General features: G+C 39.3%; 2 protein-coding genes across 3 annotated transcripts; both read left to right on the top strand.

Annotated features, from left to right (window-relative positions):
• The first annotated feature begins 12,523 nt into the window (after nt 1-12,523).
• On the top strand, nt 12,524-101,690 carry LOC135259682 (gamma-aminobutyric acid receptor subunit beta-1-like). Its single transcript, XM_064344299.1, has 9 exons — nt 12,524-13,398; nt 13,501-13,592; nt 13,768-13,835; nt 44,994-45,214; nt 69,680-69,762; nt 78,738-78,872; nt 79,519-79,671; nt 84,628-84,878; nt 90,969-101,690. The coding sequence occupies exons 1-9, from the start codon at nt 13,319-13,321 to the stop codon at nt 91,317-91,319; spliced, it is 1,434 nt and encodes a 477-aa protein (XP_064200369.1). The 5' UTR covers nt 12,524-13,318; the 3' UTR covers nt 91,320-101,690.
• An 18,128-nt stretch (nt 101,691-119,818) lies between these two features.
• Nucleotides 119,819-126,705, top strand: LOC135259683 (toll-like receptor 5). 2 transcript variants are annotated; one of them, XM_064344300.1, is made up of 3 exons: nt 119,819-119,939; nt 120,260-120,358; nt 123,016-126,705. In XM_064344300.1, the coding sequence occupies exon 3, from the start codon at nt 123,024-123,026 to the stop codon at nt 125,631-125,633; it is 2,610 nt and encodes an 869-aa protein (XP_064200370.1). In that variant the 5' UTR covers nt 119,819-119,939; nt 120,260-120,358; nt 123,016-123,023; the 3' UTR covers nt 125,634-126,705. The 2 variants fall into 2 exon arrangements, with proteins under 2 accessions (XP_064200370.1, XP_064200371.1); XM_064344301.1 differs by having other exon boundaries at nt 120,265-120,358.
• Nucleotides 126,706-135,072: the final 8,367 nt, after the last annotated feature.

Raw genomic sequence — 135,072 nt, forward strand, 5'->3', positions numbered from 1 at the left:
AGGAGTGAGGGTGACAATATTAGATTCGAATTCAAAGCTGCGCCTCTTGTCACCAGCGCCCATGACGCAGGCGGAACTTTTGGAGCGGACTGGGTACGTCTAGTGATGGTTCATCAGTCACCGAGCGCTTCTCCTCTCTCACAGGGCAGGATCCACTGCCAGCCTTCAGTAGGCAGGTGCCATGTCACCCAGGCTCCGGCATGTTCCATTTCATTACCTTCAATCATTTCAAAGACCCAGTCCGGTGATCAACACCTACAATGTAACGGTTTTCAGCGAGCCCTTACCAATCATGTGACCTCCTGTCTCCCTTGTCATGCAGTATGAGTGATTGCCGAATGGGACATGATATTGATTTTCCAAATGTCCAAAAAATTGCAAATAGCCTGTGAGTCAAAAATGTTTTTTTTTTTTTTTTTGGCGGGAGCTGGGGGCGGGGGGGTGATGTGACAGCAGAACTTCCTCTTTTCGTTCGAGTTTCTGATTTGTTCTGTTTTTTCTTCTTTTTTTTTGGAAGTAGAAGAATAACACTCAGATCACCAACCTGCCAGCCAAGCCCACACAGGGAGCACTGCGGAAGGGTTTGTAGTTCCCCCAATGCAATCATAAGTGATGGATTGCCTGTATGAGACACACAGTGCTACAGGAGAGCAGAGGACTGTTTAACAAGAGGAAAGGTGTGTCTGCAGTGGTCGAGTTCATTACATCTTGCCCCTTGTGAGTTGTGCTCCATGGCTGGGGACTCTCAGTCCTAGTCATGCAATGATGCTTCCCTAGTCTAAAATGTTCAAAGCCAATGGCTCCCATACTGCCATTGCCAAATTAATTTATAAATAAAAATTCACTTCATGCAGTACATTCTCCATTGACATTCCACGGAATCACACCGGTCAAATTAAAGAATGCACCTGTTCTTACTTGTGCTCCATTCATTAAAATTGTACATTAAGTTTGACATAGGTTAGAAAAGTTTTTAATCCAATATTAGGATTATGATGTATACAAGGTTGCATTTTCTGGAGAGGTTGGTTATAATAAATTGCATTCACTCATTGCAATCACTGGGTTGCATGCTTAAAACAACTGCAAGTCAATGGTAAATAGAGCCTTGTCCACATTCATGGCCAATTGCCTAAACTGACCGTGATAATGGGGTACTGGTGTGGTCTCATCAGTACAGCCCTCCTGTTGACCTCCTGCTATGTTCAGACTCCACAATCACAAATCTGAACAAAGACTGCATTTTTATTTCCAGACACAGGCTCAGGAGAGCCTATTGTTTCCAATAAAATGTGTTATTTGTTGGCTTCTGGCACAGCTCACATTTTTTGCACCACATGACGTTTACTGACTGTTGAACCTGTGTCCTAGCATAAGGTCATCAGCGACACCTCGTTTTTTTGCGACTCAGCGAAACGAGCCCGAAAGTGTAGTGGCTACATCTGCTGTGGGTGGCATGCCGTGATCTCTGCTGTGGGAACAACTAAGGATAGGAAGTGGCTTAATCTCCCACTGTGGTCATGTCCCTGTGATGCCTTCCAGAGTGCAGGATGTGTGGGGGAAAAGCACACAGACAGAAAAAAAAAAAATAATCAAACCATTATAAACCTATTTGAACACAGACTTTGCTGTCTGCATTGGAAAGTAAACCTCAACAAAGTTCTCAAAATGAAAAGCCAAGATTCTGCGGATCTAATTATATGTTCTTGTTCTCAGTGGTTTTCTATTTCTTTTTTTTATTTTTTTTTAGAAAAAATGTTAGACTCTGCTACAAATAAAATATATTAATTGTCTCTGTGGATTATATCCATTCCGAACTTTCAGTTCCATGTGAACTGCTCAGATAAGATTTCCATCTCCACTGGCAGCCTTGGAGAATTGCTGTACGCGTACATATTGCATGTAAGGTCTTGTTCCATGCGTTACGGGAGAGCTCATACCGCTACTCAGTCCAGCAAAGTTTATGAATTTTTTAAGTGCTGCCATCCTAAAGTGATTCGGTGAGGTGTTCCGTTAAAACTATCCCTGGCTTCTGTTGTTCCCGCGGGAGGCAGTATAAGTGAAACCACTCATTGTCAAAATAATTTTGAAGAAAAATGACGGGAGGTTTTTCCTATCCTCCCGTCGCTGACTTGAAGTTATTTAGAAATTTGCATGATGTCATGCCACGGTTCGTTTTTCGCTGTAAAGATTTTGATGAGTCGGAGTAATTTGTTTCAGCCCACTCACTGAGCTAGAAATGCCTTTTTTTTTTAAAAATACAACACGCAATCTGGCTCGGCTCTGCCATCGAATCGGAGAGCCAAGATGTCAACGTCAGCTTCATCAGAGCAAGATTTTTTTTTTGGGCAGCCTGCATTAAAATGAGACAGGCTCCCGGTATCAACTTAAATTGTCTTGTGGTTTATATTACTAGCTTAATCACAAATTTACTATGGTTAATATTTGTACAGTGTGAAATAAGAGGCACATCTTATTTTTAAAAGGAGCTTCAACAAAAATTAACTGTGAATTGGCACACTACTAAAGGCAGTCATTACAAAAAATATTGTCATGTATAATCTATATATCATATATATATATCATATATATATATATATATATATATATATATATGATAAGGGAATCATGCCATGACGCACATGGCAAAAATAGAGACATCTGCTTTTGTTCCATTTATTTTCTGTCATGCAGTGCCTGTAGTTGTGTTGTTGCTCTTAAAAGCATGCTGTGCCACAGTCATAGCTGATATATGCCCTGCATATGGTGCAAAATCTACCCAATGCCACTGGGAGGGAACTCATTAATAATTCTCACAATAGTACCACAATACATGATTATAATCGACTGGGACATTTCGATCACACTTACGATTAAACTATAGTAACTTTGCCCAAAATCAAATATGCACATTATTGACACTTTGCGTATTAGTTACACATACTGTAGCGCAAATAATTGGTTTCACAGTAAAGCAATCCCTGTGAAGAAGCTGGGGCATTCCTCCCGCCTGTTAGCATGCTGCTACCAATATGCTAAATAGATATACATTGAAATTCCACACAGTTAGACACAAGTCACCCAAGAATAAAAATATTAACCTGCATCTACAGCTTAGCTATGCATTCAGAGTACTCTGTTTATGTGTATCAGCGTTCCAGACCTGTTTTCAAAGAGTGTGGAACCACATTTTGTAAGAATAGTAATGTACAGTACACAAACAGAAGGAGAGGTTTATTCATAGGTTCTTAGTTTTGTATGAGGGGTCATTATCTTGGAGACAGTTAATAAATAAAGAAATCAATAAACATTTTCAAATTGGTCAACAAATACATTTTGCCACCTATTATAATATTAACATTAAATAACAGTGCTCAAACTCTTGTGATCCAGGATGCTTAGCTGGCATGATAAGTGCGACTTAGCATCTGATCAGTATGAACTGTTTTTTTGATATAAGAAATGTATACCTCAGCATAGGCACCCATTATTCTGTTAATACCTTGGTATTGCTGAGAATATTGGGGGGTGGATTATGAAAGGGGGGGGGGGCATCAGTACAAAAGGTTGGGGGGGGGGGGAGTTCTGTGGGTAAATTTCCAGGAAATTATTTTGGGATTTAGGGAAATTCTGAAGGTGATTCTAAGTTTAGCATTTCATGACATTTAGATATAGAGCTGCATTAGCATTCTGTAACTGTACATTTATTAGATTGATTGGTGATTGCGATGGTCAGATTAGTCTATTAGCGCAAATCTTGTACTTTAATTTGAAATTACAAACCACATGCACCCACATGTGATTTTCATGCATTCCCTGTGTTTGTTTGGTTTAATAGTAAAATATTTTAAAATCATGAATCATGAATTTCGTGGTTTTATTATTTAGATAGTCAACAAAAATATGCTCATTCTGATTGATACACTTGTTCATAAAAGCAAAAAGAAGCCATCTTTGTTAGAACTGAAACTAAGAGGCCAAAAATTCTACTGCCTTATATCACAGAGGGGAAGCGATGAGCTAACTTGGCTACATCGGTTGCAGCTGGGAGTTACAGCTTTGCTCCAGTGTTACCTCAGCAGGTTGGGGGATGACAAATGGGACGCTAACAGTTAGCAAAGCTGGCTGGTTTTAGAGAAATCCTGGCAGATTACTCAGTGCATGACAGAACTTACTGTTTCAAAGAGATTTAATTACTCGAGACCGATGAACCAATGATCAGCAGCTGGCTCTAAGCTGTCAGAGAGGTTAGTGCAGGCTGGCTTTCCATGAGTCTGTTCTCACCACGGTTTGAGTGTTTTTCTCCCCACTGGGAAAATTTACCTCGCTTGTTTTTGGAGGTTCAGGCTCAGTTTTTGCTATATATGTACTCTTTTACTCTGAAAGGTACAGAGCCTGTAGCCTATGCAGGATTGAAACCTGTTACCACAAGGTTCATTTCCCAAATTGCTATTCCTTACATGGCACTGCTGTCCCCGATATCAATAATAGGAACAAATAGGTGGGGGAACTCAGATTGATTATGACACTGATTATGACTGTAACAAGGTAAAAGGGAAAATTAAATTTGAATGCTAAGGGAAGGAACATCAGAGCCCATGGTCTCTTGAAAATCAGCACCCGTGATAACTTGCAGCAGTAATAATTCATATGTGCAGATGTACAAGATTCTTACATGTCCACCACCCAGCCGGAAATGGGCTAGGAATCTGCATTGTTTTCATTGTCTAATATCCAACTGAATCTTCTCCAGGGTCAGTATCTTCCCACATCCTAAAATACCATAGAGACACATGGATGTGGTAGTGAGATGTGACTAGATCTAGATGTCCATTCCAGACTGAATGCGTATACGCGTTCACAATGGCACAGGTGTAAGGTGCAGAGGGAATAATGTCAAAGACAAGAAGCACCTGTGCACTCCTGCAGTGCTCCCAAGGTTTACTATGTAAATGACAATACCATTTCCAAGCATTTTTTTTTTTTTTTTTTGAAGTTCCAGGATGAAGGTATCACAGAATGTGAGCTATGGAGACCCATGGTTATCACAGAATTTTACCAAAAGATTTTATTTAAAAAATTAAACTACCCTAATGAGAACAGGTACTAGGTTATTTTCAGTTAAATCTATATGTTTTGATGGTCTGATCTAACAGTTCAGTGGAAAATGTATCATTTTTGCAGCAGCAGCAGGGCTGGTTGTGGGTATGAGGACACGTGATGCAATATAGCACAGATGTTTTATTTATTTTTTTATTTGTGACAACATTCTGTGTAACATACCCTCACATTTACAGACAAAAACTCACAGCTACGGTACACATGGCCTGCAATTCATAGAACCCTCTAGAAAAGAACAATGTGCAGAAGATTTAGTGTCCACAGTTTTTAACCAATATGAAGCCAACAGAGCGCCTCATGTATGCTTTGGATTTAACCAAGGCTTTGTACTGTATTTGTGTATTTTTTAGCTTCATCCCATACATCCTGCTAAATGGACTACAATTCCCACAAAAATAATCTCGTAATGCAACGAAGGACACTGGGGATATTCTTAATTGAAAAGCAATCTAGGTCATAGAAACTAAAGAAAAAAAATGTCTTGGGCATATCACCTTCTTTGATCCTTTGATTTGATTTTCCCCAAAGATCCAGCATCTCTGGATCTGTTAATGCCAATATTTCACAACCTTACCAACACCAAGTTGACTTTAGTAGTTATGGTGAGAGTGTTGAGAGGGCAACTCACCTGAAAGTTCTTGCACACATAATTCCCCAAAGTAATGGTCCACAACTACCTGAGCTGACTCTGCTTCCATTCAGTTCTTATTTGAAACTGATCTAGGGTCAATGCTTGAGGGGGAGCACAGTCTACCAGCACCCATCTTGACATTGTAAAGAGCTTCACACAGTGTTCTCACGGGTTAACCTGCAGAGAGCAGCTTGAGGGGATTTTTGTGGGAGTTGATCAGTATGCAGTTTCGAAAATAAAACTTGGAGAGTTGTCAGCAGCTGCATCACTTTTTCTTGTTAGCATGGAAACACCATGATTCTACTGTACAGTCACTGATGTACAAAACTCAGCCGAAGGAAGAGGCATAACCAATATGTTTCCCATTCAGCAGAATTAGTTTGCGCCTTCAATGACACACTTAACAGTAATTTGCTTTTTAAAGTTGCAGTTAAAGTAATCTAAATCTAAATATCTAAATAAATGTCTAAATATTTAAATATATTCTTAAACATATACATTACCTGCCACTTTTAACCCTCTTGTACAGATTATATTATCGGGTTAATTGGCTGAAATTGAAACAATATGGTACAAATGACAAATAAGAAGTTTTATATAGAGTTGAGAGAAAGAAAGATCAATCACTCAATCACACATCATTCCTAAATGCATTTATTGATTTCTATGCTTTTTAGTTTCCAAATAGAGTCCAAATACCAAAGGTGACCCATTTGTTTAAGTAATTTTTTCATGCCCTTTGACCAGAATAATTCAAATAACTTCTAGTTGATATGTCCAAGACCAACCAAACTTGGTACGGCTGTGTAGGTGGTGGTACTCTTGCCTCATGGTCTCATAGTTCACATTGGATTTTCTGCAATGTTTTTTTGTGCTATTATATTATATATTATTATGAACTTGAAAGTTTATTTAACAGGGACCGTGTATAATAAAACATTGGCTTCAAGCTTGAAATCCAATGCACTATACAGAGATATAGCTGAACAGCTCATTTTCATCCCCAGTCCCTGGTCAGGTGAACAAAGGTACAACATTAACACCTATATTTCCCAGAGATACTGTCCACTACATACAAAATCACAGAGTGGATATAACGTTAAAAACTGTTTACAGCTATTATAAGACAAAAAATAAGTCATATTATGAGATTAAAATGAATGATTACATGATTGATTGTCCTTGACCATTCACCTCATACATTTTATGAAATAAACTTGACTGAATTTAGCTGGTTACACTATTCCAGTCAATTGAAACTGTAAAATTATTGTAACTCATGCCTTGTTTGACCTAGGGACTTGAACCGATAGAATTAATATCTCTCCTTGTGGACTGAAAATCATAATAATGCTATGATTACACACGCTATAAGAAAAGCCATTTCATTTTCTCTTTGAATTTTTGTAAAAATAAAAGAAAATACTTTAAATCCTACTTTTCATAGTTTGACCACTTTAGAAATGTATTTTGTTGTTACATCAGAAGGTGGTCAATGACAAGCCAGTGGCCTTCCATGAGGACATAGCTTTTCACATACATGTTTAGAAATCAAAGAATTCTTCATCCTTTCCACATCTTGACTTGGAATACCTGTTACATATATCTAATTACTGGATCGATTCTCAGTAAAGGGTGTTTGTAAAAATCCTCCTCCCGCATATTGAAATTGGAAAAACTAGCACAGAAGTATTTCCTACCTGGCATAGACCCATGAATAAAGAAATTTGTAAAATAGTATTTGAGAAGTGTTCAAACAGTACTGCTGGAACGTGTGCTGTTCCGAGATGTTTCTCAGCCAACCGCTGATGCGCAATGCAAGTCTGTTCCACGAAGACGTATTTTATTCAGTCTTTATTGTACACACCCCCAGGACCATGTGTGCTAGTAAGATCTTACCCTGTCTCCCGCTGTGTACTGTGGGTGTCTGCAATATTTCAGCATGTGCCATTTAGAAATAAAGGGGGCTTGTTCTGGCGTGTGATATTACAGCATGCATGCGAATAATGCATTAGTCAGAAAGCGTCAGAAAGACTTCATGGCGCCAATAGTGTGTTAAATATGGCTGCGGAGCAGCAGAAAGCTTCTGTCTTTATCAGACTCTGTTACTGAGCGGTTCTCTGCTGGGGCTCTTCTTATTGGAAAAAGTGACAGCTCTCGCAGTGCAGTAAACCATGAGGATGGCAGTCCCCTGCCAGGCAGGAAGCGAGGGGAGCTGGCAGAGCGGGGCGGGGAAAAAGGGGGCTGCTGGGAAGGGAGGGGGAAGAAGGGAAAGGGTGCCAAGGAGCACTGGGGGGAGCTTTGGGAGGGGTGAGCCAGCCTGCCTTTGGTTTATCTTCGGCAGTGTGCCCCCCTCGTGAGCATCAGCTGGGCCTCCCCAGTTTCTGCCCCACCGCTCCGTCCCAGCAGCCCCTGGTCCAGCTCCATAAGAACCCTGTAGGAGCAGATTACATAGGGAAAAACAAGCCTACCCTTATCACACCCACACCAGCTGGAGTTACAGTTACCCCATTCAAAAACATGGGTCTTCTCAGATCTATATCTCATAAAAATGAAAATGGCAGCTGCTCGCCTTTCTACAGCTCTAGAGCTCTTTTACAAGGTCTGTGTGTGTGTGTGTGTGGGGGGGGGAGGGGGGGGGTGTTAAAGACCTCATCCATATACCCTGTCATGTGATTCAACAAGCCGGAGGGCTATTTGAGAGTAGGCTGGTAATTCACTGGAATTGCATATCCATCACCAAAATACACAGTCAAATTGCCAAGAAGGGTATATGAATCGTTGACAATGGCTATAACATGGCGCAAGGTTAATTTACCCCCAAGTGAAAGATGTATGTGTATCTCTTCACTAATGTGTTGACATTTCGATTATCATTAGGATAAGGATGGCACTGTATAAAGGTAATGGGGGATTGCTAGCACGTGCGGTCTTTACTCTTGCAGCATCATTAGAGCCTGCCTGCTGCCATAAGACATTATTAAACCATCAGCCATTTCAGGAGTTACAATCAGGCTTCAAAGGCCAAATACATTAAATCTTAGGATCATCTTCATTAAATCTTAGCTTTAAACCTGTTAGCTCATTTTTTCATTTATTTTTAAATTTTTTTGAGAGAGAAAGACCATTCATTGCCTGCATTCAAAATCTGCAGCACGGGTGGAATTACACCAATGCATTCTTTTCAAATGGAAGTTCCCTCTGACTCAACCACCACCTGCTCGGTTTCAAAGATATGGGCACAAGCACCGTAAAGTGTGCATTTTAGGGGCCGTCGGAATAATGCATTCACGGTGAAAGAAAGGAGATATGCTCAGGCCATTAGTTTTGGGAAAATGTTTTCCTTCTACCATTAACACCTGCCTTATTTCTCCTTCTAGAATAAATACTTAGGAAGGGGCACAGCTGAAATCATCAACCAAAGTGCACTATAAAACCTGAATTATCTCATTTCACCTCCGGTTGTGGAAATAAATAACAACTGCCTTCAGAGAACCATAGTAATTTATGTTAAATGCAAGCAGCCATTATGTTTCACACAACTCTTAAATGGCTGTTTGGGTTGTTCTTTGTGAAAATGTAGAACAAGGAAAGTTCCATTTAACTCACAAAACATTCATTTGAATCAGAAATATGAATATTTACGCTCTCTGGTGGAATATCCAGCTATAATATACTGAAATAGTGATGTTGTTCATTATCCAGAATGACTTCATCAGCATGCCAAGTGCTAACAATGGCTCATAGTATGGCCTAGAGTGGGTGAGTTCAAGTCTGCAGGGTATTCCTGGGGTTATTGCATGACAGTGGCTCCTCTGGTTAACTTGACACCTGCGGACTGCCTGAGCTAGATGCCCAAGATGTGCAATTATCTGACACAATGGGCCGCAGAGCTCAGCTGGTGGACTGACTGAATTGACTTCTGAGCATGAGTGAACAATCAGGCTTACATATTATATCAGCCATTCAAGTTGGTGAAATAAAGAAAACTGTTACAAAATTAATAGGTGGTTCCATCTGAAACTAAAATTGAGCAATTTTTATTTTTTTTAATTTACTAATCTTTTTGTAAATCTGCCTTGTAAGGCTCATGATTTGTGTTTGATTGGTCCAAGAAAATGTGCTCACTGATTTCTGTAATTTCATTCATGAAAATACTTTCTGACATAAGTATTTTTGGTACACGAGAAAAGTTCAAATTTGCTATGCTTGTTAAATGGCAGTAATTACTTTGTCCTACACAGTGCTGTAACTACAAATGATTAAATCAGTCCCTTTGCACATTTTATGCCTTTGAACATGCAAGTCTCTCAGCCTATCAAAGGAAACAAAAAGTGGAGCCAGTTTGCCGGTTTAGATTCCTCCATGCAGCCAGGAAATGTCTTAAAGGAAGGGCTCCATCTCTTGGTTATTTGCATTTTTGTTATGTGATGTCATCATTCTTTATTTCATTTAATTTCTTTTTCTTTTTATTTATTTATTTCGTTTTAATGACATTACATTACAGGCATTTGGCAGACGCTCTTATCCGGAGCGACATACACAGCATTTACATTGCAGTCATTTATACAGCTGGACATATACTGAAGCATGCAGGTTAAGTAACTCGCTCAAGGTACAATGGCAGTGTCCTACCCAGGAATCAAACCTGTGACCTTCAGGTTACAAGACCGGTTCCTTACCCATTATACTGCAATGCTACCCTTGATTTTATAGCCTTTGGTTTGTCATGTTGGACACATTCTAGTTTAGGCTACTGTTTCCTTGTTCACTTTGTACACATATGCATCAAGTCTTGGCCTTGTGTACAAGGCAGCAACTTTTCCTTTATATTATTTCCTTAGCAGGTGCCTCTGTCTAGGCAGATCTATTAGCCATATTATTCATTTGATCCATTTATACACCTGGATACATACTGAAGCAATTAAGGATATGTGAATCATTTGATATTTTAACCTCTACACTACTTATACTGTAAATGCTATTGTATAACCGCTCTTCCAGACAATCAGGATTTATTACAACATTACTTTATTTAATCTTTTATGTTACCTTATACTGCATATGACCACCTTCGTTGCAGGATTCATTTGAAAGAGGGAACATATTTCGTACAGACACCTAAACGAAGAGTATCAAGAGGGTCAATTCATTTTTATTTTTTTTAATTCAGCAAGAGTAACTGAATCTGTGGTCTTGGCTGCAATCCCAGGGCATGGCACATCCTCTCAGTTAGCTCATAACATTCATGTAAAGTGAAATTAAATATTATCTTATAGAGGGAGTTTACATTAATATTGAATGCCACTGAAACACTAGCAACTTAACAAACAAAATACATACATACACCGATCAGCCACAACATTAAAACCACCTGCATTTTTCTGCCTTTTTCTGACTAATTTTCCTGTTGAACTCAATGGAAAAAATATTCAGGAGAAACAATGCTTGTAGTATCTACTGCATATCTGGCAGCAGCACGGTGGTTTGAGGCTCATTTGATACCTTGGACCCTTGATGACTTAAAGCCATTTAGCCAACAAATGTGTTCCATACTGTATCAGCATAATTTACAGCTGAATGTAGCCCCCACCCACCCACCCCCCAATTCCCATAGAGATCCATTCAAATGCAAATAGTTTTTGTATCGCTTGTAGGACAACCTGACAATAAGATACCCAGACTCTGATGATGTTGATAGGTGACAGATATCAGGAAGTCATGGCATGCAAAGGATATGCAACCAAATACAAAACATGACTCTTTTATTTGACATTATGTTAATTTGTCTAAAACACTGAAATGGGGGACTACGTATAAAAAGTGCTGTAATTACTACATGGTGAAACCAAAATGTATAAGAATACCCTTTAACAAAGATCTGAATCTGCGCTTTGACCAAGCGTAAATTGTTTGATTACAAACAGAGAAAATAAAATATTAAATCAGAAAAAGCAGGAAAATGCAAGTGGTTTTAATGTCGTGGCTGATCGGTGTATGTACCACGTCGTGTTAAATACAAGACATCTTATGAGTCTGCGTAACTCTTGTACAGTCAGCCTACTATGGACTCATTTGAGTGGCAGCCAAGACATGATCAGTACGCCAAGACATGATCAGTACGTTGTAATATACATTATGCCATCTATAATACAAAGTAATCAACGTAATCTAAATCTAGCTGTGTCCAGTGTATATAATTCATATATAAAGGCCTATGTGTTTGTTTTGGCTATACATTACGCATCATATTATTTTTTTTATTTCAGAATAGCCGTCCTTGAACACTTATGATCACTATATCGTAATATTTTCAGGTTCTCGGATCTATCTACGGATATCTACGGATATATTTCCGTAAGAGCTGTATTCTATTCACACTATCACCATGACTCCCACCCAGGAACCAAGCCGTTTTGTTTCTTTACATTCATATTGCATTTTTTTGTTCATTTTATATTTTCTCATTTCATTGTTTTTTCGCTTTCGCAGGCTTTCCAGATTAACTGGCGCATTGAACTGGTTTATTGGCAAGCAATGATTTAAACAGGGAAATAAATACATTCCTCACAACTTATGGTCAGTCACAGGCGGCCGCTAATAGACTAAGACTTAGACCCATGTTGCTTTTTCCCAAGTTACGATAGTAACTTGCGCTTGTAGCCTAATTTACCGTGCCTACTCAAACAAATCAATGCGCTTGTTGGCTTCTGAGAATGATGGCAAATGTAGGCACTGAGTAACTAAGCATTGGTATAGATGTATGCCTTGCAGTGGGGCGGTTTCGCTCAACAAGGCTCGATTGAGAACGTAAACTCATAATTATTTTGTTTATTCTCTAGCGCGCGCACTCTCTCTCTCTCTCCTCCCTCTCTATCTATTTCTCGCTCTCGTGCACTCTGGTCTGCATTGCCGCATGTAAACTGCTCGTTTGGAGTTCGTTTGATTTACTGCTAGCGGCTTTTCAGTTTCTACGCATTGCCGTTTTTAATATAAACTATTTCCTTTGGACTGGACAATAAAATTATCATTAACTTTGTAGAGGGAAGTACGGGTATTAGAACTAGCCAAGGAGGAAACGGCTCTCAGCTAAACCAGCGAAACGGGCTTCTCCCAAAACGTGATTGCTTTCCACCACATCCCATGGACTGCTGAATGAAGGTTGTCTAGAACCAGAATTTAATGGTGCTACTGAATGCTCGTTTGCATTCCGACTCGTGGGGACTGTTCTTATATAAATCTGATATAAATCACAGATGTCTGTAGTTAAATTTTCAAATTTGACGAAAGGGACAGGATCGGAGCAACATAGCCTATTGATTCGCTTTAAACTCAATGGCCGCCCTAATCACAATGACACTGAAATAATGTGAGACGTGGTTTTAACCTGATGTGATTTTTCCTCTTCAACGTTTTTCAAGCAGAAAAAGTGTCTCCCAGAAAACAGTGTTTTCATGTTGATTAAGCTTCGCGCATGCGTTGCCATTATCGGAATTATTTCGCCACCCAGGACTAAGTTGCATTCCCGAATCCACACTCGAGCTAATTCTTTCATCAAAGTTAGGAATGTGGACAGTTCAAGAACGAGGATGTGCCGGGATTTTGTGTATTCCTTTGATGGTCGCCGTTGTCTGCTGTGCACAAAGGTGAGGTCGTTTAAGATAGCATGTGGATTTAAAAGATCTCCTATGTCGCCCGATCATCAGTTTGGTGAGATTCTGAGTGAAATCTGTGTTTCTTCCTTTTAGCGCGAACGAGCCAAGCAACATGTCCTACGTGAAGGAGACCGTGGACAAATTGCTGAAAGGATATGACATTCGCTTAAGGCCTGATTTTGGAGGTAATATGCTTCTCATCGTTGAATATGTATTCGTTTCTGCAAGTGACTATTGCCTTAACAGTTTACAATCAACGTTCAGTGCACATAACATGCAGATAATTAATCTGTCGTGACAGTCACTGAAGTTTATTATGCATACGGAAATGAAAGCCCGTCTTGTGTTCCTGAATTAAAGGTGCCCCTGTGGACGTCGGGATGAGCATAGACATCGCCAGCATCGACATGGTCTCTGAAGTGAATATGGTAAGCACATTTGGATCAGACCACGGAGACAGTATGACAAAAATCTCACGTAGTGCCTTAGCAGGTCACCCTTATAAATGGATCTTGTGGGCATTTTAGCCCTGATTTAGTTGTTAGTGTGTATGGCGGCACCAGATCGTGCCTAGTGTTTTTATAAGTTGTCGCTTTAAATAATATTATCTAAGACTTTTGGCATTAACCACATGAGCACCGAGAATGAATCTCTTTTTGAAGTACAGTAGCTTGTCAAGGCGTTAGGTTAAACGGACATAATGCTGCCATCTGCCGATTGCCATTATTATTACATTCAGAACCACGGAGAGTTCCGCACTGCTTGTGGAGGAACGGCAAGTCAGATGCGGATAAATATGCTCAGCGGCACGTTGCGACTACGCATGGAATGTTCCTACGTCTCTTCCGCCAAAGTTATGCAACACGCGAAACACGTTGAAATGCAAGTTTTGAGTCTCAGTTTTATATTAAAGAATGTGAGCTGTGCCTGTGCAGTAACAGGTACAAAGCCAAACTCGCTCTGTTAACAGTATGCAAAGTAAATGCAGTAAACAGAAGCCTGTGTTGTATGTACTGGATTTATAACGGCAATCTCTGTCAAGTATTCAAACTGCAGATATTAACAAACCAAAGTGCAAAAGCTTCTGCATCATGGGTTTGGTTTTAAAATGGCTGATAGACCATGTCTTTCATTATAACAAGATGACCTGCTTATTTTGGTGCAGCGCCTAACCAGGACAGTTTGTTGCATAATCCGCATTGATGGGAGTCAGTGTTGGCCAAGCAGGTGCTAGCACAGTCCTTTACAGCATTGCTGAAGCACTCCCACACATTGCTGATGTAACTCGACTCAAACTGGCAGAGAGGGTTGATTTCAGAACTGCCAGTAGGCAGCCGCTTTGAGTCATCTGACCCGGTATTAGGTTATTTCCATAACAGGAAACAGAACTCTTTATTAGGCATAGGTTAAGCACTGCTGATCCACACTCTCTTGGCTTTGCAGCTGTGTAGTATGCTCTCTAGTTGTATAACACTGTGCTATTTTACCTTGTCTTTGGTGTTGCCTTTACAGCAATCAGCATAGGAGTCACTGCTGTATGTAACAGTTCTGGAGATGGAATGTGCTATTTGTCTTTGTTGCTCATACGTTTGCGCATTTTATGGCGTATATGAAGATCCTTACCATAATCTTGGTTATGACGTGCAGTGCATGTGTAGGCCATCATCAAAGTCTGACTATTCTAAATATAGGGTACTTATCTGTAGTCCTGGAGGGACTACAATCCAGCTGGCTTTGCAGCTCTCTGAATCTCAATTGCTTAAATCAAAGTACTGATTAGCTGAATCAGATTGTTGAGTGTCTGGCCAAACACTTCAGCTCATCAGAACAAGGGTTGAGAGGCCCCTACAGAAGAGGAACCTCCAGGCTCAAACACTCCAGGAATCTGTCCCTACCTTTTCAGTTAATTTATTAACTTGAGGTTACAGGCAATTGAAAGTCAAATGATGAGTGTCTCTACAATGCTGTCTAGCCTAGATCCAGGTGTATATCAAGAGAGCACACCTGAGAAATGTACCACATGTGAAATTAAAAAAAATAAATAAAAAAACACAAAACTGTGTTTAGCTGCAGTCACATTGTGCATGGGCAGGTACCAAGAGCAAATGAAACTCCAGTGCATGGGTCCTGTACCCATAAAAAGAGTGAATGAATACTGTGAGAAATCATGCACATGTGAATGTGTGTTTGATGCCAATAGTGGGTGTTGCATGTTAACTATGGCAACAATTTTGCTTGCTCTGTTAGGAATTGTGAGAAACAGATCTGCTATATTAGATTGGCCAATGTTGTGGTAAATATATATAAGCAGGATTGGTTGTCTCAACCTGATGGGTATGGCTGAGTGTAGCCTCACTAGTCAATCATGTTTATATCCTTGCATATGCAATGCCTGGTTATGCCATGATAGGGGTGGTAATTTCAGAACAGTTACACTGGTAGCCAGTGTCCCACCAAGAACATTGTTGCTGAGAAATGGAATGGAATGGAGGGTTGAGCTGAATTACCCAGCTCCACAGTTGTTCCTCGTAACATTTATTAAACCAATATGCCATGCAAATTACAGAAACAACAATTGAATTGCCGCTCAATCCCATTTTATACACAGAATGCTGACCACACAATGTGCTATCTGTGTCGGCAAAAACTATGCAAGAATATTCCTGTAATATTAGCAAGAAACAATATGACTTGGATCAGATTTGCTAACATGCTAACATGTTTTAGAAAATGTGGCTAGATTGCTTTATGGTTTAATGCAAGAGGTTGCATAAAACGGAAACTATTATTCTTACCTTTAGAACACTGCATACACTCAATTGAACTTCATCACCCATTCCTATTAAATGCTGTGTAACAATTATACAGTTGCTTGTTAGCCACAAAGGTCCCAGGTGTTTCCCATTGCAATGTTGTTATGAATGCCTTTGGTTTGTTTGGTGTATGTCACTCACTGATATGCCTGTGTTCTAATACATCACTTGATCTCCTATGATTGATAATAAATGGCAGATCACCAGATCCAAGCGAATTTGGCAGTTTAATCTATCAAACTGCATTCCAGTCACAACACCTGGGTCAAATTCACTTGGCAATAGTTATACTCATCTTCTTTAGTGAGAACCATGCTAAAAAGCTACATGGCAGCAAATTTGGAGGAATTTTCAGTTAGTGAGAAAGAGGAGGCACGCGGTAAAACCTCCAGTGTTAACAGATAACATTCCAGAGTGGGACCAAATGTTTTCTGTTAAATGTTGAATTAACACTGGATGTTTGCCTGTGTGGATACTCAGTATTTTCAATGTAAGCTAATGAAGAGGCTTCACACCAATTAAAAGTTCAGGCTTGTGGCCTGAGACTGAGGCTAGGCTGAGTGTGACCTGTGACTGAGAGCTTTTATGACAAATGGGCAGAGATCTGGAGATCATGCCTGGTACTACAGTGTATGTGTACAGAATGTGTAATGACCAAGGGAATGCAGTCAGAAATTATAGAGCAGTGCACAACACTGCAAAAAAACAAAAAGCCAATCTTAACAAGTATTTTAGTCTTATATTTAGAATTGATATATATATATATATAATATATATATATATATATATAATAATAATAATAATAATAATAATAATATTATTTTGCTAAATAATACAAAAAGACTCCCAATGTGGTGAAACAGTTTGACGCACTTCACAAGTTACCAATGGGGTAAGATAATTTCACTTGATAAGCAAAAAGAAACTTACAATCTTATATTTTCTACTTGAGAGGAAAAAAACTAATTTGGAGTTTAAGTCTGGTTACAAGAAATGAAAAACAGACTTTTTGCAGTGAACATGTTTGGTAACCACAATAGGTACGATTTATGACCTACCTGCATCTAAATGGACTGCCTAATAAGTGTGTTAAATTGGAGCGAAAGCAGTTGATAGTATTGCAAGAAGGAAAGAAAGAAAGAAAGAAAGAAAGAACCCAATAATACAGTTGGTGTGTGATCGCACCGTAGTGATTTTTGTAGCATCTTGACAGGTTTGAAAGCAGGGAAGTGCTAATAACTGTTTGCCATGTCAGCACACCTGTCCTCCTTGGCAATGCTGCAGATGTGACACGCGGTAGCATTCATTACAGGTGGAACATTAATCACCTCTGCGGGCGAAATGAGATTGATTCCCGAAGCAGCCGAGGCCTCCCCCTGACCTCTAGCTAATGACATTTTTGATAACCGACGTGTCACCGTCCTCACGCGTAGCGTTGCGCGGTGCGCGTCCGCTAGTTAGAGCCTGCCTTCGAAAACAAACCGGGGCGCTAATTATCGAGCCGGAATATGACAGATCAATTGCGAATGGAGGCTGTGATTTTGAGAAGGACTCAGCGTGCCCTTATAGGGGTTTATCATTCGCAGGTGAGCGATATTCGCCGTCTGTGTTCATGTCAAACGACGAGAGTGGGCGGTTATCAAGTCCCATCATCTATCTGCATTCGTTTAAATTTTGAAATACCTTTAGAATTTAAATAGAAATGTGCAATCAGATAATACTTTATTGTGTTTTTTAAGAAATACTTGCTTTGTGTCCCAAAGCTACTTTACTCCATTATGCAGAAACTAGTGGTTAGCCACCACAAAAAAAAAAGAAAAAAAAACAACCTCATAAGAATATTCAGTGAAGTCATTTCCCTCAAGATGTGACATTAGGGCATTCTGATGGTTAGTAGACTAGGTAAACAAAGTCATTTGTTTTGCTTAGATGCAGTTTGTATTTTTCTTGTTTGGACTTTACAGATAATTGCATTTAGATTCCTTATGCAAGACTTTAGGTGTGCTCAGCTCTTGCAGTTCTGCCTGTAGCAGTTACAGTGCATACCTGAGTCCACAATGCACTCTCATACCATCCTGAGTTATGAATTGTTTAATTATTCATCTCAGGACATTGCAAACCAAACAGAATGTGACTCGGATGGCTCAGATTGACCTGCAGTCCTTTTGCCATCCGCATTTTCAAAAAAAAAGAGTTCTGTTTCATTTCTGTTTATAAACTTATTCCTTAATGGGTTTTCAGTACAGGTATGAGGTAGCTTGGTGCCACCGATGCTTAGGTTGAGTATTTGGGGGCGGGCACTAAGCCTATTAACAGGAAACCGATTATATCTGGACCTGTTGCATTATGGGACCTTTCTGTGTTCTGCTTTCAATCGTAGGGCAAAAGGTTAAGGAGACATCTGAGTTGTTTTTGTGCTTTTTGCTGTGTGGATTTTTATTTATTCATTTATTTATTTATTTATGCTTCAAAGTAAAAGTGAGTCTGTTGAGTTAATAATTGAGCTGGTTAAAGGTACACAGTAAAATGTCAAGTGTTAATTGAACTCTAACGGTGATAATTCAGCTGTTAACAGATAACATGTGTTCCCACTCTGGAATGTGAATTAACACTGTTAGAGTTCAATTAACACTGGGCATTTTACTGTGTAATGAAAGGATGCTTTTCATGGCGGCCCAGGACCCTCCACCCTGGTCATGGAGAGCCGACAGGTGTGCTGGGTTTCATTATTCAACAACACCTAATTGTCCAATTAAATCAGTTGATTACATATATAGCTTACCTCACCTGGTTCACAGTGCAATGCACACTCTTAATAAAGATTCCGATAATTAAAATATAGCTCAGTAGCTGAATTGTTTATTTTACAATGTAATTTAGTTTGTCTTTATCAAGGGTGTGAATATTTTTGGAGGTGTGCGACCACTGCGTAGGGATATGTGTAGGGATCTGTTGCATTATTTTAATTTAAAATATACAGCTATTTATTTGTATATAAAGCTCTTTGCTACTGCTCTTGTTGCTTTACATAATGATTATTTGTATTCTGTTCTGGATAGATTCTAATAGTTTAATTCCAATGACTGTGTAAGACTGCTAAAAGGGAAACTCCACCACATAACAACATAACTTCATTTAACAGATCAAGGCATAGTGGATTAAGTCTATCTTAGTGGCTGTCCAAAGCAGACTCACAGACTCACTGCACAGAAATAGTGGCAGTGGCAAGAGCGAATTTGGAAGATATAATGACATACATGTCTACCCTTGCTCCTTTGAATGACTACAATAGGCAGGTCATTTTAATTTGGAGATACATCTCCCTGACTTCCCATACTGGGCGGAGGGTGCATTGGCCAGATTTGTAGAGAAAGAGGCAAACACTGTTCCAACTGTTCCAACAACACTGTACATTATTAGTTAGCAAACTAGCTAGCTAGGGCTTGTCTCAAAGAGACAATGCTACCCAAATTTGAATATAATGGCTTCCAATGATTTTGCGGACGATGCACTGGATGGCGGCACCATTTGAGAGATTTTAATGGAATCTAAGGTTAAAGGCTACTTTTGAGGACAGATACAAGGCCGCGGACATACTACAATGGCGTGAGATGTCAGCTTCTCATGCTGCTGCTGGACTTGAACGTGCAGCTGACCCGTGACCACCTCGGGTATGTGATGGCTGGCGTTTGTGGGGCGTGGTGTCAACATAAATAATATTGGCACTGCGCCCCAGAACACTGGAGTGCTTTGGTTGAGACTTTGTGAGGATGTGCTGCACATAGCTGGCATATACCGATCAGCCACAACATGAGAACCACCTGCCGAATATTGTATAGGCCCCCCTCGTGCCGCCAAAACAACTCTGACCCGTCAAGAGTTTTTAAAATCATGTGTAAATAATTCACCCTCTAACAATATCTTAGCTTTTTATAGCCCTGTAGCAACTAATAATGTAATAAACTACCAATAGTGTTATAACTCACAATAATGTAATCCATTTCAAATTTTTTATGCAATACAAACCAATAATGTAATAAGTAGTCATAGTAGTGTACTTTATTGATCCTCGGGGGGAATTTGCACTGTTGCAGCATCAAAGACAACAAAGTAACACAATCAGATACAAATTTACAGTAGATGCAAAATATCAGATACAAATATACAGTAGATACAAATGCAGAAATCCAAATATATCAGAGGACACCATCAGAGGTGGAGTCCATGCCGCGACGGGACAGAGGTGTTTTGGCGGCACAAGGGGGACCTACACAATATTAGGTAGGTGGTTTTAATGTTGTGGCTGATCGGATTAGATTGACAAATTTGGTACATTTATCATTAAAAAAAACTGTAGAGGGATTTGCATTCAGACAAATAATAATTTATTTATTTATTTAAATTATTTTATACTGACCCCCTGATATTTCACAACGACCCTCTAAAAAAATATTAGGAGGCCAATTGAATGAATCCTGGATCAAACACTTTGTCCTTACTGGGAAAGAAAAGTTCAGCAATGTTCATTTTGTAACAGAGTAGCAGGGCTAGCACAGGCAGTGTCACCGGTCGGTTCTGTTCCATGTTTGAGACCGCTGTTACATAATGACTTTGACCCATTTGTTAACCAATAAGCACAAGCCCAGCGCTCACAGCCATTCAGTTTGAGAAAGAATTAGATTTCCCTTCTAGCGGTAAACAGAGTGCTAATTGTGTCACATCTGTACGGCTTCTTAGGACAGAGTTTCTGTCTCGGCTGGGGACCGGGGCGCTGGCGACAGCTGCTTCAGTTGCCACGCGGTCGTTTGGCTCTCGCAGAACAATTAAATCAGCAATTAAGCGAGCAGATTCCAGCCAGCCATCCAGCTCGCGACTCACTGCAGTCTACCGCGTCTGCTGCTACTCCGGGTAGTCTCCGTCTTCGCACAGAGTAAGTCATGTAATACGGGGTAGGCGTGAATTTGGAATCGCGCTGGGACTGGATGACAAAACTCTGACCCAGTTGCTAATTCACACATGACCTACCTAGGTGTTTTTTTTGGAACTCGCAAACGGATTTCAGCTCTAAGGTTCGCTGCCTGCAGCAAATAGATCACCATAAGTGCGGCATTTGAGGGTGTTACACACTTGTCTCCCAGCTAGTGGATGAGATCACAGACTACAAAAATAAGAAAAAAAGAAGTCATTTTTAAACATCCGTGTTTCTTTTAAATATGTACATGGCTGGATTACCTCACGTAGTGTGGATTTTATGATATAAAATTAATTTTGATCTATATGCACGCTATGGGACAGTTTAATCGTCACATCACTCATTTTGGCTGAGCTTTGAAACAGACACATTTGAGTGAACGTGACTTCCTGTGAATCTGTAGATGCAGCTCTTGGTGGCCATGGCTGCTCTCAGTGGCCGTTAAAGGACAGATCGGCCTCACCCATTGGTCAAACAATGATGGACTGATCTGATTCGACGATTATGCAGTGAACTCTGAAATTCTGAATACTTTGGTGCGAGGGGACCCTACACCAAAACCAGGAAAAAGATAGAAAAGGACAGGAACTGTTACAGCCACAGAGGAGGACAAAAATAACCTTCCCTGGGTGGGAGGGAGGTTCCGAAAATAACTCCGCTATACCCCAATTCATGGCCTGCTTTTGCATGCGAACCAGCTCCATTGCTCCTCCGTATTGTGGTGGGAGCCATATATATATAGACTGCCTGGAAATAGCCCAGCTGTCTCTGAGGGGCTCCTCTGAGAAGCTATCATGGCTACAGAACACTGCAGTCACCCATTAGCCTGATCAAGCAGAGCTCAGAGATCACAGATAATAAAAGAACAGACTGAATTGTGGCTAACGTGGATGTGCATTACATTCAGTTGATTTAGGGATAATGGCAAGAAGCAACAGGTTCAGGTTCAGGTTAAATGGGGTACTCAGTAAAAACATAATTCATATTTAAACATAATGGAGGTGTTCATTCAAAAGAAAACTAATGGAGGTGACCTAGTAATCGGGATGATTAGCACACAGTTTTTATTATTGACAGAGATGGCCATTAAAATTCTTTCTCATGACTAATTGGACAGACTGTTAAAACTCACTACATGCATTGTTAATTGGGCACAGGGGTCAACAAAATTAGGAGTACACAATGCAGGCTCATCCACAGTCACTGTAATCTTACATCAGGGGGTGCACAGTTCCAGACTTTAGCGGATTTGGTGTCTGTATCCCTTTTTTCAATTCATTATCTTAAACAGGGCCATTTGAGCAGTAGATCAGGTGGTACAACCAGCCCCCTTTCCTTTCAACAAGCGGGCTGATTAGAGTCCTGCCAAATTTCCAAGTCCTCAATTTAGGATCTTCGATCCCTCTGAATGATTGACATTCCACGATGGACACGACTGCCAATCCATTTCTAGGTATCTATTGACTCTGTGGCCAGATGCAATCTCATGACCCCTACAAGACATGCTATTAAGTAGGTCAGATCCCAGGGCTTTACTGTTTGAGATATAATTCATACAGTAATACATTATGATAATTAGTATCAGGGCATAATGAGCAAATACTGTCAAAACGACAACAATGCTACAGCGTGATGAGAGAGGTATTGAATGAGCAGGGTACTGGTGTTCATTATAAAGATTTGGCTGCAGGACAGTCAAATTATAGTCGCAGGTCCATTAACCTGCTGCAAGAGTGCTGCATTCTTCTGTCAGTCAAAGCGCATGAACTGTACCACCTTTAAGATCAAGGTTTGCTCTGTGATACCAGCAATGCTTGGACAGTGTTGACCTCCGCATAATGCAGTTTATAAATGCATATCTCCCTGTAGATCGATTAATTGATCAGTCGATCACCTATTACTTTTTCATTTATGTTGCCATGGTTAACAGTGTTTTAGGTTGTCCCTTGGTTTACCCATCTAAGCCAAAATTCTTTGCTGTTTGAAAGCAAAGGAGAATGAATGTTCCCTGTATGCATAAAGTTGCGAAGTCCGCATTGCCAGCTCATAAATAGATTGGCCGCCCACACAGCGCTGGAGCTGTTCTGGCTTCATGTTGCTTGCGAACCACGCAGTGAGTGGGCTGCACTGTGAGCTTCCACACAAAGGCTCGAGTGAGTATGATGGTATTCCATCTTTATGGATCCCAGCCTTTAACCCGTGAAACTATAGGTATTTGAGAGTGTAGAGAAAGACTATTTTATGTCCAGTTCTTCACAGTGAGCTTTGAGGAAATTTGCAATTCAAGTGTACTGTTGCATGTTCTATCCTTCATTTACAGTATAACTTTGTGCTGCTTTCAAGTCTTATTGCACTCTCCATATTGAGTTCCATATTAAGATAAATAAATAAATAAATAAATAAATAAATAAATAAATAAAAATCTCATAACTTTGAAAAGTACTGAAGTGGCTCTTTTTGGTTTTTACCTTGAACGAACTTGAGTCCACCAGTTAAGCTAGGTGGATTTACGGTACTTTAAATTTGCATCAGTCATGATTTCTCCTCCGTCTTTCTTTTATGTTCAGTGTTTCCCCATTTTCTTCATACAGTTTCAGTTGTCCTGAAGCACTATTCTTCCCACAAGCAACTGACTATTATTCACATTCTACGCTGTGCTACAAAAGAGTACTAACTGAAGGTGTGGAAATTGAAAGGTGTTAATCTCTCACTGAACAGTATGGAAGCCTTAAACCTTTGTTTAAATAGTAATCTTGACAGGATGAATTAAGATAATAGTGTGTTGCCTCAGACTCCCTGCCTGAATCAAAATCAAAGGGATTAAGGCCTATTTCATGGCTTTTCTTGGCTCAAAATAGGGCTTAGGTGGTGACTTTGCGTGATAGCGACTGTGGCCGGTCTGGCTTTGCTTCCACTATCAACTCAATGTGTTGCCTCCCTATATTTAGCTACATTTAGAATGTAACCACAATACATTAAGCCGTTGGCTATAAAAAAATGAAACATGGAAAAATAAAAAAAAATTGGAGGATGGAGGTGGAGGGATGTTGTAAATAGCCATTGTTAGTTATTTCATAGCCAATGTTATTAACATAAATTAAAAAAGAAATTCCCTTTACATATACATTTTTACGTCAATTACTGATTGTTGCCCGACTTATATCTGTGAAAACAGCTTCAAATATGACATTTTGCCTCAATGATTGGAGAAAGTCAAGGTTGCCAGGTGCCTCGTTCAATGTCTACACAGCATCATTACCATTAGGCTGGCCTGCTGAATAATGACTAGTATTGGGAGAAAAGTAGCTTACACATGATATGAAAGGATGAGAGCACAAAGAGAAAGAAATAAATATATTTTAATCTTATTTTGATAGTCAACATTATATGTATACAGTGTCAACTGGTCGAATGCAGTAGCTTCCGTTAGTCAGGAAAGTAAAGCTGTTTTTATAAAGAATACTTTGAAATGAATTCAGTGCAGTGCGTTGTAACGTACCCGAGAGTTGCTTGATTAACAAGGAGGTAGTCTGTGTTCAATTTCAGTACGTACAAATAGAAGTGAATGTAACAGACGGGTCCTCAGTGAGTTTTCTATGGAAACTATATTTCTGAAGGGAATGCTTTACGGAATTATCAAGAGTAACTAAGGAAAGCAGGACTTGGGTTGGGCTTGGCAAAAGGCCAATTAAGCGGATTCTGCCTAAGTTAATTTAATTTTAATTGAGCATGTCTATGGTTGCAGGTAAACATGAAAGCAGGCAAAACTTGAAATGCAGTATCATTCACAACCAGATTGTACCAACAAATGCTGAACTGACCATTTATAATTGTTCTACAGATGTTATTTTCTTTGCGTGATTTCTCCTATAGGCGGCTTAGGCTGCTTGAAAAAAGGCTTAGGTCAGACATTTCAATGCAGGAAAAACCCTGCATTTATATCAGGAATGTTGAGGATTAGGAAATGGTGGTTAGGAAACTGCTTGTAGCTCTTCAGATTGCAGTTTGAGTTCCTAGTTGAGACATTCCATGTGTACACTTACACAAGGCATTTTACCAGAATTGCTTCAGTAAATATTGAGCTGTATAAATCGATAGTGTACAGGCACTTTTTTAAAATGTAAGCCATGTGTACTGTGTAGGCTTACTGTTTAAGTTTCATTCCTGTTGGAAATCGACCTCCAGCTTCTAGTTGTGACTAAATGAACCGCCCTGAGGCCTCAAGCTAATGATCCTCGGAGCAAATTAGGTTTGACTATTCATCACTGAGGCACAACCATACTGCATTGGTATTCTCTGCCACAGTCTCAGAAAAAATATCTTTATTTTCAGAATCCTGCTTTCCGAATATTCAAATCCGAAGGTGTACAATAAGAATGCTAGTGCATACGTGACATTTACCGCTCACTTGCTCCATCTGCAGACCTTTATGTTCCCTCCTCCAGAATTGAAAATTGAGGTGCCTTAGGTGCAGGGAGCTAGCCGTTGTGTGATGGGAGAGAGGTATGATATGAATTTAAATGTACATTGTGTATTTATAGCCATCTTCATAATAATTCTGAAGTTCTCAGGCAGAGACAAAAGGTTTATATAATGTTTAGTGTAGTTAGAGCACGGAAATACTGAGCTGTTATTCCCACATTTGTCAGCACCTGTTATAATTCAAAGCTTATCAAGCCATTGGTTTAGTCAATGCATACCAAAGAGGCCTAACACAGTTGTATTTGTACTGGAAACGTGTTCCTTTCTATGTCATGACAATAAAACCACATTTTAATTTCCATGTGTATACACACCATTGCTGGAGACTACACTATTTTTGATTTACAGTACCTCTGCACATTAAGGGTTTTTTCACACTGCCAAGCTCAGACACGCACAGTATGACAGCTTGAACAAGAGATGCTGAGTCTTCTAACTGCGAGAATCACATCTGGCTGTACTAAGGATGCTTACTCTGAAATGCAAGCCTTGATCTAGAGCTCTAAAGAGTTCTATGACAGCTAACTGATAAGCAGCATTGTGGGTATTGTGTCTAACCTAACAGCAGTAGTTTGTAGGTCCGGTACCCAGCTGATATTGTAAATCAAATTGTATATGAATTATTTGGAGATTGGGACCTTAGGACTCCTATTGCAAATGAGCATGTCCCCACATAATGGACAGGAGACGAGTGCAGGTGTCATGTTTGTGCCTTATACCTGTAAATGCTGATACACATCAGGATCAGGTCCCCGCAAGGTTTCCAACGTGGTTTGGTACAGACTGTAATTTGCCATGTAAAAAAAAAGTGTGATATGAACATACGGAAATTTTGCATGTTCCACATAGAGGAGTAAGCATGGCAGCCAGCCCTGGGGGTGTTCTGAGACTCGCAACCACCAGCCTGTAGGGCCCCTCCGTCTATTTCTCCTCTACTTTCCACTGCTCTCTGTGGATTTCAATGTGTTCTTTTATTATGATGTAACACCATGCAAGCCTGGGTGTGGCAGGGCACACCTATGGCTGGATGGGGCGTGACACGAGAGCGCTTCACAGTAAAATGTCCAGTGTTAATTCAACTCTGACAGAGTACATGTGGGTCCAATAGGGACCATATGTACTCTGTGAGTTCATTGAACAACAAATGTTTTACTGCGTATGAATTGATCGCAATACATTTTTGAGAAATCCCTGTGGCAGCACATGGACAGTTAGCAAATTCCCAAGGAAACTATGTCTTTACAGAGCTATACTAAATATGCACATGCATAATGGAAATGTGCAACGGAATGCTGTTCGTCATTGATTTATCTGAACCCTTTGAAATGCATGAATCTCCAGAACAAAGTGCTAGGGTTTTCTCTGTCAATGAAATTTTTATAATGTAGAAGAAATCTTTTTTTTTTTTTTTTTTTTATTCCAGGCCACTTGTGGGTGAATTGTGATCAATCCGGGCCTGGCTGTTTGCATTCTTCTGCAATTTATGCAAATTGCTGTTTAACATTATTTCTTGTGTTTCTGTGATCAATTGTGCATTAGACTTGCATTATTTCTGTCAGAAATATCATATTAATGAAAACCGGTATTTCTTCACTCCATGTATATAGATTAACCAGTAGCTCAGGGGAGAGGGACAGACTCCACCCATTGCCTGGTCCTCAAGCTCTCCTTCATGTGGTTATTGACTCCCTCCCATGATAAATCTCACATCATGCAGAGCATCTTTCGATCCCAAACTAACCACTCTCTGTCCCTTCTCTACTGACTGCCAGTGCATCACTTGCATTCTTTTTTATCACTCTGAAATTGGAGCAGTCCTGCCACAGCTTCCAGGTCAAGGTCACTCTTTGACCTGGAAAACATCTTGAAGACTTGTTTGCGACCAAAAAAAAATTACAACTCGACAATTTATCAGCCTAATCCATGAAAGAACAAAAAAAAAATGTTTAGTCATGTATCAGTGATCAAATGTACGTGATGCTAGGTACAATCCAGTTATTGAACAATACATAAGGGTGACATTTGTGATGTGTTTATTATGTATTAATTACAAAACTTGCAAGGTGGTTTATTCTTACTGTAAGTGTTGATCCTATATGTAAGGTGCAGTGCTGTTGAATGTTAGTAAAGTGAATTGTGTATTGCATGTACATTTTAGAGTAGTGCATTGGTACAGTGCTGTTGTAGCTACAGTAGGAACAATATTTATTGTAATATAATTACAGTATGGGCATATATAAAAATTTGTTCTGACACGATACATATATTTTGTGCAGTAAAAGTAAATGATCCCTCAATAACTGTAGAGGGATTTCCAATCGTCCTTCTGGTATTTCAACCCTACTCAGAAGCATAATATTTAACTATGTTTAAAATGTTATTTATGATCTGAATAAGGGACTTGCATTGAGTTATATGTCCCTTACGTGACACTAATAAAATCCCACCGCATGCAAACCTAAATCGCAGTGATAAAGAAGTAAAGACAAACCCACTGCCGTTCCACATACCAACAATTCAATTCACCGGACTAATGAAATCGTCTGCCGGGAAAGATTAGGCACCTGGCTCCATTCCCTTCTAATACTGGACCAGCTGGGGTCCAGAATCCCATAAAATAAAGGCTAATGGCGCGGCTAACGATTAAAGGTCCCTGAGAATTCCATTTAAGGACGGTCACGGCAGAGCCGAAATTGCGTTAGGAAAGACTTTGGGAGGGGAAGTGGTGGCGGCGCCGCGACAGGAGATTCTAGAGATTAGAAAAGTCTAGCCACTTGGGCTGCCGGGTAATTCTTTGATTTAATCAGGCGGGCTGAGGAGGTCGGAGGGCGGGAGGTGGTCGGGTGGCGGCGCGTCGGGTGTGATTCGCGCTGTGGGAGTGCACTTCAGCGCGAGGGCACTCAGCCCCGGCTCGGGGTTCGCCGCCGTGTCCGCCGGTTTTCGTTCCCCAGCCATGCACTTGACTGCCTGATTCGGCTAATCACCCAGTTGATTGAACCAATTTCGCGGCGTCCCCTTCCCAGTTCTCAAAGTGTTAGTGGTTTCAAGAGGGCTGGAAAATAAATAGCCCAAGTTTATGACCCTCTGGTAATTGTTATGGTTAGGGCATGGTGAGTCAGTACGCTCTTAATACCTTTGGAGGACTGCAGATTCTACCTCCTACACGAGCAGAGTAGTTCTGTGCCCATTCTCATAGCATGCTGTTAGCAGTGAAGGACAAAACCAGCTTCACAACAAGTCTGAGCACTGCTGGCACCCATGCTGGACATGACCAACAGAAAGGGGTAGGGGCGTGAGACAAGGAGAACATGCAAACTTGGCTGTTACGACCCCATGGGTCTCGGGGTGCATGGGGTATGTAAATAGATGTTAAGAATGCCGGGAGATGTTAATGCTGTATAAATGATGGTAACAACAATAAATCAAACACAGACAAAAGCAGCAACTCAGTGCATGAGTGTTTTACTGTGTGAACAAAACAAAAGGTGCAACAAACTACTACAGGACATACAACAACCCAGACACACACTACCGGGGTCAAAGGACGCTGGATGTTGCCAAATGAACAGAAAAACAAGCTAGCTAAACCAGAGAGTAATTTAATCTAGTGTATCAAGTACACAAACAAAAGGCCTATCTACTCTAACTAGGAGACTGAAAAAACAATTGGTTGGCAATCACCCCTAAGGACTAGTGGATCTATACACAACATAGCCTATGGGCATATGTACAGGAGCCCCCAGTCTTACCTGTCCCAAGCCTTGGAAGTGTACACAAAAACAAGACAAGTTCAAATGAGTGATTAACATACAGAGTCAAATACTAACACAACACAGAGCAAAAAGTCAGACATCCATCATGGCAAACAGTCAAGGCTTATATAGCAGAGGTGGCGAGTTCTGATTGGTTGATCCAGAATTGACACGGAGGGTGGGGATTGGTGAAGGTGGGACTTGGTGGATGGTGATTGACAGGCGGCGCAGCCAACAAAGATGATGGCAGGTGAAGGCAGGGAAGTCCACAAAAATGAAAACACATGGCACGTAACATTGGCCCACACAGAAAGGCCCAATCCGAGATTATACGGGGAATCATTTCTACTTAAAATCTTTTATTATTTACGTAAAGTCAATAAAGGTTTTTACAGACATCATATTCACAGTAAAATGTTTATAAATACAATCATAGTCCTAAATAGGCTATTGATTTAAGTACATTAAAGGGGCAGTTCACAAAAAATTTAATTAAAGAATGTTTCCACTTACCCAGAGTACTATCTACAGTATCCATCCAAATAGTTTGCTGAAATTTGACAAGTTTTCTTGATGCAGTTCACCTTGATTCAGTGGACCTCTATAGACCCATATTTTTGTGTTGCTCAATGCGGCAAACATTTGCATTCGAAAAACTAAAAAGCAATATCTCTTTCAAAATATAATGCCATGGTTACTCATGAACATCCTCAGAGCTTAATTGCTGAAGAACTACTTCTTCTACCTGAAGTACACCAACTGCGTGTATCTGAGTAAAGACTAGTTTGAAACTTAAGTTTTTTTTTTTGTAGTTTTAATATATCAACAGCAACTCACTTTATTAAAGCACATAGCAGCTTATAATTCATAGTTTAGACATCAACAGGTGCAATTTATGTTTTACAGTGCCGTGAAAAAGTATTAGCCTCTTCCTGATTTAATCTCTGATTACATATTTGTCACACTGAATGGTTTCAGATCTTTAGACAAAATGTAGTATTAGACAAAGGGAACCTGAGTAAACACAACACACATTTTTAAAATCATTATTTCATTCATGTAATGAAAAAAGTTATCAAAAACCCATATCATCCATGTGAAAAAGTAATTGCCCCTTTAAACTTGATAACTAGTGGCACCACCTTTAACAGCAATATCTGCAAACAAATGTTTCCTATAATTTCATATCAGTCTGTCATATCGCTTCCGCTTCAGCTCACAGACAGATAACCAGACATTCTCCTTAAGAATTTTCCAGCACAGAGTGGAATTAATGGTTCCTTCCTTCAACAATGGCAAGCTGACCAGGTCCCAAGGCAGCAAAGCATCTGCATGCCATCACACTACAACCGCCATGCTTGACTTTTGGTATGATGTTCTTACTGTGAAATTGAGTTTTTTGCATGATACCAGACATAATGTTACACGTGTCATCCAAAAAGGTCCACACTTGACTCCATAGAACATTGTCCCAAAAGAATTGGAGATCTTCCAGGTGCTTTTTTTGTACATGTGAGATGAGCATTAATGTTTCTCTTGCTTTGCGGTGATTTCCGCCTTGCTACTCTCCCATGAATCACATTTTTTCCCAGTCTCTTTCTTATTGTGGAGTCATGAACACTGACCTTACCTCAGGCTAGAAAGGCCCACAGTTCTTAGGATGTTCTTCTGGCTTTGTTTTTGACTTCCTGAATGAGTTGTCACTGTGCTGTAGGAGAAATGTTGCTAGGTTGGCCACTACAGGGAAGATTAACCCCTGTTCCAAGTGTTCTCCATTTAGAAATAATAGCTCTCACTATGGTTTGGTGGAGTCCCAGAGCCTTATAAATGGGTTAGTAACCCTTTCTAGACTGATATACTTTTTTTCCTCATGTGTTCTGGAATTCCCTTTGATCATGGCATATTCTGCTCGTATAAACGTTGACTTATTATCTATGATGGTAAGGATCAATATGAGCGAGATTTAGATTCACAAGATGTAGTAAAGCCTGTAATCAAGCCTGGGTGTGTTCAATCAGCTGAATATAATTATCAATTAAATTAGGGTAATTGGTTGATTGAATAACTAAGAGGGGAATTACTTTTTCACATAAGTGATATGGGTGTTTGATAACTTTTTATATTATTTTAAAAAATGTTTTTTGTGTTTACTCGGTTTTCCTTTGTCTAATATATTTTGCCTGAAGATCTGAAACTATTCAGTGTGACAACTATGCAATAATAGTGGAAATTAGGAAAATACTTTTTTACAGCACTGTATAACATAGCACCCATTAATATCTCAGCCATGTGAATGAGGTCCATGGTGAGCAGGTTGTAAAATCCACACTCAATTCCCAGTAGATGAGTATGTGTCAGTACAGATGATAACAATTAATCAGAGTTCGTCTAACCAGGATTAAAATATAATGATACTTACTCAATTACTTAAGATAATACTTAATCAGAAGACTTTTAAAAGTTCTTGAACTGACATAGGCAGTACTTAATACCTCTTCACTCATTAGCTCCCTGCAAACCAAAATTACCTCTGCTGGTTCTAATGAGTCTGCAGTTTGTTTCCCCTAATGAATCAGTTCTCAGCTAAACTGATGTAGCCCTCATGGAAAAATGAACTCAGATACATAATAATCCAGTTATAGGAAGTCCTTTTTCCTTTTGACCCAGCCCCTCTGTAGGAAGGTGCCATTTGTTTGGATGGCTGAAACCAATGACAGACTCAAGGGTGGTGCAAGGGGAGCATCTACTTTCAGTCTCAATAGTCACAATGCGGTGGCTTATGGCAAAGGCAACCAATACCCTCTGAAAACTGATGTCCACATCTGAAAATTTAGTCGGATTACACTTGCAAGACATCCATCGTGGAAAAAATGCATTGTGATCTCCATATAATATCACATCCCAATGCCATATTCCACATCCATAACCTGAAAAAAAAAAATTATTTTATTGTGTAGTCAGTATAGTCATATGCAGCATTTTCAGTGTGACTATCTAGAATACACTTCAACCTTGAAGGTAAACTTTTCCGTCAGTTGCTTCTTCTGAAGAAGTTCAAGGGAAGATAAATATTGTGTGATGCCTTTCCTTTATCACAAAGAAAATCCCCCGTCCGCCTTGGCTGAGTGACTCTCCGTGAAAATGGATGCTCGCACCTCCCCGGCCCACAGGTACCTGACGCCTAGAGGGATTTCATTTCCGGTGAAAGCTTCTGAATTACAAAACAAAAGCCATCACACCTACATAGCTGTGACACATTTTTTATACCTCACATATAGCATTTTGCAATTAATCCTGCCACACTTACACTATTGTAACATAAAATGTATATGCAGTGTTTTTATACAAGCATATGATTATGTAACATTGCTTTGCATGCAATGGCATGATTGTTTTATGACTAATTTATGAAATATATTTATTTGAAGATAGCTATCAGATCAGATCATATCATACTCAAAAACACTAGTTATCTTATTCTCTAAAGTCTTTTGTACTCCATCTTTCTGGTTGCTTGCTGAAGGCTGTTGAGGGTCCAACTGGTCCACTGTGGTGTTCATATGCTTTTGTCTGGTCATGCTAGCTCTCTGTCTGTTAAAGAGCTTGCTGGTTTGGTTTTCTCAAGGAAACCAACATCTTGCTTACTCATAATCTTCCATGTGTATTGTTCCAAATTAAAATTCCAGCATTGTGGATAACGTTCCTATGGTGCAAGATTCTCTCAAAGGCAAGCCAAGGAATCTAGTCTGATTTGGAATTGAGGACGAGCTGCAAAGCGTTACATTTATTTGGACTTTATTTATCCAGATAAAATCCATGGACACAAATGTCTCTTTTTAAGGGAGACCAGGTCTGTACAGTATGCAATATTTTGCAAGTCGATGTAACAACCTATGAAATTAATAGATGTAAATGTATTCATTTGGAGAGAACCAGGGGCTCATATTAATTCACTGCATGGTATATTCTTTGCAAAACATCACACCACAGAGCTGCAGCTGCTAGCTCTCTGCATTCACAAGATTATGGGAACACCAGCTGGCCCTAATCAAAAATTGCTTCCTAAATCAAACCATTCACACTTTCAGTTGTATTCATTTTAGTTACAATGTACTCGTAATGTAATTACTGCGTTCGACCGCCTCTGTGCCAGTCACAACATGCAACCTTCTGGTAACTCCAGGCAGTGCACTTTGTGGCACGATGCTCGAAACAGTGTCCCAATACAGATGTCTTGTCTATTAATTGCGGTTTAAACGGTCACTGAGGAGCACTACCAGGAGAAGGCACAAATGTGACATTCATATTATTCGGCCATGGGGATCATCATAGAGAAGCGTGTTTCTGTTCCCCGCTTTTCTCGGCACACACTGACGGGGGCTCATTGGCTCATTTCTCTGGTCTTCTGTCTGATCCCGATCCTCATCTCGAAATGACACTGCTTGACAGTTGCTTGTCAACTTGTTCGCCCACGCAGTTGCATAACATCCCTAACAGATATGCAGGTACGCAAGCAGGGGAATGTAATATTATTAGATTCGCTGATATTTTCAGCGCACTGCATATTCACTGATATTCACTGAAAGCCGGAGTTGTTTGTTCTTTTTGTGACTGAAAGCATTTTTTATAAGAACGGCATGTCTTTGAAGCTAAAAATTCCCTAACTTTTGCCACGTTCAGAAATCCACAAAATATTCCTCATATTTGTAATGATAGCAAAAGCCATAGTTCATATTTCTGTCTGACATTTCTGATTGTGCCACACTGCCTTGGGAGACATTCAAAAAAGAAAAAGGAGAAAATCAAGGAGTGAAAGGAGAAAGCACGGAAAAACGGCAGACAGAAAAGATAAATACCAAGCATTACCTCTACCCATCCCAGTGTTCTCAGTGATTGAGATGTTTTTCATTGTGCTATGAATATATGTTGGCTGTCATTTTGTACACTAAAAAGGTTATGAAAAGACAGGTAATAGCACAGTAACAACATTTATTAAAAAAGAAACAGCTTCACACGATTTCCTTACTTTCAGATGAAGCCGTGCCTGTGTCCACTAGCGTAACCAGGAATTCATTTTTGGGGAGCGGCCTGTCATGCCAAAACAATTTAACTTGTTCATCAGTCAATGAACCTGTTCAGAAATGCTAATTTGTTAAATCAGCAATGCAAATATCCACACAGTCTCTCAAATGACATTATTTTGAAATTAAATAATTTGAGTAAGGTTCAAGGCAGGGTATTTCTGCTGCACAAAGCCGACCGTTTGGAATAGCCATGGATGTAAAATTGCATTTAAATATTTTCTTTTGTGCCTCCATAAAATACAGATTTAATAATGTTCTTTAAAAAATAAAATTTCATTGTGAATTTAAGCTCTCAGGATACAAATACATCACACTTTTTTGAAATACACAAACATTTCTTGCATTTTAGATATTAACTGAATTCATGCAAGTACGCTGTAGCAGTCAAGAAAATATAGAACTTATTATCTATTTAATTAAAATAAAAAGATAATTTTTTTGTGAAGATGAGACCTTCATCTTAACAGAATTATTATTTACCGTGCTTGGAGTGCAATAAAATGTTGGCGGAGTTTGCAGTCAGACAGAATGTTTGTGAGCATTCACTCTGTGACAGAATGTTGCCGGTAGTCTATTTGTCATGTGATGGGATATCTGTCATATTTGCCTTGTCACTGACTGTTTGCACAGTAGAACATTTGTGACGAAATTATTGTTGTGTGATAAAATGATGCGAAAAGTTTGTGTCTGAATCTCTGAATTGATGACATTGAACTGAAAACGTAAAACTAGTACCACTGATGACGTTTTTTTTTTTTTTTCATTTTTGTTATTTTGTTTTGCTTCATCACAGCCTACCAAGTTACTTATTTTCAGATCGCAGATTCAAATGTCGGCAGCGAAAAGGCTGTCATTGGTTCACTTTGTTCTGTGTGTGAGTCTAAAACAAAAATCATGCATGAATCATGGTGATAGAAGCATGGAGGAGTGTCCAGATAACTGTCTGTATAGGGCAGGGGTGGCCATTCTGTTTCTGGAGGACTATGGATGTGTATCCATTTTTTTTTTGGTCCGCACCAGTGACCCTGCCCTCAATTATGTAATTAACTATATACAGTACACCATGATGGAAAACATTTCATTTAGGAACACAAGAATAGCTTTCAGCTGTCATTCAGAAGTGGCTGTCAGTCAAGAGGAACTCAAAAAAATAATAATCATAATTTGGTATATTTGGTATTACTTTCAGAATAATTCATGCAACCTGTATTTAATGTCAAAACCAAGGCCTTTGTCTGTTATTTAAACAATCTCAAAGATCTGTTGAAGGGATGATGTCCTTCGTTATATGACTCTTCTTCCTTTTTTATAATTTAAAAGGAAACATTCATAATTTGATATTGTATTTTATATACACACCATTAAAAGAAAAAGAAAAAAAAAACAAAAATAAAGTATGTTCCTAAGTTGTTATTTTCTATGTATTGACATGTACAGCATCCAAGACACTCAATGTGTATGACTACTCCAGTGATCTAGAACATGTAACTCAAGCAAATATTATGACATACCAATTAAGGCATAATGTGCAACATAGCATGACTGATCATAGTATCCTTGGAGTTTATTATAGTATACGAGTTTGTTAAACAACAACATATTATGACATCCTTTTAAATTAGGTTTTCTGATCAAAAATAAAAGACTTGATGAATACAGTTGTGTGGAACTAGACCCCTATTAATGCCAAGCAGTGTGCTAGCATTGTTTCAAATTCTGGTGAATAATCATGCTGTCATATCATTTTCACCATAGTTTTCCTGTAAGAAAGTTGTTGAACCTATAAACCTAACCTAGACATCATGCTTTCATCCGGCTAAATATATGTCAGCAAAAAAAACAGGCATTTTCACACATAACACCTTCTCCCCTTCACTGCCATTTTGAGTCTACGCTGTCATCAGTCGCTCATGCTGTCTGTCAGAATGAATTCATATAACCGTGTTTCTGGTGTGTGGTGAAAATCCTGGTTGTTACACTGAGAAACCACAGAATTTGAGTTTTTAGAAGGTTAGTTTAAATTCAATTAGCAATGGCATGTGCGCTTATTTTGCTAACTGCAGTAGTATCATCCACAGAGGAGTCAGTCATCAGAGAGGTCTCTGATGTCTCTACTGAGCTAACCTATGTGGGTATGGAGAGGAAAGAGTTAGTTAGCTAGGTAACAGTGTTGGGCAGTATGTGAACGAACGAATAGTTTTGAACAAATCTTTAGAAAATTATTGGAACTGTACTTATACCAATACCAATCTTCATCCAACGTACCCAAAGTGAAACTGTTTAAGCATTTCCAATCAAATTTACGATCTATTCTGTGTGACTACGACTATGAATACACACAATAAAATAAAATAAAATAAACAATTAGCCTAATTAGCCTCTGCCCTGTTATGGTTGTGAAACCATTTCAAACATTTAATAAAGATATTGATGAAATGCAAAAACATTTGAGAAACTGACCAACCTGACTGAACTGACCATCTATTACTGATGAACTACTGATACCAGTACATCAGTTCAGTACACTTAATAAACCAAATCAGCAATCCTCCGTATGCTCTACCCACAGGTGACTGAACACTGACATTCAACAGGGGAGAAAAAAAATCCTCTGGTTTTATAAACAAAGGAGAAACTGTGGCCCCCATCACCTTCCTGATTACTTAACGTTTTGAAAGCACAATGTTTTAATAACGCATTATACCATGGAATAACAAGAACATTTGATCACACACAAGTTGTCGTGTCGTAGCCTATTTCCATAGTTTCCAATCCAATTTGTTTTTGTATTTTACAAGGAAAAGTACAAAATGTTTGAAAGATTCTTTCATTATTAGTGCTTATGACTGGGATTTTTGCACATACACTGACGAATGACACTGAGCTACGAGTGAACCGAACGTGCTGTTGGAATATTAATGCGGATGCTCAAATGACCCCGTCAGTGAATGAATCACTTAGTCAGTGACGAGGATCTTTGTACTGAACTGAACAAACTGATTCAAATCAGCCAAATGATTCGTAGTGGTTCATAATTTCCACCACTAATAGGTGATGGGCTTTGGTATTCCATCCAGCCATTCAAGTGAAAACCTGGCTACATTTGGATGAAATTGAATGTTTTCTGGCCAACTCGGAAATTGCCAAGATATATCCAGATACCCTGAGTTATATCAGGGGTTAACCTAGCCTGTTTATGTCAAAACATCTCTCATTCTATATGTATACCCCTCCAGACATCTGCATTCTGGCTTTTTCTCACTGGGTGGTGGTGGACTGTCCAAAGATAGCAAGTTAGATAGCCATCTCAAAATGAAACAAAACAGGCTTGCCTGGTATTGTATTCCATGTGACATTCATTAAAATGAATGTGTTCATTTTAATTTATTTAAAATTAAGCTAACAGCTGGGCACAAATTAATTGTTCCATAAGACAGTGATCAATGGACAACTGATCACAAATTTGCTGTTTTTTTTGCTGAACGGCTCCAGACTTCATCTCAATGGAAAGATATAGCCGCAAGTGACGATTATGTGGTTCAAGCCATGCAATTTTCAGTGTTATCATACATTGAATAATGTATTGTCATGAGGTTTTACACAGCGTACATAGCATGTCATTCTGGATATTTTTATAGTTGAAGAGAGATTACGCTATTGGCTGTAGTCTTCCAGATGTACAACAGTATTGAATGAGGCTCTGAAATCAATGCTATATCTAAATCAATGTTGTTGATTGTTTTTAAATCTTAGAATAGGATGAAAGAAAGACTATGCAGAGGATTTAAAAACGTGTTGAAATCTGATGGAATGCAATGGCTGTTATGCAATGAAGGGGAACACAGCTAATGGATGTTGTATAAAGCAGTGGTTCTCAAGCAGAGTCCTGGGGGACCACTATATATGCTGGTTTTCATTCCATCATCACAATTCAAATACCATCATTTTAACAAGCTGTTAATTTGTCTTAATTTGGTGCTTTTCATGTTCAGAGGGATTATTTATTTGGTTAAGCACATTTTTTTTTCTCATTTTCCACCACCTTTCAGAACAGTCTGTCATATATTTCTCAATAGAAGAGCAATGTATCCTCTTCTGAGGTTACTGGATTTTGAGCCACACAGATTCCTGAGAAACTAACTCACTTGTTCGCTTGTATAGTAAATATCAGATTTAGTGAGGCATATGAGTGAGGATTACATGTCTGTGTAAAGCATCACTTAAAGAGAAATGCCCACCTTTCTTGATGCACTATATCAGTTTTATTCTTCTCTTTTCAAACTGCTATTGGATGTGTTCTTTGTGTGACTTTAAAAACAGTTAACATTTCAGCCAACATACCCGAGCAGAAGCTGTGGTATTGTCTTGCTATTTATATTATTGACATTACATGTAAAGACAATATTTATCAGCTAATATTACTCAGCGTGCAATTTCAGCAAGTGCAGCCAAACAAACAGTAGTGTAACCTACAGTAAACTACAATTGTAGTAGTTTACAATGCAAACTGTGGGTTTTGAATGAGGTACCAAAACATAGCTAATAAAATGGTTGCAATTAAAACCTCAAAATGGATATATTGCTGTTATCTAACATTAGTTATAGTAGGCTATATTTAGCATAATTTGTTTTCACAGTTTATTTTCTTTTGAGAAAATATCAAGTTAACCAGAAGGTATTCTTAAAGCTCTGTGAATGTTACAATCCAAGGTTATGTCAATCCACTGGACTGAATCCATCTCTCCTTTGTGATTCAGCATAATGCACTTACAATACTGTAACTATAGGTTGCATGTTGGCAACCAGTTACTGTACAGGCTCCTGGCAAAATCGGTTTGTTTCAGGTTCGCTCAAATCAAGCCCTGATCTCACATGACAGGGTAGCTTCATGGAAATTTAACTCATGTACTTGGTGTAACTGCATCAAAAGAAATTATATAAGAAACGTTGTTGAATTACAACGAGTAAAACAAATCCACTGTAACTTTTTTTATCGAATTGTGTAATCATGCATTGATTTTTATTCTTATATGTATTTTGGGTATAACTGGGTCGAACATATGACTATAGACCCCTTATTATGATAGAAAAAGACAGGAGTTTCTTCATTATAGCCAATGGGGAAATTGGGAGTTGTGGTGCACTGGCTAGGCTGCAGCCAGGCAAAACATCTCCCAACCTAGATTTCCACCCCTCTAGACATCTAGATTATGGCTTTTGCTCACTGGGAATTTAATTGTTGATTCCAAAATAGTGAAAAAAATATGTGTAATTCACTGAACGGGAATTACACGTATCTGGCAGAAAAGGGTTGTTGTGTTGGGCAAGCAATGGGGAAAAGGATCGCATTCATAGCGATCACGGTTCTGTGATCTCGTAAGGTTGTTATCGATCATGTGCCAGTGAATGCTTCTGAATCAAATCTGAGCCTGCGCAAAGAGCCAATGACAGACCTAGGTTGGCGTCAGCAGCAGACCCCTTTTTGCGAGATGAGCGCATGAGCCAAGTGCTGTGTGTGAATAACTCGACGCTCTGCATGAATAAGCCATTCAGCGAATTATTTTTTTCTTTTGTAAATCATTTTTTTTGAAAGCCGTTTTTTTTTTTTTTTTTTTGTTCTCGTCCCCAGAGAGCCAGGTCCTCTGACTCTCCATTATGTTCGGTGCAGGCAGGGAAGAGAGATAAAAAAGACAAATGCCATGAGGGGAATTTGAATTACATTTCTGTAATGCCCCTGATCCATTCATTCAAGCCGTTCCGTGATCATTACGTTATTAAATAAGTGAAATTAAAATGAGGAAATGAAATGCTGAAGGTGTACGAAGACGGAAACTGGACGTAGTCTTTTCTCTGGAGAGGTGATGATCGTAGTAAAATACTTTATTGTAGATAAGTCAGGGGTTCACCTTCATAGAGTCCATTCATCATATGGGAAAGCAGGCTATATAGTGACAGCTTGGTTAAATATTTGTCTAATGTCTAAAAGAAATATGGCGATATGGTCAATGTGGAATGAGATTTATTTTGGTTAGGTGATATTCTTTTCTCTTGAGATTTCTTAAAATTGAAAAAAAAAAGAATTTGAGAAATATACATCTAAAATATTGGATTCAGAATACCTTCATGCTAAGATAATTAAACAGGAAAATCATCATGTGTGTAACCTCTCAGAATATTGATAATGTATGTACTAGGGGTTTTACAAACACAGTTTAATTTCCCTTGGGTCTCTTTCCTGTACCCTTCAAACAGTCCGGAGATCAGTCAGGGAGCTAATAGAATGGCATTACGTCTCATTTTATCGGTGAGATACCTGTCAGTTCCATTCTGCAAAGGGTTTCTAAAGAGGCGATGAACTACATGCAGAAGCACGCCTTCGGGAATTGCTCCCATACGTGATGGATGATCTGAATGGTCGGCATTCATTTTTAATCCTTTTGTTTTTGTTTGGCCCTGTCTGGTCGGCTGCAGAAAGCAATGGATCAAACTTAAATCACGATACCTCCGACAGTGAAAAGTACTCTCCTAGCTAACTGAAATGCATGGTCTGAGACTGAGCTGTGTAACGAACATGCGATGGAAAACAGTTGGCATTTAACATTTGTTCTCATTCAAAATGATGCTGAGCAAGGGGAAGGAGGTGGGGAACAGTGCCCCAGATGAAAGATGGAAGAGAGTATAAGGCAAAGTGGCCTGGAAAGAGGAGGAACATCAAATGTTCAAAAGAGATGGCAGCATGAGTCCATGTCCTGGGCATTCGTCCAGGCCGCACTGACTTCCTGGTACTTTGTGCGAACGCACAGCATCTCTTAATTCAACTAATTAGAGTCTGATGACTGACAAGAAGGAGCTAGTGAATCAGGCTAGTAATTTCAAAGGCAGATGCCAGCAACAATCATGCTAGACAAAACTAACCTTTCAAAGCGACGGATGCGCCGCGACCATGAGGTCGTAAACGTCAGCCGCAGCGTTACGGCTCCATTTACTGGGTTAATTTCCGCAGCTGAGGATAATTTTCCGTGATGTCTCAGAGGCAGGGATGAAGATGCTGTGGGTGCGGGGGGGGAGGGGGCGAGGGGGGAGCCTGGGAGGCCGCACTCATGCCGGCGCGGAAAAAAGCGGCAGCCAGGTGATTTATACCTGCTGTAAATCACCCCCCCTCCCTCTCCACTACCCAGCAGCCCGATGGCCAGCAGCAGGACCAGACGAGCGCGGATAATTAAAGCAGACTGTTCGGGCAGACGGCACCTTGGAGGAGGGATGGGCTAGGGGTTGCGGGCGCGGTGGGGGGCGTGGGGTAGGGGGTGCAACACGCTGCGCTTTTAGCTGACTTGTCGCCGGCGACGACGCGGGGGGCCGCCCGTCACGGGATGAGCGCGAACGCACCTGAACTGCAATTCCAGCAAACACTCGCGGTGAACGGCTTTCGTTTTTGGCGCCACGCGTCATTTGGCATCGTTTACGCACATGCATGATATTCGCAAGGCTTCGGTGTGTTCACACAAGCGATTGAATAAAATTTTAATTCGTCAAAGCCTTTTCCTTTCTCTTTTAAACCATTGAGCGTTTTCGGAAAATATATCCTCTGTGTTCACTGAGAGGTTTCTGATACCATAAGGTGTATCTGACAAGATCCAACCTGGAAGCCTAAAATCACAGTGATTATATAAAAACACACAAAGGGACTCTACTTATATAATCCCTGAGTATATATAATTATATAATCCCTGAGTATCTGGCTTCCGTATGTCCTCATACCAAGACACCAAGACTTTTACCAGTACAAATAAATTATTGCGTAAAAATGAGTATAAGTTTTGCATGTAGCTTGCTCCCTGTGCCTCTATGCCCCTATGTAGAGATTTATGCAAATGTATACCTTTATACAGATAAAGCTGGAACTGACATTAGGAAACAGCAAAGAAAGAACAGTGGAAGAGATCAATTCTTCTTTTCAAGATTTCATTTCTCTGAAGTACATTTCATTTTTCAGAGACCTATGCCAGGTCAGATTCAACAAGAGTGTATGGATGCCACCCAGTGAGTCTCCTTGGGTTCAAGGATTTCACATGAGGTTGAGCGTTTCTCATCATGATAATAACGCAAACAAATGTTTAGGTGGCCTAATACCATTGATAAAGGCTAGGTGCAATCCTCAGTGGTGATTTCGGTAGCAATCTCTTTATTTTCAAATGTGCTGGTATTGAAAAGTTGTCTGTGGTGCTTTGTCTTGCATGTTCATTTTCTATATCTATGGTCTTGCACTCCGTTATCTTATTACCTCGTCTGTGGTGCTTTTCCTCATGTTCATTTCTTATCGCTGTTTGTGATGCTTTGTGCGATTTGTTAATTTCCTACTGTCATCTGTGATACATTGTCTTACTTGTTCAGTCCTATCAATCTATGGTACTGTACTTCCTCATCTTCATTTAATCGAGGTCCACCTGCTAAGGACATACCCATAATACTAGTTTACATTGGGAAGAGTCTAGGGTCTCTTCCTAGTAGTCAGTCCCCTTTCTTTGGGGTATGACTCCATGCAGGGGTTATGGTTTAGGTTAGAGTTGGATTGGTTGTGGGACTTGTGTACCGTCTACCACTTTTTGTGTAGCAGTGTGAACATAAAATATACTGTTGAAATGGACTCACAATGTGAAGTGTTACAAATTCAACATAAGCATTACACAGTATACAGTATACAGTATATGACAGACATGCTGTTTTGATGCCATTTCACAGTATGTATGAAATGGCATCTGAGACCTGATGCATTTGCATAAAAAGTGTGTGCTTTGAATTACACCAAGCAGGTCAAGATTAAAGTTTGACAAGAGGAAGAGCAACTAGTGCTTGAAACTGAACATGAATTTGAGCAGTTTCCTGCTGCCACTGTATCACTGGCCGTTCGAAAATTAATAAGCTGCCGTTCCGAAAACGATCAAACGCTGACTGCGTCTTCAGCACCGTGTCACAGTGAATTCTACCTAATGAAGTCCCTAAAGCTTTCTCGTCCTCTGAGAGGTTGAGCGAAGCAAGCATCAAACCCTCTGTTGGATTAATAAGTAATGATTTCCCAGCATAGAAACCACTGTTGATGGATTTGCAGTGAGAACTTTACCTTCACTTGCAAAAGCCTTGCTGGACTATGCAATGTCATAGTCTAATCTTTTCTGCCCCATGACTTGTGGGCTGTCATTCTATGTACATTCTTCATTTCAATATATATTATCTCTGCTTGAGCCAAGATGGAATTACAAAAAAAAAGGAATGAAAAGGTTCATAAAATAGTCGTGTTTTGTGATTCAACAAAATCGAATATTTAGGGGAATGAAAATGTGTATACATGCAAATAGTTAAAAATATATTCCTCGGTTGTGCCATAGAAAGTCTGTTTGAAACAAATAAGTAAACATAGCCTAAGATATTGGCAGTGTTGCGGAAGTGAATTCATTTTTATTTTACTCCTATTTATACTGTGTGTGTGTGTGTGTGTGTGTGTACAAAGCATATATATATATAGGCATACTTGAGGACGGAGTGTGGCACAGTGGGTAAGGAACTGCGCTTGTAACCGAAAGGTCGCAGGTTCGATTCCCGGGTAAGGACACTGCCGTTGTACCCTTGAGCAAGGTACTTAACTTGCATTGCTTCAGTATATATCCAGCTGTATAAATGGATACAATGTAAATGCTATGTAAAAAGTTGTGTAAGTCGCTCTGGATAAGAGCGTCTGCTAAATGCCTGTAATGTAATGTAATGTAATGATGAAGTTGAGCAGGGGGTCAGACATTACATTGCATTACAGGCATTTGGCAGACGCTCTTATCCAGAGCGACGTACAACAAAGTGTATAACCATAACCAGGAACAAGTATGACGAAAACCCTAGAGAGAAGTACCGGTCAACATTACCAGACAACATTTCTTTCACAAATATAACCTTGTCTTACAGTTTCACTGCAAATGTATGTCGAACTTGCCGTCTAAATCTCTGAAAACACAACTTGGGTCGGGGCATCATATCTAGGAGCAAGCATGAGGCTCCAGGTGTTAATGTTAATTTTAATCACTAAAAGCAAATTAAAAGCTGTTACATACTACATTCTTTCATTGCAACATTTATCAAAGTGACGTAAAAAGTGCATTCAGATGTAGAAATGGAAGTCAGTAGTATATATTTGTACACTATTAGCTAACTGATATTAGGCTGTTAACCAAGCAAAGTTTGTAAGAAGAAATTGTTCATAAGCACATTTTACGTTACAGGACTTATCAAGTTACACTAAGTGTTGTGCCACTCATGTACACCTTTTCAGATAGCATGTGTCTTATTTGCTTTTGAGTGATTTGTTGCTGTGTAGCTGTTTAGATGGGATGATGTTAATTCAGGCATAATGCTTCTTCTTGAAGAGTTCATAACAATGCATTTCGTGTAAAGTTGTAGAGCAAATTTCAAAGGTTCATTCCTTTCCTTCTGGCTACAGGATTACACCATCACCATGTACTTCCAGCAGTCCTGGAGAGACAAGCGGCTGTCCTACACCGGGATTCCTCTCAACCTGACCCTGGACAACAGGGTTGCTGACCAGCTCTGGGTCCCCGACACCTACTTCATCAATGACAAGAAGTCCTTTGTGCACGGCGTGACTGTCAAGAACCGCATGATCCGCCTGCACCCAGACGGCACCGTGCTGTACGGCCTCAGGTGAGTCCAGCTTTCTTCCTCTTCCACCTCTCTCTCTCTTAGTCTCTCTCTCCCTAACACTCTCTCTCTGTGTCTCTCTATCTCTCTCTCTCTCCCTATCTATCTCTTTCTATCTCTCTCTCTCTCTCTCTCACTCTCTGTCTCTCTCTCTCTCTCTCTCTCTCTCTCTCTCTCTCTCTGTCTCTCTCTGGGAGTTGAATCAAGACAACGGAAAGATCCCACAATTCTGAAGCTGTTGATGGATTCTGTGATACAGAGTGATAGGGAACTGGATAAATATGAGAACAGCCTAAAATGTTGTTCGTGAATTTTCCAAATTTATGAATTTAGATTCCACTGACTACACACATACCTACAGTATTTACGTTTTAGTTTTTATATTTGGCCATAGACTGCCACACATTTTTTTTTCTTTTCATATATTACTTTCACCATCTACTGGTTTGAAAATGCGTCCTCACCCCACATGTATAGGGTGTGGTCCCCACGGATTAACGCTGTCTATCATCCCAACTGCAAGCACATTGCGGTGCTTTGATTGTACGGCCATGTCAAACCAGTAAAAAACACAATTTTGCTATTAAAGGTCTCAAACCTACAGCCAAAGCAGAAGAGAAGTATCCACTTTTAAATCCAATTTTATTTAAAAATAATAATAATAATATATAAAAAATCAGTGACTCACTGACAGATCTGCTTTGGGGACACTGTCATGTAGAGTAACCCTGAACAGTGTAAGGCTCTGGTTGATTTGCCCTGGAAGAATATATAGCACATCCCCAAAGACAGATGTGCATCAGCGTGTCATAGACTGCCCCTAAACTACAGATTGAAAATGAGCTCTGTGTATAACATTAACCTATTTAATTGTTCACCAGGGACCACAGCGATTGAGTCACTGTTAACAGTCCTCTGTTTAGGTGTAGGAAGCCAGCCATGGAATGGTAGATTAACGGGACATAATAAAACGTGTTTCTTTTACTGCCTCACAAATAAGCTAAGATGAGATCAGTTCGCATGTAAGATGACTAAGTCTCATTTTCTTTTTTGTAATGAAGTGGATTTTATTTTGCTTTGTGGAAGCATCAGACATTTAATAAAATACAAGATAATAGCATGTGATGTATTTAATATGCCAAAACTGCTACACAATGAATCCTTCCCACCCAATGAAAAAGATCCATACAAAATACATTGAAATAACATTCGATATATGATTAATTTAAACACCACACAGGTGTACATAATTCCTAAACCTGTCCACCTGAGTACCCTTCAAAAAGTATAGTAGATATGCGAATACATCTACTATACTCTCAGAGCAATGTGAACAAAATGGAGTATGTCGTTTTTCAATTTTAAACAACAAAAGGGTAAAGCTTGTAATGCATTATCTGATGAGCTAGACTTTTGATGATAAGAATTATACTTACCTTGTCTTCATTATAATGGGGGTGTTACGCCCTTATCAGTCATGCTGTTTTTATCTATTTATTTATTTTTTTATTATATATATATATTTTTTTTTTTGTGGGGGGGGGGGGGGGGGTTGGGTCCCTTACCTGGTTGTGTGGATGGTGGGTGGAGCTTTGATGATGCCAACATGCCTTGTGATCACCTGTACTCACAGCTATTTAAAGGCTTCCTAATTATTTGATTGACTCTTCATGTGTTATGTGTTGTGTGCCGTGATGTGTTGTAAAAAATCACTGTATATTTGATCTTGATCTGTAGTGTGGCATTCTACTGTATGCAGGTCGTGTGATACCTTTCCAGGTTATTGTAACTCAGGGAGGGTTGTGGACAATAGCAGTAGTTTGACAACAACCGTAATCTCAAATAACAAAAAAGCTTTGATTGGCAGATCATGACATGTATCCAATAAATTGTTGACAATGCTTTTAAACTATAACCTGGTTCTATAGGGTGAGGACAAAAAGTTATCTGACATTGGAATAATGAAGATTCTTATTTTTTTGGTGTAAGATTCTCCTCTTCTTTCCCTTTCTTTCTTGGGCACAGTGTGCTAAGGCATAGGAATGGACTTTGCTTGATTTATCTTGTAATCTACCAAGTCTGCGGAAAAAATAAGGCAGCAAGATACTGAATTTGATACATGTGACATGTACAATAAAATCTCATCAGCATGAAGGGAGGTGTGATATTCTGTGTTAAAACATAACCATGTACAATGTGCCTGATGGCTTGGGCCAGTGGATCTAGGAAAATGGCCAACAGCCCTCAGCATTAGCTGAATTATTAACATGAATTATTGTATAACACCTGCATCCCAAATGTCTCAGGACAGCCCACAGGTGACACGTTCTACATGTCTAAGGAGAAGACCACTCAGAATGATCAGATGAATTGTTATTACAAATAATGTCAAGTAGATGCCATGGGTTGTTAGAAGCCTGACATCCTTTCAAAAAAAAAAAAAACAACAATTTTAAAATGAAGGATCAACTGTCCTACATGCTGTTCTAGTCTTTGTGCAATTAATTTTCTGTGAACCTTCATAATGAAGCAAAATATGATTATTGGGTGGTAACTATTGTTTGGATTCGTGTCTTTCTTCAAAATAAGCAAGAGTAGAGTGACATTCTGAAACCCCTGTAAAATAGCAAAATTGATAAATTAAGCTCTCTCCTCACATTTCTCAAAAGATTTGGAATTCCAGCTTTCTAATATAATTTAAGCAAGAAGCAAAGGATATGCAATTTCCCTGGATAAAACATTTTGTGACTTCCCATAAAGTGGTAGGATTTGTAGTCATGGCTACATCAGTAAAATCATGTACCATTGAATAAAGATGTTCTATGAAACCCCCCGTTGTAAAATAAATGACAAATAACCATGGAATGAACAGAGAAATGCTGGTAAAATTCAAACTGACATTGCACTGGGAAGTGTAAGTTGCATTTATCGATAGGTTGTACGATGAGGAACCAAAAAAAGTCTCCCTATATACAGATACGTTTCACAGTTCAGTACAGGAGATACATTAGTTCACAACAGGCCTACAAACAGCCATTTGAAGCAATAGAATTTGATTGATCTATTTCTGTGCTAGACACTGCATTGAAGTCTCCCCCATGCAGAGATGGGAGTTATATAGTCTGAGCACAGCACCATTAACTCCAGGGAGAAATGCACACTTACATTCTGTGTATATTGAAACAAATGCTTATTCATTATTATTTCAGTTATCAAGTTCATGCATGAAGTGCCCTACATATAAGCCCCCGATAATGATCAAACCTGCAATCTCCTAAGCATAACTCCTGTAGATTTCAAATTTAAGGATGAGTGGAAAGCAAGACAGTAAAACAAATGCATATTATCAAGTGTTACTCTTGTATTAAAGTATGGAATTACTATCTTTTTTTCTATTGTAAATCAAAGTGAATATGTTTCACTAGTGAATTAAACCCGATGAAGTTCTATTAGATTATGTTGATGTCTAACAAAATTGCAATGTTTAGTCTAAAACTGATTTTCCTCCTCATTAACTGACCATCGTGTACACATCTACTAAAATCTAAGTGGCAAACAAAAGCACATAGCAGCATTAAAGGAAACCATTGTTTTGCAGAAACCTGTGGGCAGTAAGCTTAGCAGGAGAAAATTAGGACAGCCAGCACAAATCAGGACGTAAGGGCAGAATTCAAGCCCTTAACAAAAAGGAGTCGGTCAGCACCATTCTTATCCTGTCAATCCAAATACTATAACCTGTGAAGAATCTAAGTGGACTGCTGAAGTAGAGAAGTCAGGGGGCGGGGGGGGGGGGGAGGTCCTTCTTAGGATGTCCTTGCAGTTGTTGTAGCTAATGAGCATTAATAGTGAATGGTGAATAGTGATGAGCTGGGTTGGTTTCTCTCGCTATAAACACTCTTGAAATGTTGATTAATCCACTGAGGTAATTGCCGCTGGATCCGGTTGTCTCCCTTATCTCCTTTCTTCAAGCCGACCAGCCTCAAGCTGAATCGATGCTGCTCGTCTTCATAACGCTCAAGATTCTTTTAAATCTGTTTAAATGGGTTCTGTCATCGATGTTGCTTCAGCAGGGTCTTAACATTATGAAAGAGCTCACTACATGATGTCAGCATTGGGATAAATCTGTTCGAAGTTATTTTATAAAGAGCAACTCCTATCTTATTTCCCTATCTTATTCAGAGGCTACATGTTACCCAGATGTTGTTTTGAAACAGCAGGGTATAGATCTGAAAGCACAGGGCTTGTCTCATTTATCTTATTCTTTATGGGAGGGGAGGTTTAGTCTTTCTCTTGTTTATCCCCAGTCCTGGATGGTTTGGCAAACACAAGGCAGAATGTGATTATTAAAAATGTTGGTTGGAATATTTCAGAACGGGAAAATATTGATCAGGATAGGCAGCAGCTACCATTTTCTGTAGACGTGCCACATGGATTCCATAAGGGTCCGTTTCTGAAGTGAAAATACCCTTCATTTTGGCTGCCTGTTGACAGAGCAGGTGCAAAGCCTTTTTTTCCCTTACAAATTATTCCAACAGTTTCCATGGTGCCTAAGGATAAAGATGAATAATGGAGTCAGTTTACTTGTGTTCCATCCAAGAGTGTCTGTAATGATTAGACTTTTGCTTTGATTGTGAAACCGTACTATTGGAAGGCCCTTATTTAAATAGTCTAAAAGCAGCATTTTGGTTGGGTGCCTAAGAAGCTCAGTCAGTTGAAGGAATTTGCTTAGCTTCATGGCCAAAATTTTGTAGCTCTAGTGCCTGAACTACAGTGAGCGCCATAATGTTTGGGACAAAGATACCTTTTTTATTGAGTTGGCGTTGTACTTTTCTATTTTAGATTTGTAATCAAATAATTCACATGTGGTACACATTCTCAGCTTTTATTTAAGGATACTTTGATACATTATGTTTTCATTGTTTAGAAATGTCAGCATTTTTTGTACATAGTCGCCCCATTGCATGGAATCATAATATTTGGGACATTTGCTTCATAAGTGTATCTGATTAGTCAGGTGTGTTCACTTGCTTCCTTAGTGTAAGTACTTTAAGAGAGCTTTCAGTACCTAGCCTTTTGATTGCATTGGGAGGCTGCTAATGGCATTTGTCAACATGAGGACCAGAGCTGTTAGCAGCTAAAGTTAGTTTCTGAGCTAGATATGTAGTTTCTGACTTGCATGTTATTTTCTCTATCAGTCTTGCAGAATAAATAGCAGACTGGTGATTGCTAACTATATTGAATTGTTTTATGGCTACAAGAGATGTCCAAATACAGTGATTGTCTAGCTACTTGATAAATACTGTAACATTCGGGATACATACTATTGGTAAATCCAGCATGGGTTGTGTTAGGTAGTTGCTAAGTTGGCTAGTTACAAATTGTGTGATCAAAACAAATGTTGATACCAGATAAGGTTATCTAGTGTCTGCTAATTCACCATATGATGCAAGTGCTGTATGTTTACTGAAGAGGAACCTCCCTCCGACTGCAGTAAGAGAATCAGACTCAACAAAAGTTGGATACTATCAAGAGACAATCATGCCCAGCAGCTGGACACAAATGGCTTCCACCATGGTTACAGTTTGTTAAGGTTACCCTGGCTTTTATCCATTTCCCACTGCATTTGTTCCTTCCAAAAATGCAGCAATCATCCTTAGACTACCGGTGGATGTCACTGATTGATTGTCCTCTCCTGTTACTATAAAGCAAGACTGTAAAATGAAATTCATGGAAGGGAATGTATGTTGCATTTTGTTCCAACAAATTAGCAAGGCTTAATTGGTCTGATTTGTTGATTAGACATAGACCTGCACAGTTTCCATTGCAATTATAGTAAAATATTTTGTCATCTGAGTCTTGATATTCCGCTACTTATAGAATCTCCTCAGGGGTTTTCATAATACTGACTTGTGACATAATCTGATATTCATGCACTGAAAGAGAAACTGTGATTACACCACAGAGAGAACAAAATGTAATAAAACCTCTCAAATATTGCATAACACATTACAGTTCCCTGAATTTTGAAATAGCACTGTGATGTCTACACTGAGTAAAACTACCATGCTCTAGATCAGTGGTTCTCAACCTTTTTGCCCCCAAGGCCTCCCCTGTCCATGGAAATATTCCAGGACCGCCCCCCCCCCACCCCACCCCACACAGGAGATGTGATAACCTCTCTGACTGTCCTCATCGCAACTCCATCTGTACACACTCCAATGCAGTTAGTCAAGCTTATTCCAATTAACCCCATAAAAATGTGGCATCTTTGTAATCCTCAAATATTTACAAAGCAAAAATCTTCTTTTTCCTTTTCCCCATTCATAGCAAACAAATGAGTGTGACATCTACAGAAAGTGAAAAGGTCATATTTCATATACTATTAATTTGTTGCTTTGTAGTATTTCTTTAGCTGAATAATTGCTCATGTCTTGATGTTTTGGGATTGAAGCTTTCAATAATGTTCTATCATCTCGCGGCTCCCCTGGCAGCTCCCTAGGGCCCCCTTTTGGGCCCCGGCCCCTCTGTTGAGAACCACCTCTCTAGATCATTAAATTCTCTGTTCTTTTTCTTGTGTGAATAACATCTGTCCTGCAAAAACATCCCTCAGATACAAAAATTTATTTCTAAAAGGATAGGGGATGCGTAGTTCTGTCTTCAAGAGAGTATTTTTGACATCTTCTCTTTTGAATCTACTCTCTCCTAGATTCATTGAAATGCCCTTACCCAGGTTAAAGGCCTATTCAATTCAGTAAAACCAAAGCCTTACTGGATTCACCTGGTGTCACAATCAAAACTTTGCTGCCCTATGCCAATACAGCACTGGAGCAAAAAGGTTCTCCTCATGAAATTGAGTTTTGTTTTTTGTTTTTTTACAAATAACTGACACTGTGGGACATATCTGATTTTGTTCGGGCACTGTATTAGTGCATGGATAGGCCCCACAGTCTGGTGTCAAATCCAAATGTGGGGTTGTCATACTTTTGCCACTAGAGATATCCAGGTAAGATAAGGTTGCAGTCAGCTAGTGGTGGGCATTTCATAATAATAATAATAATAATATAGTGAATCAGAAACCAGTAATCAGAATTCTGTATGTCTGTGGAGCCATACAGAATTTTTAGTGAAATAACATGACACGACAATGGTTTGGAAATAACAGATATATATTTATTGGCTATGGTAATGAATATTTGAATTGGCTCTTAATCAGAACTGATTTTTCTGCGATGGCTAATCATAGAGTTTAACAGTACTACAATTTAATGGTTAATTTGTGTTGAGGGTTAGTGACACGCTACAATGTATTACATGGTTAGTTCGCTTAATCAGTCTCATAAAATTAAGTATTTAATAATGTATAACAAGGTTGTGGAATTTGCTATTCCAGACCAACACACATAGAAAATAAAAACACAACAAACAGCAATAAAATGTCCCTGTCAGGTATTACAAGTTTTACACTACCCTATGGTTTGATGTCAGTGTTAAATAATGCCTTTCAGTACTTAATGGCAGTAAAGGGGGGGGCCAGTCCTTATTTCCGTTAGGTGATGCGTCAGCCCATTTTCTGGTCCAAGGCCACTGCAGGTGCTCCCGGAAGACTTCTTCATTGAAGTTGGGGTCACAACAGGTTCCAGTCAAGATGACTTTGGACATGTGCATATCTACTTGAGTCCACCCCACAAGGGAGATATGGAGGAAAAGTCTGTAGATACTTCTTCCTCAAAACAGCTGTCGATGAGGAAATAAAGACCAGCTATGATTTAATTATGTGTTGGCAAAGCAGTGACATGAGCCCATAACTCCAGAACAAACTAAGTAGACCACAATACTTACGCTGAGGGGGCATCAGGGTTTATTTAACCAGAGGGAAGGTCACCCCCTACTGGCTCACTAACACCACTTCCAGCTGCTACTTAGTGTTCTGACAAGGTCTCCCATACAAGTACTTAAACCAATGTAAGTTCCTTTCAGTGGCTGAAGTCATTTTCTTCTGTTCACAATAAAGATTTGTCCACTGTTTCATTCTCTAATTTGTTCAGTAGTACTTCTGGTTATTCCTCTGTACACAAAGGACTCAAAGGACCATCCACTGATTCTTCACAGCAACAATTCCAGTGCAGCAAACCAGTGGATCTGCATAGATGTTAAAGCATGTTTTATGCCCAATTTCTCACTTTATTAATAAAACTGTGTTCAGTTTAGGCACGTTTGTGTTTTAATATATATAAAATGAGCTATGGTTTCACTTCATTTGCTCATGCCTGACTTCTATAACACATTTATGGGGCAAGTAGCCTTGTTAAATCCCTTTGCAAAACAAGGTTTGTCCAAGGTAAAGTTTTAGTTTTGAAAATACCCTCTATCATTGCTGATTTTCTCTGAATATTAATTATGCAAACACACTTTGAATTTATACATCATATGGAGCAGTATATCAATATATATCGTTTCCTATACACAAAAACCAAAACAGACCAAATCCAACAAGATATTCGATGGATTGAAACTTTGCCAAGATTGATTAAGCATATATGCGGAGGTACAATATCTACGAAGCAAGGATACTGAGCAGGCAGCCCTCCTCTCAAACAACTCAACCATTTTTTTTACTGACTGTTGTTTGATTGAGATCATATATATTCAGTAAGTCCTTGCCAATGAGATTTTTATGCATAACAGACCCTACTGTTACCTAGCTTTCTCTTAGCTGTTTATTGAACCGCATTAGACATATCCAGAGACTCCGCCAGTGAGCACAATTTAAGAAAACCCAAATGAACAAATCATTACGTGGAGGGGATGCAGTTAATTTTGATCACATAATGGATTTGTTCCAAAAGAATCACCCCTACAGCTGGCTGTGATGTAAGCAATACATCACACACTATTGACCACTGCTGGGCTCTTTCAGTCCATCTGTTGTGCTGTACTTGAAATGTTTTCCTCCGACACGTTTGCACAAGCCCAACTTGTAGACTGCAGTGTGATAATGTAGGGCAGTTCACAAAAGTCTGCTTCTTATCTGACCCTCAAAGTAAAACATACAATTGCTCAGTTGCAAAACATCCAACTGGATCAGCATTATTTGAACTTTACACGTATAACCTTTTCACCACTCACATTTCACACCATTGTATAATGTCATTATTACCAGCCACACTGAACAATTTAACTTGACTTTCCTCTTTGAGTTTTACCACTGCACACAGCTGCACATAGCCATTTTAAGGTCCTAGCATACACATAGAACTTAGGATATCTGCACCCCATATTCACTCACCTGGATACACAATTGTATTTACGCATGCTACACAAGCCAAAGACATGTCCGTGTCTACCAGTTAGATAGCAATTTGTTACTGTTAGCACGGAGGAAAGGTTAAACATTATTTATGGAGTCAGATAACTGAGATAACATTTAATTTATCTCGTTCCAGTAGAACTGGGTCAGACTACACCCGTTCCTTCGCCACTCAGGTACTTCCATTGTTTGGTTTATCTGAGGGGCTTCTTAAAATAAGAATGGCATCATAAAATGTCAACTCAATTTATGTTTGTGGCAAATGTAGCCTGATTTTTTACTCTAACACAGTTTAAATGCACCTCTTACTTCAGGTATCTCAATATCGCAATCAAAGTAGTCCTGAGATTTGATAAATCCCAGATGAATGTGAATTGAACTGCATATGATTGCATTGCATATGCCCGTAGTGCATATGAAAGTGCCTTTGATTAAATCCCCCTTTAAGTCTGGTTTCATTGAATTGCATTTGCCCTGAAACTGTCTAAGCATGTTTGAATGAATATAGGGGTCTGACTTCTGGTCTTTTTCTGAAAAAGACTTGAAGGGTGATGTTTTTCACATTCACTTTCAATGCCATTGCAAAGAGTGTTCAACGTTGACCCTTTCAGAAGATTGAATCCGCTCCATATTATAATACGCTTGAAATTGTTTCCTTGATCCAATGTCCTCTCCGAACCATTTAAGATAATTGGAGTCAGAACACTCACCTTGTGTAAGTTTCTTTCTGTTCAATGTACCTTCTTTTTATGAATCAGATTGCCTGAATATGTATTATAGATATACTACATTTCCAAAAATATGTGGACACCTGAACATCACACCCGTATGTACTTGTTGAACATCTCATTCCAAAACCATGGGCATTAATATGTAGTTGGACCCCCCTTTGCTGCTGTCTACCCTACTGTTACAGCCTCCTCTCTTCTGGGATCAATCAATCTGAGATCAATCAATCTGAGATTTTTAACACTAGGAGAGGCCTACGGCATGGTGTTGCCCAGAGTAGGAGAAATCGCTGTGAGGGGAAGACATTGCTGGGATGTAGAACATCTTGTGGAGAGAGGGAGGGAGAAAGATACAAAGTGGTGGTCAGGTTTATGGAGATGGGTTGCCATGAGCTCACCATTGTAAGAGTTCCTCATGATGACCAGGATGCGGTGGTTACCAGCTTTGTGTGTAGGTGGTGATTGCAGCATGGTGAGGTTAAATGAGTGGAAAAGGGGAAGGAAGGCTTCAGACAGAGGTTTCCAGATGGATATTACTTTATTATTATTAAATTATTGAAGTCTCCCAGCAGGATCGGTAGGGTACTTCAGGGAAGGAGGCAAGCAGGTTATCAAATTAATCAAGAAACTTCCCAGAGGCTCCAGTGAGCAATATAATATGCCAATGAGCAAGTGTGTGGTATGGGTGGTAGCTAAGGCCTGATATATAAATGAAGGAATTGAGAGATGATAGAAAGGGCAGAGAATACCCAGGAATGAGTCAGCGACCCAGGGAGAGTTGGAGAAGAAGTTGTTAGAGGAGAGGGGTCATGGGGGATCCATGTCTAGGTGAGGACAAGGAAGGGGTGGGAGTGGATGGAGTCATAAGGAAAGATGGGACAGTTTCCTTCTAACCCTTTAATTGTGAGGATGTCATTAGGAAACTGCAGAGGGTAGACATGGTTCTGATGCCATGGGGGCTCATGACAGTGGGAGTAAGAGAACCCACAGTAGTAGCAGTAGTGCAAGTCTGTAAGGGTGACTGGGGGCTTTCCTCTTCGGATTTCCACATTTAGACTCCCATGTCTTTGTGTGACTGAGTCACTTACTGCCACGGCACCTTTTAACAGGGATGAAATAGGAGTTGATGTACAATCACTGTCAGTTTGGATAAAGCAAAAGAATAGGTGGCTCCTAGCCAAAAGCCTACACCTTACTAATTAAAAACTTACAACAACAAAATTGAGTGCAACAATGCAGCCCTCCATCGCACACAAAGTCACCAGCTGAAACATGGTCCAAGTCATAATCGATTAATGCCAAAAACTACAAATTAACCAGCTAAAATTAGACAAGTAACAACTAACAGGGGAGTCCAGATAACAAGGACAGAGTGAAATTAACAGCAAGCACTACTGTCTGGAAATGGGAAAACTTAGCCTATCCACGAAGAGTTCCTGCTGCTCACACACAACTGAGGTCAGTGCAAAATGATTAAACTAGCGTCAGTCATGCATGTTTTCTAAATTAGATATTTTAATTTCACAAGTCATGTACTCACTAAAATTGTACTAATTAACGAAAATTGTATAATTGTAATCATAATTTCAAAGATAATTTACGTTTTAACATAAATGTAAAATGACCAGCTAGAATTCATTTTAAACACTACTGACTTACTGACTCACTATTCTTACTGAGGTGACGTAATAGGAGTTTGATTTAGAATGTTGAAGTCATATTTTGATACAAAGAGGCTCTTCATGCAAATCAAGTTTCAGTTCAGCTTTTGTATGAAGTAAGGACAAAATAAGCACTAGTTATTATTCTGGAAGTAACATACTAAGCATGCCACAGTAAATATGGCCCTTAGTCTACAGCTTTGGCATATTGGTGATCTATATAGATTGTACAGATAAAAGGAGTGTATTTCCATCTGAAGAAAGAAGTGTGTGAGTGTTAGATGTCTGTGTATTACAGTAGTTACAGTACTAATTTCATTGTATGTCTCTTCGCTCAGTTTGTGGACAGCCACACAGCCATCTTTATCAGTGAGTCATTCCAGCACCCTGCATTCTCTATTCTCTGCTAGCACCCATTGCCAGTGAACCTTGTGTGTTGTGTTTTGCCTATATGAGGCAGAGGCAGAAGTGTTCATTCTGACCTAAGACCAGCCGCAATAGCCAGTTAAAGCCACCCTTCACTTAATGGTCATCAAATTAATCAAGAAAGTGTAATCTAGTGTAATAAAGGACACAGTTCTGCACAATGACTTTCTTTGTGGGTGGGCGGGGGGGGTGGGGGGTGGGGGGTGGCTGGTGTTTCAAAAACCTTTCGAGACAACATGTCAGGGGTCCACATTCCAGGACTCACCTGTGAAAGGGATAATGAGATTTCTGGATAGATATGCTGCTGTCTACCGTAGCTGCAGAATTGAGGCTAGATAAACTGATTTACATTCTCCGGAGTGGGCGTGATGCTGTTTGTGTCAAGCCATCCAAAAAACCACACAATGAAATCAATTAATTTTTCACTTGGATCAATGTTAAACTGTCACTTTCCTCTACTGAGCGAAACCATTGTGACGCTAAACAATAGCTGTGCTTACAGTGTGTCTTTTCCATTGACTGCCTGCTTAGCTGTCAGCACAAGGCGTTTCCAGGTAAATTACTTTTTTCCACTCACTTCCAGACTGACCGTGTTTACGTTCCTGTTATTTAAATCCTTTTGCATCACAGCCTTGTGATGTTCTTCGCAAAGTCTAAAAATAACACTTGACGTCAGGTGTGATGCGGGGTCATAATTCAGCGAGGGCGTCTGCACTGAAACAAGCGATGAATATACGAGAAGGCATCCGAAAATGAGCAAATTAGTTTGCGCGATCATTTCGTATGAATATGACACAAATTAATCAAAGGCATGGTTTTACACGAAGCTGAGTGCATTAGCCGGTAGCCTTCTCTATAGTTCCAGGTTGAGAACTCTGTGAAGAGCTGTAAAGAGCCCACAGCTGCTCTAGGCAGCTCTCAACAGCCGCTGTAAAACACAAGGCCCCACTGCATTCAAATGCAGACCCCCATCTCACAACGTCTGTGATTGAAGTCTGACTAATTTCTTCTCACAGAATTCACTTGCTCCTTTCTAACAGCTTGTCCTGTTTGTCTGGTCTGCCTGTTAGAAGATAGGAACTAATCAGGCATAGTCAGTGTTCAGGTTTCTCTTTCACTGATATACTATATCTACCCAGCAAGGCTTAGCTCTACCATTTACTTTGCAAATGTAAGAAGAGTGTGTGTGTGTGTGTGTGTGTGCTTTGCATCCTTGTACATTTATATGTGGGTTGATCTGTATATGGGTATCTGTGCATGGTTGTGCATATGTCTGTGTGTGGTTATTTGTATCACTGTGTTGGTTAATTTGTGTATGTGTGTAAATGAAAATATGATTTGAAAATACGATCTAAACAGCATTTTCATGAAGTATTGGCAGTGTGATCTGTTATTTGTTATGTCATTATATAAAAAGCCATCCCACACCTTGGCTACCAAACTACCGCAGTGTTCTTCTCCAGAGCCCACACCCCCCATCCAGAGAATTTCACTTCCCTTGGCTCATGCAATACTGCTGAGAATGTGCAGCATGAATAGGCTGTTTGAGAAAGATACCACCTCTTTGACCCAGCAAGGTACCTTTCTCTGCTCTGCATGGTCAGGTTTTTGAAAGTCACATTGAAAGTGTAGTGGGCACACCAGAGTGCTACAATAGAGACTGGTTTCAGTTAGGAAATAGAAAAGGGCATTCACCTTATCTGTTCTGTAGCAATTTTGGAAAAATTGGTTGATCGGTCTTCTGTAAAAAGTAGTCTCCATGGCAATTCATCTGATTGTGCCATATTTGTTGTATCTTTTTTTAAAACCCCCAGTACTGCACGTTCCTTGCCTTAGCACGGATGGTTGGAGCTTCTGAGGGGGTGAGAGATCTGCAGGAGTTTCCATGGGGATGGGAAAGCACTGGATATTTAGAAATTTTGCTTTATTTCCCTCAGTCCACTATTACATGTTATATAACATATAATTTATTGATATGAAAAAAACCAAATGGCCAAAGCTATGTGGACATTCAGACATCACACCCATATGTGCTTGTTGAACATCTCATTCCAAAACCATGGGCATTAATGTGGAGTTAGTCCGCCTTTGCTGCTCCCCTGTTCTGGGAAGGCTTTCCACTCGATTTTGGAACATGGCTATGGGGATTTGCTTTCATTCAGCCACAAGAGCATTAGTGAGGTTGGGCAGTGATGTTGGGCAATAAGGCCTGGCTCGCAGTCGGCGTTCCAATTCATCCCAGTGGGGGCATTGTCATGCTGAAACAGGAAAGAGCCTTTCTCAAACTGTTGCCACAAAGTTGGAAGCCCACCGTTCTCTAGAATGTCATTGTATGCTGTAGCATTAAGATTTCCCTTCACTGGAACTAAGAGGCTTAGTCCAAACATGAAAAACAGCCCCATACCATTATTCCTCCTCCACCAAACTTTGCAGTTGGTGTTATACAGTTGGTAGAATTCTCCTGGCATTCGCCAAACTCAATTTCATCCATCAGACTATAATGCATGATGCATAATTCATCACTCAGAACGTGTTTCCTCTGCTCCAGGGTCCAATAGCGGTGTGCTTTACATCACCCCAGCTGACACTTTGCATTGCGCATGGTGATCTTAGGCTTGTGCACAGATGCTCAGCCATGGAAATACATTTCATGAAGCTCCTGACGAGTGTTGCACCCAAAAACAAACGATTTACATGCTTCAGTACTCTACGGTCTTGTTCTGTGAGCTTGTGTAGCCTACGGCTTCTCGGTTGAACTGTTGTTGCTCCTGGACTTTTTCCACTTCACAATAACAGCACTTCCAGTTGACTGGGGCAGCTCTACCAGGGCAGAGAGTTGACTGACTGACTTGTTGGTAGGGTGGCAGTGACAGCACCATGTTGAAAGTCACTGAGCTCTTCAGTACAACCCATTCTACTGCCAATGTTTGCATGGCTGTATGCTTGATTTTATACACTTGTTAGCAATGGGCGTGCTTGAAGTAGCCAAACCCACTAATTAGATGTGCTGTCCATGTAGTGGACCCATTTATCTATACCTACTTATCCTGAAGCCTATCCCAGCATGCACTGGGCGAGAGGCAGGAATACACCCTGGGAACACACCACAGGGCACACACACCATTCACTCACATAGTCATACCTATGTCTCCAATTAGCCTATCTGCATGCCTTTGGACTATAGGAGGAAACCAGAGTAACCGGAGTACCCAGAGGAAACCCACGCAGACATGGGTGGAACATGCAAACTCCACGCAGAAAGACCTAGGTCAGGATTCGAACCCACCATGTCATCCCGCTATTTACAATGCTATTTCTACACTGCGTGACCACACCATTAAAAAAAGCAAGACATAGCTAGGGAGATGAATTTGACTGAGTTATGGTTTCATGCAATTTTATTATATAACGTAATGCCAAAAATAATCAGAATCGGTGCTAATTATATGGCATAAAAATGTTTTCATAGAATTAACGACCAGAGGTTTTGACTTAACCAAAATAGAAATATAGAACTATAATCAAGAGTTTTGCTTGGCAAAGGCAAAACAATATGCCCAAAGGGCCTACAAATAATATTTCGATTTCAGCTGATTAAGTGGAAAAAAATCAATGTAGGTAAAAGTAAATAATATATAGTCATTGTTGGTAGCTGTTGTATAAGCAGAATAACCACTTTGGGCTGTCTCGTTATTGGAAAATAATGTACTTTTGGGGTGGTTAAATGACCTTGGCTTTGGCATCACCACTCTCGTACCGTACACAGTATATACAGTATATATATACTCACCGGCCACTTCATTAGGTGACAGGAATGGCACCCGGTGTGGTCTTCTGCTGCTGTAGTCCATCTGCTTCAAGGTTTGATGTGGTGTGCGTTCAGAAATGCTCTTCTGCATACCTCGGTTGTAACGAGTGGTTATTTGAGTTACTGTTGCCTTTCTATCAGCTCGAACCAGTGTGGCTATTCTCCTTTGACCTCTGGCATCAACAAGGCATTTTCGCCCAGAGAACTGCCACTCACCGAATATTTTCTCTTTTTCGGACCATTCTCTGTAAACCCTAGAGATGGTTGTGCGTGAAAATCCCAGTAGATCAGCAGTTTCTGAAATACTCAAACCAGCCTGTCTGGCACTAACAACCATGCCACATTCAAAGTCCCTTAAATCACCTTTCTTCCCCATTCTGATGATTGGTTTGAACTTCAGCAGATCGTCTTGACCATGTCTAAATGCCTATATGCATTGAGTTGCTGCCATGTGATTGGCTGATTAGGTATTTGCGTTAACGGGTGCAGTTTGCAGTTGAGCCTAATGACCTAATGAAGTGGCCGGTGAGTGTATATATATGTATATATATATATATATATATATATATATATGCATCTCCTTATTTTATCACACCTATTCACTTCTTATGTTTTTTTCTGCTCTTCTGCATGCTGCCTAGCAACAAGAACATTGAGCCTCAGGTTGCTGGGACACAGTTTGTTTTCTATGGAATGAAAGAGAAAGGAATTCTAATTATGGTTTCGCTTCCATGTCCTTTATTTTTTAATAAAAGAATGCTTGGCTTGTTGTGACCATCTGAAGGCTGCGGCACCTAGAGGTTCTGCCAAGGCCTCATATTCTGAGAATCCGAAGTCGAGGAGTTTCTCGCTGTGTTCTGCCATTGATTGCCATGTCTTTCAGGATTACGTGGTTTATCCTTCAGAATTGGCGGGATGTGCAATACTTCACCAGGTCGGCTACCTGCTGGTATCAACAAATATAATGAAAATGCATTAATTTGCCAGGTGTACTAGTTTTGGGTTTCGGTTTCTTGAACATAGGAAGGCTAAACTAAAATTTTCAGTGTCGTATTCATAGAAACTGAATACCTCTTTCTGAAGAAGAACAGTATTAATTTTTTTTAGCATACATTCCTAACTTCAATACTCACACACTGGTAGTACATTTTTACATTATAATAATTATGGGATGACCTTAACCAGAAACACTTCATAGAATTTTCAGATTTACCCCTTTTAAATCCAAACCCATTCTTACCACTTGGTAATAAGGGCTCTTGTGTTTTATGTCCAGCTTAAGCATTAGTCCTTGGCACTCTGTTTTATTCCACAGCCTGGAATCATATCCTGATAATGGCACTGTGAGGCTGGGAGTCCCACAGGTTTCTAAATAATCTTCCACAGTTTTGCCTCAGCACTCTCAAAACAGATGTGTTAACAGCGCATCATTTTTTAACACGACTCCACCTCTATTTAAGAACCACACATTTTGCGCTACTTTCATCACATTCTGTGTTTAAAAATCTCCCTTTGTATTCGTAACACAAAAGTAGTGTCTTTGACACAAAATGTGTTGAAAGTAACAGAAAAGTGGTAACCCTAAAAGTGTGTTGGATATGAACATATTTTTGAGAGTGGGGAGAGAAGGTTCCAGGGAACAGGGTTTGAAAGAGCAACCCAGTCATGATTGGTCAATTGAAATTGGGAGGGAAAAAAAAATGAAGCAGGGGGTAGTGGGCAAAACACAGTATCTCCAGTTGTAATAGTGGTCCATGGGCAATACACAGTATAATGTCCAGTATTAGAGTTGATTTAACATGACATTTGACTGTGTAAGAATTGAAAAAAGCACCACATCACATTAGACAGAAGGAGCGTCTGTGGTTTATGCTCTGTCTAACTTTCTGATACCTGTAATCCACAATTGCTGCAGAGCTTTGAAAACTATTCAATTTTTTTCCTGTTCCAAACCTCAAAACTGCGTGTACACTTCAGCCACATGTATAATGAAAGAGTGTATAATTTTAGTTCTCCTAGAATCATCCATTTGAAAAAGGCATGTTTTCAAAACTTTTTCGAAAATAGTGGAAATAGTTTCGGAAGATCAAATTATGTTCGTATTTGTGCATTCAGTCAACTTTTTCTCCCAAAAATAAGGAAGCAAAAATAAATGACAACACGTAGCATTTAAACATAGGCATGCAGTATCTAGAGTAATGGTTTAATAGATACGTTAGATATAAACACCCTACTACATGGTTAGGAATCATCCATTTATGGAAGTGTTGTTATTGATATGTATGGTTAATGAATCCTTCACTGACCTTACTGATTATCACTGCACAATCCATCACTATGTCCTCTGGTGTAAAGCAGGCAATGACATCAATTAAAAAGTGCGAACATGCCCTTTGGTTTCCATCATGTTTCAGTCCTTCTTATGGCCTCATCTATTATTCATCCTGTCTCTCCGCTTCCCCCTCTCCTGCAGATATGGCACATGTTACTGAGAACATGTACCCACCATGGGAACTGTTGAGAGGCTGGGGTGATCAATATTCATGAGGGTGATTTTTTTTTGTCCACTCCCCCTTAGGTTCTCAATTCGAGAACAGCCACGCCCAAGAGAGGACAACGCAGATAATGTTGGGGAAGTAGATTTACGAGCGTGGCTTTCGAGGGCCTTGGTGACTACATTGATAACGGAGACAGTTGCACCAGTTAATTGAACTAAATAAGACCCTGCTGTTGCGCCTTCTAATTTGGGTCCTCAGATTGAGAGCCCGTTGCCTCTGTCTACATAGCTGGTGGGATGTGGCTTGTTTCCCTGAGATTTCAGCACGATAACAAAATGAGGGGAGAAAGAAAGCAGCAGAAGTGTGATTACTGCAGTGAGTCAGATTTGTGAGTTTGACATGTTTCCTACGGTAGTGCTGATGAGTTGCTGGCTTTCACTCACTGGCAGATTTTACTCGCTGGCTACTGCTGTGGGTGACATTGCAGGCGTGCACTTGTTTTTGTGCATGAACCTGTGGGTCACTGAATGTTTGCATGTTAGGCGTTTGTAGGTGTGTGTGTGTGTGTGTGGGCATGTATTACTATCTTTGTGAGAGCCAAATGTCCCCACAATGATAGAAAGATGAGGAAAATTACGCAAGATGGGGACCTTTTGCTGGTCCCCACAAGTTCAAGAGGCTGTTTTAGGGTTAGGACTTTGGGTTAGGGTTACAATTAGGTTAAGGTTAGGGTTAAGGTTAGGCATGTAGTGGTTGGGGTTAGGGTTAGGGTTGGGGTTAGGGTTAGAGGTTACGGAATGAATGTAAGTCAATGGGAAGTCCTCACAAGTATAGCAATACAAACGTGTGTGTGTGTGTGTGTGTGTGTTCGGGTTTGAATCCATGTGTTTGCCTCCCCCCCCCATCTATGATCAGAAGAAAGTTCCTGTTTGGGGATTTGCCTACTTTAGGGCTTTAATCATTTTCTTTTCTGAAAATAAGTCTGGTCCTGTGAATTAAAGTGAATTAAAATGATGGAGCATTTGTTGTCAGATTTATCAATGAGACAGATGCTGTTTGATGCATATGTGGTGTTGTCTTATTCAGCGGAGAGATAATTCGACATGGCATTCATTTTATTTTTCTCATTAGTGAAATGAACATCTGATCAGAAATCACAGTTGCCAGGGAAGGAGACAACAAGATAAACAACAGGGCTGACAGGAAAAAAAATGTCTTTGTGCATGTGTATGTGTGAGAGAGAGAATCAAAGACATGTATATGTGCGAGAGACTTTCTCCTTCCTTCTCAAACGCTGACATGCTCAGACTCAGTCTTCTTTACCAAGTAACATTTTTTTTTTAATTGGGGAAAATGTATACCTCCAGGAAATAATCTAACTGTATACTGTGAGTAATGTGCATATGTCAGGGCATATTGGTATATTTAGTACTGCACATTTAAGTGGTTTTAACCCCTTCACGCAGATGCCAGGTCTGGCCAATCCTCACCCATTTAGGTAGTAGTCTATTTAAGGCTTTATTACTCCAGATGTGGCCATCACAGAGACTTGGAAAATAGCTTAAATGAAGCAAGACACTTGTTCCATCTACAATACTAGTTATATACAATACTGCACATTCATAATTTAGGTCAAAATAAAGTGCCTCAAATGCAATTATCTTGGTGAAAATACAAAAATGAAGTTCTCCTTTACTTTGAAATGAAATGCTGAGAGATCGCACGTATAAAACAGGTGCAATTATACATGTCCTGGATCATAAACTCCTTGATCACAAGTGTGCTAAATGAGGGACTATGAAAGGTTTTGCGGCAATACTCATGTTAAGATTACATGTTAAGATTACAATATAATAATATAATATTCCAACATCAGAAAAATGTTTGTGATGTTCTAGCTTCACGGGAAACTGGTGTATGAAACGTACTGTAACACAATTGAGCCACATTTGTGGCCTCTCCTTTATCCACAGATTCCATTGGCAAATTTGTTACTAGTCAATTAAAGTTGAAATTGCCCCTGGACTGTTTAGTTTGCTATTCAGTGAGCTGCATTCTTCTCTGCTGCATTGGCATATCTTCAGGCTTTTGTTGGCTTTATCTTGTTGCTATGATGAAATATGATTTTTTGGTGGTGAAATAATATTTTTTATGAACTACCAGATAGATGCTATTGTCCAATTTTAACACTAGTTACAGATGAGACTGGGCTGGGATAATTTCAAGATTGCTTCACTGCTTTACATTGTCTCTTTGTTGAACAAACTTTTTAAACTATTGTGTTGAATCTGTATATATTGTATAGTTATCTTAATACTGAATGGTAAAGCTCCCATTCTATTGTTGCTTAGCAACTTGTCACCAGTATTAGTGCTATTCCGAAGCTATTCCGAAGCAGAGACATGAATTTTTGATCGTACTGTATCACTGCTAAAAAGGATCCAGTAAGTCTGGAAGCGCATTGATTAGTATACCCTGAGTACACTCTGATTTTAGGGATAATTATGAATTTATTCAGTCCAAGCATTTGGTCTTACCTTTTACCCCACATCCCATCTCTCTCTTTATCACTATCTCTCTTTTTCACTTTTGTTGTCCTTTCCGGTTTCTAAATCAATTCACAATGCTTTATTAAAAGGACATATTTGAATACATTGTAAAGGCTTTACATAAACAAGCAAATAACATTTTTAATTAAAACCAGCATACTGTACTGGAGCATATATCTTTATCCCTCTCTCTCTCTCTCTCTCTCTCTCACACACACACACACACACACACCTACAACCTGCACACTCCTCTGTCCTGCGATGGGATTCCCCTTTCCATTCCATTTCCATTCCATCCCCTCCTCATTTCTCTCCCACTCTTTCTCTTTCTCTCTCCCTCTCTCTCTATCTCACGCTCGCATGTCACATGCCCGCGTTGGAGTGCAGGTGGGGGGGGCAGGGTGGGCCAAGCTGCAGGCTCTGGGTAAAAACACCTGCTGTGCAATTACCAGATAGTGAATCTCAAGAGAACTGGGCGTGACCTGCTTCACACTACTGAGTGGGAGTGACCTGCTTGGCACTGCTGAGGTTCAATGGCCACCTGTGTCCTCAGTGCCTCTCCTGCCAGGTGCCCACCACCACTGGCCAAACACTTGCACTATCTCAAGCGTTGACCTGTTGTTGTCCTCATGCCCCCTGCTGTTAGGCTCTGGAATTCCAGCATTCCATGGGCAAGGAGGAAATACAAAAGTGAATGCTTTGCAATGCACATGCCTTATTGACGGTGGATACATTGTTTGTTTATCACTGCTGCCTTGTGTTTCAAGTAACTAAAACCATAATAAAAATGTATTGACCTTTATTTTATTGTTGGTTAAGGCAAAAATTATTTTTTTTAGTCTTTTTGGACATCTATGGTTCTTGTTTTTGTTTCAGGTTATGATTTTGTTTTTTCATGGCAAGTTTTCATTTTAATTTTCAGTTTTTGTTTACCATACTGACCTTTTTACACAAGAACTTGTCCGATTATCAGGGTCCAGTTGATCTCAATGTTTATAGCTTAGGGATACTTCCAAGTGTCAGGAAAACAGTAGAAACTCAGTGGCAGGTTAAATTATTTATGTACAGTCTTCTGCAGCTTATTGGTGCTGGTTTCTAGCATCTACAGTAAGCCATTATGCTGTCAGAGCCGTAGGCTTTTCTTATCAAAGACTTATTAAGACAGATTTATTCTGTGAGTTCTTGCATTGACTTTAGACTATTCAATGCATCTTCATGATACGTAATTTATTATTGAAGCATTTCTAACTAGTTTTTTTTTTTTGTCAATTTTTGACAAATATATGTATTTTTCCTACATTCCAAATCTCTCACCTATCCATCCATTATATAGACCTGCTAATTCCTGGTCAGGGTCGCAAGGGGTGCTGGAGCCTATCCCAGCATGCATTGGGCAAGTGGCAGGAATGGACATCGGGCAGGTCATCAATCTACCACAGGGGACACACACCATTCACTCACTCACTCATACCTATGGGCAATTTAGAGTCTCCGGTTAGCCTGCCTGCATGTCTTTGGACTGTGGGAGGAAACCGGAGTAGAAAATCCACACGGACATGGGGAGAACATGCAAACTCCACACAGAAAGGCCCAGGCCAGGATTTGAACCCAGAACCTTCTTGCTGTGAGGTGACAATGCTACCCACTCCACCGCCCAGCAATTATGTCATATAGGTTAATATTATGGTGATTTTGGGAAAGCCATATGGTTGGGACAACAATGTCATCATCACCCAGGAGTCAAAAAAACTCTTGTGTTGTCCTTACGGTCAGAATTCTTACTGAGTAGCGTTATTGAGCATGTGTCTCGGATCATTACCGTGTGCACCAACATGCAGCGAGGGCTTTGCTACTTGAGCTTCCGTAAGCCATAGAACCTCTCCTGCGTTACTGCAGCACATTGGGGAACAGCAATTTTCTGCACCTCCTGGAAACAGCCTCCATGTGTCAAGGAATTTTCGGTTGGAAACAATTAGAGGAACCATCTGCACATTTGGATTGCTCTTTTGATGGAGGATTGTGTGTTTTGGGTGGTGGGTTGTGTGGGCCAGAGGATTATAAAAAGAAAGCATTTGGCAGTGTTCAGTTATGGGTATTTGTGGATGGAGATACTCTTGTGCTGCTCTGTTTTGCTGGTCAACTGAGTTCCCATGACCTTATTTTCTGGCTGTACTGTATGTTTCGGAATTGCTCTTAGCTTGCTTGTCACTATTCATTTTTAGATCTTGGATCTTGGCCCTATTATTTGAGAAAAAAATCATTTTCGCTTCCTAAAAAATGCCTTCACTTGACTGTATTATCTAAGATGAAGGTGTCAGCTCAGGTATACCATCTTATATTACAAGAATAGGTTGTACGAAGTAACAATATCATACAGTCATGCCAATAGAACACACCATTGCTTTATAGTAGAGTACCTGGAGGTAGTACTTTCAGAGTACTGAAATGGTAAACTAAAAAAAAAACAAAATAAAAAAATTTGTTTTGATTTGATAGTTCTGCAACCAATTAAAACAATAATTATGTTCAACAATAATAAATAATAAAATAAAAATAAATTAGCATCATATATGATAATATGATAAATACAAACAAAAAAACATTTTTTGGTTTGTTTTTATCATATATTTTTAACATATTTGAGTTGCAAGTCTCCCCTGCAGAGGGGAACGAGAAAGAAAATGAGACTACGTTCAGAAATAAGAGAGTTATTTGACGGAGATTAGCGAGCGCTTTCTGACGCAATTTGCGTTTCTCGGCTTCAACAGGTTCAATCCTGGAGTTCTGCTCGTGCTGTCTTCCACACAGTTTTTAGCATTTGGAACTGTGTTCTTTGCGTGCAGTTGGACATTCATTTCTCCCTCGTCATTTTTCAGTTCCTTGGTGTCTATCACTTCAGGCAGTCTGACCAGCATGTACTGTCTGAAATCTGTGCACACCAGCTTGAGCAAGAAAAGGCTGTCGTTGATGCCTTGTGCGATGTTCGGGACTGTGGGGAGTATTGCACGGTAGACAGGCTTTAGCTTTCTTGGCTGCCGTGTCCGTCTTCACATCAGAACCATCATCTTTATTGATGTGCAGTGAGCAGTTTTCCTTTTATGCCTATTTTTAAGTACAGGAGGGGAGGCATCTCATAATTTCATAAATTGGCATTGTTGCATTTTCTCAGCTCTTGTTTATATGGTTTATGAAGCCATTATACAATGTAATACACATTAGAGCCCTACATGCAGAAAGTCTGGACAACTGGATAATGAAATCTAACATATCTCTATGGGAAACAAGGGCTGAAAAACAAATGGCACTGAGCTGAACCCCTGTTTTTGGTAAAATCATGAAAGAACATTAGTGAATACTTCATCAGCATTCATAGTGGTTGTTTGGGACGCCATGTCTCGTGTGTGACTGCTCGGTCTGTCTGTTTCCCTGTATGTCTCACTTTCTCTCTCTCTCTCTCTCTCTCTCTCTCTCTTTTCTTGCTTCCCTCCCAGGATCACCACCACTGCCGCCTGCATGATGGACCTGCGAAGGTACCCCCTGGATGAACAGAACTGCACCCTGGAGATTGAAAGCTGTGAGTTTCCATTATGCAGTTATGTCCCATTGATCGGCCCTGCTTTAAATACTCCTGCCTTTACGGAGTAGAATGAAGAAGCTTGGTTGCCATGGCCCATGTTCTCCAATGCCCATTTAACAACTCATGTGCACTGCACCACCCCAATCAGTGCGCTGTAAAATAGTTGATGGACACTGACCCTAAAAAAACAGCACTGACAGCATGGCATGATTCCACTCACTCAGCCTAGTTGCACTGTATACAGGTTTGCTTTGTCTTTTTTTTATCAATTTCTTTGTCAATTTTTTTTTTTTTTTGTCAATTGTAATTATTTTTTCCACCATTCAGGACATTTGATATTGTATAAACTAATATTGTATACACTAATATTATTCTACCAAATTTACAGTAAGTCATACTTTACCATAGAACTTGACAAATGTAGGTGTAACTGTCTTCTCAACAGATTTTAAATACTTTAAGACATTTAATTTGAGTTACAATTTCAGTTTAAATAAGAAAATAACAATAATGATTCATGCGTAATTGCTGAAATAGATAATGAGAGATATAAAAAATAAATATTGGTTAGACTGGTTTCCAAGAACTCTTCATTTTCATCATTCTGTTTGTGCAGACGAAAATGAACATTGGTTGCTTACAAGGGCTTTATGAATGTTTAAATCACTGTTAAAAAAAAGGTTTGATGAATCTGATGAATGATGAACTGATAGCCAGGGGTAGGGGTAGCATCTGTCCATCATGCCCTGTTATTTAATTTACACATCTGTCAATGCACCACAAAATTCATTAAAATGGCTGATTTATTTGTTGCCTCAATTTCTGTATAAATTCTAATCTCCACAATAACTTATGAATTCCATTGGTCAACTTAGGATAGGCAAACTATCAGTATACAACGCATTATCTCAGCATTTCCTAATAAGGTATTGGATTTGGATATGCCACTAACTACACTTCCCCTAGAAACTGTAATGAAGTACTTCCCATGGACATAAAGTTGCTTTCTGAGTATTTCATTGACTCCCACATGCATTCATTTCTGTTGTCATTGCCAGCAACAACTAAAACACCTCACAACAGTAAAGGTGGTTGTTAGCAATCACTGTACACATCCAGTTTTTGAGTCCACTGCCTTGGCAGCGGGAGTTAAGCTTAATGATGAAAAATGAGACTTCAAAGGCCCCATAATGAGTGGAGCAATAATATTCTATCAAGCCCAGACTCCTGTGAAGCTATTTAATAACCTTGCTTGCCGTAACAGAAACACTCTGGATGGTTGCGAGCGGTCATTAAGTGCACGCGAGAGCCTTATTTTGGGATTCGTGAAGCCTCGGTCTACTTTGCTAGCTGTCTTCTCCCATCACTCAAAATGGAAATGGTGCAAACGGCTGACGCAGCGCATAAGATTATTGGAAAGCTTAGCAGAGCTGTCAGAGGCACAGATGCGTCTTTGGGATTTCTCTGGGTTTTTTTTTTTTTTTTGGTGACACCTGCACCCACCCTTCACGCATCTACTTTGACACAAATTATACAAACCTGCCGAGCCACAAGCCTCACTGTCTGAGGTGTTAGATCAATGTTATAAATGTTTGGTCTGCGTGGTAAAAGGGCTGCTGTGATTCATATCGGGTCTGTCGCAAGCTTGTCCTTCGGTCTCTCTCGCAACCTTGCCTCCACCGTCACAGAAACAAGACTGTCACGTGCACTGGCCAGTTCCTGTGCAGCACAATTCCTTTTGTGCCGCATGGCCTCCTTAGATCCCTCCACAGGGGACACGAGTCTGTGGTCTTAAGATCAAAAAGCGTACAAACTACTAAGCTGAAACCTACACTACAAGGGACATTCAATAAAAATAAAATAAATATTGAAATATATTTGAAATTATTTTGAAAATATTTTCACTTTTTTTGTCATCCAAGACACTTGTATTATGTCAAAACATATATTTATTTTTTTTCTTCTGGGTTTTAGGTGGCGGAATTACTGTGGGAGTGTTTATATCATTAACAAGTGCCTTTTATAGTTAGAAGGTGGGATGGCACCTCCGGGATCCCTGCTTTGTGCGCATACTATCATTTATTTTCAAACCTTAAATGTGTTTAGTTGGCTTGCTAGAGTCATAGTTAATCACTCTGAAGCATATTCTTTAATCTGAATTGGTTTCAATTTCTCCATTTATCCACTGATGTCTTTTTTCCAAGCCTTAGCAGAGGTGCTTTGCGAATATTAGTCTATTACCAATTACCTCTACTATGCAATTAAATAATCTTCTAAAAAAACAATGTAGATCTCCTGTGTTCTGGGATGTATTTTGCCTCTACTTAATTTTGCCTGAGTTTCCAAGCGGTAGATTGCTATTGTCTGGGGATTAAAATTGTCATGGAAAGGCAAAGTAGCTATGATTAATTATGTGGCTGGATTTAAACATGAAAAATGGAATTATTCAGTCAGCTACTGAATTCTCTCGGGTAAAACGCTTAGGCTAGTGAGCCCCATGTTCGAGAGCATAATACAGAAACATTCCGGTCTTTAATCTGGTTAATGTATTCATGAGTGTTGTGAGAAACAGCTGAAAGCCATGGACATAGAAGAGCCATTAGCGCTTAGGTTCAGAGGAAAATGCTAATTCCTGTGAATTCTCGCTCGGTGGGTTAGTGCCACTATTAATAGCCATGTTTAGCACCACCTACACTCATACTGCAGCAGTACCCACCATGACCCTAATTGCAGATAAATTGCATTCTGACCAGGCCCGTTCGCTACACATGAAGAAGCCACTGGGGAGGTTAGACCCGGTAACATATTAAATGGGGTTTTAGAGAAACACATTACGCTACGCACCATTGTACGTCAGCCACATCGTGTCAGGGCAGGTCAGGTCATCTGGCTTATGAAAACAGGATAATAAGGCTTCTATGAACAGTGCTCGAAGTGCTGGCTTCCTTATCAGTGCTAAAGTCAGGCGCAGTTAGCTGAGTCAGAGAGAGTAAAGCCTTCAGAATCTAAGCATAACTCATGTTATGGGTTACATTATTGCACAGAAAACTCATATGACTGGTGTATTAGCGGTATTGCTAGTGGAGTGAAGCTGATGTATGTAGTGTATTTGATTCTCTACAAAGCACCATGTGTTGGCAGGGGCCATTTAAAAAATATTAGCTGTTTTAATTTTGATTATATTTGATCTGATATTCATATTGTTCTAGTCAAGATGGAAAACATATCCTTTACTTAAGAATCTTTTCCTAAGAATGATTTCTAAGAATTATTTCCTGCTCGTAAAACATTCATACATTGCTGTATTAATATTATGTGGTTTTTTTTGTTTTCCCTTTCTTTTCATATAATGAAGTACCTTCAAAAAAACTTTTGAAATGTTTTGGTGAACATCATCGTACGAAAAAATTGTGTGTTCTTCAACATGGTAGCTAAAAGTCAGGTTCTGTCTACTGGTGAAACTTGTTACCCTCTTGAATTGTATCACAGTTTTAAAATGAACCAAAGTAAAGCCAGCGAGTCTCCAAATCTCCTGCAGTCCACTCTCTCAAAACTTCAAAGATGGACAAAATTAGACATAATAAGCGAGACAGAAAAGGAATGAATACTAGCAAAACGGATTTGAGCATATCAAAAATATGAAGGAACTGTCTAATTCAGTCAGCCATTTGTGTGCCTAGTTCTGAAAACATTTATATTTGCATATATTAGCCTGTTTCATTCATTTGAACACACTCATAATGTGTTCATAATAATAAATTGTATGAATGTAGTCATCCAGAACTGGTGGGTCAGTGTGTATACAAGTTTTTGTTTCCACCTGTTACTCTGGCTCAATTAGCTGATTAGCTCGATAGAATAATGGCATTTCAACTGCAAATTCCAACACAGTAAAATGTTTTATAGATGGACACCAATAATCATTTTCAGCTGTCATTCATGAATAGGCAGCTCATTAATGGGTTAATAAAATAATTAGGAGCATAAATCCAACAACAACAACACAGGTATAGTACAGTCCTCATTGCCCACCTCTGAGTTAAAACTACAAAAGAAAATAATTATCAAACATATCAATTGTAAGACATTAAGCAACATTTTATGATACATATTTACACATTATCAAACCATTATAAATATAGGTATGGTTTTTAAAGCTATTGAAGAAAATGTACTATCATGTAATATCACAACTTTTGTTTAAGGGTACTTGAATACACTTCAGTTTCACCATGTAGAAATTACAGAACTTTTAAAACATAGTCCGTCCGTCCGTCCGTCCCCCCCCCCACCCCCATTTCAGGGCACCATATCCTTTGCATGCATTGACAGCTTGTCTGTAAGTCTGTGACCTACAGATATCACATCGCTGTGTATATTCTCTGGTGATGCTCTGCCAGGCCTGTACTGCAGCCATCTTCAGCTCCTGCTTGTTTTGGGAGTTGGTTGGTTGGTTTAGCAGTATGTTTAGGATCAATGGGCCTCATTCCCAAAACTTTTATTAAATTATTTGTACTTTAGTTCCTAATGTGTTCCTAAAAATGGTCCTACAAAAAGCCAATATGGAATTCATGACGCATGTGCTGACCTTTGTTTTTGTGTACATCCCAGGTGTATGAGATGATGAATGCTGACTGTTTGTAAATGGTATGCGTAATCCTGATCATGTGATTAGAATAAAGAAACAGCCATGAACAAATTAACAGATAAGAAAAAAATGCCTAAATGCTTATGAAAACATTCTTACGCCCAATTTATGATCACGTGATCGTGCACGTTTCATGAATAAGGCCCATTGTCTTGCTGTAGGATGAAGTGCCATCTAGCAGCTAAAATAATATGAATTTAAATGAAAGAGGATCAAAAAAATTAATAAATAAAACACTGAGACGTCAGATGAGATTCCGTTCCGATCATTACCATGCTGTCTATACTGGAAACGTAAGCAATCATGAGCTCTGACACATTTCATCTGGCACAGATACAGAAGTCTGACAAAGTCACCACGACCTCATCTGACACATTCGAAATAAAACAGTAAGATCTTCTCACGTAGTCATTGTGAGGAGGAGGTCTTGCATCAATTTACACAGCTGATTCTTTGGAACAGTTCGAACTGTTCTGAAGCACTTGTTATAGGGACCTTCACTGGAACACAAATACCATAGGCCTCAGATAGCAAAGCTATAAAAGGAACATTCACTGGTTTGGAGGCATGGAAACCAGTTGTCAATAGCCAATGTACCAGAACTTTGCCATTTACAGGTCGTATGAATGAAAGCATTCTGGAAAATTCTCCTGAGCAAAATTCTCCATAACAAGTATGGAAACAATATGCTTTGCTGACCTGAAAGTTGGCATATGAAAGGTTCTAAATGGGGAATGATTATGATGATGTTGATAATGATGATGAATAATATAAATTATTATTTATATACTATAAAAACTATAATTACAGTTTCATGTTAATTCATTTAAAGCTATATTTGACAGTGCAAGCACTATGGTTAGTCATAAGAATAAACAATATTGCAGATGCATCAGGCCTATATCAAAATTAAATTTTGTTGCTTTCGCGGTGAGAAACGCAATGGCAGAACACGGTAGAATTATAAGAAGGATATTATCGTTCATATTATATTGCCTGTAGGTGTGGCAAGGGTGTAAATGCATGATGTTCAATTTTAAACATGAGGTAATGACCAATCCACCATCAGACAGGTTGCAATATTTATTTTACTCTCTCTCCAAAGTACAAGCAAAATAAATTGGATAAAAAATGTTTAACATAAAACCTGTTCGCATTTAGCTTGTAGGCAGTTACAAAAGTGGTGCTCGGACTGCCCAGTTTTCCATTGTGTAATGTATCAAATTTTCCAGTGTGTATACATGTCAACCGATCATTCACAATAAATCACAATCAGCTTTACCATTTGTCTTGGCCTAAACCACCACAGAGCAAGCCAGAGGCAACAGTGGAAATTAAAGACGTGTAGGAAGAAACCTAGGACAGACCACGCTCCTCTATGCGGCTGAGGGTGTGGGTTCAAATACAAAGCCAGTCAGTTTCAGACAGGTGGCAATGGCATGAAGGGATTAAGATTAAGCAAATAAGATTCACTTTATTTGAACTATTTGCACCAGGTAGCTGGGATTTGTTTTTCTGAATATCTCTCCTAGATACACGCACATGCAAGGTCCTTCCTACACATTGTCCCTCTACATATATGCATGATATCAGCAGATATATCATAGTGTAGGGTCAGCCACAGTGTAGCCTCTGGAGCAATTATGGGGTTTAGTGCCTCGCTCAAGTACACTTTGGCTGTGTCAGTGGGCAACGTAGGTGTAACATCAGCCACTCTCCTTTTGATAGCCCACAAGTTGAATACACTCCCACTCTGCCTCTTTTGCTTCTCAGCCGCTGTTACTCAGCCGCTGGTCCTTGAGGTCTGAAGACTGGCCAATCAGTAGCACTAATTGTTCAGTTAATTACCTGGAATAAAATAAAAACCCTGGATTTGAGGGCCAGATCTGAGTATCCATGTTTTAAGTCACTCACTGCCTGAAGGTGGTGGTCCAGGGTTGGGGTGGCAGGCTGGAGGTGCTGTGGACGTATTGGGTCACAGACACCAGGCTTTGAGTTGACTCTACAAAGAGGGCAGTTAAATATCAAGAGGAGGGTACCTTCTCATTTGTATGAATTTGGATGTTCTCCTGATAAAAACAATTGTCACGAAACAGTGTGCTAATCACTTTAATCCTGTTTCCTCTATCTACTCTAATAAAAAAATATTTTGATGTGATATAATTTTATGTCCATCAGCTCATGCCTGCTGACCTAATTCATACAAATAACTATATCAGTCAGTTACAGATGTTACAGTTACAGATACTATGTGATCTATGTTTGTAAGATATCTGTTGAAGAGTACCAGGAGACTTTCAAGACAGTGTAAGAGACAAGCTTGCCAGTAGAGAGTAGTAGAGAGGAAGTAACGATGCTGAAGAGAAATATATTATGTGTTGATATACTGTGAAACCCAACAGATTCTCTGATATCAGAAAACCCTGCACTGGCCACCGGAGTAGTTCTGGCTGAAGGCTAGTTCCTTGATATGACATCATCAGCACCGTGAAATTTAGATAGAAAAGGTTACAGTATGTGTGCCACATCGCACGACCTGGCAGGGGGGCCCTTCGATAAAGCGCCAGGTAGTGGCCTAATTTTGGTGACTGTGAGCGCGGCAGTGCCAAACCCACGGCGTGGCTGGATGGCCGAATTCGCCCGAAGGGTCGTAGCTGTGATAATCTGGCGTTCACCTGCCAGGCACACAATGGAGTTTTGTTTGGCAGTGCTGTGCCGGGGTTAGCACAAGCGAAATGCGCAGCCTGTTTCTGTTAATGCCCCTCTGAACTCTGAGAATCGCGGAGCCAAGCGCAAGTCGCAGGAAAATCGATAGACAGACAAAGGTGGCTCCTCCGGGACCTCGGCGGTGTGCTGTGGCTCATAAAACGACAGTGTATTCAGGGTTGCTGTTTCACATCACAGGCTGTTTCCCCCCAACCAACCCATGCCCGGTAAACAACAGCTGAGCAAAATATATTGCTATCTTTTTCATCTCTCTGCTTTTGTGTGTATGGGATGATAATAATCGTTTTATTGAACATATCACGGCAGCAGGATGCTGGCTATGACAACAGTATGTCACTGCTCACATTAGGCCTGCCACATCCCCAGCACCATTTACAATTTCTCACCCCAAGACTATTACTATAAGACTAAAATTAAAAGACAGTAAATTTTTGGATTGTGTTTTGGATTGTTTCTACACAGCACAGTCAGAATTTCAAGCAAACAGTTTAGAAGAAAAATTGTAGAAAATTAGGACACTTTGGGGCGCATATTGTTTCTCATGTAGGAACAAGGAATTTTATGGTCATGTTTAATACACTGGTAGACAAATAAAACATAAGAAAACAGCAATACTGTACCTCATCAACAACCATTATTTTTGGTTAAGCTAGCTTGGTGGTAAGTAAGTAAGTAAGTTAAGTTAGCTAATCACTGGTCCTATAATAATTAAACAGCCTTGTGGTTACAAGCCTGCAGCTACAATATGGAAAACGAATAACCTGCAATGACTTAGCAAAAGAGTAAGATATTTTTGCAGCACTGCAGTTATGTAAGAGTTGATTGAATTCATTGAACTCGAGAGGCGCAAACACCCACGCTGGCCCAACATGGCATCAACACGCGGCTATTTGGTGTCTGAGACTTTGCATTAGCAGACATAATCAAAAGCACATGGATAATGAATCCACAAAGTCACTCCTGCACCTACTTCATTTGCTTCTGACAAAGCTATTGGAGACACGTTGCTGGAGCTACCACCTGCTAATTTGCTGGAACATAGAATGCATTTATATGATCATATAATCCGAGGTGGGGGGATGTATTGCTGGAGGAGGGAAGAAACTGAGTCATTTTTTCACTGCAGTAACAGCCTGCCATATTTCTCAAGGAGACAAAAACTCCCACAGACTTGAGCATGTAGCTTTGGCAGGGCTTTGATCCATGTGGTTCTGGAGCCACTGTTATCTGTGAGCTAGCAGGCCAATCGAGGACATAGAGGTTGATGGTTTGGAGAGGTGAGATGTGGAGTGGGGTTGGGTGGGGTGGGGGTAGAGTCAATGTGGGGGTGGGTGACACAACAGCCAACAGCTCATGAGGAAAAACAAATGGTGTACCCGCCCCCCCCCCTGGGAGATCATTCGGGGGAGTCAGCACACACAGTTTAGAGCTCGTCATCCATGAACAAATTACCTTTTTGACACAGACTTAAAACTGCACCCCTTTTTTCAGGCACTGCCCATGTCTTGCAAGAGGAAAACTTGCACCTTTTTTGTAACAGGACTATTTGTGAAGGCGGTCTTGTTTGAAATAGTGCACGTGCCCTTCTCTGTTCCAGATGGCTACACCACGGATGATATCGAGTTCTACTGGCAAGGTGGAAGTGCGGTCACAGGAGTTGACAACATTGAGTTGCCCCAGTTCTCCATCATAAATTACAGAACGCTGTCCACAAAAGCGGTCTTTACAACAGGTATGCAAAGAAGAAGTCCGCACACTACGAATGTGCTCTAAGGGTGAGAGATCTGCTGTTAAAACATATTCCTTTGATTTAGGTTTTGTAAAATATCTTGAAGCAATATCTCAAGTTGTAACCATGATATATGTGTACTGTGTGTGTTATGCTGTGTGCTCTGTTGGCCAAAAAATACAGCCAATGGGATCCAAAAGCATACTGTATCCCACAACATTTTTTTCTCTTTGTCATATACTGACTCATCGTCATGATAAGTCATGAGATTAATATGAATTAACCAGTAACAAGTTTTTGACAGTTGCCTGCCAATTAAAGGAACAATAAGCGCATTATAAGCTATTGTTCATCATGGCAAGTATTGAGTGTGACATGGAGCTTAGTCTAGATCCGAAACAGGACCAAAGTTGCTCTTGCCTTCAGTATCATTGGAATGTCATTAGACAGCATTTCGTCAGAGTATGTCTGCCAATGTTCTGCTAGGGAAATTGTCTTAATCTTCCTCATCCCATTTTCCCCTCTCCCACTCTCTGTGATAATTTGCTTAGAGTCATTCTGCGTAATCTGTTCTCGTCTTTTTGCGATGCTTTTGTTTATTCATTAGATTTCCTGATTTGTTTTTGTGTTTTTTGGCTTCATTGTCCAGGGTCCTATCCCAGACTGTCGCTGAGCTTCAAGCTCAAGAGGAACATCGGCTACTTCATCCTGCAGACGTACATGCCCTCCACCCTGATCACCATCCTGTCCTGGGTCTCCTTCTGGATCAACTACGATGCATCTGCCGCAAGGGTGGCCCTAGGTGTGTTTTCCTGACACTATCCTTAATGTAGATACTATTATTACAAACTATAGAGGTGTGTGTGTGTGTGTGTGTGTTACACTGTCCTCACTGCTTCATGGTGGAAACCACACATCCCCTGCATTCTTTTGGAAACATTCAGGAGGAATTTAAAAGCTCACTTCTACCAAATTGTAGCATCAGCCCAGCCAAATGAGAGGCAACTCATCCCCACTGAGCAGGGACGATCACCCCCCCCACCCCCTCATCCCTGACGACCGCCCATTAGGATTAATAGTGAGACACTCAGTACTGAGAGCGTAACATCAGGCTGCATGATAATTGCTGTGGGTTTTTTCATTGATCCAAACCCATGTGGGAGCAACAGTAAACAGCCTTCCCCATTGCTTCTATTCTGAGTCCAAGTTGGGAGCTGTTAGCTGTTAGGGGTGGAGGCCAGTGGAGTTGCTGCGTATCTGAATCTAATCTGAAATCAGGGGGAACAAAAACAAATGTGATCAAGCACTCTTGGGGTGGTAATCTGAATTTTTAGGCTGTGAGAATTGAAAGACTTGAGTGTGGTAGAGTGCTGATGCCTGGCAGGCAATGACATGTGCCACATGCAGGACTCTAATCCGCTTATTCCAGGTCAGGGTTACAGGAGGAGTGAAGCCTATCCCAGCATGCATTGGGTGAAACACAGGAATACACCCTGGACAGGTCGCCAATCCATCGCAGGGCACACACACCATTCACTTACACGCGCATATCTACGGGCAGTTTACTGTACATTGACCAATTAATCTAACTGTGTAAGGAAATCGGAGTGCCCAGAGAAAACCCAAGCGGACATGGGGAGAACATGCATACGCCACACAGAAACCCACAATAGCACGGGGAGAACATATGAACTGCATGCATTAAGGCCCCGGCCTGTATTCAACCTCCTTGCTGTGAGGCAACAGTGCTATGTATTGCACCACTGTACTTTCTGAATACCAGGTTTTAGAGGTTAAACTTGTCCAGTGAAGACCATGATTGGCTGAATTAGACGATGTCATGCCTCCAGAGAGAGCCCAAAACAGTACCAGGGAGGTATAGGGATTTGATATCTTCCTGTGCTGCGGAGAGCATTGAGCTGAAATTAGCATGCTAGAAATTTGCATTCCAAACAATATACTTAAGCATGAAAAGGTAGATTAAAGGTTACTAACGAGCCAGAGGTAGACAGTGTCAGTCACTTACATGGGAACTAATTTTCATTGGCATGAACCTCATATTTCTGGCCGCCATATTGAGAATGACTTTTCAGGAGGTTTTATTGAAATCTGACTAATTGCAATTAAGAGCTGATATCAAAAATGTTAGGCTAAGCAAAATTTGTACTTCTAGCCAGCTCTCATCATACAAACAGTAAGAAGAAACAAAAAAATATATGAATACAGCTACAACTGGTAATGCAAATGTGGATATATGCACAGCTAATTAAAATGTATTTTTTCATTTCTTCCTCATCCAAATCACACCATAGCTGTCAATTAAAAGAGATGATACTGTTAGGTATTGTATTGTATTGTACTGTATTTTAAGTTGCTAAAGTACAATGAATAAATCCTATAAAATTAAGGCAAAGACTAGTATTTCATGTGCCGAATGTAAATAGTCATGTTCCAATTCTCCTAATAAGAATAAAAATGAATGTTGGAGAATCATAAAAACAGGTTTCTATTCATGAATTCTATTCTATTTTTAGAAAACACAGTATTTCAGTATCCCTTATAAATCTGAAAAACATTTGGAATATCTTTAAGATTCTTTGCTAAATTTTACTGTTTCTAGTTATGATGTTTGCATGTTCAGTAAAACAATTAGGACCCAGAAGACAGAAAACTGTGACAAGATCTTGCATATCATGCCACCCGATGACTATAATACATAATTTGGGTTAATTTCAAGGTACAGGGTTGAGATTATTTTTTGCAAGAAAGTACAGAATACTGTAACATATTGCAGCGTTAATTGCATTACGTTGTTCGTCATTTACTAGCCCAATTAACTGCAATTATATTCAGTTAAAAATAATGAAACCCTTTGACATAACAGTACGCATTAACAATACATGGCAAATGTTTGCTTTTCAAATCACCTTTAGTAATCTAAAATCTACTTGTCTAATTGTTGTCAGTATCAATAATTTAAACCTGTGTTAATCCCAAGTAAATCCCACTAATTAATTAAATCCCATAATTAATTGACTGCTACTGAATGGATTTTCACAACAATTTTTAATAAGACAGCAGAAGCTGAAGAAATTGAATTATTTCAAGTGTGAAAAAGTTACATTGCATATGTGAACCTCATGCAGAAGTTAATTGATAATTTCCCAACATTCAGTTTAAAAGCCCTTGTCTATAGCCTTGACATACAAATAAATGTAAGCATTGCACTTCTGGCACAGTGGTGCAGTGGGTAGCTCTGCCGCCTAAACAGCAAAAAGGTCCAGGGTTCGAATTGCATGTTCTTTCCTCTGGGTACTCCAGTTTCCTCCCACAGTCCAAAGACATGCAGGTAGGCTAATTGGAGACTCTAAATTTCCCATAGGTATAAGTGTGTGATTGAATGGTGAGTGAATGGTGTGTGTGTGCCCTGCGATAGATTGGCAGCCTGTCCAGGGTGTATTCCTGCCTCTCGCGCAATGCACGCTGGGATAGGCTCCAGTACCCCCCTGCGACCCTGCCCAGGATAAGCGGGTATAGATCATGGATGGATAGATGGATTGCACTTTTCTTTTTCTCTACAAGTTCTGTTGTGTTTGTGAAGAATAAAGTAATAATTCTTGCTTTAAATTGTCTGCCAAAGTTAAAGGCAAATGTTAATTGAAAACCCACCTCTGCTCCATTGTGTTCATTACCATGGTATGCCATGGTGGTTTCTGCATAAACAATAAAAAATTACACATTTATTTTATTCAAGGAAGTGTTTTCCCCAATTCCTTGTGCACACAACCACATGATGTTGGAACAATATTTTCATAAAAAATGTCAGCAGCATTTCTTCATGAGACAAAAATCATGTGTAATCCCACCCCCAACCCCCCACCCAAAAACAGCACAATGAAAACAGTAAAACGTTCATGGTTGCCCTGGGAACTGATTCTCAATGCACAATTGTCTAGCTGCTTCAGTGTCTGGTCTATTAAAATGTCTCCTTCCTCTATGAGTTGAGCCAGGCATTCCTTATCAGAGCCCTTCAGGAAGTCCGATACGGCCGACTGCTCGCGGTATGAGGCGTGGCTCAGGCTATCTCTACCCTCCCGACACAAGGGGGGGTCAGCACTATTTCTCAGATGGTAAGAATTCCTCAGAGACAAGGCTTTGGCAGATTGAGATTGCTTTTGGGAGCCCTGTTTTTTCATTATGATTTTAAGTGAATAAAAGCACCAGACTGAAAGAGCTCCATTACCTTGGTGCACCACCTTCATATTGAAGGGAAACGATAGCACAAGGAACTCACTGAAACCAACACGAGATAATGAGCACTGAAAAGTTGTAGCAAAGTGTGTCAGACCTTGCCAGACATCTTACTGGTATGTGCACTACAAGCAGCACGCAAACAATGAGGTCATATGCTATATGAAGAAGATAAAGCGTGCATGTTTTCAATTCTCTGTTTTCACAATGTTGCACAATTTATGTAATCTTGTCAAGCATTTGTTTTGGCGGTTATGGTTAAATTGGGATTGGGTCTAGAGTGCAAGGGAAAGAAGTTGCAGAAACTTTATATTACAGTATATGTGGGGCACTGATACATTAGGCTATATCCCATACTGATAGGAAAAATATACGTCTTTTCCGATTGGTGATCGCTCTCCTGGTGTATCGCGTGGCTGGTAGCATGGAAAATGGCTGGACCACAGGAAAATACATCGAAGCAGAGCCCACACCTCAGCCACAGTGATCCTTGTGCACTGGTTACAGTGGTACCGTAGTAATTGTGACAGTTTTTTTTTTTTTGTAATGGCATGTATAATTATAGAAATATTGAATTTTATTTGATTCCATCATAATGAAATAAAATATAGTCTTATAGTCTTTTCTGTTTATCTTTACAAAGGCGTCAATAATTTTAGAGTTGATTCAGTTCCAAGTCCGCATCTCTGCCTGCTCTGAAGTTTAATATCTGATGCTAATTAGCATCAGGAAATGAATATTAATGACTTGCAAACTTCATCAGAGAGTGTGCATTGATAGTCCAGACTTTGAACTGAGCGGATTTAGTTCATTGGTTCAGGAGGGAATATGCCCACAGTATTATAGCAATGCAATACAAATGAGGTCATTTGCATCCAATATTTTTGAGCAAATTTCTGTGGAAAAAAAGGCAAAACACTGACCAGACATGTACTGCAAAGGCTTTGCTGCAGCAGGTCTACAAGTGATCCACTCCGTGTTCATTTGTGGTTATTTGAAAAGGTCATTTTGGTGGCTCTTCACTGACATACGTAGCATATGCATCGTTTGCGTGTGGCCACAAAGCTAGCAGTATTGATGAGCCGTCAGTAGTAAATGACTGCACTGCTAACAGGAGGATAGATATTGGGTGAAATTCATCATAAATAATCTCAGATTTCAGTGTGTTTGCTGTCAGCAGGAATTCCAGCAGGGCTCAGTCGGGTGTAACAAATAATTTTTAGTGCCAACAGCCCCCTCCCACCCCCACCCCACGCCATCACCCCCCACAGACACGCACACACACACATGCGTACACACACATACACACCCTCCCAAGATGTATGAGTCAATCCCACAATCCCCCAGTGCTCTGGCTTGTTGCCACATGGTACACGTCACTTGTTTTGGAAGGTCACCAGGTTTTTCGGCAGATGCCTGGAAGCAGCTCCGCCACATGGGGTGGCGCATGCTGATGACTTGGCTCCGATTGGCTCTCACCCCGTTGCCTTTTACCCCCTCCAATCAGGTATCACAACTGTCCTCACCATGACTACCATCAGTACTCACCTGCGGGAGACCCTGCCTAAAATCCCGTACGTGAAGGCCATCGACATCTACCTGATGGGCTGTTTCTTCTTCGTCTTCCTGGCGCTGCTGGAGTACGCCTTCGTCAACTACATCTTCTTTGGACGGGGCCCTCACCTCCAGAAGAAAGAGGCGGACAAGGCTGCCAAAACAAACAATGAAAAGGCCAGGGTAGAGACCAACAGGGTGCAGGTAGGGGAACTTCATTTTTCTTTTTTGTTACTCAGAGTGCACTTTGCCCTCCTCGTTTTGCCTGTCAAAGTGCTGTCATGCCCCCCAAGGCTGTTTCTTCAGATAACCCATAACGTCAGGGTCCTTTGAGTTGTTTGAGCCTTCTTTGGAGGCCATTTTTCATTTTTTTCCTGCTACATCCTCATTTTAAAGTTCACTTCAGATAGCCTTGGGCCTCTTTTTACCACAGCCAGTAGAGTAATCTTTTATTTTATTTTTATTTTTTTTATTTTTATAGTGAGTGAGACTGTGAGGTTATGTGTAACTATTAGTGTCTCAGAGTGAAGTTTATGGATAAACGTGTGAATCATCCCTGTCCAGCAGATGAAATAAGCTGCAAATGAAATTGGTGTTGCTCTTTAGCTAAAGGCTCATTTCCATGTTGACATCTGGAAATAAAAGGTTGCAAATACAAGTGTCAACTGTAAGATTTAAAAAAAAAAAAAAAAATTTAATAAAAAAACAAGCAAACTTACTTGTCTGAGAAAGTAGAATAATAATCCAGTAGAAACGCTAAACAGTATTGTACTGGTATTATGCATCAAGTATCAATTGAATCCTGGCTCAGCCCAGCTCAGGTCACTACTTATTATTATATGACTTGACATTAATTGCATGTAATTACTTTGAAACCTCTGCTATTATCTTAACGCTACGCTAAGCTAAGTAGAATCAGCTGTAAAGCGAGTCAGTGGAAAATATCCTAAATTTTAAGTGCTATGCTATTAACTCTCCCGTGAAATAAGGAAACTATCAAGAACACTGGGTGGGAGAGGTCCATTTCCAGAACACAGATGTAACCATTTGCTACTCTGTACTGAATCCCACTTTTCTGCTGTGTGTCCCACCCTGGGATTTAAAACCACAATCCTTAAATCACTAATACACTCCCAGAATGCAGCTCAACTGCAATTTCTTGCAAATGAAGAAAACCTTACTAGCTAACAGGCACATACATGTAGGGCCAGTTTTGCAGACACAGATTAAGCCTTGTCCTTGACCAAACTCAATTTTGAATGGAGATTTTACATACAATGTGTCTGTATAACCAACCCGTAAACATTCAGTATCACAACTGACCTAACAGCTTGCATTGCACGTACATTCAAATGAATCTGAGTGGAGACAACAGGTCCACCTACATTCATCAGTCAAGCTGAATTTGGCCCGCAGGCTAACTTTGACTCCATTTGGAGTCCTCGTTCTTGAGCCTTTATTACCACCGAGGCCTCCCACCGGACATCTGTCACCTTCAACAAGATGAGGTCTACGCCAGAAGATATCCTAATTCCGCGCTTGTCAGCTCAGAGCAGATGTGGAGGTCGAGCCTCCCGTTGAGGGTCTTGGACAGAGCTAGTCATTGCATGTCTCATGGTGCTCTTTCCTGCCGGCTTCTTTGCCCAGCCCCAGACAGAGTAATCCCCAACAAAACTGCTAAACTCTCGCATACAGGGTGTACCTGCACGCCTGAAAAGGAGGAGCTCACTGTAGAAATGTTATGAAAATGGGATTGTTTCTTGGCTGAAATGTTATAAAAATGTATGCAGTATTTTTCCCTATCTGGGCAGTATCCAGGTCAGTATCATCAAGAAAACCCTTTTTTCTGTTATTCTATGAACAAAAAACTCATCTTCATAGAGGAAATATTAGTGGCTTTTAAACTTGTGCTGTCAGAGTAACTGTAAATCTCATTCTTAAGTTTAATCTTTTCCATGAACTGTGAACAAGGCACAAGGCATTCTTAATGGAAGCAGGGATTGCTGTCATCTGGCTGGGTATGGGACCTTTTTTTATCTCTGTAACTTTGAGTCAGGGCCTTGTTTTCCATTACTGAACAATCTTAGAGGTAAAGACTGTTTTCATGGTGCGATCTTGAGGGCGTTCATTAATTTTTTCATCATTTTCCAAACCAACACTTATCCAGAGAGTGCATGCAGGATACTTAAGTGTATCTTTAGCACTGTTGTCTGCTTGAAAGGTGCTGAAAAGTTTGTCGAATCACATTTGATATTAACTGATGGCGAGGCATTCAATCAAATTCAGTTACAATAACTCAGCTAGAAGGAAATTAATGAGACACAACATACGCATTGATTGAACAACATAGAATACCTATTTGTATTGTATACTTTTTAAAAGAAAAAAAAATGTGGATAGCTAGGTATTTGGTGTTATATCAACCTTGTTTCCATGTTCTGTAATATTGAATGAGCTTCACTAATGCAGTTTAATGTGAATATGTTCATTTTTTAGTCCCAAGGCAACAAGATTGTCATCAGTTTAAGTGAATTCTGGGTCACAATCATGCCTTTGAAAATGTTGAGCCTAGGAATAAAGGATATTGGGCACATACTGCTATGAGTTTGTCTTATGAATATCCTTCGATATGCCCTATTTGTATGCAAGACATTTTTGTTATGTGTTATCATTGTCTACAAATGAACGACTGTGTTTAAGACCTCAAATAAATAAATAGATTAATTAACATGCAAACAGCAAGGGCCTTTTATCTTATTTATTGTTGCATTTTATTTTATTTTCTTCAGTTTCCCTTCTTACCAAAGCTCCCTCCTCCAGTTCTTGCATCAATCACACCAGCCACACATTATGTATTTTGTTTCCTTTTTTTTTTTTCTTGCATTTATGTATTAACCTAAGTTTACCACTTTAGTCATCAGATTTGGTCCTACCCAACACCGCAATGAACCAACAACAACTTATTTTAATACTCTCTCAAAACAGATGTGTTAAAACAACACATAATGTGTCATTTTAGCACTCCTCCATTTCTAGTTGAGGCCAACACATTTAGTTCTACTTTCAACACAGTTTGTCTTAAAAAGCCCCCCCTTGTTACACATACATTGTATATTTGTAAAACAAAAATAGTAACTTTCACACAAAATGTGTTGAAAGTAACACTAAAGTAGTAACACAAGTGTGTTGGATATTAACACATCCTTTTTCAGAGTCATCTGTCTGATAAGGACACAGCCTAAAATAATAGACATGTCAATACCATACATTTCTGAATTTAAACATTTTCATTCTTTCACTCAGTATAATATGTATTTGATATCATCAAAATCATGTGCATAATTTGGTGATATTCTAGATCCATTTGTTATGGTTCTGTCTTTTTGTTACAGTTATTCCTTTTTTGCGCCGCCTGATGGCAGCATGTCTAAGTTTCGTATTTCAGTTTGTTTCCGTCATTCCTTTCCCCTGCGTTGAATTGTATTATTGTGTTCAATTATTCAATCATTGCGTTTGCCTGTGTCTTGTTATCCCTTCCCTCTCTGGTTTGATTATGAATTGAGTTCTCCTGTGTCTTGTTATCCCCCTGTCTATTTAAGTTCTTTGTTTCCCTGACTCAGGTGCTGGTTCCTTGTGTTCCCCCTGCATGTGTTCTGCTTGTTTGTATCTACCTGCTTGTGTCGCCCATGTTCTGACCTGCCTGTGTTCCGCCTGCCTGTATTTTGCCCTGCCTGTGTTCTGCTCTGCGTTTTTGGATTTTGCGTTGTTCTGGATATTGCCCCTCGTGGCCTTTTGTTTTGTTCTCTGTTTGTGTTGCGTTTGTAGTAAAGTCTTTGTGTCTCCTTTTGAGTCTCCCGAGTTTTCACTCTGCGCCTGGGTCTAACCGCCCGAAACCGTGACACCATTGATTATGTTTTACAGTCGGCATCAGTAGGTCTCTCTAAAAGACACACTTAGCTTTCTGTAAGTGGTCAGAGGTGCGTATTAATCTGCGATCATTTCTAAGACCGTTAAGATGTATCTGAGAAATGCCTCAAAAACAAAAGATGCTTCATAAGTTGACTTTCTTGATCATTTTAGGCTTAAGATGGTTTAGGGAAATGAGGTCCAGATCAGGTAAAGGCCCAACCCAGAAGTCCACAAATTGTAGCATAGAAACACCTCTGACTGCTGTTAACATAAAATGGATGACAATGGCTTTGGCAGCTGTATTTGGCAGCACAGAGCGATACGAGTTGGTTAGCTTCTTCTGATCGTTCCAAACATTAAAATAGAAATTGATTTTCTATTTTACAAAGATTATTTATGCAAACACATACTGAAAGAAAAATTGCTGTTCTTCTGGTTCAAGCGTCAAATTGAACATCACATTTAACAGAAGGGAAAACATGTTTAAAAATGAAGCATGGAAACTCGTATACAGCTGTTTTAATTTCTTAGATGAGCACAACAGTAAACCCCAAAAACAGCCATTGTTAGCTAACAGCTGGTGGAAGTGTTCCTCCCGCCAGTGTGGTGATCACAAGCACTTTCACTAGCATCTTTCTTGCGGGAAACACTGCATTATTTTAAGTTCTGCTGTATGGCTTTGTTGGATTGTTATTTCAGCGATCGGGCTCTCTCATGTCCAGGCTCAAAATTTGGCTAGAGCTTGTCAGGCTGGTTCAGGTCGGACTGTAACTTCCTTTCATTATGAAATAATATTTTGAAAGAGACGCTGTTATGTGCATGCAACACAACTGGAAGGTGCAACTACCCGGTCCTCTTTGCAAATAAGAACTTAATTATGAAATTAAGTATAGGAAGTACGGGGCATAAGATGGCAGTTGTCATTTTCCCTTTAGATATGCATAACAGTGTCGCTGGTTCTCATCTTCATAGCTTTCCTCTGAATCATATGTTGCGAAAATGTAATCCACCATGATGTTTTTAATCTGCCTTGTTAGGATCACAGGAATGTGCATGTTTGACATTGGGCAGAAGCAACAAGAAATTCTTGTAAATATACACACAAACTTCCCAAATGCAGTAATTCAGATTAATGGAAGTTTGTTTTTCTTTATTCCCCTCTGTGTTTACATCGTAAGTTTTGTAGTCTGGCCTTTGGAAATATTTTCATTTCATCAATTCAATCTTGCTGTGAGATTCATGTGACAAAGAGTGACAATGTGCAGTCTGAAATAAATAGAATGACTGACCTTGGCCTTCGAAGAGTTTCAAGTTGTGTTTGTGTTATGGAGTACACTCATTAACTGCACTGCTTCACCAAGACTGTTTGACTACATATAAAGGGAGATGGCTGAGAGCAAATCAAAATCCAAGGATTTTCTCTGACATTTTAGGCTTATTTCCTTACTAACTAGTAACTAACTGTGTTTTGAAAAGTACTATATAAATAAAGTTGTATTATTATTTGAAAAGTGCTAAAAAAATTATTATTATTATTATTATTATTATTTTATTATTATTATTGCAAAAAAAACATAAACTATTTGACTGCATTGTCCAAAGCTGTGCATTTACAACATTTTGGATTGAAGTCTACTTTCTACATTCGTTAGTAGGCTACATTCAGTAATGTACACAATGTGCTGCTAGTTGTTCTCATCCATATACGCCACTGAGAGTACTATTTCCTTGACATATGGGCCAAAAAGCCATTTTTGTTCACATATCATGTACTGTATATTCATTTTGGTAGGTATGATCCACGTGGGCCGAGTTGTAGCATCTAGAAAAGTAATGAATGCTTCAGAAAAACTAATTGTTGCCTCTCCAATTATGGCATAAACCCCCGTGAATAATGATATGTTTAGCAGTATTTAATTAAAGGCTTGCATGTGCATACCTGTCTCTGATGAGCAGATCATTGATTGTGGATAACATGTTGAGGAGCTGAGGGTGGATACAAATGCTGAGAATGAATCCAAGCCTGTGAGCCTTTTTCTACCCCTGCAGATTAGAGCAGTCACTATGGCCAGATCTCAATGAGAACACAAGTACTGTCAGCAAATCAATGTATCAACATATACATGAGTTGTGGGCACAATGCAGTGCACACAAGGGAAAGCTTGGCGGGTGATCTACAGACACCTTCATGTTTCTCATTGACTTAGAACTAACTGCACTGTTATCATGTTGTTGTTCCTACAACAACATAAAGGGTAGCTTTAAGAAGATGAGTTTTGATCCGACTAGCGCCGTGTGACCAATCATAACCCACTGCTCTTTCTTTTCAATGTACCGTGCCCCCCCCCACATCAACCCCTCCCCCTACCATCCCATCCCACACAGGTGGACGCCCACGGCAACATCCTCCTCACCAACCTGGAGATCCGGAACGAGATGGGTGGCGGAGAGGTGCTAACGGGCCTGGGCGATCCGCGGACGACCATGTTCTCCTACGACAGCGCCAGCATCCAGTACCGCAGGCCCTTGGCCAGCCGGGGGGACCCATACGGCCGCCCGGCCATCGACCGGAGCGCGGACCACCAGAAGAGTCGGCTGCGGAGGAGGGCCACCCAGCTCAAGGTCAAGATCCCCGACCTGACAGACGTGAACGCGGTCGACAAGTGGTCCCGCATCATCTTCCCTATCGCCTTCACGTTCTTTAACCTGGTCTACTGGCTTTATTATGTGCACTAATCCTTCACTACTGCAGCGTATTCCGACAATGTTTATTTTATTTTCTTTTTTTCTCAGAAGGGGCATAAGGTAATAAATATGTGCAAATTTCAAAGCATGAAGAGGCATTCAGTCAACAGTCTGAGTTTTGATCCAAGGCCCTCTATTGGAAATAGCTTATACTGTAGTAGTGAAGATTCAAAATACACATGAACTGTACAGTTCAACTTTGTGCCAAATGTAACAATGGTACAGTTATGGAAATGACTTCAACCCTGTCCTGTAGCTTAGTGCCATAGCAGCGTGTTATTCTGCATGCAATTAACATGTCAGTCTTTTGATTATCTTAAAAAGGGCAGACAAAGTAAATGACACAGATGAATGTTTTTGGTTTTTTTTCCCTGGCATTTCGTTACAACGCCAGCCCCAGTTGCTGAAAGCATTATTCCGAAATGTTCCACAGATATATACAGTAAAATGCAAAAGTATTGGGACAGTGACACTATTTTGTGTATCATGTTCATCATACAAGGAATATGAGTTTAAAGTTCAGACTGCCAGCTTTCATTTGAGGGCATTTACATCCATATTTGGTGATCCGTGTAAGTATCACAGCTCTTTTTCATGCAAAGGCCCCCATGTTAGGGAATCAAAGGTAATTTAACAATTGGCTGCTCAGCTGTTTCTTGACCAGATGTGTGTGTTTTATCATTACATCATGCACAAGAAAGCTAACAAAAGTTCAAGAGTTGATTCTAGATGTGGAATTTGTATTTGGAGTCTGTTGCTGTTGACTAAGTAAGTCTTAATGCCAGTAAAAGATGCCATTATGAGGCTGAACAATACATTGTGAGGAAGCAAGAATTCACTGGTGAGCACAGCAATAGCAAATGACCTGGGAGACCCTAGAAGACCACTGTTATGTATGACCAAATAATTATTTCAATTGTGAAGAAAAAGCACTTTTCCTCTGCCAGTCAGATCAAAAACACCCTTCACGATGTAGACATAAATGTGGTAAAGACTATAAAGAGAAGACTGCACTAGCATTACCTCAGACGGTTCACTGCAAGATGCAGACCACTGGTAAGCCTCAAGAGCAGAATGGCTAGGTGTGAGTTTGCTAAAAAAAGAAAAAAGGACATTAAACAAACTGTAGAGTCTTATGGACCGCTGAGATGAGTATTAACGTGTACCAAAGTGATGGAAATAAAAAAGTGTGGAGTATGGAACTGCTCATGATTCAAAGCACCCCCCTCATCTGTGAAACATGGTGGTGGGAGTGTATGTATTTCTGCTTCTGGAACTGGCTCATGTGTCTTCATTGATGATGAGGCTGCTGCAGGATGAATTCTGAAATGCACGTATGACCTTGCATGCAGTGCTTGAAGTCTGTGTTGCATAGACATCACCAGGTGCTGAGTATCTTCTGTTGCGATGCTTTTTTCGAGGGCTAATTGATTTAAGTTTTCTCTTCAGCATATGAAACACATGTTCATTTAGATTTGGATCGGGGCAATGAGTTGGCCAATATAGAATTTTCCAGTTTTGGTTTTTGTTGTTTTAACAGTATGATTGGAATGGTTGTCTTGCTGAGATTGTAAGCATTTGGGTGAACTTGAGCAGATAAGATGCTTCTGTACACTTCAGAATTCATTCTGCTGCTGCTACATCATCAATGAACACAATTGAGCATTATCTGTGTTCGCCATACATGCCCAAACCATGACACCCCCACCACCATGTTTCACAGATGGGGGGGGGGATGCTTTGGTTCTTAGGCAGTTACTTTTGGCCTCCACACTTAGCTCTTGCTATCACTCTGAAACATCTAAATCTTGGTCTCTGTCCATTGTCAGAACTCTATAGCCTCTTTTAGATACTTCTTAGTAAACTAATCTGGAAATTCTGTTTTTGCAGCTAACTAGGGTTTTGCATCTTCCAGTGTAGTTCTGTAGTTCTATTTGTGAAGTCTTCTGTGGACATTAGTCACTGAAACAGCTACGCCTGCCTCCTGAAGAGAGTTTCTGATTGGTCAGACAGGTGTTTGGGAGTTTTTCTTCATTATGGTGAGAATGATTTGGTCATCAACTGTTGAGGTCTGCCTTGGTCTACCAGGCCCTTTGTTATTACTCCTCCAGAGTTCACCAGTGCTCTCTTCTTTCTTAATGATGTTCCAAAGAGTTGATTTTGGTAAGCCTAAGGTTTGGCATATGTCTCTAACTTATCTCCTTGACTTTTGACTTCCTTCGGTAGAACTCTGGCCCTCATGTCAACAAACACCAATAACAGGCTCCAATGGCAATGAAAACCCTACAATCAAGACTGTCTTATACCTGTAGTAAGGAAGAAATTGAACACACCTGACTAATTAGAAATACACGTGAAGCCACTTTTCCTAAACATTATAGTGCCCTGAAATGGGGGGACTATGTATAAAGAGTGCTGTAATTTCTACATGGTGAAACCAAAATGTATAAAAATATCCTTTAAAAAAGCTGAAAATCTGCACTTTTCCCTCTTGTGAATGGTTTGATTACAAATCGAAAATTATGGAGTGCATTATGGAGCCCATAGATATATATGCTTCAAATATTTAAAAAACATAACATTTTAATTCATTGTACAAGTTCTGTATATCTACATATTGCTCTTTGTGTTTTATTATAAATGGAATTTTGCAATATTTTGTTCCAATTCACAGTTTCTGCACAAATGAAAATGGCTGTAAGACTTACGAACAACTTATGAATAGTACACATAATGTATATTACTACTTTATTAGGGTACCCAGTCTGAAGCAGAGCTAATTTGCATGATTATATTTCATCTGTGATGTGATATATCGTAGTTTCACCTTTGTGTCTGTATTAGGAACATGTATATACACATGTATTTTTGTGTTTCAGTTCTAAGACATGAACAGCACTTTTCAACTGAAGATATATCAGCAGTTGATCTTTAAAAAAAGCAAAGAGCAGACAATCTGCCATCCTTATATATTTTTCATTTTATTCAGATGAGGTTTATTGACAGAGAGGGGATCACAGTGCAGACAGTGTCATGGTGGGGAATCGATCTCCCTCCCACAGGGGTAGAGTCGTATATGGGTTGAAATTTGGCCGTCCCACGGACTGTGCCATAGTTAATCTTTTTATGATCTTGTTTCCCTCATCTCATTTCTATTGACCTTTAAATGCATATATAATTGGAGATTGAAAGAAAGTTAAAGTATAAATAAATAAAGTTTCTGGAAAAATAAAGTTAATAAGTATTTGAAGTTATACTCTGGGCAAGCTGTAGTTGGAGGCATTGAACACATGGAAAGTGAGAGCTCTTACAAGTGAGATCCATGAAGTGAACTGTTAAGCTTGCTACCTCAAAATGGCAGGTATCTTCCCAAGTGGGTGAGAAATTACTTATCATTTAGCAAGACACTTTATTTGAACTAAGTCAGTAAATACTTGGCTGTATAAATGGAGACGATATGTAGAGAGCTATTTAACTTGCCCTTGTTGTAAGCATCTGTTTGACAAATACAAATGGTTCATATAGAAGAATGCCTGGTATGTCCAACCATGTTTTCCTTGGATTTTATTTTCTCATAGAACAATCTTTGGTGCCTTTTAATTTCATCTAGTTTTTCTCTCTATTGAGAGATTAGATGTTCATTGCAGAGTAGTTTTGCGCAATGATAATTCCTTGCTTGTCAACTGTTATAGAATTTATCCAAAGTAATTTTTTGGAATCTCTATTGTTCTCAAAAATCACAGTGCCAAATTAATTATGTATGAACTAACCTATGGACTTAATTGTTTCCTATCTGGTTAGTCAGGTGCTGGATCATTACGACCAAACCACAAGTTAAAAACGAGCACTGTCAATCAGTGTTGTATGGCTGTGCTGTCTACAGAGTAAAAGCCTAATGAACTGAATAATTATTCAGTCATTTTGAGCACAGATTCAACAAGCAAGGAGTTTTGCACTTGCAAAATAATGATGGGAAATCTCACTATCCCTCATCTGTAACCTTATATTTACACCTTAGAAAGTGTGATGAAAAAGTTTCCCCCCCCTCCCTGATTTCCTCGTTGCATATTTATCACACTGAATGGTTTCAGATCTTTAGACAAAGGGAACCTGAGTAAACACAAGATGCATGTTTTTTCATTTAGTTTATGAAAACATTTATCAACCACCCATATTGCCCATGTGAAAAAGTAATTTCCCCGTTAAACTTAATTACTGGTTGCACCTTCTTTAGCAGCAATAACTGCATTCAGATGCTTCCTATAATTAGATTTTTGTCTTTCACATCACTGTGGAGGAATTTGAGCCCACTCTTCTTTGCAGAATTGCTTTAATTCAGAGATATTGTTAGGTTTTCAAGTATGAACTGCTCATTTCAGGTCCTGCCACAACCTCTTTATTGGGTTCAAGTCAACAATTTAACTAGGCCACTCCAAAACTTTAATTTTGTTTCATTTCAGCCATTCAGATGTGGACCTCCTTTTTGTGTTTGGACCATTGCTTGCTGCATAACTCAATTACGCTTCAGGTTCAGCTCACAGACAGATGACCGGACATTCTCCTTAAGAATGTTCTGGTTCAGAGCAGAATTCATGTTTCCTTCAACAATGGCGAAGGTGTCCAGGTCTCAAGGCAGCAAAGCATTCCCACACCATCACACTACCACTACAATATTTGACTGTTGGTTCGATGCTCTTACTGTGAAATGCTGTATTTGCTTTACGCCAGACATAATGGTACCCGTGTCATCCAAAAAGTTTACTTTTCACTCATCTGTCCATAGAACGTTATCTCAAAAGGTTGGGAATTATACAGGTGTTTTTTTTTTGCAAATGTGAGACGGGCATTAATGCTTCTCTTGGTTAGCATTGGTTTCCGCCTTGTTACTCTCCCATGAATCCTATTTTTGCCCCGTCTCTTTCATATTGTGGAGTCATGAACACTGACCTTAGCTAAGGCTAGAGAGGCCTGCAGTTCCTTGAATGTTCTTCAGGGATCTTTTGTGACTTCCTAGATGAGTTATCACTGCGCCCTTGGAGAAATTTTGACAGGCCGGCCACTCCTGGGAAAATTCACCACTGTTCAAAGTGTTCTCTATTTTAAGATAATGTTGTGGTTTCATGGAGTTCCAGCACCTTAGAAATGGCTTTGTAACCCTTTCCATACTGATATATATTACAACAAGTCCCTTCTGAAATGTCCATAGTGGCATAGTATGCTGGTAGAAACTTTTTGGTGACTACTTCACTCTGATGGTACCGTGCAATGTGAGTGAGGATTAGATTCAACAAGGCTGGTTGCAATCAAGTCTGCCTGTGTTCAATCAGCTGAATCTACTTGTCAGTGAATTTTGGTTCATTTGTTGATTGAGTAACTAAGGGGGCAAATACTTTTTCACATTGGTGATAAAGGTGTTTAATATATATATATATTTATGAGTTCTGTGTTTACTTTGTTCCATTCTGTCTAATATTGCAAAGAAATAACTAGATAGTAAATAATTCAAAATACAAAGAATAATAAATTAAGAATAAATCTCTTGGTATTGGGATTTTATAAGTCCCTCTGCACCAGAACTTCTGCAAAATGCCTAAATTTAAGTGGGATGACCCTTAGGCCCTTTGATATGATCAAGTATTCAAATACCTTTCTTACTATGTAAAGTGCTTAAATGTCAAATGTTTTTGTCAAATTTACTTAGTAGTACAGCATGCCACCTAAACATGCTCATTAGCTGACACAAAGGCAAATGCAAATGCATTTGTATTAGGTAAGCACATTAATAATAGTCAATGGCATTTAACACAATGTCCTTGACACAGAGAACAGTCAGTGCTCCTTCAGCGTCTCTGAGATGGAAATTCTAAAGTGCGTTACTCTGTTGTGTTTGTTAACATAACTCTCAGGTTTTTCAATGTGAATAGCTAAAATTAAGCAATTTTGAACCAAGAACTACATTAAAGATCCTCTACACATATCCCTCTCTTCATGCCCCCCCCCCTTAAATGTTCTCTTTCATTATGACAGACACTTTTTTTTCCCCCTGAATACACTATTTATTTTTTTTAAAGAGGAAATTCTGTTTTAGGCAGCCAACTACAGTTTTTTTGTGAGATTTTGTGTCAAACGTTGAGGCAGGTTTGAAATGGAAGTCAGTACACTTAAATTTTTGAGCTGAACTCCAGTTCTTGATCAGGAGTTCAACAAGCAGTGCTGTTTGGGAAGTAACTATTCCGCACATCATTTTTTATCAACTAAAGAATTTCTGTGCCAACCATGCGTCTTGCACCCACTGAAAGGATTTGTGGCTCATGACGTGCTATATGGTTGTGGACAGCTGAGTTGTGGAGATAGGCTTTAACATAAATGGCTACAGGATGGGGTGGCGGTGAGTTCTCCTTTCAAATGTTCAAAAGGGCTGCATCCAGGCAAGGATACATGGCTACAGAGAGACATGTGTCCACAGAGATTTTAACGTGTGCCCAAGAAATGGCTTGACTCTTCCTCAATTGCAATCTGTTCTTCTTTCTAAGATTCTGCACTTTTTCTTACTTTATTATATGAAAATAACACTGCCAAAAGTAGATCTCTGCGCTATCTGCCGGATCGCAAAATCATAGCAAGGACCGAACAGCTCCGGTTACCCCTGTTTGGTCCATGCTGTAGAATATTTGTGGGATCTTATCCCAGGTTTGAATGTTTTGAATCATACCGGATGTATTATTATTATTATTATTATTATTATTATTGTTATTTATATTGATTATGATGATGATGGTGATGATACTAATAATAATAATAATATAAACAGATGAATGTGTTTAAGATATGATGTGAAACTGTTATTTTCTTCACTTCCTAAATAATCCATGGTGAAGGAAGTTTGTTTCCTATCGAAGAATTTCCATCTGTACCCTTTCCTGGGCAGAATCTGATAGGGACTTATATACAGTACTCGTAATCAGGGTTTACTATAAAAACAAACACAACCACATTTTTACTGGACACAGTGAGTTCCTTTTCTCATGACCAAGATCGGTGCCTTCTACCAATTATTTTCTCAAAATTGTCACAGGGTTAAGCTTTCAGCTACTGAGTAGAATTTCATTGAGTTGAAACTGATACTTTATAAAATAAAAGAAGAAAATAGCCAAGCTATCATTGCAAGTTTTTTAATGCTGAATTTACATACTATTCATCACACATTGCAGAATTATGCTGTAAATAGAAAATTTGTTTTGCCAGTTTTTTTCTTCTTTTTTTATTGGTGTTGTTGATGAACATCTAAGAAATGTAATTGATAGTAAGTGCCATAAATTATAGACTTTCTGCAGAGCATGGCCTTTCTGTTTCCACGAGCCACCGTTTTGATATGTAATGAACATTTCAGGTCAAAAACTTTTTGACCTTTTGACCAGTGAGCATTTTCTTTAATTGTTTATATTGTGTCCATTTGCTGTAAAGTTCCATGCATATGCTTTCTCTTTGTGACTGTATGCATGAATATTTGAGTGTGCGAGCAACTGTGCAGTTGTATCTGTGCACGGACTTATTGGAAAGTGTTGAGGCTTTGTTCAAAGGGGTCCATCCTGCTGACTACACTTCTAAAGCCTATCAAAGCCAGCGAAAGTGAAATGAATGTATCACTGCTCTCTAATAAACCTTAGCAGTTGGAGCCAGATTTGAAATAAAATCAAATGCTGTGCCATTTCATTTCAAGCACTGTAGCCTGAATTCCATGAAAATGTGTCCTTAACTTATAATTAAATGCCAGTGTTTATGTTCTCCTTATTTTAAATGCAGAAAAACACAAATGCATGCATTTAATTGCAGGCCAGAGTTAATGACAAGTGTTGATGGAATCCATGCATATTTTTCATCATTTAGAAATGGCTGCAAAACTTATAATCAATTGCGAAAAAAGCAAAAGCAAAATTTTGCTTAAGGTCTGAATGCAATGTGTATCAATGCATACACAGTGCAATGCAGTTGGATTCCACTGAAGAATATGACTGCAAATAGAAGACCTCAGAGACCTCAGAGAAATGGTGACAGCTGACAATCTCAAACAAAAACATACTCATTAGCCTAGCATCCAGTATTACAAGTGTACTGTACATTTGCTCCGACTTTCTAGGTTTCAGCAAATGGAAGGCTATTCTTTTGGAGGAGGGCTTCACTCATGCTTTTGAAACCCCTTTGAAAACCATCTTAACACTCAGATTTACTCATCTGACCAATCCATTCCATAGCAGTTCTTGCAAGTTGTGTTTTGTTAAAAAATAATCTAATTTTGTTCGGTAAATAGTGCAACAACTTTTACATCATTGCTACTCAACCATATGAGGGGTGTGGTTTCTGCCAACTTCAGTACTTATTGTGGACTTAACCTGATTCAGTGAATCTTTGCTTTGACTGAACCAGTTTGTCCCTCTGATTTTGAGAATGTTACTTGATATTTGAGCTGTATAAAACCTGCCGATTGCAGGCATTGCAGGTCTGGAGCTGAGTAGAGCTGCTGTATACAGTTTTAGCCTTAACCAAATTTGCATAACCTCCTGTAAAATGGCATTCCTTCAATACTTCATCTTCACTTCCTGAGCATGTGAATTGTGTTCCTCCTTCCTGCTGTTCAGAATCAATATCAAGACATACAGTAAGGCATGCACACATTGCAGTGGACTCTACCAGGCCAGCTGTTTCTTGGAGGCAGATACAGTATTTGCCTTGGTCTCTTTTCTTATTTATTTTGCCTGTCGTTTACTCAATTTGGCCTTTTAAAATTACACCTCCCCCTTTTCCGCCTATTTGGAAAGACTAATTGTGCCTTTGGAATCAGAGTTGTTTCACCCACACCCTAGACAAAGAGCACATGCACTCGACCAGTGCGCTCCCCCAGCCAGTGATTATGTTGCACGCTGCTATGGCAGAGTTAGCACTGATTAGCAAAGAAGTATAACTCTCACAGACATGGAAGCCTGTGGGTTCTTAGCATGTCATCGAGAGGGAGGGGGGAGTAATTCAGCAGTAATCTGAGGAGAGAGCCAGCTGTGTCCCACAGTTTTGGACTTCTGGGCAGGCAATTAATAACATAGCCTAACAAAATGCAGTCATGGTGGACTCTTTCACCAACTGAGTTAGCTGGTAGCCCCAAGTTTTTAAAAATATATATATATAATAATTAATTATAGCCACAGATTGCAGACATTCTTTACTATAACATATCCTTACTAGATAGGTTCCAGTTAATTATTTTGGGAAATGCACCAATGCAAGTGCATACACATTATTTACTATTGTTCATTAATTACACCAGTTATGAAAAGGTAGTTGGTGGGAACAATTACCAGCATACTGACTGGCCCTCCATAAAGTTTGACACCCCTAGCACAGAACCAATAGGAAGAATAAAGAATGACATGTCCCTCTGTCTCTCCATCAATAGAATTCAGCCCTCTGAAAATACTGCACGCCTCCTGCTCTGATATGTAAAAGATATTTTTCTATCAGACATTTTGGCAGAGCTTTCATTTTTTGTCAAAAATATGTATAGCCAGAATCCACAGAATAATTTTCTCATATTGATTATAATTCTACGACTACATGGGCTCAATTTCATTTTAAGGGTTTGTTTATACTGTTATAATACAGGTTGAGCTCACCGAACCGTAATAATTTTGTGAATTAAAGCGCTTGGAGATAAGTTGTAAAGTTGACTCTAAAGCAATTTGCATGTTATTCCAAAAAATACTGAATAATTAAAAACATTACTACTCATAGTTTGTATCAAACTAGTTTGTAATAAACATAACTTGAGTAAATATGTTTTATAATAAAAATTGCATTTTATTTGAATACCCCTTTCTAAAGAAGTCACTTACCTGTTTTAACTGGAAAGCTTTGTAAAAAACCAGTCCAGAAAAAATAGAACTAGTAAAATGTCTTTAAAATTAATTTAATTAATTAATCTTGCCACCAAGCTCTAATATTGATCTATTACAAAACAGGCTCATGCTTAACATGTTTCAGGTATCTTTTGTTTAAACAAACCCTTAAAAGACAGTGTGAGTTTTATTTCTTTTTTAGAGAATTATTCCTTGCAGTGCAAGTCTTACCCATGTCTTGATCCAGGTTTTTTTTTTTTTTTTTTTTTTTTCTGTGTCAGCATCTCTTTCCAGATTATCCAACTTATCAAATCCAAGATTTTAATGACAAAGCTGTATATTCTTGATGTTATCTTGTAAATGCTTTGTGTAAATAGTTTAATAAGAAAACAATTTTTGTGTTATACCATAAATATGTTTGCTGCATTAATTTATATTTTGTATTTATCGGAGTCTGTAAATAAACAACTCTACGGAAGATGGCCATTGTCATTGTATTCCAGAGCAATTTTGCAGTAATGCTCAAACCATTGGACACCACACTTTTTACAGTACTTCATGTTGCTTTTCACAGTATCCAAACTTCCCAAATATAATCATAATTAATTGAATTTATATGCCATCTTCCAATCATACAGATGCATGTTTGGTCCTTCAACCCATTAATATTTGCTCAATTTTTAAAACTTAAAAAAAAAATTAAGTTTTAAAAGTTTTGTTTTTAATACCGGCTCTTCATGGCTGTGTGTGAAAGCCTGTTCTGTTTTGCGCCATTTTTTTGATGTACACAGGGTATTCATGCCGTATCAGCCTGCTGCCATTGCACAGTGGGTTGGCAGTGCATGTACTGTATGTAGACACTGATATTGGGTGCTAATTAGTCAATTGTCACATGAATACATGGTAACTATACTTATTATTCCACATCACAAAAACAAACTGTATATAAAAGACCTTTTAGATGGCTCTTATTCACCATTTACCTCATATCACACTGTAAACTATCAAAATGACTTTTTAGTAAGTACCTTGGGATGTTAAATAATTACAGACACTGTCTCATTTAGCATCTCATCTGAGAAATCTTATGATTAACAGTATGCTATAAAACAGTATGCTCCTCTAGCTACAAAAGTGTTGGTAACTGAGTTCAGTGCTGTTCTTAAGTGGGCTGGACTTTAGCTCTTTAGATTTACAAAGCTATGGTGTCAAGCCTTTCATGTTGGTATATTAATTGTACCTATTTAAATATTGTGCTGTTCAGCTAACAAGACTAATAGGTCCAGTAAAATATTAGCAGTTCTTTTTAACTATATTTATTACCCTAAATTCAAATACAAAATTAAAATGGTCACGTTCCTGTAAATAAGAATTCAACACTGCGCCAACATTTTTAAAAAGGTTTGTGGGGGAAAAAAAATAAACAAGGCATGGCAATTGCATCCATTTTCAATATTGCGTACTCCTGGAAAGTGTTGCAGGAGCTGAACCCAATACATAGGATGGGATTTGGTGGATTTGAACCTCGTTCCTTTTTGATATGAAGCAACAGCGCTATCGACTGCACCACAATTGCTGATGACGTTATGCTCTTTTTGGATCATGGCTCATTGGATCATTCTTTTTTCACGATTGGGTGTATGACCAATTACAAGTGAACCTTTCAGTGTTTTCAACATGAAATGGCACTCATTTTATTACATTGAGGGGCTTTTGTAATAAGAAATGGTCGTTTTTATTAGGCTATTGAAATGTTTTTTGAAAGGACTGGACGTTTTTAAATAATTAAAATAATAATGATATATCAGTACCTAACAGAGAATGCGATTTTGTGAGAGGACCTCAGACAATGTCTATCTGCTCTAAATTTACATTTTAAATTATCCTGTTCAGGCCAAATCAATGCAAAAAAACTCTACGAAAGTTCTACCTCGGGGGAAAGATTTTGATCTGTTATTAAAGAAATGGGAACCTTATTGGATATTCACATTGCAAATTTTAACACCAAAACATTTTAATGATAAATTACCCTGAATGTCATGGTTATAAATTTTATAATATAACATTCTGTGATATTCTGTGTAATGTCACTATTATCTCTCTATAGGGATTAACGACATATGGAAACTGTCATGTGGTTGGTGTTTTTCATTCATTTATACATGGTTATTGAAAAGTCTTTAAGTTTAATAAATTTCAAACATTTGGATATTCTATTGATAATCCATTCATATTGGTGAATTGCTGAATAGAACAATATATACATCTACATTTGCATATGGAGAAATGATCTTTTAAATAAAATGTTTACTGCCCCCATTTCATTATATTTAACTTTTTTGTTGTTGGTATAACAGTCCTAATTGTATGTATTGTACTTCAAAAATACAATAAAAATAAATTGGACTGTTATACTTATTTGAATGCTACTGTTTCATCAAATCTATTGCAAATTGTCGCAAATGTTTCACATCAAAGGTACTATTTTGAAACAGACATAATGAGAGATAATCAATGCTAATTTTGTAATAAAGACGTGGCAGTTAAGAAACAATTATGCCAGCTGTGACTCTTGGAAGAGGTAGTTGTTTTTTCATGAGCGTCACTGACAATCACAGATAAATCACTCTGTGATTGAGGTCTGATTAATGCACACTTTGAGAACAGAAACTGTTTTAGTAAGGGCAAAAGATAATAGGGAGGGAGGGACCAATCAGATTATACCTTCAGAAAAAAGTACTTTCTGTAACAAATCTAGATAATTGATTGGTTGTACTTCTTCACTTAATAGGCAACAGATTTAATGAGGGAGGGAAGTATGTTTTGTCATTTGAAGGTCAAAACCAGAGAAAGGAGTTTTTTTTCTATAAAGCCACTCCCTGGCCTCTAGTCTCTGTTGTTCTGTACATATTGCACACACTACAGTATTGGTATTTTTTATTTACTTTCAGATTTGCGGAGCTATTACAATGGGAATGTGTCTGTGTCACAAAATGGAATTACTGCAAGGAATTATGCAGAGCCTCATAATGAATTATTTTAAGTGAATAGAATGCACAAATTTTTTGTTGCATTGCTCCTCCATAACAAAATATACTGTAAACTGAAGAACTTAAGGGAATGGGCAACTCCGTTTTTGGCTGGGATTCAATCAACATGTTTCCTTAGCTTTGACTAATAATTAAAATCAAGAATTTTTCATTTATTTATTTTTTTACAAGCACAGTTTGGCAAATTAAGTGATCACTAAAACTACCCTGCCAAATGGAGTTTGTGAAGAAAGATTACAATTCCCGTGTGTACTAACAAGGCAAAGTTAAGGACAAATGTAGATTCAATGCAGGCCTTTGTGTATTCCCTCAATTCCCTAGTGGGAACTGACAGCTGTTAGTATTTCACCTGGGCACCTCAGTCATTTTACCATCTTTCTTTTCTCTCTGGGCATAGAAACCAGGGGAATAACACAACTATTAATATCACAGTGTGGTGAAGAATCTTATTTCAGCTGTCTGTGGTGGAGAAAATAAATGTATGTGACTGAAACTCTAATGATATTCACCAGAAAGGAACACCTCATTTATGCAACATTAAGAAAACAAATCTAAGCCTTACCATACTGTAGATCAAAACAAATTGTGAATAAAAAAAATATTAGCCATATCTACTTGTGCGTCATTTGCATTTAATGCATGTGCTATGGAATTTATTATAAAATGACCCATGCCTTATAAATAATACATTCAATAAACATATGCATACAGTTGCATTGGTGAAAGAATAAATAACTGATGGTCTGAAATATGTGGTCTAGGCTATATTTTGAATTCACAGACAGTTTGATGCAAATTATTTAAAGAACTATTGTACCTTCTGTTGTTTCAAGCAAAGTCAATCATGATGGAGAAAGAATGTATTTATTTATGTTTTTTAATGAAGGCATGTTCCACTCATTTGACAGTATACTGTTAATTTAAAACCGGATACTCTGTCCTATTTTTTACAGGCTAGTTCTGAACTTCTAATACATTAAACGTCATGGGATCAAACAGGATTTTGGTTAAATCCCATTAGCAGAGCTTTCAGGTTTCCAGGCATACAGAATGGCAAGCAGCTGGGCACAGGTTACGGAATACAAGCAAGAAAGTAAAAAAAGAAGCACCTTGTCCTAGCACATTAACATCAGAAAAAAAATTTAAAAAACATAAAACTGTTAACCCATTTGCTATGACCCTAATGACAGCAGTTTGATTCCATTTAATGTAGAGAATCAATTATATCCCCAAATGTGTTTTATGTATAATCTGGGTAGGAGGAGTTCAATCTTAAATTGTAAAGAATGCACAAAAAAAAAAAAAAAAACTTAAAAAGAAATCTGATGTTGATCTGAGCTGAACCATAAAGTTCTGGAAGAAAACATATAAGACCTTGCATTTTAGCATGTATTACTTCTAAGCAGAGCACGTCTCTGCTTCACCAAATAGACTGCCAAACAGAATGTCACAAAAAGGCCAAGAGACTTCAATAAATACAATCAATGTGTAGTCATAAAATAGCTGATTGAAGATTAGAGGGCATTTTCTAAGACCAAAGATCTGCTGCAGAAGGCTGTTTAACCCAGAGAGAAGCTATGGTTTTCCACAAGGGAATCTGACAAATGGTAGAAGGAAGAATATGCACCTCTAGCCTTCACTATTAAATTGGGGGATTTTTTTTCCATAGGATTTCATGTTTGTTTACGCTGTCAAGCGAACTGGGCACGCTCACACAACTTTCAAACTAATGGAGTCAACCGCTGCAACATTTCAGTCTGGATCCCACCTTTGAGCTGAATTTACTGCAACAGAGGACTGTGCAAATGATGCAGCAGGTGCAGGCCGATCATAGCTGCTCATTCAACCAGCGGATTCACTGTTGCACAATGAGGCTGAAGTTATCCTTCCAAATAATACCTCCCTGGGCAGCACCGTGGGCAATTACCCAGGAGCGGCTATTGCGTTGATCTAGATCAGGGCTGTCCAACCCTGTTCCTGGAGATCTACTGTCCTGTAGGTTTTCATTCCAGCCCTAGAAAAGCACACCTCATTCAATTCTTGTTGAGCTGCTAATTAGGAGAATCGGGGGTGCCAAATTAGGGTGCACAGTAAAATGTCCGGTGGTAAATAAAATCTCTGTTAATTCAACTCTTAACAGATAACGTTTGGTTTCACATTCCAGAGTGGGACCAAGCGTTATCTGTTAAGAGTTGAATTAACAATGTAAGAGTTGAATTAACACTGCACAATTTACTGTGTGGATGTGAAAACCTACAAGATTATATCTAGGTTGCAGGCTGTCACTGCACTGTCTCAAGTGTATCAACTGGATAAACCGAAAAAGCTCATTTCAAAATATTGCTTAAATATTTCTACATTAGTCATTCAGAAAACTCTCCAAATGATTGCCTCTTAACCACAGTGCCTCCCTACCCCTCTCTTCAAAATGATCAAGACCAACATTAGTGTTACCTTCCCAAAATCCCATCCATCCCGTGTCAGGATATCTCGGCGCACACAAACCTTTGTTATTTCCCAGGATGCAACCTGAGTAATCAGCCCGAAGTGGGAGCCTGAGACTTTTGCCAGACCATAATTTATAGGCTTTCTTTCTAAAGTGGACTCTGACTGGGGACAGCTGCGATTCTCCAAGCCGCTCACCCGAATGAAGGGAGGTTGTCATGGTAACATGGACACCATCACTGAAACACATCCCTGGCTCGCATACTGCAATCTGCATAAAGACGGCAAGAACGGTAAAGCCAAAGAAACAGATATGCCATCTGGGTGCAATTTAAGACCATGAAGTAATAAGAGACTGTAGTTTAGCACATGAACATAATCGCGTTTGGCCAAACCTGTGATTCGCTTGTACAGGAGTTAGTGTCAACCCTGCCAGTCACAGTCCAGTTGACAGAAAAACCACAGACTCACCAGAGCATTGGACAAATAAAGCAAATAATAATAATAATAATCTTAGCATTGCACTTTTATCTTTTTCCCACGGTGCACAGGACTGCCTGTCGCCGTGTGCTATGCAAATTGTGGTCACGCACTCACTCACTCATGGATGACCTGAGAGGGATGTTTGGTGGGATGCATGCGCAGGTGCTGCTTCGTTTCGTAGGACACATGCGCAGGTACATCTCCCAAAATCACCACTTCGAACGGCACAAGATTTTTAAGCACAGCTTTATTGCCTAATGTTACTTTAGCTAACCCTAACATGTTAGCGGTTCGCCTAATTTAGTTAACCTAGTTAGCGCATACCACCGATACAGATGTATGGACACACGGAGGACAACAAATAACGTTGTGAGACCATGCCATAGCTAGCTAGCTATATAGTTAGGCAAGTTTTACTTATGACTTTTTGTACAGGTGTGCTGTAGGTCTGGACGGTTTCATTCTTGTTACTTTGTTCACTCATGCTCTTTATTAGCGCCATTAGCTGCCAGGGCCAAAAACTTGTTTTTACCATCTTGGCTCTTTTTCTCTTTTTTGTATTTGAGCACATCAGTGTCAGTGTCCAATGCGGAGGCTGTAATCTTCAGGCACAGCTATGTTGGGCTTCATTGGGCTTCTTTGTGTGCCCCAATGGAGATATCCTTTGCCCAGCTCCTTAATCTGTGGTGTGAGATTCTAACAGGAATTTCTCTATTGAGGGCTTCTTGGATGACTTATTCAGTTTATTTTTTTTTAAATGCCATTTGGCTTAATCGAAAACAACACCAGTCCAGCAGCGTCAGATCAACCAAAATAGAGTCAAATAGTGATAATATATATTCAGTCAGAGCTTAAAAGTACTCTATCAGAGTTCATACAGAACATTTTGCTGTGCCTTAACAGCACACTGATAGGCTTGAACAGATCACATCTCACATCAAACTGGAGAAACTGAATCCTTCTCATAGACACATCTCTGGGGCTCCTGATTATCTCACTTGGTAAAGGGGAACAGCTTTGAATAATTTCAAAAACAAAAAATAGCTTCTAAAAAGTCTGTAGGCCTGCCGAATCTCAGGCCATGTGCGAATGCCCCCCCCCCCCCCCCATTTGGCCAGGGGTTCAATCGCCCACCATGGCTCTTTCTCAGCAGTGGTCCCTTCTCTGTTTTTTTACCCACTCTGCTCACTGCCTGTCTGAATAAAGTAAAAAAAAAAGTGAAAGGTCTGACTGTCCTGTTCCTTTAAAAAAAATAAATAGGGGCTTCTGGGTGACTCAGCCTTTTAAGCCACCGGTCTAGTGCTGGGATCGACAAATCTAGCCATCAAATCCAAATCTGGCCCTGGTTTTCTTTCCTCCCAGGTAATTAAGTGAGTAATTAGTGCTATTGATTGCCCAGACTGTATTCACAACTGACTCTCAGGTAAAGGGAGGGTGGACAACCAGGAGTTACTGGCCATTGAAGCCTGTGATTTGATGATCCCTAGTGGAGACGGACCCCACAGTCTCACATTGAATCATACTGTGCTATGGCGTATGGCTGACAGTCCTGCTCTACAAAAAAAGTCTCCAAAGTGTTCTAGTCTTGTAATGAGATTTAAAATTATATTTCTTTCTCTCAGCTAGAAAATAGACTATTAGCTAGTTTGCAGTTACTTTTTCGCTCAGTCAAGCTGTCTCACCTCACTGAAAATGTTTTTTTTCTTAGCAAAATAGTAATGCAGAAATTTGATTTCTAAGCCTAAATATAAGACTAAAATGTTTGTTGAGACTGACTTAAGTCTTGGTTTTTGCAGTCTGTGGGTTAATAGTGTAGTATAATGGCTAAGGAGTTGGTCTTGTAACCTAAAGGCCGCAGGTTCGATTCCCCGTTAGGAAACCGCCATTGTACTCTTGAGCAAGATACTTATTGGATACTTATATCCAGCTGTATAATTGGATACAATGTAAGTCGCTCTGGATAAGAGCGTCTGCTAAATGCCTGTAATGTGATGATGATTGGCTGTACAGTTGTACGAGGAAAAAAGGGTTGAACGGGATTACTACGTCTCATGATGCATCATTGACCCCTGCTGCATTTTAATCAATGTAGATTTTTTGTGGCCACTTGTAATTTTTAACTATGCAGTAAGCTATTATAATACGCAATGGAGACTTTTTTCTCTTAACAATCAGATTAATTTAATTAAGTGCCATTTAATAATTGGATTTATTTATGACAGAAGCTGATGTTTTAATTAACCCCTCATTTTACAGGCTACATGTGATTTAAGTTACGTTTCTGGAATAGGCTTCACACGCCTATTTATTATCTAGTTGGTTGCGATTTTATTATTGAGATAAGCTATGCTGATCAGACTTAGCTTCATGGTACTTTTTACATTTTTTGAAGAATATTTTCATTCTGATAAGCCTATTGTTTTTTGTGGAAATAACCCAGTCATAATATTTACTTGATCACTAATTACCCTGTGCTAAAAATGTCTATTTTGCATGTATTAAACCAAAATAAAGCTTATAAAAGATGCTTAGGGTTTGTGTGGGAATCTTGGGATTCTGGAGAAGGCATGCAAAATTACTGAGAATTGAAAATTGTCCATAATCTATAATCTTCATATGCCTTGTGCATTCCACCGTAGGGTTAAACATTAAACTCATATAAAATACATCTATCGTTTTGTTGTACAAACAACATCAAAACCCTGTCCCTGAAGTATACAGTGTACGCACTGTAGGTGAGACAGTTCAATGAGCGTCTATTACTTTCAGGATAACAGCACCCCCTGGTATCACTTATATGTCATTCCTCTCTGTTTTATTTCAACTGGAACAATGCCTGAATATACCAGGGCTGTATCTCAGTTGGCTGAGCATGTATTCCTCTTGAAGCTGCAGAAACAAAGGTTGCTTCTTCCAGCAATCGCCGGCCGACCCAGGCAGTTTATTTAGCGATGAAAGCACAAGGCCAGAGGTGTGGAAAGCTATGCGTTTGGTAACAGCATTGATCATATAATTCTTTGTGACAGCTGATGGTGACATTGACCGCAGCCTCCTATTTCAAGTGTGTGAGACACAGTTAGCAGGAGCTGCTGGGAAAGTGTGGAGTGAAAAATTAAAGGAAGAAGGATGTAGACTGTAATGGAGAGGAACACAATTAAAAGGTGAAATGCATGAAGGGCAACAGGGGAAAGGAAGGGGTACTACTACCACTAGAATAAGAAGAATCATTATTATTGTTATGGTCGTCATCATCATGGTTATCATAATAATATATTTCATTTAAAATGTTTTTTTTATTTTATTTAGACTAAGTCAGGACCCACAGACAGGAAAACATACCCACAAACAAGCACACACACACACACACACACACACACTGCAGCATTCAGAAATCTAAAATTATAATTGAGGCTATGCACATTCCTCATTTCAGGATGGAAATAATCACCAAATCAATTTGTATTCATTAATATTTAAACAACCAGACACATCTGAAATGGATAAAAACTCAAGTATTACAATCTAAATATGAGTCATATCTAGGAACGATGATGAGGAGGAAAGCTCTTCATTAAGGCATATGATAATGCAAAAACTCTCAGTGTCCATCTAAAAATTCAATATTATTAGCTATTTGCCATAATTATGAATATAGGCATGTACTAAAATGCAAAACAAATCCTGAAAGATCAAAATTAATTTCACACAGCTGAAAAACCTTGACTGCTGGCAAGCCTTGTACTCACAAGTTGATAGTCACACTTCTAATGTGTAATGGCTATAATGACTGCAGTACATCTTATGAATGCATTAAGGGGAGGCAACAATTTAGTCCATTTAGGATTCCTGCTTGCTAGCTCCCGCTTCACACATAAACTGTTTGCGGTTCTTGACTCATTTGCACGTCTGTCTCTGGCATAAGAAATCTCTTCCAATTACATGTCCAATTACACCTGCCTGCTAAAGTTGAGGGTTTCTTGATTGGCCTGATTACAGCGATGCCGTCAGTGATATGCAACATTACTTGCACTCAAGCAAATATGCAAATAAATGCAAATAACAGAAACCCTGATTGCTCAGAGCAAAATAAATAAATGAATAAAAGGGAGCGCCATGAGAATATGTGGATTTAATCTCAGAGTGAACTCAGGTGCAATCCACTGTAATTACGAGTATTTAGCTGAGCAAGCTTTACCTTTTCTCACCACGAGTGCAGCTTTCACTGAGATACATTTAAACGTAGCACCAGAAGGTCCGACATAGTCTGGCACAGCACACATGCGGAGACTTTCATTTTCCATGTCATAACACGGCACTCGTGATGGCACTCATGATGTCCCATGGGAATCCAAAGACATGTTCTCTGCACAAGGACATGTTAAAGCGTCAAGTACATGTTCTCTCATGATGACAACTAACTAGGGGACACTTGAGTTATAGTATCAAAGAAATCATTGCCAAATTGTGTCCACCCTACCGCAGCGGGCTGAAACCAATGGTGTGGCTCCACTGTGGACTCCTGGGGCTAGTCAGCTAATGGCACAGCCTTTAATTGAACAAGAGATGGAAAGGCTGTACGGTTCCACCTGCGCTTGAGGCAAGAGTATTTACCGGCTTCGCCACTTGGGAGTTCTTTTCAGGGACCTCATTATTATCATGCTAAAATCTAGCGCAAGTGATAACATAATTGTTAATACTGCCTTGAGATCAGAGCAGTCAGCAAAAAATGCATAGAGCACGATAATTGCAATTTCCTTCACAACTGCAGAATTCTCAGACTTTGAAATTATATACTCTACATATAAGCTGATTTGGCAGTAACTGTGAAAGCTATTCACGCTACATAAACCCTCTACGAATTGGAGAAATGCTTAGGCACTTACATTCTCACAGGCCTTTTCCCAATATACACGGCTGGGGCTACTGGCCAACCTTAGTGAGGGGAGGGTCAACGTTGGCAAAGCCCACAACAAGATCACCAAGTTCGCCAAGATCACCAGCATCTAAATGAGACACACAAAGACCATTTCTGAGTTTCTAAATTGCTGACCGATGCTACATTTCCCACTTCAATATTATATTAGCTTGGTTCATTCATCTGACATGATTTAAAGCTCGTATTGATATAATGTTGCAAAAATAGGAGAAAAATATTTCCCAATGACAGCAATAAAACCATGGCAACACACTTTGCCATCATGTAGCCTTGAATTTGTCCAGCAATAATTTTTTGGATCGAAGAGCAGGTACAAGCCACGTCACTCTTCTGTGTTTGTTTTGAAATTTGGAGAGCTCCATAAAAAAGGCTCAGTCGATACATGTTCACTCTTCTCCACGCAAAGGTTCCCTCCCATGTCTTTTTGATAACTTTATGCACATTTATATATAAGAAAACTCTTTCTCATGGTCTCTCTTTCATTAATCTCTGCATGCTTAAATGTCAGCTGTAATACACAGGCCATCTATTAGAATTTAACAGGCTGTGTTAGACATCTACCATGAATCAGCACTTAGGGCTGCCATTAGTCAGCTTATATGAGATTTCCTGTTGAGTCGTAATGTTTCAACTATCAATGGATTCATAAGGGGCTATAAAAGAAAATCAGCTCTGTGGAAGCTTACAGCTCCTGTTCGAGTCACACTGCAACTTTGAGGGTCAAAGCTAACTTTGGTCAGAAGCTTTAAACCGAATGACCAACTGTTCTAAGGCAGTGAAACAGACAACTGAAGCTTCCACTACCTTCTGCTGTCCAGACCTGGAATCAGTTGGGGCGTCGCTAACACCATAAACACCACCCCTACCTTGAGAAGATGCAGGCTGGTTGAGCTGATGAAACCACTAGAGTCATCCACTGTAAAATGAGTTTCAGTGACCAACAAAGATGCCGATAGTAGTCTGAGTGACAGCCTCCAACAGCAGTGATGAAATGAGTAAATGCACATCACTTCCCACATGTCTATGCAGACTCCTGGTTAAGTGGCATGGCTCTACACTAGGGACAACCTCAGCCAGCACATACAGTATGGATACAGACTAGCACAGCATTTGGCCTAAACATAACCACAGAGTCTCTATTAGGAATAAATGAGTAGCAGACTAATTATCTTCAATTAGTTCACACACACACACACACACACACACACACACACACACTGCTTGCTTTTTAGGGCCTGGTTTTTGCCCAATTCTCCTTCTGTTATTCTGTAACAGAATCTTGTGACAGCTCTCTGTAAAAAGTGCCATACAAATGAAAGTGATCTGATTTGATTTGATTTGAAGCCCATAGAGCTATAGTAGTATCCATATGAAGCTAATCTGTCACTGTAAATGTACATCCATATGTTATATTCAAACGAATATTTTACAAGGCCAACTATTTGCATCCAACAGAAATGATCAGTTTAGCTAAAATTATGTATACTGAACATCACAGAACACAAGCTTTTTTGTAGCTGCAGTGTTATTTTTAGCACATTTAAAATAAACAATGTTAATGCCATACATATTCAGCACATGGTACACTGGCAATATTGCAAATTATATTCAGTGCATGCTCGGACAATGCTGAATTTTAGTCAAATTTGTATACTCTCGTCTTCAAAACATGCCGATATCCAAATGACTCATTTTCTGCCGTTAAGTCTTACGTTTTGCTAAAGAATTGTGCTCAAAGATATATTTAAATTACTAAAGTATAAATTTGCAATCCAAATGGCATCTCACTACATGTCCTTAAAGAGATTGACAAATGGCAGGGTATCTCATTAATAACATCTAACGAGTCCATCAGGCTCTACTGCTCTTCCTGGTCTGTTTCCATGGAAACCAGCTTAACCACCTTCTCTCTAAACTCTCCATAGCAGCAATGTTAAAAAACAGTAATTTTGATATTCTTAAATTGGTTGAAACTAGGGTTGGTGATCTGAAACACCAGGTGCACACTCATATATAAAAATAAGCAGACATAAAACCAAGGTTGACACTCCACGCACAAAAATAGGCAGAAATAAAATCAACGCTGACAGGTGATAGGAGCTTTTCCTGTTTTTTAGAACTACCCAGAGTGCACAGTTTCTATTTGGGTAGTTCTGACAAACAATGTAAGAGATCCTCATGATACAATGTTAGGAATAATCACGAACAGTGAGTGGAAGTTTACCATTTATTAAATTTACTAGTAATAGAAAAGACAATAACTTTCGGATGCTCCATAGTAAGTTAAAGTAGTTTGGTATGCTAAAATTGGTCTTCAGGTTGGGAAACATAAATTCTAACCTTAGACTTCAAAGAAATGCACTGGAAGATTGGCTGCTTTATTAAATAAGGTAAACTTGCAAACTCTAGTCAAAGTGACCTTTCTAGTTTCTCACAGTTCCTAGTTTGTAGTCAAGTCGCAATTGTAAAATGCTAATTCAGAATGGTGGCAAATTAAGGCATCTGTGATTAGAAACAACTGCACTCCTCTGGTGCTATTTAAGAGGTTTGTTTAAGAAAAATACACTATTCCTCAGCGTGGTGGGTGTTTGGCTTTATTATTAATACCAGTGTGTCAATGCCATAGCAAACTGGCAATTTAGTCATGCCTGATATAGTTTTCAGGGGACATAAGGAAGTCATGAAAATGTGGCTTGCTGTGCTGCAGACATGTGATATTTTTTTTTTTTAGTTTATGAGCATTTCAATGACCTTAATGTCTGAATTGGGTCCATTTTGACCTGAACATAACAGGAGGGTTACGTGATATGATACATATTTAGCACTTCAACTACATTTCATTGATGCCCTTTTGATGCTCCACAGCCAACAGGTCCCTCTTCTCTCATACACTCTGCGCCTCTCCAAAAATAATCAGCAAATGCAGTTCTGCTGTGCTGGCAGTACATATGCTCAGGGTACTGTCGCGTGATATGCCATCCAATTTTGTACTCTATTTGATGATAGTGAAAGTTCAAATATTTAACATAGAAAAAAACTCATGGGAATACAGCCTCCCCCTGCAGGTTTCTAGGTCTTTCCTATCAGCCTGCTGGACAAACATTCCCTAAACTGGTTAGAACTGCACATTTTTGGGGGAGAGAAATTGCTAATCCAGAAATAGCTGACAGTTGGATTAAGGAATCACAGAATGGTAGGCGGTGTTACAATTCTGAAAATACACACAGTGTGCCTCTAAGCAGATGCTATAAAACTTTAAACTTTCAGTCAGCGGTTAGAACATCTCATGGGCTTTTGTTGACGGAATGGAATGCATATTGCATAACTCCATAAGAAATCTCTCAAGCAAATCTTATATAACTAATTAAATTGATCTTTTTTAGTGAACTTGTGTTCTCGCTGCGCTTGGTGTAATGCCAAATAACAGCATTGCCAAAAACTGCACTTGCAGCAGTTTTCACCAATGTCAGTCTTGTTAAAAGCGCTGTGTTTCATTAGATTCTTTTTGGAATTTTTACAATTACTCTCACTTAGAGACATACCACTTTTCAGCTGCCGAGTTTCAGATATTTTTGCATGAACAACACATGCATGGGTGTTCACGCTAATGCAGCACTTGCCTGTTTTCGGCAATGCCAGTTTCTGTTATAGCACCGGTGAGGTCAATCCTGTAGGAGACTAGAGACCAGAGTACACAAATATGAATGTTTCCCAATTGTGAAGTTGTATTGTATAAGCTGACAAAGTCAGACTATGGAAACTGGATTCCCAAAATAGAATTCTCAGGAGGGGTAAAAAAAAACTTGTTTTGCTTTTATAAATAAACAGCATAAAATTATGCTGTAGCGGCAAGGGAATCTGAACAACTATTGTTGACTTACAAGACTTCTACATCACATTGAGCTGGATGAGAGCTTTCAAAGTATTTGAAAATAAATATTATATTTTAATTTTTTAAAACGATAAAATATTGCATATAAGATGTTGGCAAGAAATTGACAGTATGCATGCTGCATCCTTATGGAAAGTTTGGCAGGAGGGGGCGGGGGTTGCCAGATTCCTGGACCACACTTAAGAGCCCCCGTGGCTAGCATCAGCGTACTGCCGTACTGTACTGTACAGGGGCCTCTTATTTCACAGGCGGCAGCTTAATTGATGGGTTGTTGGTTTATGGCTACGGCGTGGAGGTTAAAGTATTGCCCTCTCCAACCTCAAGCCAATGCATCACCCAAGCTGGCATCCCAAGGAACCATTAAGGCCTTTGCGAATGTTTCATTCTCCCATCAGCCTTATCTGATTTCATTAATTTCCAAGAACGTCCACTTGGGTATGCTGGTATATTGCAAAGGCTGCGCTATCCCGATGCACGGCAGCACCTTCCCTCACCGTGATCGGAAGCAGCCATACCCCTGTATCCCCTGCCCTGGTCCCCAGTACTTACAGCAGGGAGCTCTGCGCCAAGTCCTGGACGGCTGTCGGTTGTCTGAGTTTTACTGTGCTTAAGGGCTTCGTTGAAGTTATCAATTGTCCTCGGCGTCCGCAAATCTCGTTTTCAAGACCAAATCAGCAGCCGACTGAAAGGAAAGCACAAAAAAACCTGCGGGCTCTGCGGCCCTCCAGGACTGGATTTTGTGACCCCTGTCTTACAGGATGCCACAGTAATTGATGTGTTTGCAGGAGACTGCGGCCGCATGCTTCAGTTCTTCCGGTGAAAGATGCAGGCTGAATTCTCATCAGTCTTCAGTTACATTGGACTGCTTTGTATGTTCCCCGTGTATTTTACCCCTTCCACGAACAAGCTATTGTATTTTACAATGAACTGCGTATGATTCTACACAACCTCATATTTCAATGAACGTATGTCCTTGGGAGAATCAGATTTGTTTTCAGCCATTCAAAATTGCATGTGAAGATGATCTTTTCCAATATTCACACTAGTATGTAATTAGATTAGTATTAATAATAATAATAATAATAATAATAATAATAATAATAATAATAATAATAATAATACATGTTTATTAATCAAATAACATTTTATTTATTATTTAAATAAAAGTACTTAGGCATGATAGATACTTTTTTTCTTTTTTTCACACTGGAATGCCCAGTTCCAGAGTGCATGTTTGTGCTTATCTCTGCAACCTGCTCTATCGCTTTGGGAGGGCACAGACTCTCTCTCCCTCATACATTCCTCAGAAATGCTTGATGTCAAACCACTGCTTTTCACTCCCCAGTGCACCAGTTAAACCTGCACAGATGTTATCAAGATGCACAATGTAGCTGTGAAGTCGTAGTTCGGGGGTGGTAAAAATAAAAATGTTGTGACAATGCTATTATTCACTGTGAACTCTCTCTCTCTCTCACACATACACACACACACTTTTTGTTAAAAGCTGCAATAATATTTTGAGCTAGCGGTTTTTTTTTTGTTTTGTTTTTTTTTAATTTTTTTTATTTAATCACAATGACCGTAAGGAGGGTCAGAACTATCTATGGAATGGCTGAATCAAAGAGCTTTCTTCGGTGACAGAGTGCACCAACCTGCTTATTTCCTAGTACAAACATTTAATTATTGTTTATTCAGTTGAGTGGGAACACTATGGGAACACAGTCCCACAATATATGCTGCAAGTCAGGTTTTTCATTTTGTTCACATAATGTGGCCTCTATTTATATATGCACACAAATTAGGAAATGCAATTTGGCCCTCAGGAATTGGCTTTATGAAAAGTTTGGTGGTGATGTTCCTACGTACTGCTTCATTTTTTCATGCAGATATATAAATAATAAATTAAAAAATAGTCTTGGCAATTTAATCCAATTCAGTGCGTGTCCAGAATACAGCAGAGGGTACTGAAATGTTCAACAGAAAAGGGTGCATAATGAATTTATAGTGTTTCCTTTGATATTGAGGACATCAATAGCACTCTAATTAAATTGGTCAGCAAGGCTGGAATTCTACATGGTAAATTTAGAGTCAGCAGAATGACAAAAAAAGATGAAGGCATTGTAATATTGCTATTTCCGTCCGTCCGTCCCACCCCCCCCCCCCCCCATCCCTACAATACACCAAAATAGCAGTCAAAGGGGAACCAATGCATCAAAATAATGTCCGTATGGGCTGTTCTTTGCAAGATAATGGAAAGAGGAGGGAATAGTTATAATAATTGCACCCTTAACTCCTACCCTGGGAAGCCTTGATCAACCCCATTTTATTACATACATTTCACAGATATGAAAACATTTAATTCTTTATTTGCGGTCCTTTACAAAGCCCCATCCTGCCATCTAATGGTCATATATGATATTTAATGTCAATATTCAGTTCTTCAGAACATGTTATAGCTTTTGCTGAACTTTCTTTAATGTATACCTTCATTTCCTATAGTCAGCTTCTAGTCCTGTAGCTCTTAGCGAGTACTGTTGACATTTTGAACAAAGTAGGATACATACACATCCAGAACAATAACAGATGCAATGTATGGACAAATTTAGTTGAATTAAATGTGACCCACAATCACAAAATTTCTGTGATCGACATGCTAACCTCACACAATACGTCATTATGTGAAAGCAGTACGTAAATGCTACGGACGCTATGAATTCTTATTCATTAGCAGCTTCCTAAACACTTGATGAATAATTGCTAAAATGCCCTTTAAAACAAGGAGTAAAAAAAACTTTAAATGAAGGGGTGGCCAGTAAAAATCTAAGTAACCTTGACCTTCTCCTGGAACCTCCAACTGTCAGCAAACAGTGATAACCACACATTTGAGCACCAAAGTTGAATTTATGTTCCTAAACTCTTTTCCCCTACCTTAATCTGTTGAGCTCAGGCAATACAAAATGTGTTGCCTCGCCCTGTTCAGAAGTATACCAGCCTTACGCTTGCACAGACAAGATAGTGTAAATCATTTTTATTATTATTTTATTATTACATTTGAACTTAATTATACAAGCTGCTATTGAAATTGTGTCTAATTATTCCAGATCAGTATCTTACCATAATGACATATTCATCTTGAATTGTGCAGCCAGTTAGAGAGATGAAGTTTTATTAAATATTAAATATAAAAGACTTTCTAACTTTTTTATTTTTCTTACATAAGGTAAGAAGGTCGTAATGTATTACTTCAGACAAACAAGTATATGTCTCTATCAGTTTAATTTCCCAGTTTAATACATAACCCAATAAACTTCCGGAACTCTAAGCTATTGACATTAAAGAGTGACACATGGCTATGCAATTGAAATGAGTCCGTATATCCTTTTAATTTCCTGCCTATTTCCTGGGAAGGGAGTAGGCAAAACACTCGTACAACTTCAGAATTTTTCCTACAGCAGTTATACAGGAAACGCCGTCAAAAATCTCTATGATAAATAAGTCAACCATTGATTGCAATACCAAAGCACATAGACATATATCAGAATATGAAAATAAAATCCTGTGTTTACTACTTACTACAATGCTGGTGTCTTAGTACAACCAAGAGTACCACACATAGAACAACATTATCGTTTCATTCTGGGTGGTCGTTATCAATGTGCTCACTTAGCAATAAATTTCAGCGAAACTTACAGCATCGCGCAAGGTTTTAAAATAAATAAATAAATAAATAAATAAATAAATAAATAAATAAATAAATAAATAAATATGTCTAGTGGTGTGTACATGAGACCAGCAGTAGCGTATCTGGGAGGAGTTTGTCAATACTGAATTGGAAGAGTAGCTTGTTCAGCATGTAGCCCCAGAGTAGTTATTTTTGTATTTCAGAAGGCTGTGGGTACTGTCAAGAGAAGTGGCGCACAGGTACTGTAAAGGCAACGCTATATTCGGCGACTTTTAGTAGACGAATCTCTTAGTCTGAATGGCTAAACAAATAAACAAGAATCAACTTTTAATTATAATTCAGAGACAAGCTGTAAAACGATTGCAAATACAACTACCAATCCTCTTTATGAACTACACAAAATTAATGAATCGCTAGCAATATGATAGGTTAGAAGGACTGGACGGGCAAAACGGCACGTCGGCACGTCAGCATGCGAGTTCATCAGTGTGCAATGTACCTTGTGTAACGTTTACCCAGTATGGGCAATGAATCAAAAATAAACATTATGTTCTTGCAGGGTAGCAGTTAGAAAGGAACGAGAAAGCAGGCTGGATGCGAACGAAATCGAACAGAAACTGAACCGAGGAATGTGTGGTAAATCGTAGCACTGGGAAAGGTAAGTCTCAAGTGTGGCAGCATTCAGTGAAGTTGTTGCATGAGATACGCCTACTTGTTCGTTTCATTTGCTGCAAATTGCAAAGCCCGTATAAATCATGACAGTAGAAGCACAAAAACATTGTCCATGAAAACTGCTGTCAAGTTATCCGCATTCTGAAAGGTCTGTGTCAAACTATCCGCTAGTATAATTCGTTGGCGCGTCTACACTGAGTATAGTGGTACTTAATGCGTGAAATGTGGAGTACTCTTTTCATCTGCTTTTCGAAAATGAAATACCGTAGTAGTCAATAAATGAATATGAAAATTTGCCGAGTCACCTAGAATTCAATACTCTAGTAGGACAATGATATATTTTACTGTAGCCTACTGCTGCAACTTACAAATGCGATTTCAAAATTTACCAGTCTCTACATACATCAAATTTGTATTAAATGAGGCTCAGACTAAGAGCACACCAGAAATGAAAATGTTTTACCGCAGAAATTAATATCATCATAATTGTATATGAGATAAATGAAAAATACGAAGTATGAGAGTGTGTTACATGATACTTTTCCCCGATTAGTACGTAATTTATCTGGATTAGTTATGACAAAGGTCCACACTGTATGAATACTAAATAAGATTATTTTTATTTATTTACCATCGAGGAGGTATTACGATTAAAGGCCATTATTACTGCATATAGGAATATATGATGGTACTATATGTTGGGAGTCCCTTACCCTGGAATTTTCCAAGATTAGTCAACACTTCCACCTGATTGGTGGAAAGCAATGCCCAGGTCATATGCATACAAATATGAAGTTAATTTACTGTCAGAAATGTTGTCATATGCCCATTTAAGGTCATTATAACAGAATATGGGCTTATATTGTAACGCTATCTTATAGAGGCCATTACACAGGATGTTTGACTGGGCATACTCTATCGCTGCTTCAGTTGTGTTTATATATACTTCAGCTATAAATGTTCACAGATTGAAGTAAATTCTAAGTTACCATTTAAAATTTAGAATAGTTTTGGGAAAACGTTATGCAACCAATGTATTATAATGAGTATAAATGAAAAATGAAGGTTGTAAACTACGCTGCATTTAAATCGCTGTTGACATTTTTTATTTGGAAAAGCTGTACTTGAATTGCAGTTGAAAAGATCATTTAACCTGGAAACCTTTGAATTGTGAAATTATACACCACCAGCAATGCTGATTATTTTGATGAAAACCCCTTATCCATGACTGGAGTCTCTTTTCTACCCATTAGCTTTACACACACTTGCAGCAGCATTTTGAAATGTTTATTTGTCAACAAGTGTCTGGCTCTGCTCTGTACTTTCACCCACACGTCTTCCCTTTGTGTGTGTGTGTGTGTGTGTGTGTGTGTGAGAGAGAGAGTGAGTGAGTGATAGAGAGGGAGAATGCCAGAGAAAGAATTTGGACCCATTCTGTGTGTATGTGCGTCTGTTTGCATGTGTGTGTGTGTGTCTTAGTATTAAAAAGTCCAAACTAAAGTTATCCTGATCATATATTCATATGGAGAACCATGGAATCATAGTCACGAATCCACAGAAATGCATAGAAACTGACAACGGATTATTGATGTGGAGTTACTATTATGCTAATTTATACTAAAAGATTTGCTCATAATTTGATCCTTTTCCCCCATGTGTTTCTTAATTGTTCATATCTGGATTCTCAGTGTACCGTAGGATATTAACCTGGTCTCCCAAGCCTATGGTATGATACAGAAATGGCTGTGTTTGATACACTACTATTAATATCACCTGATCGGTATCGTTGGACTCCGAAGTTGAAGTTCAGTAATATGTGGGTGATGTCTTCCATATGAATAGGCCATTGTTGGGTGTATTTGAATGATAAATTCAATTCAGTAATTTAATGGTTTTTTTTGTTTTGTTATTTATTTATTTAATTTTCTTGCGAAAAGTGAACTTTAACTATCATTTAAGGCTTGATAAACAGAAGTATTTTCAAAAATTATATTTGATATATGTAATTACCAGCCTTGAAGATGCTCAAATTTTTATCTTTGTACACCAATCATACTATTTTATCTCAGCATACTATCTTTATACTTTAGTCAAATATGGGTTCATGTTCATTCTGAACTGAAAGGTGATAGTTGGTGGTACCACTGTCTGTTTCCACAAGTAAAACTGGGTATCCAATGCACAGATTATTTTGAAAAAAAAGAACAATGCTTTTTGTGCAATTTCACTTCCTTTTCCCCATGCTAACATGGAGGAAAAAATGGTTGAACTATGGGTTTATAAACATAGACCCTATCATGCAATCTTATTCAGGACATGAATGTCAAATTTACACAGTTAAACAGCAAACTCCATCCATTTACTCACCCATACAAAGAAAGCAAATAGAAGCAAGAAACAGCCATAGCAGTATCATTTACAGTATTATCATGAAATTCTGGTCATTCATGTGCACGGATATTAGCTTTTTACATATTTATTGTCACATTTATGGTATCACTGATATTTCATGAAATTAACATTTTGATGTTGCATATAAATGCTATAAATAATGATTTTCAAAAATTCTGATCTCTCTCTCTCTCTCTCTCTCTCTCTCTCTCTCTCTCTCTCTCTCTCACTCTCCCTCTCTCTCTCTCTCAGGAAACAGAATGAGGAGAGTCAGAGTACTTTTTGTTGTCATTGGAGTTTTTGTTTTGTCACAGAAGTGTGATTCACTTTGTCAAATCAGCGGCGAACTAGCCTTGTGTGATGGTCGGTCCCTCGTCCGAGTTCCAATGTTACCCTCTTACGTAACCAGAGTTTCTCTCAGCAACAATTATATAGGCGAGGTCAATGAAACGTCTTTTGCTGGACAGGAGCAGCTGGAGTCAATTGACCTTGGGACACAGAAAACGGAGAAGCTTCTTGTTAGGAACAATGCATTTCGAGGGCTGACAAACCTGACATTTCTCCATTTAGGGGACATCCAAGCTCTTATTCTTGAACCCAGTGCATTTGCGGGGCTGACAAACTTGAAGAATCTGGTTTTGTTATACAGTGGCCTTAATGAATCCATTTTGGAGGGGGACTACCTACGTCCCCTTCAGTCGCTCGAAACCCTCAACCTCTTTGGCAACAAGATCAGAAGAATTCGGCCTGCCCTTTTTTTCCAAAACATGACGAAACTTAAAGAGATCAACTTGAAACTGAACACCATCAGCAGCATTTGTGAAGGAGACCTGCTTGGCTTCCAGGGCAAGCACTTCCACCTCCTGGAACTGTCTAGCATTTATTTGCGGGACATGAATGAGTATGGTACAGACTGGAAAAAATGTGGCAACCCATTCGCAAATATTTCTGTGACAGTGTTGGCCTTGTCTGGTAATGGGTTTAGTGTTGAAAAAACGCAACTATTTTTCAAAGCAACAGAAGGGACCAGAATCGATTACCTCATTCTCTCCTCCAATACTATGGGCCGATCAATCGGCTATTTCAATCTGAAAGACCCAGACAAAAGGACATTTGAAGGCCTTGGCAAAAGCTCTCTAAAAATTTTGGACATATCTAAAAATTCAATTTTCTCTCTCCAATTTTCAGTATTTAGTGCTCTGAAAGAGGCAGAAGTGATCATGCTTGCTCATAACAAAATTAATAAGATTGAGAAGGGTGCATTTTTGGGGCTCTTCAGTCTACGAGGGCTTGACCTTTCAAACAACCTCTTGGGTGAGATCTATCCCTACACTTTTGAAAATCTTCCAAACGTTGTTCATATAAATCTGTCATACAACCACATTGGGGTAATTGTATACAAGTCCTTTGATGGGCTTTACAATTTAACCACTTTAGATCTCACAGGAAACTCTATCACTGTTCTTCATACATTTGCAAAAATACCCAACTTGAAGCAGCTCCTCTTAGGTGATAATGACATACAGTCTGTTTATGGTCTTCCTGTCTTTGCTAAAACAAGCACCGTAGTTGAATTAGGGAACAACAAATTGAGGGACCTTAAAGCATTGTATGAAATCCTTGCTAATCTACCTTATGTGCAGACAATTCTATTTGGATCTAACTTGATTTCGGTCTGTTTCCCCAGTCATTCCATACCACCACAGAACAGCCTAATGGTCCTTGACCTGCAGAAAAATGCAATGCAGTCAATATGGGCATCTGAAGCCTGCTTAGATGTGTTTGACAACCTCAGCAATCTCCATAGCATTTCTCTAATGGGTAATGCCCTCCGGTCCCCTTTACCGAAAGGTATTTTCAAAGGCCTGGTCTCTCTGAAGTCAATGGACCTTTCTTTCAACATGCTCACGTATCTTCCTAAAGATACATTCCCGGAAAACCTGAAATCTCTCGATTTGTCCCATAATATCTTAAGCTCTCCTGACCCAGACACCTTTCTGTCTGTTGTGCTCATTGACCTGAGTGACAATCCTTTCTTATGTGACTGCAGCTTGAAGGAGTTTCTCACCTGGCTTAACAAAACAAATACAACATTCGCAAGCCCCAAGGAAAGCCTGAGATGTGAGTTTCCCAATAAGTTGTTGGGTGTTAGCCTCGTGGATTGCAGTGCAGATGTATGCGAGGAGGATGACGAGAATCTCATGGCAGAGCTGAGGATGGTACTTTTAGTGACCTCCTCCACAGTCCTGGTGCTAATCACTGTGGGTGGCATTGCCTTTGCTCATCTCCGAGGAACCTGCTTCAACGTTTACAAAAGGGCCCTCGCCAGGGTTTTGGAGGGACCCCGAAATGATCCTGCCCAGGATAGGTTCAAGTACGATGCCTACCTGTGTTTCAGCCATACTGATTTCAGGTGGGTGAATCGTGCCCTGCTCAAGAGGTTGGACTCACAGTTCTCGGAAAACAACCTCCTCCGCTTATGCTTTGAAGCTCGGGACTTTATGCCAGGGGAGGACCACGTCTCCAATATAAGAGATGCCATCTGGCACAGCCGGAAGACCGTGTGTGTGGTGTCAAGAGAGTTCCTCAAGGACGGATGGTGTCTTGAGGCCTTCAGTTTGGCTCAGAGCCGGATGATTGACGAGCTGAGGGACGTCCTTGTCATGGTCGTGGTCGGGCGGATCCCGCACTACCAGCTGATGAAGTACCAGCCAATCAGGGCATTTGTACAGAAGAGGGAGTACCTGCAGTGGCCAGAGGATAGCCAAGACCTGGAGTGGTTCTATGACAGGCTCACACTGAAGATTCTAAAGCAGGGGAGAGTTGAGAAGCAAAGTGACATCAAGCTTCAAAATATCCCCAAGTTGTGAATTTGCCATACCAAACTAAAACTAAACTACAACCTGAGAGAAAACCACCTCTTTTTGTATTGTTACGGAGGCTTGTGTAGGGGAATTATAAAAGAAACTGCTTTAAAAATGTTTTTAAATAAGTAGTAACCAACCCTGATCCTGGAGATTGTCACTTCCTGTAGGTTGTAACTTTAACCCTAATTTGCCACACCTGGCTCTACTAATTAGCAGCTCAACAACATCTCTTGCTGTTGAATGAGGTGTGCTTTATTAGGGTTTGAATGAAAACCTACAGGATGGTAGATCTCCAGGAACAGGGTTGGTTACCACTGTTTTAAGTGGTAAGTAAACAAACAGATGCAGTAATAAGATTTGTTTTGAAATTGGAAACATGAATCTGTTTTGCATTGACACTTAATACAGGCCGCATTCTTTATTTTCCAAGGACCCATTGAAAAATATCTCGGCAAAAGTTTTGATTGTGGGGAGTATCACCATGGTGTTTTTTGTGAATTTGTTCCTCATTTTCTTCTGACTTGTGGTGACATATTGAGGTCAGTGAATTCACTCAATTTCCTATACACGTTATGTCTTTCCTCCTCTTGTAGGAAGTAAAACTACCCCCCAGCTCATCGTACATATAGTGGACTGTGCACTTTGCAATCTTGCACACAGCAAATGTCATCCTAAAAGAAAGGAAATGCACAAGCAAGTGTTAAAAATATTACAGTCATTTGTCAATTTAGCCATTCTTTTTTATTTTCAAAACCACTGGACAATACAGTGGAACAATATGTGAAAACATTGCTCAGATGATTGGACTGCAACACTGAACCCAGTTTTCTGACCTCTTAATCTCAGTTTGATTGCCCCTTATTCTCTTTAGTTTTGTTTATGTTTCATATATTTTGTCAATGGAACATGAACTTTGTATCTCGGGATCAAGTGCTGTGCACTTTGTTGTCTTTTGTAATTTGTTTTCTTTCTTTTTTAAGCCATTTGATTATTTTTCTGGAGGAGTTGCCCATTTTTGTGAAGTCCAAAATATGCCGCTTACAATAATAATAAATCTGATAAAAATCCATCTGTTCCTATGACTGTGAGTGGATTCCTTGTACGCCTTATGTGAAGACAGAGGATCATTTGCTCCATTACAGCCATTACATTATATTACCTATTAAATAATGAAATTACATTTCAATGTATTACATTATATTTACTTAGCAGACTGTCATCCAGAGCAACTTACAATGGTACAAAGTAAAATGTCCAGTGTTAAATCAACTCTTACATACTACATGTGGTTCCGACTGCACTTAATGAATTGAATTAACACTGGACATTTTACTGCGTAGGCAAACTTAAGCCCAGCCTCTCAACTGTGGCCTCCAAGATTCCTATGCCAGCAAGTAAAGATGCAACATCAATAAATCAAAAGTGCACATTAACTAAGCTAACCAAGAACCATGGTAAAAAAAATAATTCTAAATAGAAACAGATTACATCCAAAGCAAAATCAAAGAAACATGAAACCATACAAATACAATTTAAAACCTTACAAATACCATAGCCTGCATGGTAAAGGTGGGAATGCTATGTCTGGGTCTGGGATAAGAGGGGTGTCAAGATGCAGTCTTAAAGAGGCAGGACTTCAGTCTGTCAGAAGAGAGCCCATTCTGCCTTCTTGACCAACAGGAAGTTTGCTCCACCACACAGTTCCACCTGCCTGAATGGGGATGGGCAAGCTTACAGTCTTTATACTATGACAATAATTACGCCTCTAATGTAAATAATCAAAAAGCAACAATGCAGGGATTAGAAACTTAAGGGACCACATGCTATTTCTTATTTCAATGAATGAATGATAAGGAGATTAGGAAAAGTTAAAACTTGCAAGTTACTCAAAATTTAGGGACTTCAGAAAACAATTTCAGTCTCTAAGTGATTACTGTTTCTTACCCTTCCAGAACAGGGCGTGATGTGGAAGCGAGCAGTTTTACCACTGGGTAGCAGTCTAAAACTTTACTACAACTCTTCACAAACGCTGAATCCATCTGGTAGTGATTGCCTTGCAGATACATAATTCACAGGTTTAGTTTTTTCACAAATGTTTCTATGCTTTACGTAAGCACTTGGTGAAAGTATGTGGAGGAACATGCAGAATTCAAAAATGGCCATTTAATGTAAATTATGATCTTTCGTTGTGCACAAGTGTTGAAATGTGCATCCTTCAGATGCTGTGCACAATATGCTGTATTAACACAGTCACTTGTATCAATTGACTGAAAAATACTAAAAGTAAAAAAAAAAAAGTTAGGGTCAGAGGTCAGTGCAGTGTTGCAATGTTTTAACTGGCTCATGTCTCAGAAAGGACACTTTCTTCCCCTTTCTGGCAACAGAAAGCAAATGTAAAAATTGCAGTTTTCCTTTCAGTGATATTTCACAGTTCCTCTTAAGCAAAGTAGTTGTTAACACAATTGCATTGCATAGCCTGTGGTCAGAGTATGCTTCACCCACTGACATGAAGCTAATGGGCACCAGCATGTGATGTAGCGGGCAAGGAAACAAGCCATGCTAAAACCTCAGCCAAGTCAGGACTGTGCTCTGCATGGCGTTTGATCATGAGGCTTGACAAACCCTGCAAGGGCAATGGCATGTTCCTCTCCAGCGATTCGGAAAGGAGCACCCCTGTTCCCATTCCAGGACAAAAGAGCTCATGGCACCCCAGATGAGGTCCTGGGGTGAGCTGTCTGTACAGATGATGCCTGCATCCCCGGTTCTTGAACAAAATGCTCTATATGTGCCTCCCTGGCCACCGTAGTCTGCTGTAGAAGGTGTGTGCCTTTAAAGCAGGGATTTACAAGTCCAGTCCTGTAGAGGTGTACACAGCGTCTCAAGGTTTTGTGGTTTCCTTTCAATAAAGAGCCAGTTTAGGCCTCGGTAACCCGGTGCGGTATATAGACTCATTTGCCAATCGATGACTCAAATTAAGCACTGAAAGCGCTGTTAAGAGCAAGCGCTTTCAACAAGTGAGCACTTGCTGAAGGTGTGTGGAGGAATGTGTGAAATTCAAAAACATGGCCAATGGTCAATTTCAGATCATTTCAGTGCTTTGGTAGTATAGGAGTGTTGAAATATGCATCCTTCAGATGCTGTGCACAATATGATGTACTAACCCAGTCGCTTGACTGTGTTGACTGAAAAACAATTAATAGTAAAAAGAGTAAAATTGGGGCAGTGCAGTGTTGCAATGGTTTAACTGGCTCCCTGAACCCATGAATTGCAATGAGCTGTCACTTGTTCTTAATTAGATCCATTTAATGTCTCAATGTCTCTCTCCTAAATCGCATTGTGTCAGACATAGCTAGGCATAACATGAAGAATGCATATCCCATATTCACATCCCTGAACTTTTAATCAGTCAGATAAACAAATACTTTGATTTTATACAATGTTCATTATGGAAAATGATTCTTTTAGAACAGGGGTGTCCGATCTCATTTGAAAAGGACCATTAAATCACAGACTGAAGTCATTTTTATAAACACCTAGTCAGTGAAACTCTATCAATACATGAAGCCTGTACAATGTTAAGATGTCTTAAGGAACAATTCTGAAGGAACTTAAATACCAGTTTTCGATGACTTTCATTGCTCAAGAGATTGGCTGTAACAAAAACCAGTGTACGCAGGGAACCAAGTTTGAAAACCCATGCAAAAGAGATTTCTTATGTTTCACAGTTATTGCACAAGACCAAAAAAATAACTACTACCGCATGGAAGGAAGCAGTTGAATAAGCTTACTCTTATCCAACTGCCTTTATGTCTGTCAAGCTTTCAGCCGTGGTTTGTTGTGTGAACATCTCAGAAAAAACCTTGAATATCTTGAATTCTTGTTTTTCTTTGCAAAGTATTCAATTCTCTGATGCAAAAAAGTGGTGTAATATGGATTTGTTGTATTTGTCTGTATTCACTAGTATGAACAATGTGTCATCTCAAATTGCCCATGCATAAATCAAATACCAACTGAACAAAAAGCCTCAATCACAAAGAATAAGCTGTTTTTTCAATGTTAATAGATACTCATCTATTACAAGCATCAAAATATGCTTGTAAATCAGTGGAAATAGAAAAAAATAAATATGCACTGAAAGAATCTTCAGTTTATTCCATTTGTTGACACTTTGTATTTAAAATTAGGTTTGATATGTTGCTCAGCATTACTGTGTCAGATCACACTGTTGATTAAGGTAGTTTATTTTCAATAAAATACACTACCTTTGAACTTTCTTCTAAGAAAATTAAACATTGGATGCAAGCCTAGTGCTACACCCCCAAGCAAACCACGCCACTTTGTTTGGGGGTGTAGTTTCTTTGAAATGGAACTCTGGAATTTGGAGTATGAAAGCAAACTGTTGTAACCACCGGTCACCACAGATGTCGCCTGTACCACCAATACTGAAAAAAAAAAAAAAAAAAAAATGCTTTTTTATATTGTTATTTTAATATTTTTATTTTTTAACTTGACAATAATGTAGGTGCGAAAAGACAGATACTGGGTCAACATATAGCGAGGAGCCCCTGTAGTCACTTTCAAGTTTCATCAATCTTTCATCAGTACGGATAATAACAGTACAATTTTTTTTTTTTTTTTTTTTGTGTCCTTTTATTTTATGGCAATTTTATGGTTAAACTTACAATATTTTCCCATAATGTTAAGCAATTGAGAGATCCAACTAAAAACGAATGCACTTTACTTATTTATCAAACACAGAGCGGCACAGATTATTTTTGTTTGATGATTTTATTTTACTGAAAGGCTCAATGAGGAGATCAAGCAACATGTCATGGCTCAAAGCACTCAGCAGAGGTGGCTATTTTCTTCTGATATTATTGAGAACAGAACTTCACAGGTGGATTGGTTATTAGTACTCTAAGAATAGATAACGAGAACTTTATTATGTTTTAATGTAGCCTATATGGGTACACCACAGAATCTATTAATGCAAATTTGTTTGATCAGTTATGCATTACAGTGAAAGACCTGTTAAACAAATATGCTGGGGCATGTTGCATGGATACCTGGGAAGGCAGTCTTCAGGAATGTATTAGTGTTTGCTGAAAATAACTTGATTTAATTAATTTATTGAATTTTTAATAACCACCATAGAATTGCAGGCATTTTTGAGGATTTTGCCATCCCACAGTTCCAAAATCTTACAGTAAAAATGCGTGGATTATATATGAATACATGGGAAGGTGTTGTTCAAGAACTGAACTTTGCAGAAAACAGTTTGATTTCATAAGTTTATTGAATTAAAAAAAAATGGTATGTATAGACTTTAATGACCATTTTGGAGGATTTTACCATCCCATAATTCCAGATTCCTACAGTAAAACACACAAACACCTTCGCGTGGATAGCTGGGAAGACTTCAATAGGTTTCGCAAAACTATTTGTTTTGATGATTTAATGGAATTAAAAAATATATATATTTTTTTTAATTGTCATGGAGTATTAAATAGCCTACTGCATTTTCGAGTATTTAATACTCCATTCCGGAGTATTTATTTATTTATTTATTCATTTGTTTCTTTCTTTCTTTATTGGAGTATTGAAAGCGCAAGTAGTGACTTCATCCGCGGTAGATTTGCGTCACAGTCGGGATATCGTAAAGAGCAAAGAAGAACGCGCACGAACTGTTTTGGTGCGGATACCTTGACCGATCTTTTTCATAGAGCGGAAGGCGTGACCGCAGTGAATAGACTGTTATAAATGAACGCGTGTGTTTCTTTTGCACCTCTACATCGTGAACCAATGCACTTGTTGTACGTCGCTCTGGATAAGAGCGTCTGCTAAATGCCTGTAATGTAATGTAATGTAATGTGTTGAAGATGAGGCAATTGGCAACCCACCACCAATATATTTTTTCACTGTCTTATCGTAAATTATTAATACTGAAGAAGACCACATCGGTTAAATAAACGAAAATAATCATTTATAATCGACTGTGGGGGAACTCCTCAATTTTAATAATTTAAATGCCAAGTTACACATACAAAGCACTGTTTAGCTGGCCCTACCGCTACCATGGTGACTGACAGGCGAAGTCTTCTTGAAATAAATTGGAATGTAAATATGCCTAAAATAAATACGTATATAAATATGAGAGGAAATTAATAAAATCTTAATTTATAAAAATAATAAAATTTATAAAATTAATAAAAATTTACATTTTTGTCACATTTTGTTTTCCAAGGAAAACGTAGGGCTCTTAGTGTTGTTTCTTACATGTTAATGAAACAGTTAAACTGATTAGTTGTACCTCATTCGTCCTAAGCGACGCGTGAACTGTATAATAATCGCCTAGCTGTCTGAATTCCCTTTTTTCTGTGATTACGATTTGGTAGCCAAGTAACTATGAGGGAAAGTCACCCCACTGTTATCTGTTAAAGTAGGGTAAATATGTAATATTTAATTGCGACAAAGAAAGTAGGACAAAGTGTGAAGAAACCTTTGAAGATACAGGCTACCATAAAACCACTGATCTTATTCATGATCACAGTGCAGTCGTCATGAACTGCGGGGTGTCACCACATACGGCAGCCTAACAGAGGCTTGTGGTGTCAGTTGCGTTGAAGAAGCCGTCATGAACAGAATATCATTAGTCTTCTGGTCAGTAGGCTTGCTTTTTTCCTACAAAACATCGGCGGACACCAAAGGCAAGTAACAACAGCACACCCCTTCTCTTGCATTCAAGGCGCAACTCTCTCTCCGAGCAATCGTGGATTTAAGAGCTTGTTTGTTGTGATGCGTTACAAAACATACTTATATTAAATTGCGGAAAAGTCGTTCTTGCAGTGTTAAGTTTTGCAGTTGACAGATGGTTTCTAATTTAGTTTTTGCATATGCTTTTATAATGTAGTTATTTTGAAGTCTCCCATAGTCTATCTGTAAAGGAACGGCGAGGTGAGTTTAGATGTTATGCAAACGGAAACACTAGGGATCATCGAACAAGTGCATAACTACGACGCTGAAGTTGGCTCCCGATTCGAAATTTCCGGTCCACCTTAAATCGGTTGCGTTATATGATTGGACGGTTTCTCGGTCGTAGACCCTTTCTGCTAGGAACAAGTGTCAGAATTTTGTGAACTTTTACATTTGGAGAGAAATTCTTATCCAAAAAATCACTTTTTTTCAGTTGGCGTCTATTGGATTACATGGGAAGTTTGAGGTGGGACTATTTAAAAAATGCTACACTAAAATTTCACAGAAATGGGATAGGTTGTAGACCAGGACCCCTTCTGCTAGGGACAAGTGTCAAAATTTTGTGAACTTTTACATTTGGAGAGAAATTCCAGTCCAAACTTTCATATTTTTCAATTGGCGTCTATTGGATTACATGGAACGTTTGAGGTGGGATTATTAAAAAATTCTACAGTAATATTTCACAGAAATGGGGTAGGATGTAGACCAGGACCCCTTCTGCTAGGAACAAGTGTCAGAATGTTGTGATCTTTACATTTGGAGAGAAATTCTTGTCCAAACTTTCATATTTTACCATGACCAGAACACCAATATCTTCCTGGCTAGACAGGCCGGTCACTAGACATGTACACGGAAGTGGGCATAACAAGATACACTCTGCGGTGGTTAGCTAGCTGGCTAACCGCCGATACACTACCTTGTTGCAGACCCATCTTACAATATTCCCACACTTTGAAGGGTCTTGCAACCAAGCAGGTGCGCAATGCGGCCGTGTGCCCCTCCGGGGACAGGGCACCCTCTGGTGCCCCTCTGACAGTGCAAACGCACGCTCAGACCCCAACAACAGACTGGAACTGAGGAGTAGCGACTGCTGATGGGAATTGGGGACTGGTAGCTGCTGGCTGGAACTGTGGAGTAATGGCTACAAACTGGAACTGGGGGGGGGTGAAGGTTACTGGCCAGAACTGGGGTGCGGCGATTGCAGGCCAGAACTGAGGAGTAGTGGCTGCTGATTCGAACTGGGGCGTGGTGGCCACAAACTGGAACTGGGGGGCTAGAGTTAATGACCGGAACTGAGGGCAGCGATTGCTGGGCAGAACGGGGGAGCGATGGCTGCTGGCTGGTGCTGGGGAGCGACGTACAGCAGGCCCTGGTTCAGTCCCACTGGCTGATCAAAGCCTCTACCCCTGTGGAGAGAGCAGACAGACAAGAGACAACAGGCACCTTCTGGAGCGCCTGACCTACTTCTGGGTCCTCCCTGTGGGCCTGCAGGAGCTGACTAGGCTGAATGTTGTTTAGGATGCGGGGCGGGGCTGGAAGCAGCTACTTGTTTAGGGTGGGGGCTGTGGCTCGGGGGCGGACTCTTGGTCTCTCCTCAGCTCCTCCTTGAACTCACCACAGTAGCAGTGGCAACAAGAGCTACTCGCACGAAGGCTACGTGACAGGCTATTGCTGTTGCTGTACTTCCCCCTTGGCTGGTGCTTGAGGGCAAAGTGATAATTCTGTAGCAGCTCAATCCAGCAGGCTCTGTCCCTCTGGCTTCTTAAACTTTTTTCAGCCACTGTAGCGAGGCGTGGTCCGTATGGACCACTAACTCACAGCCATGCTGATACACCTTGATGTGTTGCACCACTGCCACCATTTTTTTTTTCAATTTAACATGATTACAGATCATACTCTGTAACCTCTTTTACCTCTTTTCATTGGTCTGTCAGGAAGTTGATGATTTTATTGCCAGTTTGCATGTACCGCTATAGGATGTTTTACATCAACTTTATATATACTGTATGTATATAGATATTCCCTATTCCCGTCGCTCTCTTATACTCTGTGCTTTCTCTGGTCCTTTTCACTTCTATCTCCTCTGAGAGTAATAAGTTCCCACGTTGTAATGCAGAAAATCAGATCCAAAAGTCACCAACACATTTAAATGCAGCCCTCCCCCTCTTAAAGTCTCCATGAGTCTCAATGCCCAACTGTCATTCCCAACAGGAGCAAACAGCGTAATCTTTTTCCTCAAACCACTTTAGCGCAAACCACGCCCCATAGTTGCAACGAATGTTCAAAATCGATTTCATTGGTCAACCCGATGAGCGCGCTGAGCACGCCCCATAGTTAAGAAAATAAGGCCTTATATTTTTTTTAATGGTTTTTCCCTTTCGAGCAAATGCAGTCTGCTTTTTAACAATTTTTTTGGCAGACATCTCCCCTCCAATGCAAATCATCTAATTTGTAAGCAAACCTGGACATGTGTAATGTTTTCCTCTCTGACCTCGAATGAGTGATTCCCCGACGAAGGCCCGTGTTGATATAACAAATCAGCTTTTTATTTCCAATAATAATTATTAATTTATATCACAATAATTATGATTTATATGCAGGGTTTTAGCACACAATGAAAGTGTTCAGAGTGCTGAACATGGGTATGGATCTGTTGAAACAGTTGGGTTCAGGAAATGAACATATTTAT

The sequence above is a fragment of the Anguilla rostrata genome, chromosome 7 (assembly GCF_018555375.3).
Source record: "Anguilla rostrata isolate EN2019 chromosome 7, ASM1855537v3, whole genome shotgun sequence".
NCBI classification, from domain to species: domain Eukaryota; kingdom Metazoa; phylum Chordata; class Actinopteri; order Anguilliformes; family Anguillidae; genus Anguilla; species Anguilla rostrata.

Bases quoted from the DNA above. Each gene is read 5' to 3' on its own strand.
- LOC135259682 (XM_064344299.1), top strand. From the start codon at position 13,319: ATGTGGACAGTTCAAGAACGAGGATGTGCCGGGATTTTGTGTATTCCT. The intron at 13,399-13,500 runs GTGAGGTCGTTT...TCTTCCTTTTAG, and splicing joins GTTGTCTGCTGTGCACAAAG to CGCGAACGAGCCAAGCAACA. The intron at 84,879-90,968 runs GTAGGGGAACTT...CATCCCACACAG, and splicing joins TAGAGACCAACAGGGTGCAG to GTGGACGCCCACGGCAACAT.
- LOC135259683 (XM_064344300.1), top strand. From the start codon at position 123,024: ATGAGGAGAGTCAGAGTACTTTTTGTTGTCATTGGAGTTTTTGTTTTG.